Here is a 119112-nt window from a genome sequence, read left to right as displayed (position 1 = left end):
CTTAAAACAGTGCTTCAGATGCTTCTGAATATGGATTTCCTGCTACACATACAGAGGATATGTACATTTTTGCCCATAATAAAGCTAGCCACCCACATACCTTCCTCTCAAAAGAATTGATGTTGATTTGATCATCATAAACATAATTGGAGGGCTGCTTCCTGAAGGTCCAATTTGATCACCAATGAACTAACAGGACTCAGACCATTGGATGGAAGACAAAAAAAGAAGACAAACCTACCTGCAATATAGCATCAATTCTACTCTTGATAGGGAAGGACTTTCAGGGCTAAAAACCATCCCCAAAACAACAAGGGAAGAAGTAGCTGTGGCTATTGTGTACTTTGGGCTCTGTGGAGGGCGTTTCTTACATGTCCACCAGGTTCCCCTACAGAAAACTTGATAACTGTATCCTCCCTCACTAATATCAGACATATCTGGTGCCTATCCTCTACCCTACCCCACACCCTGCCCTCAAGGGAACCCAGTGTGAGGCTTGTCTGGAGATCATCAGGCACCTCTGTGGGGACGGGGACGGGCCAAGGCTGGAACAGGCCAGGCGGTTGGCCCATGGGTTGCGGCTGGGATCAGCAGGGCCTGTGGCTGGGCTGAGGCAGGCTTGTGGTAAGGCTAGAGATCAGTACCAGTATGGCGTCACTGGGGCAGGGACCAATGGCTCTTCCAGCAGGGCTCCAGCTGGAAAATGCCTGCAGGATCCCAGACAGAGCTCAGCCCTGAGCCCTGCCATGAAGCCTTCCTCACCCCAAATCAGCACACGACACCCAGCCTTTGGCCATGCTGTCCCACTGGACCCTTTAGCTGCCTCATTCTCTGAAATCCATCCCTGCCCCAGGGTCCGTGATGGTCCTGCCTCCAGCAATGCCTGCCAGCCCTGTGCCTTACCCCAAGCAGGGGTCCTGTGGTGTCATGCTCCTCTAGCCAGGCAGTTCTTGCAGAGAGCCCAGTTCAGCCCCACGAGCTGCTAGACCATGCCACCCTGTGCTCTGGGAAGCCGAAGCAGAGGGACAGTCACAGTTTCTTTCAGGTGTCCAGAGTTGTGAACTTAGGAGCCCTCCAGGCCCTTCCCAGATGATAAAACCCAGGCATCCTTGTCCCCTCCAGAGGGTCTCTCCCAGAGCTGGGGGGAGAACCCCAAACCTATAGGCAGAAGGAGGGTAAGCGGAGCCCCGACAGGTCTGTGGTGCAGAGGGATCCCTCCAGGGTGACAGATTGGTCATGACGGGCTATCACAGTCTGGGCCCTGGGCCCAGAAAAAAATCTAGGAGGTCTGCAGGGAGCAGTGCTGGCCTGGGAGAGGGACAGCACTAGGGCATCTTTGCTGTCACCCAGCCAGCAGAGCAGCCCGGACAGGGACTCCCTCTTGTGGCACTGACTGCTCGTGGCTGTCATCTCTGGCTTGCTTGCAAGGTGGCTTACAAAGTCACCAGCTCTGTCCTTGGCCTGGCCTCCTGCAGATGAGATGTGGTGGGCTGAGAGTGGAGGTGTGACAGGGGGACACCCAGCAGGGTGCATGGGTCCCAGTAGGGTGCTCCTGGGTGCCAAGCAGGTATGCGGCAGGCCCCAGGGACTGGGTAACCACCCTGCCTTCCCCTCTGCTCTGCCTTGGGCTGCTACAGCAAGCTCCTCCAGAGGAGGGAGCAGGACCTGCTGTCTGTCATATGTCATGAGCCTCTCCCCACCTTCCTGAGTCCGTCGTGCTTGCTTCCCCCCCACCATGTCCCTCTCCCCAGGTGCATGGACCCTATGCAAGCAAGCAACTCTGCCCTGGCACTGCAGCCTTGGCACTCTGCCCTCTGCAGTGCCAGCCAGCCCACAGCCCCCTACCCATGCGGCTCATGCCAGTCTGGCCTTATGCTGCAGCCTATTTCTCCCTCAAATACAATCTCACTCCCCTGTGTGACCCTTCGATCTTATGCTGCAACACCCTCCCATCTGCTGACCACCCAGAAGGATATTTTTAGCACACAAAATTGAACATAAGCAGTTTGCAGCTGCAAGCAGGGTGGAGTAGGCCTGGAGGAACATGGGATGCTGCATTTGGTCTGGTTTGATGAAGGTGTGTTCAGAAGTGGGGTTTCCAGCTCTGACCTCTGAGCAACTCCACATCTGGTCCAGCTGTTCCTGCTCCCACCCTCAGAGCCGTCTTCTGCACGTTCCACCCTGGTTCTCAGACAGGGAGCCTCGCTAAGCCCAGGAGGCAGGAACTGTGAGATTTGAAGCAATGTCTCAGAACAGACTAGCTCATTGTGACCTCTCCCTGCACAGCCTCGCAGTCCTGGACAGGACACGCTAGCTTGGCTCCTCCACCTGACAGCATGGCTGGGACAACAGCTTACGGTGCTGGCCAGGGTCTCCCCCCAGGAACACACTAGATGACAACAGCCTCTATCTTTGGATGAGGCTGCCCAGGCTCTTGGGATGAGCAGAACTGAGGCTCACAGATTCCCCCCCTGCCAAGGGCAAGATCTGCTCCAGACTCCTGCCCTAGAGGCTGCCCTTTCCATCCCCACATTTCATATCACAGCACCCTGTCTGCCTTCTGGCAGGGGTGGCATGTTGTGACTGCAGTCTCTCTCACTGCCTGAGTAGAGCAGTTCTCTATGTCCTAAGCAAATCCTTCACCATGCACCTTCACTGCACTGGTCTCTATATTATTTCCCCAAAAATGTTTCACCCAGCCCCACAGGCTGGCCCCAAACATCACAGCTCTCTTTCATAGGCGCTCACTGACAGCTGATGGAGTGCATGTGTTTGGTGGAGTCCTGAGTCTCTCCCTCCATACATGGGTCTTAAATAAAGGTCTTGGTATTTTGCCTTTTCTGTTCTCAGCTTCTACAGCTTCCAGAGGAAAGCAAGTCCTGAGAAACCGCCTATGCCACCCAGGGTAACTGGGAACAGAGAAGTGCCCAAAATATCCTGAGTCCGGAAGGAACCAGATTGAATAGGGAAGAAAAAGCCAAGCAGCTGTTTCCCCAGTGAACTGGAGCCAGTGGCCTGGAAAGGGAATGTGGCATAGCTAGTGGTGTAAAGCTGTTCCTCTGAGGGCTGCACAGCCCCATCATCTCTGTCTGGCACCACACTGATAATGCCTTGGAGGTGGTGGTCACTTCACATTGCCCCCAGTGGGACCCAGAGCTGGCAAAGCTTCTGCCTGACCCGTCCTGGGAAGGCTTTCAGTATCCTGGCCATGGAGTTGCCATCAGCAAAGTGCTGGGACTTATCAAAGCCAAGGTCTGGGTGGTAACACAGACATTAACCACCTTCACCTCCAGGAATGCTCCCAAGACTCCTGCTGCAGCCCACAGCCCCACAGGTCCTGCGCTTCGTCATATGGGATGGCATTTGAGGGCATGAGGGCAGGCAGCAGCTGCCTGGTTTGCAAGATTGTTTGGCGGGGGACAGCCAGGACTTGCTTCCTACACCAAAGGCCAAAGGCACTGCTTGCAGGGATTTCCCATGGGGGACTGGTCCTCTGCTTACCCCCTTTCCTCAATGTATGGCCCTGCAGAACATGCTGGGAGCACACTGGTTTCCCCCAACCTTCAGGATGTTTGAGGCCTTGGCGTAGGTTTGCTTGGTGCAACCTTAGTCCCCGCAAAGGCTGAGCAGGTGGAGGAAAAGGAGAGAGGAGGACACCATGTCCTGGGTAAGACAATGTGAGTGGTGAGGATGGCATGGTGCCCAGAGCACAGGGAGCAGCTGGCCTTTGTTGTATAAATACATGCATAAAATCATTTCCATTTCCAGCCCAGATTCAAGCCAAGGGGAAGATCCTGAGCAGATCTAGGGCAGGGCCATGGCTGACCTGGGGGCAAAGGAAAAGTCCCATCTCATGTGACAGCTCCCACGGGGGATCTGTCCCCTCCGGTCCCATTCCCACTCTGCCAGCAGAAATCCCGCAGAGCCCAGGGCCTGCTTTGTCTGCCATGAGACAAGCAGGCTGGAGAGACAGGTTACCAGGTGGGAGGTGGTGGGGAGAGAGGGTGGATGCTGCTTTGCCCCGGATCATGGGGGAAAGTTAAGTCTCCACCTGGGATGGGAGGAGGATGTCAGGGCTTCCCCGGGGAGCTTGGTGAGATGGTGCCTGTGCTGGCTTTTCTTCATGAGAACCCAGGCTACAGGGTATCCACATGGATGTTCCTGAATGTCCCATAAACAAGGACTCCAGATGTGTCATGGTGTGGCTTGCATCTCAGGCGCTGGACTGGTGGTGACACACTTGGCTCACCCACAGACTGCAGCATCGGGTCTCTTCCTGACTCCAGCTACCCCAGGAGACCAGTTTGTCCAGAGCTGGCACAATCCAGACACCGCAGAACGAGGGCTCAGCAGGGTGGGGTGGCCAGCCACCGGTGACACAGGCAGACAGAAACTAGGCCACAGCAATCACAGTCATTAATATGTTACAGTGGCATATACAGGTGCTGTCTGAGAACAGGGCTCCAGTGCTCAGGGTGCTGCACAAGCCCAGCAAGACCTAGACTCTGCTTCATTCAGCTCAGCTCCATGTTTTGCTGGGGCCTGCAGAGACCCCAGTTTTAGGCGGCACTGCCTCCAGTTGCTCTGGTTGCTGCCGGCCTGGCATCCTTGACCTCGCATGTACCCCACTAACACGGCTGAAGTGGAGCCACTTTCCCTCCTGATTTTTCACCCATTGCGGGGTAGAAGGCTGCTGCATGTGGACAGCCCTTTTCCCTTGCCCTGTTGTGTTGTAGAGGTGGCCCCAGCAACACACCTCTTTTCCTTTCCCTCACACCATGTCTCTTCATGGCAGACCCTGGCACACCTTGCCAGGTCTGTGCTGGACCCATCCATGTACTCAAGGGTGTGGGAAGGTTTTTCAGCTCAGGACCCCTGAAGTGTGCTGATTCACCTCCTCAGAGTTCGCCGTGCCTTGTCTCATGGGAGAGGGCAGGAGATGAGAAATGCTGCCAGCACTGCACATAGAGCTCACTAAACCTGATGAGATTTTCAGCAGCCAAGAGAAGCAATAAAGAGCTGTGACTGAATTGGTTGCAAGCAGTGGCACAACAGTGACTTCCATGCTGAATGCAATGCAGCCGCCTTCCCTCCTGGCGCTGGGCTGTGCTCCAGCCTGTGCTGCCCCAGCCTGCTCTGCTTGGCCAGGGGTCTGGACAGGTCATGGGGAATAGGGAAGGGGGTGGGAAGTGCCCCCAGTCACAGGGTCTTCCTGGTGCAGAGCTGATGCTCTGCTTTCTGGCCCCTCCAACACCCCATGAAGGTGGACAGAGCACCTTGCTGCCCACTTGGCCCTGGCTCTGGCAACCTACAGGAGAAAGGCTCCCGTGACCACACAAATCTCAGCACCCTCACCCTGCTCCTCTGCACCCCAGCATGCAGCTAGGGGAAAGCTGAATGGGAAGGCAGTGGTCGCCCAAGGCCAAGCACGTGGCTGAACTCTCCTCTCTCCCCTGAAGTGGCGGTGTCCCTGCTTCCTATTGGGACTTATCCTGGCCCGTGACTTTCCCCAAAACGAGCCCTGTCCTACGTGGCACAGTCCGAAACTATGCCAGAGAGTATGCTGGTAACTAAATGGTGTAGCTGATTATAGGACCATGCTCAGGCCTGTGCCTGTTCAGGTGAGTTACTCAGAGAGGTGTAGCCTGAGTGACTGCTGGCTTGATGGTGGAGGAGCCTCTTGCAGCACCTACCTCTTGCTCAGGCACCTGGGAGAATAAGCAGGGCTGCATGGACTCTAGTTGGGGCAAGATAGCAGAAGGGGCTGGGAGCATCTCTCTCATCAATGTAGCTGTGGCCAGGGTGGGATGTACCCTTCCTGACCAGTCTTTGTTCAGAGCCCGCAGGCAAACAGTTTCCCAGCCTGATGCATTGCTTTCTTCCAGGAGGGTGTCCTTTTCTCTGATCTAGGATGGGTAAGGAAGACAGATCAAGGCTGAGGATGTTGGGTGTGTTAACGCAGGGTCTCTGGGGTGGGCTATGCATGCTGGTTTGTTACTGTAGGGTCCCTGGCAGTCACTGTGCTGAGCTATGCACACTCTCACTGGCCTTTCCCTGTACATCACTGTGCGGCTTTTGAGTTCCTCCCCGAAGGAATGGCAAGCCATGCAGATCAAAGGACAGTGACAAACCACAGGTGAAGGCTGTTCCTCAACACCATTGGCCAAGCCCTGCTGAGCACACCAGGCCTTGCTGTCTGCCTTGCTCTCCTGCAGCTGGCCGTGTGTGGGTCACAGGACTGCTCCCCAGCTCACCAAAGCTGCCCTGTGCTGGCCTCTGATGTGGTCCTGTTCTGCCCACCACTGCAGCCAGACCAGCTTCTTGCCGTCTCTGATCCTGGCTTATGTCTGGCAGAACCACAAGCAATTCAGGGATGCTGCACTGTGGCTGGGGAGTGTTACTAATAGCCTGGCAAGGGGAAGGGAATGGAGCAAGACTGGCACAGCCTCCCAGGATGAGTGTGTAGCTGCTGAGAGCCTGACTGCCCAGGTCCAGGTCAGGAGGGCAAGGAGCAGCTCTGCTACCAGCTGGGCAGCCTTGGAGGAGGATGGGAGCATGGCACATACTGAAAGATAAGCAAGACAAGCTGGATGAAGACCAGGGTGGGAGATGCTGGAGACTACAACATTAAAGATTTCCCCTATTTGGTTGGCACAAGGCACGAGGCCTGGGCATCTGGTGACCAGTGAAGCTCTCTGCAGTGCTGGTTCACTGCAAGGATTTAGACGCGCTCACATGGCTGCGTGCCGTGTCACCATGGGTTGCAGATGGTGCAGGCATGGCCAGGGCTTCCTATCCCTCTTTTTTCAGTGTTTTTTCAATATTTTCAGTGTTTTCAGAAGCACATCCCCCAGGGCTCCCAGCAGGCACCTGCTAAGCTGGGCTCAAGCATTGGCTGCTCATTTCTCAGCAGTCTCATCGTGCTTCCTGGCAGAGGTACTGGGGCATGTCTGGGGACAGGCAAAGCAGGGAGCTGAAAACACTTACCACCTGCGAGACATGGGGGTAGGATGCAGATGTTGCCTCTGCAGATGTCAGTGTGCTGGCACCCAAGTGTGAGAAGCATCAACGGATGATAATAGGAGTCAGTGAGCAAACGCTGCCATGCCTGATACTGGGCTGACTTTGCTCATAGAAAATTAGTGACAAAACAAATCTTTGCAGCCCTCCCACTGCAGATGGTCCCCCATTGGCCTTGCAGCTGGAGTGCTAGGAAGGGAATAGAGAGGCAGCAACGTGCCTGCACAGCAGGGACTGTACCAACCCCTGCTCGCAGCTGGATATGGGCTGCGCAGCTTGCAGTCATGGCACGAGGTGCAGAGCGTGCACCTCCCTGCCTTTGCTGAAGTAGGCAGCACAGGGCCTGCTGGGAAATGTAGTCCCGCTGCATCACCTGTACTGCATGCCGTTGGGCATAACCAGGCTGCACCTGAACCACTGAGGCTGGGACCTTCTTTCACGTACTCTGGGCTCCTTGCACTGTCCAAGCCTTCTAATAGGTTGCAACGGACCCTACTGTGTCCTCCTCTCCCATTTCCCACCCAGCCCTTCCTGGCGATATGGGACAAGAGAGGGAGATGTTTGTCTGTCCTTCTCATAAGCAGGGGGCTGGAGAACATGCAGGACAGGGGCAGGTCCTGAGACCTTCTGGGTGGAGTCCTCTCCTCTGACAACCTCATCTCTTTTCCCACATTGACACACACACACAATTGCACCAGCCATGTGCACCTTTTTTTTGTGTGTTTGCTGAGGAGGAGCCTCATGTACAGCTGGGCTCCTTGCACATGAATGCAGAGGAGGGGACTGTTCCAGATCTTGGTCCTGGGCACTGAGCAGGGCAAGCCTTTGGCTCAGGATGGGTTGTCACTGGTCCATCCCCAAGGACCCAGTGCAGCAGGTGCTGGTGTGAAGTAGAGATGGGTGTGCAGTGAGCACCAGGCTTTCCGCATGGAAACCCCCCCGCACCCCTTGGTGCCCTGCATGCAGCCTTACCACACCGCAGCAATGGAGTGCCCTGCTCCCGACAAGACACCCACAGCCCCTGTGTCTCTCCGAGCACTGATCTCCCTGGGCTGTTTAAAGGCTCTTGCCCCTGCTGCCTCACAACAGCCTCGCAGCTGGGTGGTGTGCCAGCCCCACCATGCATGCAGAAGGGAGGTGTTGTTTGTTAAGCACTGAGCCTTCTCCTCGTGAGGGGGGGATGGTGCGAAGCCCAGATGGAGAAGGGCAAAGAGGACACAGTCCCCCTCCACTTCCCCTGCAGGGGCACAGTCAGGGAGACCTGCTTCCTCCTTTCCCTCTCCAGGGCTTGAGGAGCTCAGTTCATGGTTTGCTGCAGGCTCAGCCTTGCTTTGCACCCAGCTGCTAAGACCGTACCTGCCTGCATCATGGGAGGGCTTTGTGGCAGTGGGGACCTTTGGCCATGTCTCAGCTCAACACTGCTGTGTCAGGCAGGAACAGAATAACACAGGGGCAGAAATAGCACAGTAGAGTTACTGGTGCTGATGCAGGAAGGGACTGTAAATCCTGCAGCAGCAATTTCCACAGTCGGGGTTGTCTCCAGGGCTTTAATTTATCCTTTACAGCTTAATTGGATGTAAACCCAGTCACTTGTAAGCAGCAGGAGCCCTAAACAGACAGTGCCTGTGAGCTCTTCTCTGCAAGATGCCTCTGCAAGAGGAGTCTGTATCCCTGCTGAGCTGCCTTGTCTCTTGCAGGGCCACTGCTCACATGCAATCGAGGGAATGGGAGAAGGTGCATGCAAAGGCCATGGTGCCAAGCATCCTAGGGCAGCGTTGTCCTGCCTGGGCAGACGGGTAGAAGTGCTTATCCCTGGACTGTGGCAATGCTTGCTTGCATCCTTGCCCCTGTGTTGTCTTGGCCCCAACTAAGCTGGTTTTGCTCCTCTGTGCTGCTCCTTATGCCACAAAGGAGCTGAAGGTCACCAGGCTCTGGGTGCAGCAGGATGCTCAGGCCTCTCGAGTAGCAGGGCTGAGCCAGGGCAGGAAGGGAAGGATATGGCTGCCTTCGGAGCAGATGCAGCTGGATCTTGTGCTGGAAGGGCAGAGCTTGCAGCCCAGCATACTTCCCCTATCTCCTCACGCAAAGACTGGTCTCTTTTCTCCATGCCCTTCCTGTGTAGCCATGGCACAAGACCTGTAAAGCTGCTCCTGTCATTCTGCAGGGCTGTTGTCAGCAGGACCAGAGTGTGAAGCACAGGAAGCACAGGAACATGGCTTGTTGCACAGCCTGCTTAGGCAGCAGCAGCCTCCCCCACTCCCCTGGCACATGCCATCAATCACCCTTGCAGGTGGAGGCACCAGGCTGGAGCTGTCGGAGGAAAGGGATGGTGCAGACCCTGCGAGACAGGGGCTGGCAGAGCTCTGCCCCAGCTCCATCTCCCCACACCCAGGAAACTTGCCCTGCACAGACACACTCCCTTCTACAGACCTGGAATAAGGGCAACACCATGCATTCCTGGAGGGGCAGATGGCAGCTTTCAGTTCTCCTGCTCTAACGTGCAAGGTCATACTCCTCTCCTGGGGTGAGGAGAGGCCAGGGCTCCTAGCTCCTGGTTCCTGGTGCCTATGCTGTGTTTTGTGGTACCTGGGAGCTGAGCTCTGGCCAAAAATGCCATGCTAACAAACACTCCATGTGGCAGAGAGGCATTGCCGCCTCCACTGGGCAGGATTAATCCTCACCCCCTGCAGTTACCCTGCTGGAGCTTGGAGCAAGGCCCCTGATCTGTGGTCACCTGGGGACATGGCTATGGGGCTGCCTGCAAATGCTTGGAGGCTGCAGGCCAGCCCAGAAAGCAGCTAGAGCTAGGCAGGGCGTGGGGAGACAGCTGTGCTGTGCTCAGGGAAACAGCTGGAGCAAAACAGCTGTGGGGAGCTGTGGCAGGGCAGCACATGAGGGTTGCTGCAGTGCTTGGGAAGGCAGCTGGGGCAGGGCTGTACCAGCACAGGCAGGTAGACGCCAAGGAGAGCAGCAGAGCAATGTGTGGGACAGAGCAAGGTCAGATCCAGCTGCAGGGAGTCCCTGGGCAGGAAGGGCAGGACAGATCAGCTGGGAGCAGGGAAAAGGCCTGGGGTAAGAACAAGAAGCAGAAGGAAACCAGGGAGATGTGAGAGAGCGGAGGAAAGGAAGAAATGAGAAGCGAAAGAAGCATTGGACAAGATAGACCCCACTGTGTGTTCATATACCCTGAGGCTCCCTCAGCACCAGCTGCAATTTCCCTGCTCCTGTCTCCTTTCAGCGTTGCCTGTCTCCCATCTAGGACTCAAGCCTGGTGCCCACTGGATCTGAACTGCCCAAAAGAGCCACCTGTCCCCTGGATGCCAAATGTCCTGCAGCGGAGGAGACGCGGGGAGGCCAGAGTAGTTGACGGATGGGTACAAGCAGAGCTGTGAAGTGAACAGCTGGGTTGTGGGGAACATGCCATCACCAAAAGGCTGCCCTTCCCTTCTCCCCCGGGTACCTGCTGGTGAGGGCGGGCTGGGGTAAGGGAGGGGAGACCCTTCAGGGGCACCATCCACGCAGAGGTGGGTGTATGGGGAGAAACTCCCGCATACACAGGTCGGTCCTGGCGATGAGCGCGCGGGCATACCAGCGCCTGTATCAACAGGGCCCACCCGGGCCGGGGCCCTGTGACAGAGCGCCGTGCTCACGGGCTCCATCCAGGCGGGTGCGTGGGGAGATCAGGGCCCGCGGCCCCTTCGGCCAGGACGTGGCTGGCGCACGGGGAGGCGACCGCTGCGCACCCACGAGCCCTACCCGGGCCGGGGCCGGTGCATGCGGGGGCGGGACCCCCACGGCCCGCCGGGGCGGGGGGCTCCGCGGTGCCGGCGGTCCCCGGCGGGGCGGCGCGGTGCGGGAGGGGGGGCGCGGTGCGGGCGGCGGCGGCGGCGGTGCCCAAGGAGTTAAGGGCTGTCCCCGCCCCGGCTCCGCCCCGCCGGTGCCTGCGCTCGGGGCGGCGGAGGCGCAGCGCCGGGCCGCGGCGGGGGTCGGGGCGCCGCCGCCGCCCGGGCATGAGCGCCGTGCGCCCCGCCGCGCCGCCGCCGCCGCCGCGCCGTCGCTAGCCGCGCCGGGCCGGGCCGGGCCGAACCGAGCCGAACCGGGGCGGCTGCGCCCGCGCCCGCGCCCGCGCCCGTGCCCGCGCCGCGGGGGCTGCCCGGGCCGCGCCGCGCGGCGGGGCGATGTGAATGGCGCTGGGGGTGCTCGGCGCGGCCGACATGGAGTGGGAGAAGCTGGCGCGGCGGCCCGGGCTGGCGCTGCGCGGGGAGCGCGCCGAGGAGGGCGAGGGGGAGGCGGCGGGGCCCTGGCCGGGCTGCGGGCGGCTGCGGCCCTCCTCGTACCGGGCGCTGCGCAGCGCCGTCTCCACCCTGGCGCGCATCGACGACTTCTACTGCGAGAAGATCGGGGCCGGCTTCTTCTCCGAGGTGTTCAAGGTGCGCGCGGAGGGCGCGGGGGTCTCCTGCCTGCCCCGGGGCCTCCTGCCGCCCTGCCCCTCTCTGGGCCCTGGGTGGCCGGTGTTGGGGTGGTGACCCGCTCGCGGGACCGGGCAGCGGCAGGGTGGCTGCCCCGCCGCCGAGGGGTGAGGGTTTGGGCAGCCCTGGGGGAACGGGGGCCCCTCGTGAGCCCCCTCCTCCCCGCCTCATCCATGGCAAGGCCTTGGTGGGACCCAAAAGGCGGGTCTGTCCCCCGTGCCGCTGGCCGCCCTTGGGTGGGAGGGGAGCTCTGCTAGGTGGGGAGGCAACCCACACCACCTCTTTACTGACGGGTGGGGGGCTGAGCTCCTGCGCGTCGGGGCGCGGTGGTGCCCGGACAGGGGTCCAGGGCTGAAGCTGCTCGGCAGGAACTTAGGGGCTGGGGACCGGGTCGCTCTGGGATGCTGGGGAGCTCCGTCCCTGCCGATGTTGTTGTTCCTCCATCCCTCCGTGCAGGGGGAGGGGAGCACAAGGTCTGTTTACAGCCGGGGAAGGCAGCGCGCTGGGAAGCCGGGGTCGCAGTGGGGCTGCCTGGGGGGCCAGGGCATCCGGGGGGCAGCAGGCAGGCTTGGCCAGGGGACCCCTGTCTAGAGCCTGTAGCCTGGGTCCTGCTAGGCCCGGCGCAGGGCTGGGCTGTGCCTGTGGTAAGAGATGCAGGCAGTGTTTGCTGCGAGTCCAAGGTGATTTCCAGTGTTGCTAGTCCTGGGGCTGGGCCTGCTCCAGCCTGTGCTGAGCAGAGGTGAGCGGGGCGCCCCGCTGGAGCCGGCTGAAGGTGACCGGGCCTGGGAGAGCAGTTTGATGCTGTAGTGCAGCGCAGGAGCTGGCCTCTGGCGGGCTGCCCGCAGTCTGCCCCCCCCGGCTGTGGCCCTAGAGCCGCCTTTGTCCCCTGCAGGAGCTCTCTGTGGCTCGGGGGGGGGGGGGGTGCGAGCTGCCGGAGCAGGGACACTTGTGGCCTGCACCCAGATTTGGGGTGCATGGGTGCTGGCGTGGAGCTTAGGGTCCCCAGGGCGAGGCAATAGTGTTGCGGAGGTGCAGGGTGATGGTACCTTGCCAGCCCACGTGCTGCCGGTGGGGTGTGAGGGGAGCTGTGTGGCAGACGTGGGGCTGGGCTCTGCTCCGCTGCCACGGCTGCCTCTCCCTTTCAAAGAGGAGGTGTGTGCACATGTTGTTTTTGTCTGTAGAGTCGCTCAGGGTGCCACGAGCTTTCAGGCAAGTATTACCTCGAAGCCACGCTTCCTGTGGCTTCACCCCCCTCAAAGAGCATCTTTGGGCTGGACAGGGTTCCCCTGCGGCCTCTGAGATCCTGGCAGTGCCGTGCTGACCCCCTGAACAGGGCCAGGCTCCCAGATTGGCTCCCACGTGCAGTGTGCTGGCCGGATCGCTGTGCCCCGGCACGGCTGCTCCAGCAGGCTCGGCCCTGGGGTCACTTCCAGCATAGCCCAGGGAGCCGGGAAATCCCGAGACCCAGCTCCTTCCAGCCACAGGAGACCTGCGAGGGGCTGTGGCAAATGTGTGGAAGGGTCCAGGCTATGGCAGATGTGCAGAGGGGTCCCTTTTCCTTGTGATCCCTCCTGTTCCTTCAGCCTGTGGCCTTTCCATTGGCCGTGTTCCTGCTATTGATCTCTGGCTTGAAGCGTGTGGCTGGAGTGGCAGCATCTTGGAGCAGAGGGAAGCATTTAATAATGTCAGGCGTGGATATAGCTCTTTAATAATGGATGCTGCCATGTCTCTGCCAGGCCAGTTTCTCTTGGCCTCACTGTCTCTGCTTCTCCAGGTCCTACAGGAGCCCACAAAATGATCTTCCTCCCCCCAAATTGTTCTTATCCTTGCAGGGCCATATGTTCGTAGGATTTGGGGGAGCTGTGGAGGTTGGGGTGGGAGCTGGTTTGGGCAGCAGAAGCTGAAGCGCGTGTGCAGGGAAGGAGGCAGTGGCAGGAGGGGGCCAGATGGGGCTTCGTGCTCGTGCGGCGTGCAGTGAGTTGAGTCCAAGATCTCAGCAGGACTGTGAGGCAGGCCTGAGATCTGCACTGGGGTTTGGCTGTGTGACGCAGGCCCTGAGGAGGATAGGGGTTATAGCGAGGAAGGTACAGCCTTGCAGGGCAGGACAGGACCCCTTTGCCTCCCATCTCCCTTGCTTCTGTAGTGTTTTCCAGGGCTGTGGGTACTTGCAGCTCCCTCCTCCATGCGGCTGCTGGGTCCTGCTTCATTCCAGCCTTGCAGTACCCCCCCATCTCATGAAAAGCCTGGGCACCACACCAGTCCAGCCAAAAGGACCCGTTAGCTCACCGTGTCTGAGCCCTGGATACCCAAACTCACCCCTGCGTTGAGCCTTAGCTTGTTCCAGCTAAGTGCAGCTCCTGGGCTGTCCGGAGTGGACTGGAGCTGCCAGCGACGGAGGCTGCCCTCTTCCCAGGGGGCTGGTCCCTGACTAATGCCCTGCTCACCCAGAGCTGGGCCTGTTTCTCCCTGGAGCAGCCGGTTTCCCTTGCCTTTCTCTGCATCATTTCAGAGGTGCCAGGCCCGCCGGTTTTCTCGGGTACACGGACACTGCAGTGAGCCGCCTCTCTGTCTCTTTGATAGACTGAGCAGATTGAGCCTGGTGGGTTTCTGCCAGACATTTTCTCTATCCCTTAAACCACGGTGGCAGCTCTTTCCCAAATCCCTCTCCAACTTTTTTGTGTCCAATCTAAAGCAGGCACTAGGGCTACAAGTCCTATCCTGGCTTTGTTCTCCTGGGTCTGTATCCAGAGGTCTTCGCTCCATCCAGCGCTGTTTGCACCTTATGCCTCGGCGTCGCACAGCGGCACCCCCGTCCTCCAGAGCCGCGGCTTCCCAGGGCTCAGCCCTTTGGTGTGCTTAGCTGAGTAAGCGCCCCATATCCACCATGCCGTGGGGTGTTTGGCTGCAATTAAAGCCTTCCTGCACGGACAGACCTCGAGTGATCACTGCAGCCCTGCTGTCATCTGCCCTGTCTCTGTTCGCTTCTCCGCCAACCTTTGAGATTTCGTATTTACTCCCAAATTGCCAATGCAACTAATGACACAACTCCCTCGCTCTTATCTAGTGCCCTTCGTCGGTGGACCTTGCCTTGTTTTACGAAGGAGGGTGGAGTGGCATGACACAGACAGCACAGCTGGGGAAACCGAGGCAGGCAGGGAGGAAGTGAATTTGCCGCAGTCAGCCGGCCGCAGCAAAGCTGGGGGCAGCCCCAGCCTCCCTGTCGCCGATCGGGAGCCCTGAGCACTAGGAACCGCTTTGTGCTGACTAGCCCGGGCCTTGCACCCACTGGAAGTTTTCCCGGTCCGTCACGGGGCACTTAGCCCTCGCGGCGTGCGTGCTCCCTGTGCCGGCCTGTGCTAGCGCGGTCAGGGCTGGTGGCGCCCGGGCCGCCTGCGCGACGGCCGCGCTGCCCCGGCGCGTGGTCTCCCTGCGCTGCGGCTCCTGCGAGTGCCAGAGGTGAGAGCTGCTACGTCAAAACGTTCCTCGGGGTGGGCGTTCCGTGTCCTGCCCGGTTGCTAGCAGCCCTCATGCAGCACAGCCTTGGCTCCCGGCTCCTTTCGCTTCCTGAGAGGAAGTGTTTCTTGAACGACTCTGCCTTTTCTGCATCACAAGCAGGTTTTCCAGTCCCACCCAGTAAAAGACCTGTTGCGCTACTGGCCTCCCCCTGAACTCGGACCCAGACGTCCCTAGCAGCGGTGGGATTTGTGCCAGCGTTGTTAGCGCCCTTCCCAATGCCCTGCGCTCCGTAGCTTCCCACTGAGGTTGCTACCACGTCCTTCCCTCCTCGCTTTACGGGGCGGCTCGGGCTTCCCGGAGTGGCTCGGGCTTCCCGGGGCAAGGTGTGAAAGGTAGTGTTGAGGGGTGGCCCGTCTGCGGAGCAGCCTCTGGGCCGGGGCTCTGGGCGCAGGAGGGAACGGGCTGCCAGGACTCCCCGGAGCGGGACCTGGGTGCCGGCTGTGCCGCGGGGCCCCGGGAGGGAGGTGGGGGCTTCGCCCTGGGGAGCCCTGAGTCTAGACGGGCGCGCGGGCTGTGGGCAGGGACCGGCCGTCTGCTCGCGCTGATTAGCATGCTCTTTAAATAAGACTCTAATTTCCGCCGTTAAAAGAGCGCAGATCCCTTGTGCCCAGGCTGGGGCTGCAGCCAGCCCCGTCCCATCCCCCAGCTCGGCAGACGGGCGCCGCGCTGGCAACAGATGGGACGGGGAGCGCGGTACCCCGCGTCGTCGCGCCGAGGCACCCGGCGGAGGGGCGGCGTGGGGAGCGTCGCGGGGAGCGTCGCGGGGACGGGGAGAGGGCAGGAGGGGGCTTGGCCGGCCCTCGCGTGGGGGCAGGCGGCCGGCCCACCGCCCCAGCACGGCGCTGCCCGGCTGAGCTCAGCTCTGGGGAATGCGCTGGGATGCCTGGGCGCCACGCCAGAGCGTGGAGAGGCGAGGGGGGACGCGTATCGCCCGGGGGATCGCCGCTGCCTGCTCCCTGCCCCCGCTCGGGCTTGGCGGGGGGAGAAGGAAACCCCCTTAGGGCCGGCCTGGATGTAGGCTGGGGTCGGGCCCGCTCCCTGCTCTGCTGTGTCTCGGGACTGCCCCTGCTTCGGGAAGGGTGTCCAGGATGCGGGATGGGGCTAGTACCTGGCCACAGCTGTGTAAACAGAGGTCAGGCACTGTGCGAGTGGGGAGAGCGTAACCCCTTCCCTGCTGGCCTGGAGGGAGGCATCGGCACAGGTCGTGGGGAGTGCGGGATGCGGTCTTGCGTGCAAGCTTGGGATGCGGGGCACCCTAGGCAAGGCCTGGCCCCTTGGGTGCATGGGGCTGGGACTGTCCTGGGAGCCCCTGCAGCCTTCCCTGCTCCAGGCACCGTGCTGGAGCTGGGGCGCCTGGCTCGTCCTGGAGCCAGGTACCGGGCAGGACTGTGCCGGCCGGGGGGTACTCAGCTGCCCCGTGCACCTGCAGCGTGTCCAGAGCTGAGCCTGGCCAGGGCAGGGTGTCAGCCCGTCCCCCCGGCCGTGGGATCCTGTTGCGGCTGCTCTTGGAGGGATGTGGCAGCGGTTGGTGTGCGGTGCAAGGAGGGCTGGCGTCCGGCTTTGCTCGCGGGACCCCTTGCTGTCTCCCTCCAGCTCCCGGTGATGCTCTGGGGGGGCTCCACACATCCCCCTGGGTGTTAGGCTGGCGTTGCTGGGGGTCCCCCTGCAGAGGGGTGTGCTGGAGAGACCTGCAGCCCTGCTGCTGGAGAGGTGGGGTCCCTGGAAGAAATCCCGGGGGGCTTTCACCAGACGTCCCTTCCCCCCGGCAGCTCTCCCATGTCATTCTCTTCCTCCAGGATTAAAGGCATTAGTCGCTCTGCGGCTGCACTCGGCATCTGACCCAGCCGATTGCAATGGAAGGAGGCTTATTAGCAAGGAATTAGGCCACGGGCACAACCCGGACACGTGGGGCTGAGGCAGCATCCGCTGGGGGCTGCTCCCTGATGCAGGGACGCTGCTCCTGGCCCGGACACGGCCAGTCCCAGGGCGGGCTGCTGCTGCGTGCCAAGCGCAGTGCGCACCGGGAGGCATTCCCGTCGTGGGCGCGCGGCTCGCAGGCCCACGGCGCCGAGTCTGCCGCCGAGCCAGGCGCTGGCGCCTGGCAGCTCCCCATGCCAGCCAAACCGACCGATCCGGTCCTGCCAGCCCCGCTCGGCGTGGGAAGGCAGCGTTGCCGTCAGGAGAGCCGAGTCGGGAGCACTGGGCCTTGCCAGGCAGCAGCCGGCGCTGGGAGGTCGGCCAGGATGGGGGGCCCCGCTGGCTGGGCTGCGGGACCCTCGTGCTGCTGGTGGCTGCCCGTGGCCTGGGGGAACGGCAGCAGCTGGGCGCTCCCGGGCAGGTCCTGGCGGTCCGCGGGAAGCTGGAGCCCGGCGCAGCCTCTCCAGCTGCCCCTCTCCATCAGCTGGGCCCGGCGCCGTGCCCCATGCTTTGCCCAGCGCTCCGGCCAGGCAGGCCCCCTCCTTAAAGCACGCACAGCCCCTGGGACCGGCCCGGGAGCCTCGTGTTTGGGACGCTGCGTCCGGCAGCCCTGCGCGCCGCGTGGGCCGGAGGGAAAGCCGCCGCCACGGTGGGGACGGGGCGGCCGTCCGAGCTGGGCTGAGCCACGTTAATGCGAACGGCCTTGCTCGTGGGCGCAGCTGCCCGGGCTGCCCCTCGCCCTGCCTGTGTGCGCGGGGAGCCCCAGGGACACGGGGACGGCGGGAGCCGGCTGGCACGGAGCGGGCGGGTGCCCTGCCTGGGACCCTCCGTGCCACCCCAGCGTGCCCTCCGTCGTACCGGCCGATCTGCTCAGCCTCCGATACCGCGCCAGCGGGGGACAGAGGGCTGGCGACGTGGGGCAGGACGCCCTCGAAGCCACCCCCCTGAGCTCCCGACTGCTCTTTGGGGTGCTGCCGGATGGGGGCACCTGTCCTCCCCCTGCCCCACGCGTGGCGGGGGCACGCGGTGGCAGGCGTCGGTGGGAACCCGTCCCCGCCTGTCCCGGGTCCATCCTCATCTCTGCCCCTCCGCGTGGCCTCGAGGCAGGGGTCGTGGCAGGCCGGCCGGGGCTGGCCGGGGAGGTGATGCAGGTGTAACCTGAGTGCGGTGCCCGCGGGCAGGCGGCTGCTGAATTATTCAGGGCCTCGCAGCAGACTTGATGAGCCGGTGGTGGCAGGGCAGGGTCAGGCTGGGCTGTTGCCTCTTACGTTGACCCTGCCTGGGGCTGGTTGGCCTTGGTGCACCAGGACATGGTGAGGGATCTTTATAAAGGCCTAATTTTCCCTTTGGTTGGGGGGGGGCTGCTGTCCATCCCCCAGGTTTTGGGTGCTACATGGGTCCCCATCTCAGCTCGTGCCCCAGGGCAAATGTTCCCAAGCCAATGCCTGCCTGGGCCACCGAGGACCCGCAGCAACAATCTCCTGCCCCATGTGATGGGGACGGGGGTAGGGGGCAAGCCCGTCCCATCCTGGGCACGCTTGTCGCTGCCATGCCCCCTCTCTGCAGTGCGCACGTGGGGAGCTCCTGCCCCCACCAGCCAGCACGCAGCCCCTTCGGAGTGGCCTGCGGCAATCCCGTGCTGAGCTGAGGACAGGAGAGGGGCGCCGGGAGCCCAGTCCTGAAAACAGACCCACTTGGGGCTAGCCCTGCTGGCCGTGGGGTCTCAGCCGCGGTGGGGGGGGGAAGAAAGGGGTCAGGGGCTCTGCTCCCCGACCCTGCCTCCAGCTGGCCGCTCAGACCCGGGGCCTCTAGCCAGCCCCCCGAGTTTTGTCCGGGCAGGCGATCCCTGGGGTAGGGGTATGTGGGGCGGGCCAGGGGCTGGCACCGGCACAGCGGCTTCAAACAGCATCGACTAAAAAGGACAAGAGCAGGGAGCTGACGGCAGTGCCGAGGAATGCCTGCGTCTCCGTGTGTGGCTCGGTTTGTGCTGGGGAGCCACTGCCACCGGCCAGGGTGCTCCCCCACCGGCAGCTGCTCCAAGGGGGCTCCCATCCCTCCCCGAGCGCCCGCTCCGGATGAGACCCCCAGTGCCCGCTCAGCCCCCCAGCGCGGTGCCGGGGATCGTGTCCCTTGCTCCGTGTGCGCCGGGGGCTCCGGGAGGACGGGGCGGGTGTCCGTGCTTGGCCACGTTCCCAGCTGCTGTTCCTGGCGGGGAGCCAGCCCCCCAGCTCACATGACAGCCTCCGGCTGGGGCAAGCTAAATATACAGCCTTGCCCAAGCGCTGTGCCCCATGGGGCTGGGGCTGGGGCTGGGGTTGCGTGCTGGGGTGACATCGGCCATCGCCGGGGCCCATTCGGGCCCAACGTGCCCCCTCCACCCTCATCCTCGTGCTGGCAGGGTCCGGCTGGGCTCATGGTGCTGGCCCAGGAAAGCCAGCTGGTTCTCCCCTCCCCAGTGCAGCCCGATCCTGCACTCAGCCTGTCCTCGCAGTGGGGTTGGCGTCATGGCTTGCAGGAGCTGCCGTTGCCTCTCCAGCAGTGCTGGGTGGTGTAGCCTAGTGGGGACAAGCCAGGTGGCCCTGGGAGGGTGGTGTTGTGCGTTATCATCACTGGGGTCTTTGGGGGTGCTGCTATGTTTTGAGATGCCCCCGTTCCTGGGAGGTCCCACACTCTGGGCAAGCGAAGTGCTGGGCTCCAGCCCCCACAGCTAGAGATGGGTCTGGGGCCTTCAGGGTGGGCACTAGGTGTCCATGCCCCAGCCATGGGGTTGGCAGAGGGGTGGCATGCGGGGGCTCTGGAGGTCCACGGGGCTCAGCTTCCCCCTCCGCCTGCCTCCCAGGTGCGGCACCGCCAGTCAGGGCAGATCATGGTGCTGAAGATGAACAAGCTGACAAGCAACCGGGGCAACATGCTGCGAGAGGTGCAGCTAATGAACCGTCTCTCGCACCCCAACATCCTCAGGTAGGACCTCTTCTCAGGCTCCCGTCATCCATGCCCCCGAGGCCTTGCTGCTGCCCCTTTTCTGGGGCATGGTCTGGCCAGCGCGTGGGCACAGGATGCCCCTTTCCTGAGATGTGTCCTCAGCTCTTGTCTAGAGGAGTCAGAGCGGCCACTGGGGCTGGGCTGTCCCATGGGGATGGTCGCTGCAGTGCCCACCCTCAGGACCCTCTCTCTCTCCCAGGTTCATGGGGGTCTGTGTGCACCAGGGACAGCTGCACGCGCTGACAGAGGTGAGAGGAGGACAACAGCTGTGAGTCTGGGGCTTTCCCGCCGGCAGGGCCAGGCTGGCCTGGGAAGGGGCTGGGAATCGCTGTGGGGGCGTTTTCTTCCCCTGTGGCACATGTGCAGGGCAGGGTCTGCTGGGGGGCTGTGCCGTGGGTAGTCACAGGATGCTGTGTGCAGGGGGAGGAAGGCAGGTGATGAGAGATGTGGGGATCCAGCTTTATTGGGGGGGGGATGCAGCAGCGTGACGGCCTGGCTCTTCTCATCAGTACATCAATGGTGGGAACCTGGAGCAGCTGCTGGACAGCCCCGTGCCCCTTTCCTGGTCCATGCGTGTCAAGCTGGCCCTCGACATTGCCCGTGGCCTGCGCTACCTGCACTCCAAGGGCATCTTCCACCGCGACCTCACCTCCAAGGTACGGAGCATCCCGCCGCCCTCATTTTCCAGCTCCTGTCTTGACGCTCACCTGCCTGGGCACGGCCAGCCTGCAGGAGCCCTGCCCCAGGTGGATGCCCACGCGCCGGGGAGCAAGGGGCTGCGCTGTGCTGCCTGCGAGCGCTGCCCAGGCCATCGCAGCTGGCCGCCCTCCCGGAGGAAACGATGCGGTCCTGGGGCACTGGGCAGCAGTGTCCAGTGAGGCGGGGGTGGCCGTGGGGCAGCCGTGGGACAGTGTGACGGGCCTCCTCCTCTGCCCCCAGAACTGCCTGGTGCGCTGCGAGGCTAACGGCTACACGGCCGTGGTGGGCGACTTTGGCTTGGCGGAGAAGATTCCCACCTACAGGTGCGTGGGGAGCGTCCTCCTGTCCCGTCTCTGTCCTCAGAGCAGGGGGCCTCCAGCCAGCTTGGAGCGGGAGTGGGGGCACCCAGGAGAGGGATGGATGTTTGGGATCCAGCTAGAAAGGGAGGGATGGGGGGAGGTGTGGATCATCCCTGGTGGCAGGGACACGCAAGGTGGATGGACATGTTTGGGGGCTAGCTAGGAGGGGAAGGAGAGGGAGTGGCGTGGGTGGTCCCAGTGGGTTCATGGGGTGGATGGGGGTGCATGGAGGAGAAGGGTTGGCCCAGGAAGGGAGAGGGAGATGGGGATTTGGGCTGTCCCAGATGGAGGGTGGGACATGGGACCAGGGCAAGGGGCTGTGGGTGGCCCATAACATCACTGCTGTGTCCCACAGCGAGGGCAGTGAGAAGGAGCCGCTGGCCGTCGTGGGCTCTCCATACTGGATGGCGCCCGAGGTGCTGCGAGGGGAGATCTACAATGAGAAGGTGATGCCCTGAGGCTGCCACGCATGGTGCTTTTTCCAGGCTTGTGCCATGGCAGGCGATTTGCTGGGCAAGTTCCTGGTAGACCTGGGGGTGCCCATGGGCTGGGACGGCTGGAGATGAGAAGGGACATGAGAGGCACAGAGGGAATTGGGCTCTCTGCAGCCCACAGCTCAGGGGTGCCGGATAACAGGGACTGCCCGTGCTGATCCCTGGGGTGGAGGGGAGCTGTGGGTTCAGCAGGAGGGTGGCCACATCCTCTCAGGGCTGCAAGACCTGCCCTGTGACTCTCTGCTCTCTGCAGGCTGATGTGTTCGCTTACGGCATCATCCTGTGCGAGACCATCGCTCGCGTCCCCGCTGACCCCGACTACTTGCCCCGCACTGAGGTGACTCCCTGGGATGGGGCGGGAGGGCAGCGCGCGGCGGTGCTGGGGCTGGTTCGCTGAACAAGGGGGACCAGCAACCTGTGCTGAGCAGAGGCCCATTGCCCTGCATCTCAGGGTGAGGGTGCCATGTCCATGATGTCTCCTAGCAGAAGGTGCTGCTGCCTGGGGAGAGAAGCTGTCTGCTAATAGCCTGCAGTACGTGCACTCAGAGCCCAAAGTTGTCTGAGGTGGGCTAGGGGGATACTTGCGTTCAGGCAGAGAGCAGGAGGGATCTGTGTCCTGGCATCCTCCCACCTGGGGTGACCCCAGGCGCCCCTCTTGCCCTGGGGTGCTGGGACCTCGTGGCAGGGTGCTGCTGGGTCCCTGCTGCCCTTGGTGGCACGCAGTCCATGCAGTGTGGGGTGGGCCAGGCTGTGCTGGGTCCCCCAGGGCACTGCAGTGCCCCCGTTGGACCCAGCCTCACGATTCCTCATTTCCCCGGCACAGGACTTCGGCTTGGACGTCACCACTTTCCGCAACATGGTGGGAATCGACTGCCCGGCGGCCTTCCTCCAGCTTGCTTTCCACTGCTGCAGTGTGAGCGTCTGCCGCAGGCCAGCCCGGGGCCGCGCGAGGCTGGCGGGGGAAGCTCCCCGCTCCCGGTGTGGGATCCCTGCTGCCCCTTTCCCACTGCTGGCACCCCGGGCAGCCTGGCGCCCTGCACCCTGCCTGGGATGTGCCGATGGGCAGCGCTGCCAGTGCCGTGCCGGGGCTGCAGAGAGAGGCCGGGAGCTGCCTTTGCTGAGCGCAGCCAGCCTTGCGCGTCCCCTGGGGCGGAGGGGTGTGGGGAGATGATGGGGAGCTGAGGGGGGCACTCAGGGACCTGACCTGGGACCCGTCCTGCCCGCAGATGGAGCCGACATCCCGGCCCTCGTTCCTGGAGATCACACAGTGCCTGGAGGGCATCCTGCAGCACCAGCTGGGGGCCGAGGGCGCTGGGGCCACCCTCTTCGTCGGCGGGGAGAGCTTGCCCGCTCCGGGGACGGCGGCCGTGCTGAACGGTACGTGGGTGCCCCTGCCCCGGCGCATGGCCCTGGCTATGGGAGCTCTGCGGGATGCCCCAGGGAGAGGCCGTGGATGGGTGCAAAGAGCAGGGACTGTCACCTCCTCCCCTTGGCATCCGAGCTGGCTGGCAGTGCCACGGGGAAGGAGACGAGGGTTGTGCAGGATGGACCCCTATTTCTCACCCCGCTGAGGCACAAATGGGGAGAGCCCAGGCCACGGGGGCTGGTGGAGAAGGGTGTTGCTGCCCAGGAGCAAGGTGGCTGTGCAGGGTGGGTGCACCCCTAGCTCATAGGGTGCCCCAAATCCCGGCCATGTACCGGGAGCTGCTAGCGAGGAGCCAACCCCGCTGAAGCCCCGGGGCATCGGTGACCCGCTGCTGTGCCTCTGCCCAGGGGTAGCCGGGAGGGCGTCAGGCCGCGCCGAGCAGTCGCCCCTGCGCGAGCTGGGGACGCAGCACCTGCAGCCGGACCAGCGCCTGTCCCGCAGCCAGTCCGACATGTTCCCCCCCAAATCGCCCGCCCTGCTGCGGCTGCCCGAGCCCTACGGCGGGGCCAGGACCAAGGAGACGCCGCCGCGCGTCAACCCCTTCTCCCAGCGCGAGGACCTGAAGGGCGGGAAGATCAAGCTCTTCGACACGCCGAGCAAGTCCGTCATCTCGCTCACCTTCGACCTGCCGCCCCCCGCCTCGCTGCAGCTCAGCACCCCCGTGACGCCCGAGCCCGCCGTGGAGGTGCAGTGTGACTTCTCGGCCCCCGCCGCGGCCCCGCGCAAGTGCCACTCGCTGCCCGCCTCCCCGGAGCTGCCGCGCCGCGGCGGCTTGGCGCTGGGCATGGGGCCCCCGCGCGCCGCCCCCGCCGCCGAGCCGCGGCCTCGCAGCCCCTTCCCAGCGCCGGCCCGGGGCGGGGGGCCGGAGGCGGTGGGGCGAGCCTCCCCGCCGGGCCCTGCCGCGGAGGAGCAGATGGACTGCGGCCCCGACAGCCCCGAGCCCCCTCCGCTGCCCAACGGCAACTTCATCAGCACGGCGGCCTCGGGCGCCCGGCCCTGGCCGCCGGAGCCGCGGCCCCCCAACGGCCTCCTCTTCAACAACAACCACGTGGTGGTGAGCAAGCCGCTCGCCTGGGGCGCCGGGCTGGAGCGCGGCTTCTCCGAGCTCAGCATCCCCTGCGCAGCGGCCCTGGAGCGGACGGAGCGCGCGGCCATGCTGCCCGGGCACAGCCCCGGCGCCGTGCTGGAGCAGGACGAGGTGCTGGCCTGCCCCGGCTGCTGCCTGGGGCCCTTCAGCTTCAGCTTCGCCTCCGTCTGCCACCGGCCCGCCCCCAGCCCGCCGCGCTACCAGAACCTCAACTGCGAGGCCAAGAGCCTCCTCTACCACCAGAAACCCCAGGCGCCGGCCCTGGCGGAGCCCAGCCTCAAGCTGCCGGAAGCACAATCCTAGTGCTGGGGACACGCGGGGGCCGGGGATGCATCCGGGCGCCCCTCGGACCCCCCCTCGACCTCGGCGTGGGGCCGGTCCGGGAGCCCTGGGGGTCCTCGCGGTCCGTCGTGGCTCGCTCGCCCAGACCCCGGCTGCTGCTGGCGGCCGTGACACCCGGGTGCTGCCGCTGCCCCGGCGGGTGCCGCGATGGTGATGCCGCCAGGCACCGCTGAGGAGCTCGAGCTTGCGGCCCGGTGGGGTTCGTCCTTAGGGGCGTGCGGGGAGCCGCTGGGGGGGCAGAAGGCTCCCCCCTGCCCTGCCTGTGCCCGGCCCCGGGGGTCCCCGCTGGGGGTCCCGGGGCTGCACCGGGGCATTGCTGGGCTGAAGTGCAATAACACCGCCGTTTCGGGCACGCGCCAGCGCCGCCCCGGGCGGCAGGGCTGGTCCCCCGCAGCGCCACTGTCCCCGCTCAAGCCCCGGATGCGGGAGCCCCATCCCCAAGGGCTCGCCCCTCCGCGGGCTCCTGCAGAGGGATGTGCAGTGACCCCGCTCCATCGTGGCGCCTCCGGCACTGCTCCCCCCGGAGCGCCGGGAGGCCCCACGGCCTCGCGGGTCTGCGCGCCCGGCTGGGGGGCTGAGCAGGGCCGGGCTGGGGCTGGGGGGCAGAGCGGTCGGTGTGTGTATGTGTGTGTGTTGGGGGGCCCCGGTCGGGCTGGGGGGCGTCCCCGCTGCCGCTCCACAAGCGTGGAGAGCGTGCCTGCTCTCGGATACGGGGGGAGGCATCGAGGCGTGCGGTGGGGCACGGGAGAGGGGTGGTGCCCGTCGGGGCAGTGCATGGGGAGGATTTCCAGGGCTGGGGCTTCTCGGCGCCCACCGTCGGGTCAGTGGGCTGGGCGCTGAGCCGGGGCGGCGGCAGGGAGGCCAAGGTGCCGTCCTGCCCCGACACCGTGCCTGGGAGGGGACACCGCCGTGCTCCCGTATCACCCCTGAGCTGGGGCACCCCCAGGGCCGGCCAGCGCCTCCCGGGCAGCCGTGGAGCAGCCCGGGCGAGAAGGAGCCCGTCTGCGGCACAGCCAAGCCGCCCAGCCCCTAGCAAGGGTGGGAGCCAGCTTTCCTCCCTCCCACACAATGCACTGGTGAATGCAAAACTCTTGTGTTTTTTATTATTATTATTATTATTATTAATAATAATTGCTAGTAATATATACCCAGCTTATTTAAAGTGTTCAATAAAACTGAATGTCCTAGCGCCTTGGGCTGCTGCTTGTCTCTCAGATGCACTTTGAGCGGGGAAGGAAGCCCAGCCCCAGAGGTTGGCATTGGCTTGCCCGTGCTTTCTGGGGCTGCATCTGGACCTCTTGATCCAGCTGTGTCCCTCAGGGACCACCACTCAGACCGGGCTCAGCCCCAGGTTTTAGGTGCCCCCAGAGCGGCTGTCTTGATTGAAACCATTTCAGTGAAATTCCTGTTTATTATTTAGGATTGTTGTATTCATGCCCTTGAGTTCTTGTTCTTGGTGGCACACAAAAGAGCAAACCAAATAGAAGCTATGTCTCTTTATTGCTACCGAGTTCAGCCAGCAGACAAGACAGAGGAATGACATGTGTCACCTCCGAAAAGCCAGCTTTTAACACCCTTTTGCTCTTCAAGCAAACTAATTTACATACTAATTGATCAACTATATATGGTACACACAACCCCATAATAAGCTGAGAGCGTCTTCGCCCGGTTGAACATGACTTCCTTTGCGCTCGCCTTGCTGCCACGTTACATCACAGTGCTATCTTGCTTTATTTTAACATGTGCACGTGTGCCGCAACTATTTAAAGGCCTGATGACTTGTGTCACAAAGCATCCATCCGCTGCAAGTGCTGGAGTTGCTTTTGCTTTGAAACACGTTGTCACAAAATATAATCCTAAAATCAGCGCTCTACTCCCTAATCAGCAAGAAAACCCAACCCACAAGTGCAGGAGATGACCCGTTCAGACCCAGGTTCCCTCCTTGGCCTCTGAGGTAGAGCTAAGGTATTTTTTTCAGTGCGTTGCCTGAAAGCAGAGGCCGAGCTGCTCCTGAGCTGGGTCCAGTGGGCCCTGGGCAGCCCTGCAGGGCTGCGAGGGGCTGGTGGGGGTGGCAAGCCTAAAAGTCCGTGCCATGGGGAGGAGATCGCCGGCAAGCCAGGCCAGGGCAGGCTGTGGGGCTGCGCCATCCCCTGCTCCTGCTTCCCTGCCTCGGCACCGCAGCTCGTGCCCGTAGCGGAGCCCACTGGGCTGTTGCCTCGTGCAGCTGCTCTCCGCACTCCCAGCGCTGAGCGTCAGACTCCTGGGCTTGCTCCTCTGCAGCCAGGCCCATGTTCCCCATCTCGCTCCAGCAGCACTGCAATGCTTCAGGGCAAAGCGTCTTGCAGCCCGGGCAGGGCTGGGTGCACCAGCTGTTGCGCTGGAAAAGGCCATGGGAAGCCCCAGGGAAGGTGATGAGACCCTCTGTCCTCCCGCTCCTTTCCCTCTGCACTGCACCCCCCGTGCAGGTGTGGGGCTGGGCTGCAGAGCCCTCGCTGCTCCGGTGAACCGCGTCGGCCGGCAGGGGGAATGGTGACTTCCCCCTGCAAATCAGCACCCCTGCGGGCTTGGGATGAGTGGGTGCAGGGCGTGGAGGGGCATCCGAGAGAGGCTTGTGGGGGTGACGCTGCCAGCATTGGCAGGCAGTGCCGGCTGCATGGCTTCGGCAGCAGGAGACTCCCAAGCCCAGTCTGCAGGCTGGAGCCGTGCATGTGGGACAGGCACCAGAGCTGGCCCCCAGGCTGGCTGTCAGAGGGCTGTGGCAGGGAGCAACGGGGCGACCTCCCAGCCCCTGTCCCACTCTGGTGCTCCTGATCAGAAGCACAAGCAGGGCCAGCAGGGAGGGACCCAGGTGTCCGGGCAGCCCCTGTGGTCTGCAAAGCGGGGGGGCTGCTCGTGCTGGCAAGGCCAGGCTGGATGGGGCAGGCTCCGGTGGTGCGTCCCGGGCGGCATGCAGGGGTGCAGCGGTGCTGAAGCGGAGCAGGCGCTTGGCGCGGGTGCTGCAAGGGAAGGCGGAGGGTGATGAGAGCCCTGGTGCCTTGCTGCCCCAGCACCCAGCTCCCACAGCGGTGCAGGAACGCCTCCTGGGGAAGGCAGCATGCACAGGGGTTTCCCCTGTCTTGCCCCTTTCCTGCCCACAGCTGGGTGTCCCTAGAGTCTCCCTGTCCCCAGCTCCCGCAAGGCAGGGACTCCCAGCGCGGCGAAGGGCTAGAGCAGGCTTTGCCCAGCCCTGGGGATGTGCCTGCATCCTTCTGCCCTTCCTGCCCGCTCCTTGGACCAGCCCAGCCTGGCTCAGCTCCCCGCTTCCCCCCCCGCGCACCCCCTGGGCCCAGCACGCCCTGCTTCCCCTGGGCTGCCCGCAGCCGGCAGAGCCAGGCACAGGTGAGGACTCACATACTGCAGCAGTGGCGGGGCCGGTGGCTGGCCTCACAGGAAAGGGATGCTCGGACCTGCCGCCTTCTCGCAGATCCAGAGGTGCAGGTCGTCTGAACTGGTGCACTGGATGGGTTTGACGCTCCCATGGCTTATTATCGCGCAGGACCCGTTAGGCTTCCACTGCCAGGGCCTGGCGAGGAGACGGCGCGTCGGGGAGATGCTGCAGCCCGTCCCACCAGGCCCTGCTGAGCGCTGCAGGCGGCCGAGACCGACGGCGAGTTCGCCCTTGCACGCTTGCTCAGGGAGGTTTTCAGTGATGCAGCCAAAGCGGGGGATCCCCCAGCCCCCCTTCACTAACTTCACAGGCCGAAACTTCAGCCAGTGCCTCCCTGCCCTTCCTTGGGGCGCCAGGCTCAGAAATCCCTCTGCCGCGAGGTCTGCATTGCTTGTGGCTCCCCACTGCGATTTCAGCTGCCCGCTCTTGTGGCTGGGGAACATTTTGGCTCTGGAGCGCCCGGGCAGGGGGGACCCCAGTCATCCTCGGGGAGCCTTGGACCACCAGAGACGCTGCCTTGCCCGGCGGGTGCTGCGGCGCTGCCCTGCTCAGCACCACGCCGGCGCTGCTGGAGGCACGGCAGGGGCCAGGCACCCAGCACCCGGCGAGACAGACCTGTTCCTCCCCGCTGCCTTCAGACACCGCAAGAGGAAGCGGTGGCGAGAAGGGGAGGTCGCGCACGTGGCGGGGAGGAGCCCGGGCCCCTCTGCGGGCGGGAAGGCATGATTTCCCCTTGAGGAGGAGGCGTGGGAGATAAATGTGGTACTTGAACGCTTTGTCTAGACGCCAAATAAAACCTGTGGTTTCTTTCGTCCCCTGTCCCTGGCTCCTGCTCGCGCAGGCCCTGCACGTGCCCTCCGAGGCTTTGCACGGCCTCTGAGCTCCTCAGCGTGTGGCTGCTCCCGCCTCCCCTCAGTCCCACCTTGTTTTATGCCCTAGCAGTGTGCCAGGGGCAGGGACTGGGTATTGGTGGGATTTTAAATCCCCTTAAAGCCTTGCTGGAAGAGAGGGGCTTTCTGGCAGGGAGTGTTACCCTGTCTGCTCCTCCCCAGCAAGGGGATGCACAGAAATCGGCCTCCGGGTACCTCTCATAAAGCGAGCCATCGACCCAGAACCAGGCGTCCATCTCACCCTCCTCGTCCGGATCCCCTTCCTCCAGCCACCCGTACTCGTACCAGGGGAAGCTGCTCTTGTACAGCCCAATCCAGTACGGAGTGTCCGAGTTCTTCAGGAAGTTCTAGGGAAGGAAAAAGGGGCCTTACGTGGCCTTCCCCAGCCCCAAGCAGCTCCCTCACCCCCCAACACCGTGGAAGGACAAGTCTCCAGAGGCCGCAGGGGCACATGTGTGCCTGGCCCCGAGCAGAGGGATCGCGTGCCCAGTCTGAGGAGGAGTGCAGTGAATCCCTGCAGCAGGCATTTCTCCCATGCCAGTGGCCAGCCCGGAGGAGAAAAGCGCATGCGACTCACCCAGCCACGCTGCCGGCTGCTAGCACAGACCTGCCTCCCCGGCTAAGGGGTCTCCTGAGGGGTGCAGTCTCCCCACGCAGCCCTCCAGGGCCAGGGCTCCTTGTGGCAGGACATTTGAGCAGCCCAGGTGCCCTGCTCCAGCCCGTGCATCGCCAGAGACGGGTGGGCAGAGCCCATCTTCCCTGCATCCAGCGCCGGTCATGCGCTGCCACTCTGCACTCCAGGGATCAACCCTGCACCCTCTGATCCCACTGCAGGACTCGTCCCCCAGGCATGGTGTTGAAGTGCCTGGGTGCCCCAGGGCACAACGCCTCCAGCCCCTTCCCTCGGCTCCCTGCGCACAGTACCGGCACGGTCCAACGAGTCCAAGATTTGGTGATCAGGAGCTGAGACATTTTCTTATCGCACTCTGCTTTGCTGTCCTCCCAGGTCTTCTTCTCCGCCGACATGAAGAGGCACTTGCCCCTGTACATCACCCAGCCTGAGGGGCAGCAATCTGGGGGCACGGGCACTGCTCAGGGGCGCTCCCAGCCTTGCCTGGGAACATCCCCCGGCTTTTCCCCAGCAGACATTACAGGCTCAGCAGCTTCTGCCTCTGGTCCAGGCATAGTATAACTCTTGGGCCACCCCATCCCCACCATGTGCCGAAGCCAGTGCCCCTGGCTCAGTGCTGCCCTGCCAAGGGCTGCCTGTCCCCTGTGGCACCCCATCCCTGCTCCACCATGGCCTTACCAATATTTGAGCAAGAGCGCAGGCTGGTCACAGTGCTCTCGCTGGCATTGAGCCTCCCCTGCACGTCTTGCAATTCCTTCTCCATCTTTCCCAGGGCCCCCATGACTCTCTCCAACTCAGCGTCCAGGCTCCCCACCTCCAGCCTGCTGCTGTTGCCCTCCAGCCACGCGCGCTGCAGCTCTGCTCTGGCCTGCTCCAGCTCCAGCTGCATCTGCTCCAGGCTCTGCTCCTGCACGCTCACCTGCTGCGAGAGGCGGCCGCGCTCGGCCGCATGTGCGCGGGAGGCGTCCTGCAGCCTGCGGGTGACCTGCCAGTCTGGGGACAGGTGGGGGAGCTGCGGGACAGGGCCGGGACGTCTGGGCAGGGGACGCCGGCACTGCCCCGCGTGGGGCGCAGCGTGGGCATGGCCGAGCTGGGCACGGCAGGACTGAGTCAGGCAGGACAAGGCAAAGATGTGCCCATGGAGGGTGGGAAGGACGGGGAAGACAAAGCAGGGAAGAGTCCAGTCAGAGGGTGGGCAGGGAAAGCAGGACAAGACGGGATGGAGCAGGAAAAGATAGGTGAGGGTAGGGCAGGGGCAGGGAGGACGCAGCAGTGCAAGGCCAGGCAAGGTGGGGATCTGGAAAGGCGAGGCTTGAAAACAGACAAGGCAGAGCAAGGCAAGACTGGGTTTGGCATGGGAGGGAAGGGAATGAGCAAAAAGGAAGAAGGTGGGGAAGATGTGCAACGGGAGGCAAGGGAGGTAGGCTGGCTTGGGAAAGACTGGGCACTGGCGCTAACCCTGAGCAGCACGAATGGGAGACTGCCCCAGCTATTCACCCGTGGGACCCAGCCCCTGTAAAGCTCCCTCCCTCTTCCCACACTGCCCGGCCGCCCCACATCACCAGGCAGTGCCCAGAGCAGCCCCTACTCACAGCAACCTCCCAGGGCGATGGCGACGGCCAGCAGCAGCAGGCAGGCTGCCAGCAGCCCCACGGGGATGGACCGCAGTCGGCGCCAGGGCCCTGCAAGACACAACCAGCCGCCACCATCACCTGCTACCGCCTCCACTGTCCCCACAGAGAGCCATGAGCCTGGAAACCCCATGCAGCTGCCAGCTCTCCTGCCCCAGGGCCGGTGCAGGCAGCAAGGCAGCAGAGTGGCAGGGTGAAGGCACACATGGAAGGTGTGGGCACTTCCTCTCTTCAAGGATAGGAGCAAGAGCTCCCTGATACGCCCTCGTATGCCTGAGCCTCTCCGGGGTCCAGGTGGGCACTCACCTGGGCTGGGCTGGGGCCCCTGCCCGTCCTGCCCCACGGGTGCCTGCCCCAGCTGCACGTTCTCGTAGGGGCTCTCCGCCTCGTCCTCGCAGAGGGCTGTTGGAGGAAGGCAGGGGAGAGCGGGTGAGTCTGCAAGGCCCGGGCCTGGGGCGGGAAGCACTGGGGCTCCTGCTGGCTCTCACCTGCCTCCAGCACCTGGCAGGGCGTGCTGCGTCCCACGGGCACCTTGGCAAACCTCAGGTCAGCATAAACCACGCTCTGGGCCATGTGGACAGGAGCTGGCTGTGGCCTGGGCCCTGCTGGCTCCAACCCTGCTTTGTTGGGTCTTGCTCCCCCGCAGTCACACCGTCTCTCTGGGGTGTAAAGGAGAAGTGAGGCTGGTTTCTGCAGAAGCAGAAGTTTGCTCAGAGCTGCACCAGATGGGACCAGTGAGGCACAGCCATGGTTACCAGCACCCTCCCATTGGTCCCAGCACCACCAGTTCGTCCCCTCCCACAGCCCTGACAAGTGGTCATGGTCCCCTGGCCCCACAGCAGCCCGGAGTCAGGGGGTTGGGCTGAGCCCTGGGCAGAGCTGCAGGGCCCAATGGGGCAAGGACGAACCCAAATTCCTCGGTCATGGGAGAAAGGGGTAGAGCAGGACCAACTGCAATGCAGGAGCATGTTGCTCTGGGGCTGTACAGATCAAGAACTGGAGAACTCCAAGAATGTAGCTTTCCCATCACTCCCCCTCCCCACCCTGGGCCTTGCTCCATATTTTCCTCATATCTAATGAGAATGTTACATGTTCCAAATCCTGCCACTGCCTCTTGACCTGTCCCTGTCCTAGAAGACCCCATCTCTGGTGTTTCTGCAAACCCCCATCAGGCAGCTGCCAAGAGCAATAAAAGATCCCCTTTGTCTTCCCTTCCCCAGGCTGCACAGCCCCACTGTTCTCAGTCTCTCCTCATCCACCCCGACCTCCAGCCCTTTGGCATCTCATTTAGCTAAGCTTGATGTAGGCACTTTCTGGGACAGGACAGATGTGCAAGGATGTTGGTGGAGCAGGACCATAGTATTGTGAGGCTGCCCTCTAGCATCTCTGCAAGGTCAGTGCAAGTCTTTCATGGCTGGAGGAAGGAAAATATCATGGCCAGCTTCAAAGAGGGCAAGAAGAAGACCTGGAAACTTCAGGTTGAGCAGCTTCCACTCAGTCCCAGGAAGAAGATGGAGCACGTCCTCCTGGGTGCCTGGTCGAGGCACAGGGAGGACATGGTGGCAGTTGGGGAGAGCCAAGAGGGATTTACCAAGGGCAAGTGGTACCTGTCCAACCTGCCTGCCTGCCGCCATGGGAGGATTGGGTTGGGGACAAGGGGAGAGCCATGGGTGTCCTTTACTGTGATTGCTGCAAGGCTTTGGACATGGTCCCTGTAGTATCCTCACTGGCAGACTGGGGAGATTTGGCCAGGAGGAGGGGAGAACATGGTGGGTGGAAACATGGTAGGGCAGGAGGGCTGCATGGATTGTCATCAGTGGTACCCAGTCCATCTGGTGACCAGTCACTGGTGACATCCCTCTGGAGCTGACCCAGGGCCAGTACTCCTTAAAGCCTTCATTGGTGCCCTGGATGCAGGATGGGGAAGGTCCTCAGAAAGTTGATGGGTGACACCAAGTTGGGGGAGTGGTGGGTATGCTGGAGGGCAGGGCTGCCATTCAGTGGGACCTGGAGAAATGGGGTGACAGGAATCTGTTCAACCAAGGGAAAGGCTCAGTCCCACATCTGGGAATGGGATACCCCCTACACTAGGACAGACTGGGGCTGAGGGACAGGCAAGGAAGCAGCTGTATGGTTGGCAGGAACCTCTGGAGATCATCTGGTCCAACCCTCCTGCTCAAGCGGGGTCACCCAGAGCAAGTTGCCCAAGATTCTGTCCAAACAACTTTTGAATATCTCCAGGGGCGGAGACTCCACAATCTCTTTGGGCAACCTGTTCTAGTGTTCAACCACCCTCACAGTAAAGATGCTTTTTCTTATCTTCAAGTGGAATTTCCTGTATTTCAGTGTTCCCATGTTTTCCCACAATGGCAGTGCTCAAATCCTGGAGCAAGGCCCAGAGAGGGGGCCATCTCCATCCTTCATGTGCCCAGCCCCAGAACAACATGCTCTTGCATAGCAGTTGATCCTGCTCTACCCCTGACCAAGGGATTTGTGTTTGTCCTTGCCCCATTGGGCCCTGCAGCTCTGCCCAGGGCTCATCCCGATGCCCTGACCTCAGGCCACACCACTCCAACCCTGCCGTGGGCCAGGGGACCGTGACCACTTGTCAGGGCTGTGGGAGGGGACGAACTGGTGGTGCTGGGACCAATGGGAGGGTGCTGGTAACCATGGCTGTGCCTCACTGGTCCCATCTGGTGCAGCTCTGAGCAAACTTCTGCTTCTGCAGAAACCAGCCTCACTTCTCCTTTACAACCTGGAGAGACAGTGCGACCGAGGGCGAGCACGGAGCAGTGGGGACAGGCAGGGTGAGGGCCGGCAGGTCCAGAGCACAGCGAGCTGCATGGCCCAGAATGTGGTTTATGCTGACCTGAGGTTTGCCAAGGTGCCCGCGGGACGCAGCACGCCCTGCCAGACACTGGAGGCAGGTGAGATGCCCCGGGAGCCCCGGAGCTGCCCACCGCAGGGCCGGGCCCCACAGACTCACCCGCTCTCTCTGCCTGCCCACAGCCCTCTGCGAGGACGAGGCGGAGAGCCCCTACGAGAACGTGCAGCCGGGGCAGGCGCCCGCGGGGCAGGACGGGCAGGGGCCCGGGCCCCAGCCCAGCCCAGGTGAGTGCCCACCCGGAGCCCGGGGCACCCCAGGGAGACCCGGCGTGGGGCGAGGGGGTGACGGGTGCTCCTGCTCCCACCCCGCGAGGATGAAGGGCGGGAGGTCGGGGGGCTGGCGGTGGAGAGGGCCGTGGCAACTGTGCTCGGCCGCGGCAGCACGTGGAGCTGGGGCCCCACCACGCCGGCTCGTGCTTCTGGGCGCCGGCACGGTTGGGGCTGCAGCAGCGGAGCCAGCGGGACGGCAGGGCGCAGGCAGCATCCGCCGACACGTTGCGTTCGCGGATGGGAGCACTTCCCCACCGCGTCGGCAGATGCTTTTGGCCGCACATCGCTGCGAGCCAAGGCGCTGGGGCGCACACCCCCACCCGGTGCCCACGCGGGTCTCCACCGCGTCCCCACGGCTCCCCGACCGCTGCCGGCCCCAGCTCGGGCAGCAGGGCTGGGGGCTGCGCGGGGCTTCCCGGCGCGCGGCTCTCTGTGGGGACGCCGGAGGCGGCAGCGGGGCCCGCGGGGGCGGCTGATCCGCGGCCGGTCGTGTGTTGCAGGGCCCTGGCGCCGGCTGCGCTCCGTCCCCGTGCGGCTGCTGGCAGCCTGCCTGCTGCTGCTGGCCGTCGCCGTCGCCCTGGGGCTGTGCTGTGAGTAGGGGCTGCCCTGGGCGCCGCCGGGGCCGCGGGGCGGCTGGGCAGCGGGGGGCAGCGGGGGGCAGCGGGGGGCAGCGGGGCCCGGGGGCGGCGAGCGGCAGCAGGGAGGGAGAGGAGGGCCGGGAGCCGCGGAGGAAGCCGCGGGGCTGCGCCGTGCCCTGGGGCTGCCCGGGGCACGCACGCACGCACGCACGCTGCGGTGGCGGGCGGCTCGCGGCAGGGCCGGACTCCCCTTGCCGTGCCCACGCGGCGCCCCACGCGGGGCAGTGCCGGCGTCCCCTGCCCGGACGTCCCGGCCCCGTCCCACGGCTCCCCCGCCTGTCCCCAGACTGGCAGGTCGCCCGCAGGCTGCAGGAGGCCTCCCGCGCGCACGCGGCCGAGCGCGGCCGCCTCTCGCAGCAGGTGAGCGTGCGGGAGCAGAGCCTGGAGCAGGCGCGGCTGGAGCTGGAGCAGGCCACAGCGGAGCTGCAGCGCGCGTGGCTGGAGGGCAACAGCAGCCGGTGGGAGCTGGGGCGCCGCGACGCCGAGCTGGAGCGCGTCGCGGGGGCCCTGAGGTGGACGGAGAAGGAGCTGCAGGACGTGCAGGGGAGGCTCAAGGCCAGCGAGAGCACCGTGAGCAGCCTGCGCGCCTGCGTGAATACAGGTAGGGCAGTGGCGGGTGGGGACGGGGAGCGGCGCCTTTTGGGGAGACGCCGGGGGACGTTCCCGGGCCAGGCTGGGAGCACCCGGACATCCACAGCCGGGAGCGCCCCTGAGCCTTGCCCGTGCCCCCAGATTGCTGCCCCTCAGGCTGGGTGCTGTACAAGGGCAAGTGCCTCTTCATCTCGGCGGAGAAGAAGACCTGGTGGGACAGCAAAAGAGACTGTGAAAGTAAAACCTCTCTGCTCCTGGTGCAAGGCCGCTGGGAGTCGTGGACAGTGCCGGTACGGAGGGAGGGTGGCTGTGGCCGCCCCGGTGGGTGGTGGCGAATGCCGGGGCTGCGCAGAGCCCTGGGGGGGGGCGAGAGGCAGCGGCAGGCGCAGGGCAGAGCCCTCAGCAGCTTCTCTCCCTGCAGAATTTTGTGGCAGCACCGGATGCCCAGTACTGGGTCGGTGTGAAAATTTATCAACGTTACAAGAAGCAATTAGTGTGGCTGGACAACATATACTTTGACATGTAAGTGTAGCAGTCCCGGCTACCAGAGCCACGTCTAGTTCAGCAGACCCAGAGGGGTTGGTGGGAAGGTCCCTGTTGGGTCTCTAGTCCCTCCTCCCATTCATAACTGGACAAGGCAAACCTTGAAAAACTCCATGGCCAGAAGTGTCCCCATCAACCAGGGTCACCACTCCTGCCTCACGCTGGGATGCTCCCCGAGCTGTACTGGGGAAGGAGCACCCTTGAGTCTCCTTCCCCAAGGAAATGGCCACACTGGGGGAGGGCACAGCATCTGATGGGAGCAGAGGGCAGGCCTGAACTGGGAGGCATGGGAGCTGGGCACCTTGAGCCGGGTACCCCTGGGAGCAGTGAGCCACCCTAGCAGGGACTCAGGAGGAGCTGCAAGTGGGTCTGCCCCTCTGGACTGGCTCTCCACCACGAAGGGTTTAATGGCAGAGAGCAGTGCCTGTGGAAGGGGGGCAGCCAGGCACACTTGGCCCCTGGGCATCACAGTCCCAGCGCACAGCATGGTGCCCCTCATGCAGAGCACGGAGGGAGATGCCAGTGGCGGAGCAGGAGGAACATGGCTCTTCCTCAGGCTGGTCCCAGTGTCAGGCGCCCCGGCCTGCCCCAGCAGCACTGGGGCCTGTGGGAACAGGCAGCCACAGCAGGGATGCTGTCACTGCTCCTCTGAAATGTGCCCTCCCTTCTAGATATGAGAAACTGTCAGATTGCGGACTATCAAGTGCTGGGAGAATAGAGAGTTCAAAATGCTCGGAAAAACGCCTGTGGATCTGCGAGCAGGCCCCAGAGCTGAGCAGCGCATCTGACACCCTGTTTCCTCTCCTGGCCAAGGGGTGATTGCGACTCCCCTGCCCCATCATAGGACCTGGGGACAGGATCTTTGGCTGCACTGAGGAGACACCCTCACCTGTGCTGCAATGCAAGAATCCACGTTGCGCCTTGCCTCAAACATGTTGCAAAGCTCTGAGGAGACGGTTTGGGAAGGAGTCTGTGTTTTAAAGCAAGACTTTTGGAAAACAATTGGTATTTCCCTCTCTCACACTCATGCCTGCACTTATACCCCCTAACACCTGCCCTCCAGCGCCTGGACGCGTGTGCCTGTGTGCCCTGGCCAGCACGGCTCGCAGCACCCCGGGGGCAGGGAAGGCCAGTATCGAGCCCTGCTCACATCCGCTGCATTTGTCTGAGGCTGTTGACTGTGTGCTGGTTGTGATGTGCCTCTTGCACCTTTTCAGAGCTGTGGATGATGGTGCCATTTGTGTCCCCAACCTGTCCCCCTCTGGAAGTGCTCTGGACTGCCTGGGTGCCCCTCGCCTCCTGCGCTGGCTGTCGGCAGCTCCTGTCCTGCCCTTTCTCCTCCCACCATCACCTCCCCATGGCCCCAGCCTGTTCTTTGGTAAAGGCTGGGCGTTGCTCTCCCAGTCGGTGTGCCTGGAGAAGGTGCAGGTAGTGGTGCCATAAGCATGTGGCACTGCTTTTCCTTGTGCCATCTCCACCGCCCACTTCCCCACCTTGGGGAGTTTTGCCTGACACCCTTGGCTAAGCACCTCACAGCATTGCTGTCCCTGCTGTGGCCTGGGGACAGCCTGTGTCTGGGTGCATGGCCCAGCAGGGCTGATGTGACTGCAGGGCAGAGTCAGCGGGGCCCAGCCCTGGCCGTGGCCTGAAGGCAGCGCCCAATCCCGAGATGCAGACTGGAGCTACGCAGCAGCTGGAGAGGTGCCCGGGCCCTGGCCATGAGCACGGGGATGGAGCAGGGGGCTTCTGAGATGCGAGGATGGTGGTGCTGGGTTGGCTGTGTGTGCCCAGGGTCAGGGCGAATGGAAGCAGGGCTGGGGCAGAAGAAAGGGGGAACAGCAACCCTCTACTTCTCCTGGTCAGGTGGGGGATCGCTGGGGGCCCCCGAGAGCATGGGGCGAAAGGGAGGTGCAGTGGGAGCCCTGAAGCCATGGGGGAAGTGGGGATGCAGTGCAGAGCCCTGAGACCACAGAGGATAGGGAGGGCACAGTGCAGTGCCCTGAGACCATGGGGGGACATGGGGGTGCAGTGCTGAGCCCTGAGACCACAGGGGATAGGGGGGGGTGCAGTGCTGAGCCCTGAGACTATGGGGGGAAATGGGGGTGCAGTGCTGAGTCTTGAGACCGTGGGGGATATGGGGGTGCAGTGCTGAGCCCCGAGACCGCAGGGGATGGGGGGGTGCAGTGCCGAGCCCTGAGACTATGGGGGGAAATGGGGGTGCAGTGCTGAGTCTTGAGACCACAGGGGAAATGGGGTGCAGTGCAGTGCCCTGAGACCATGGGGGATATGGGGGTGCAGTGCTGAGCCCTGAGACCACAGGGGATAGGGGGGTGCAGTGCTGAGCCCTGAGACTATGGGGGGAAATGGGGGTGCAGTGCTGAGTCTTGAGACCACAGGGGAAATGGGGTGCAGTGCAGTGCCCTGAGACCATGGGGGATATGGGGGTGCAGTGCTGAGCCCCGAGACCGCAGGGGATGGGGGGGTGCAGTGCAGTGCCCTGAGACTATGGGGGGAAATGGGGGTGCAGTGCTGAGTCTTGAGACCATGGGGGAAATGGGGTGCAGTGCAGTGCCCTGAGACCATGGGGGAAGTTGGGGTGCAGTGGGAGCCCTGAGACCACGGGGGATACAGCGTGCAGTGCTGAGCCCTTAGACCACAGGGGGAAATGGGGGTGAATTTCAGAGCCCTGAGACCATGGGGGAAATGGGGTGCAGTGCAGAGCCCTGAGATCACAGGGGAAATGGGGGTGAATTTCAGAGCCCTGAAACCATAGGCAGAAGTGGTACGATGGGGAACCCTGACACCACGGGGGAATGACGGGGTAGACTGGGGAGCCCTGAGATGATGGGGGAAGATCCCTAAGACCAGGGTGGGACTGGGGAGCTCTGAGACCAAAACGGGGCAGATGAGGGAGCCCTGAGCCATGCCTGACCCTGGTGGTGTGGGAGAGTCCAGGGCCAGCCCTGATCCTCCCTGTTTCCCACAGTGTTTCCAGAAAAAGGCACTTTTCAGAGAAACTTTTTCAGTTTCTGGGAGAGGAGAGGCAGTGTGGAAGGACACTGGTGAGGCAGGGCCATGGCGTTGCAAGGCTGGGAGGTTGGAATAGATGACCTCCAGGGTCCCCCTCCAATCTCAGGTATCCTGTGAATCCATGACTTGCTCCTGCCTGTGCGAGTCTGCATTGCCTGGGGGAGCCGAGACTTTGTCTCTCCAGTGCCAGCGGAGGGGCTCAGTCCTGTGCCTGGTCCCACTGCCTGCACTCTGGCCAGCACAGCCTGTGATGCCACTGGTCATCATCACCGCAAGGATACATTGCTGGGTCCTATCCAGCCTCTTGTCCCCAGGTCCCCTAGGTCCTTTGTGGCACAGCTGCTTCCTTGCCCGTCCATCCTGGTGCAGGCGGTATCCCATTCCCAGCTGCAGGACTCAGCCTTTCCCTTGGTTGAACATCAGCAGGTTCCTGCCACCCCATTTCTCCAGGCCCCACTAAATGGCAGCCCTGCCCTCCAGCATACCCACCACTCCCCCAACTTGGTGTCACCCATCAACTTTCTGAGGGCCTTCCCCATCCTGCATCCAGGGCACCAATGAAGGCTCTAAGGAGTACTGGCCCTGGGGTTGACCCCAGAAGGCAGACACCAGTGACAAGATGCCACCAGTCACATGTCGCCAGTCAAGAACAGGGCTCAACCAAGGGACAGGCTGGGGCCATGGGGAGGTGATGGTGGGAGGAGAAAGGGCAGGACAGGAGCTGCCAACAGCCAGCGCAGGAGGCGAGGGGCACCCAGGCAGTCCAGAGCACTTCCAGAGGGGGACAGGTTGGGGACACAAATGGCACCATCATCCACAGCTCTGAAAAGGTGCAAGAGGCACATCACAACCAGCACACAGTCAACAGCCTCAGACAAATGCAGCGGATGCGAGCAGGGCTCGATACTGGCCTTCCCTGCCCCCGGGGTGCTGCGAGCCGTGCTGGCCAGGGCACACAGGCACACGCGTCCAGGCGCTGGAGGGCAGGTGTTAGGGGGTATAAGTGCAGGCATGAGTGTGAGAGAGGGAAATACCAATTGTTTTCCAAAAGTCTTGCTTTAAAACACAGACTCCTTCCCAAACCGTCTCCTCAGAGCTTTGCAACATGTTTGAGGCAAGGCGCAACGTGGATTCTTGCATTGCAGCACAGGTGAGGGTGTCTCCTCAGTGCAGCCAAAGATCCTGTCCCCAGGTCCTATGATGGGGCAGGGGAGTCGCAATCACCCCTTGGCCAGGAGAGGAAACAGGGTGTCAGATGCGCTGCTCAGCTCTGGGGCCTGCTCGCAGATCCACAGGCGTTTTTCCGAGCATAAGTAAGGCTTTATTTCCCCAGCATGTGCTTTTCCACAGCCAAACAAATAGTACGGCCTAGAACAGAAGGGGCATGTCAGAGGTGCAGGGACAGCACCCCGTGCTCCCACCCTGCTCCCAGCCCTGCTGTGCTGCCCATGCAGCTGAAGCCCAAGGGCACTGCAGAGCATTGCCAACGCCCAAGCATTGGCCCCATTGCCAGGAGCAGCGACTGGCACCTCTCCCTCACGGCCAAGGAAGGTAGAAGAGCTCTAGGGGAGGGCCAAGCAGCCAGGACTACTATGCTTACGTTTTAGGTGGCTTCTGGTCCACCCACACATATGGCTTTTTCCACTCGGGATATGTCGCGCCCACCCAGTACTGGGCATCCGGTGCTGCCACAAAATTCTGCAGGGAGAGAAGCTGCTGAGGGCTCTGCCCTGCGCCTGCCGCTGCCTCTCGCCCCCCCCAGGGCTCTGCGCAGCCCCGGCATTCGCCACCACCCACCGGGGCGGCCACAGCCACCCTCCCTCCGTACCGGCACTGTCCACGACTCCCAGCGGCCTTGCACCAGGAGCAGAGAGGTTTTACTTTCACAGTCTCTTTTGCTGTCCCACCAGGTCTTCTTCTCCGCCGAGATGAAGAGGCACTTGCCCTTGTACAGCACCCAGCCTGAGGGGCAGCAATCTGGGGGCACGGGCAAGGCTCAGGGGCGCTCCCGGCTGTGGATGTCCGGGTGCTCCCAGCCTGGCCCGGGAACGTCCCCCGGCGTCTCCCCAAAAGGCGCCGCTCCCCGTCCCCACCCGCCACTGCCCTACCTGTATTGACGCAGGCGCGCAGGCTGCTCACGGTGCTCTCGCTGGCCTTGAGCCTCCCCTGCACGTCCTGCAGCTCCTTCTCCGTCCACCTCAGGGTCCCCGCGACGCGCTCCAGCTCGGCGTCGCGGCGCCCCAGCTCCCACCGGCTGCTGTTGCCCTCCAGCCACGCGCGCTGCAGCTCCGCTGTGGCCTGCTCCAGCTCCAGCCGCGCCTGCTCCAGGCTCTGCTCCCGCACGCTCACCTGCTGCGAGAGGCGGCCGCGCTCGGCCGCGTGCGCGCGGGAGGCGTCCTGCAGCCTGCGGGCGACCTGCCAGTCTGGGGACAGGCGGGGGAGCCGTGGGACGGGGCCGGGACGTCCGGGCAGGGGACGCCGGCACTGCCCCGCGTGGGGCGCCGCGTGGGCACGGCAAGGGGAGTCCGGCCCTGCCGCGAGCCGCCCGCCACCGCAGCGTGCGTGCGTGCGTGCGTGCCCCGGGCAGCCCCAGGGCACGGCGCAGCCCCGCGGCTTCCTCCGCGGCTCCCGGCCCTCCTCTCCCTCCCTGCTGCCGCTCGCCGCCCCCGGGCCCCGCTGCCCCCCGCTGCGCCCCGCTGCCCCCCGCTGCCCAGCCGCCCCGCGGCCCCGGCGGCGCCCAGGGCAGCCCCTACTCACAGCACAGCCCCAGGGCGACGGCGACGGCCAGCAGCAGCAGGCAGGCTGCCAGCAGCCCCATGGGGACGGAGCGCAGCCGGCGCCAGGGCCCTGCAACACACGACCGGCCGCGGATCAGCCGCCCCCGCGGGCCCCGCTGCCGCCTCCAGCGTCCCCACAGAGAGCCGCGCGCCGGGAAGCCCCGCGCAGGCCCCAGCCCTGCTGCCCGAGCTGGGGCCGGCAGCGGTCGGGGAGCCGTGGGGACGCGGTGGAGACCCGCGTGGGCACCGGGTGGGGGTGTGCGCCCCAGCGCCTTGGCTCGCGGCGATGTGCGGCCAAAAGCATCTGCCGACGCGGTGGGGAAGTGCTCCCATCCGCGAACGCAACGTGTCGGCGGATGCTGCCTGCGCCCTGCCGTCCCGCTGGCTCCGCTGCTGCAGCCCCAACCGTGCCGGCGCCCAGAAGCACGAGCCGGCGTGGTGGGGCCCCAGCTCCACGTGCTGCCGCGGCCGAGCACAGTTGCCACGGCCCTCTCCACCGCCAGCCCCCCGACCTCCCGCCCTTCATCCTCGCGGGGTGGGAGCAGGAGCACCCGTCACCCCCCCTCGCCCCACGCCGGGTCTCCCTGGGGTGCCCCGGGCTCCGGGTGGGCACTCACCTGGGCTGGGCTGGGGCCCGGGCCCCTGCCCGTCCTGCCCCGCGGGCGCCTGCCCCGGCTGCACGTTCTCGTAGGGGCTCTCCGCCTCGTCCTCGCAGAGGGCTGTGGGCAGGCAGGGAGAGCGGGTGAGTCTGTGGGGCCCGGCCCTGGGGTGGGCAGCTCCGGGGCTCCCGGGGCATCTCACCTGCCTCCAGTGTCTGGCAGGGCGTGCTGCGTCCCGCGGGCACCTTGGCAAACCTCAGGTCAGCATAAACCACGCTCTGGGCCATGTGGACAGGAGCTGGCTGTGTCCTGAGCAGCTCCAGATCAGGGACTTTCTACTTCTCTGTTATGTTGAGATCCGGTAGCAGATTTGTGGCTGTGACAATTGGGGTGGAGCAACTTCTTGCTTTGTAGGAAAGCAGAAGTGCTCACGTTATCTGCAAAATATAGATTACTTTTGGGCAGCTGTTACTGTAGGGGGAGCTAACTGTTCTCCATCCTGGGCACCGTGCTCTGCTCCCTACAGGGTCCCAGCCCTACCATGAGGTGAAGAAGGATGGTCAGCTGCTCTCCCAGTCCATGAGGAGAGCCTGACCCCAGTGCTTATGGGCCACAGCGGATCCATGCTGTGCAGTGTCACAAGCCTGCAGGCAAGAGCAGGCCTCAGGGATAGCACAGGCCCCATCGCAGCGGAATGCATCGGTTGACAATCTCCTGGGGTATCTACAGCCCCATGCTGTAGTAATGGCAATAATGAACAAAATGGCACTGCAGAAACCCTCAACGCTGGTGGAACATTGTGACAATAGCGGTAAGAAGTGAGAAACAGGAAAACAGCAAGGAAACAATGAGACACGATCAAGTGAAAGACCCTTAGGCTGTGATTGGTTTAAGCTACTGTTACTGGGGAAGAACAGTGAGAAAACTACAGAAGATCAACACCAGCTTGTGCGAGCGTGGACCCTGCTCTGGGTCCTGACCACAGGACCACCACCAGATGCGAAGGGGACGTCTGCACCGTGATTTCTTTGTGAAAGACAGTGCATCAAGGATCAAATTTCCTAAGACAGCAACTTGGCTGCAAACCCAAAGTGCATGTAGTATAATATGTAGTATAGTATTTTGTGCCTGACTATAGAGAATTAGGCTGAGATTAACCTATGAGTGAGTAATAAATATGCATTGCTTGTGGTCGTGCTACACCTTGAGTCCGTGCTTTTTTATGGTCTCCCGTAAGTTAGTGACCGTTGGAAAGAATCCTTGGCCACAAGGCCACTGCGCAGCAGCTGTTCTTGGAGCAGGCAGAGCAGAGGGGTCTCTGGCTCATCACGGCTTGGGTGACACGAAGGGGACACCCACAAAGGGACCAAGAAGCAGGTTTGGTGAGAGGCAGTGCAGGAAAAGGGGAGTTGATCTATAGGACCAGAGGGGGCTGAGGAGAGGACGACCCGGCACCGTTCGCGGGAGCGTGCAGGAGCAGGAGTGCAAGGAGTAGGCGGCACGTGGGGTGGCTTTGCAGGAAAGGCAGCTGTCCCCAACTGGCCTGGGCCCTGCACCTTCCATCCACCCACCCTCCTGCCTGCTGCAGGCGTTGGACTTCCTCTGCTCTTCACCATCCCTGTCCTACCGCCCACCTGGGCAAGAGCCAGGCTGTGATCCACCGCATACGGCAGGAGGGGCACCAAGTGATGGCTGTGCAAGAGCTGCGTGCTGCTGGCATGACCCAGGTGGCCAGTATCAAACCAATGATAGCCCCCAGCACCAAGCAGGGCTTTTAGGCTCTCACACACCACCCAGCCTTGAAGTGAAGCGAGTGCATTCGCTGTGATCTCCACAGATTGCATGAGCACCAGGACACAAGCTGCTGCGCAGCCCAAACACTCTGCAGGGACCAGGGAGGTAAAGGACCTGCAGAGAGGCACCTCTCGGCTGCCTTCCCTGGAGGCGTATAGACCGCCGGCAGCGGGTGCCACAGCTCTGCGGTGATGGCGCTGCCTCCCCACCGGCGCCCTCCCTCAAAGACAGCTACAGCATCCGCATGTCAGAGTTTATTGACACAGTGCACAGATCTGGGCTACGAGGGAAGAAGAGCTCTGCATTAGGAGACTGCAATCTGGGATGCCAGCGCACGGGAGGACAGGTCAGGCAGGGTGCAACGGCAGCGACGGTGTCCCTGTGCTGCCAGGGTGGCCAGGCTGGAGGTCCCTGCAGGACCTGGGCCCGGGTTACCAGTGCCTCGCACAGGTGTAGGTGGTATTCCCCCAGAGGAAGGCGGGGGGTGCGGACTGGACCCACTGCAGGGTGGCAGCACTCTTCTCACAGATCCAGCTGTGGGCTTCCCTGCACAGGCCGCCAGACAGGCCTGAGCGAGACACCCTCCCGCAGGACAGGAAAGAGTTGGTGAAACGCTGGATTGGGAAGAGCCTGCATGGAGAGAGCGGGGTGCAATGGGATGGGCTGAGATGGGTTGGGGTGAGGTGGGATGGGGCAAGATGGGGTGGAGCAAGACAGGATGGGGTGAGATGGGATGGGGTGAGATGGGATGGGGAGAGACGGGATGGGGGCGAGACGGGATGGGGGTGGGACGGGTTTGGGTGAGATGGGTTTGGGCAAGAGGGGTTTGGGTGAGATGGGTTTGGGCAAGACAGGATGGGGCAAGACGGGATGGGGTCAAGAAGGGATGGGGCGAGATGGGTTGGGGACGAGAGGGGTGGGTGCGTGAGGGGATGTGGCAAGATGGGATGGGGCAGGCTGATCCAGCTCCTCCTCTGCCAAGGGACTGGAGACTGTGCAGAGATGCCACAGGGGCAAAGCTAACCCTCACCGTGGAGCAGTGCCCCTCTGCCATCGTTCCCTGATCAGGGTACCCATCCCAATCTCTTCCCACCCTGTCCTTCCCCATCCTGCACGCAGCACCCTGGGCCCCTCCTGACAGGGCTCAGCACCAGCTGCACCTAGGAGAGCCTGCAGGGCCCCATGCTGGAAACCTGCTCTTGGGGGATCCCCCAGCCTCTCATCCAGACCTCGCTTGTCCCCAAGGCATGAACGCTGGGGTCAGGCCTCTGCAATCTTCCCTCCCCTAAAATGCCCCAGTGCAGCCCTGGGAGGGGATAGGTGGCCAAGTCAAGGAGCATATCTCTGCCCGCCTGCACGCTCCCTGTCCCCCAGTCACCTCCCAGAGCCCAGGGATGGGATGGGACCCCCAGCAGCCCTGGCTGGGGGGCAAGCCGAAAGCCTCACCCCTTCAGTGCAGTGCCATCCAGCCACTTCCAGTCAGCCTGGGAGCTGTCGCGCTTCAGCCCCACATGGAACACATCCACGTTGGACATGCGTGCCAGGAACGCCTGGCGCATGAGGAGACGAGCGTGAGCTCCCTGAAGGGCCAACACACTGCTGCCAGCACGGGCACATGCACATCATGCCCAGACACTCCCACGGACAGACACGGCTACATACCCCCCACACCAGCAGGAGTTCACACAACTGCATGCATGCACATGTGAACAAATGCGTGTGCCCTCTTGGAGGGGCAGTCGTGCCGCACACGGGAACACGCAGCAGCCGGGCAGGAGGGCTGGAGCAGCATGGAGCTGGGCACAGCTCTCTCTCACGAGTGAGTGTGGTGGGGGGCAGGCTGCGGGGCAGAGCCTGCTGCCGTGGGGCTCATGTGTGCCAGGCCAGGAGAAACACAAGTCCGGCGCATTGGAGGGACACCCTGCCTGACTCTTCAGACACAGCCCCAGTTGCGTGATCAATAACAAGAGCTGAACAGTGTGGGCAGAGCATCTCCAGCTCTCCAGCTGAAGGCCTGGCTGTGCTCTTGGCACATGGGCCAGAGCAGTGGAGACTGGACACCATTGCTGAGGTAAAGCCAAGCCAAGGCATTGTTTGGCCCTTGCTGTTCTGCCTTCCCAAGAAGGTGAGGACAACTAGGTAGGGTGCACAATTTGGTAGAGGTGGTCATTGGCATGGCCTGATGCCCATGGGTGGGTTAGACAAGCCAGACTGGGTGTCAGCAGGGTGCACTCACCAGGGTGGCATTGGCTCGGATGGTGACCAGCTGTGCCTCTCTGGAGCAGCAGTCCTCTTTGCTCTGCTCCCAGGTCTTTTTGGCAGAAGAGAAGTAGTAGCACTGCCCTGCGTCCCAGAGCCAGCCGGCTGGGCAGAACTGGCATTGCCCTGCACACCAGAAAAGCAGCCTGCCCACAGCTCCAGGAGCAGCGGGGACAGGGGAGCTTCCAGGGGCTCCCACCAGCTCCCAGCCAGGGCTTGGTGCTACTGCAGCAGGGTGCAAGAGGGGCAGCCAGGGAGCCATGGCACCTGGTTGTACAACCAACCCAGCATGCTCCTGCAGCTGCCCCATGGAGCGGACCCCTACACTTGTGTCTTCCTCCTGTGGCCCAGCTCCTATATCCCGTCTCCAGCCCTGTGGGACTCTGGTGGGAGCCCTGAGGGAGGTGGGTTGGTTACATGAAGAGGCTGGCACAGGGGAGGTGGGTCAGGGAAAGGAGCTCCAGGTTCAGTGGAGCAATACAAGGATCCCCTACATTTGCAAAGTGCTGGGAATACAACCAGGATTTCAGCTTTACCGGAGGCCAATCTAAAGAGAGCATCTGATGCCGTCTGGCTCACAGACGCTCATAGCAGCAATAAGTCTGCAGCTTGCCCCGTGCTTGTGGCGTGTCGAGGCGAAGCTGAGCTGCCCTGGGGTTCTCTCTCCCAAACAGGTCCTGGCAATGCAGCACGTTCAGCAATGCTGCGGCAGCTCTCCAGGCCATGAGCCAGAGGCCAAGCAGCAAGGATGGAGGAAGACTGGGGTGGGGGCATGGTCTGGAGGGAGCTCTCCCTCCAGCAGGGAGTAGGGCCAGATCCTGCCCCTTGTAAGGGCTTGCCAGATCCTCTCCAAAGCTTGCCCAGAAACCCACCACGTTCTCCTACCTCGCAGAGTCTGTTGCCCATAGCTGAGGGTCTCCTCCGTGCTCCAGGGACCATGGGTGCAGCCTGCCAGTTGCCCTAAAACTACAGACCAAGAGCACAGGAGTGTCCCTGCCAGTCAGCCTGCAGGCCCAAGTCCTGGGCTTTTGCTCCCAGCAGCACCCAGTGCACACTCCCATGACCAGGAACCCCACAAGAGCCACGGCCAGCCTGCAGCTGAAGGCTTCCTGTGCTTTAAGCCAGTCAAGCCTGCTGATGCCCTTGTAGCTCTTGCTGTGCTTCTGAGCCCATCACATGACAGACTTTCGCGGAAAGTGCTTCTTTCTCTCAGTTTCAGTCTTGCTGTTCTCGGTCCTGTCTTCATCTCATTGCCAGGTGATGGAGCAGGATGCCCCAGGGCCCTTCCTGAGCCCACGCTTTCCTCCCTGCCTTTCACTCGTCCATGCTGCAGGCGCTCCAGACAGACAGGCCTGGGACCTGCTCCTCACCTCACCAATTTTGCTACTTGTCCCTGAGCCCAGAAGCATGCAACACCCTCAGCTCCAAACAGGAAGACCCAGCTCTGTACACAGCGCCCAGAGGGGCAGGTTCAGGCTCTGCTTGAGCATGGAGCAGGGTCGGGGCAGCTGCCCCCTCGGCAGCCCAGCAGCTCTGTCCCCATCTGGCACACGTACAGGATGGACTGCACTGTGCCGAGGCTGACCCCGAGCCCCCAGGCCTGGCTGCGGTGAGCCCTGGCACCACATGAGTGGCTGGAGTGGCACCGGCAGTGACTGGACGTAAGCAGGTACTCACGGTGGAAGCTCAAGCCAACGAGAACAATTTGTGCCAGCAGGAGCAGCAGGCAAAGGAGAGCCAGGCTGAGGGCTGCACAGCGCCAGGGCTGCTGCTTCATTCGCTGAGGAGCTGAGAAAAAGAGATAACCTGGGTCCTGAGGGCTCTGCGGGAGAGCAGCAAGGATCCCCCACGCCAGGAAAGGTCTGTGCACCCTGGGCAGGTCTCAGGAGGGCATCTGGGGAGCCTGTAGCTATGCAGACATTGATCTCCTCCAGACGATGTCCCCCAGGACAACTGCAGCACTGGTGTGGGCCGAAGGGAGAGCCCAGCTGCAGCACCCAAACTCTGCTAGAAGCTGTCCCTCTGCAGATGGCACTTGGCATGGGGGGAGCAGGAGTGCCTGTGCCACGCATCTGGTGGGCAGTGAGTGTCCCCTGCCCTTGAACCCCTCCTGCCTCTCACCCCCAGCGCAGGCAGTCTGCCAGGCGGCTGGAGAGGAGCTGTTTGGCAGAGGTGCAGAAGCAGATACCTGAAAAGAGTGAGTGGCGTGGGAGTACTGCTGGGGGAAAACAGCCCTGCAGAGAAGAGAGAGCTGCAGGAGGGCAAGGGGAAGTGGCGGGGAGAGATGCGGGTGCTAGGAGGGCGAGCAGGGCAGGGGGGCACCAGCATGCCATTACCTGGTGTGGGGGTGAAGTGCAGATCTGCGTAAGTGACGCTCTCTTCCATCTCTTGGTCTCTCGCTGTGTACTCCATCAGCGAAGCAGCAGCCCCCTCCTTTCAGCAGCTGGGTGTTACACGAAATGGAAAGTGTCACTTCCTGGCAGTATCCCCAGAGACGCTACCCAGGCCGCAGCCTGGGTGAGCCCCAGGCAAGGCCGGGACCCAGGAGTTCCCGGCACAAGGGAACCCAGCAGCCCCGCTCGCACAGCCCACACGACCCTGCCACTGCGGCAGGCTGGGTCTCGCGCAAGGTCCCATTACCAGCCCGTTCCCCAGGTTCACGGGGCGGCAAACAGCATGGCTCTGCTCCTCCCCTGCCCGGTTGCTGGCACATGGCAGGTCGGAGGCCGTGGGGTGCCGTGTCCTGGCTCTTCGCGTGCTCAGCAGATCTGTCTCGGGAACTGAGGGGGATCGGTCCTACATTGAGGAGCAGGGCATGGGGCCCTGTCCTCGTCCCCAGACTCTGCGTGCTCAGAAGCAGCAAGGCGGCAGCGCGGCGCTTGCTCAGACGTGGTTTCTGCTTCCTTTCTTGCATTGGGCTATAGCTGTGTGAGCCCTGGAAAGCCCGGGGCTGCCTGCTGCTTCCCTTCCCCAAAAGGTCCGCAGGCTGCTCTGCTCTCGCTCCCCCTGCACCCCGCTTGTGCCTGCAGGGGCTGGGGGGGCCGAGCCCCCAACCCCCCCCGGGGTGGGCTCTGCCCCGGGACTCCGCGCCGGAGCTGGCACCCCGGGGCCGAGGGGCGGGGAGGGGGCGCCCGCCGCCCCCGCGAGCCCGCAGCCCGCAGCCGGCCCGCGGCAGGGGGATGCCGCGCTCGGGACTACGTTTCCCAGCGGCTCCTCCCGGGGCTGCGGGTCGCACATGCTCGGTGCGGCGCCCGGCGCGGCGCGGCGCGGCGGGCTCCCGGGGCAGCTGCCGGCGCGGCTCCCGCTGCAGCTCGCGGTGCGGCGCCGCGGCTCCCGGGGCAGCTCCCCGAGCGGCTCCCGCGGCGGCTCGCGGCGGCTCGCGGCGCGGCGCGGCGGCTCCCGCGGCAGCTCCCGGTGCGCCCGCGGCAGCGGCTCCCGCTGCGGCTCCCGCTGCAGCTCCCGGTGCGCCCGCGGGAGCGCACGCCGCGGCCGCGGGGCTGCTCCCGGCCCGGCCCGGCCCGGCCCGGCCCTGCCTCGCCGCCAGCCCGGGGCCGAGCTGCCGCCGGCGGCCGCCCGCCCTCCCCCGCGCTCCCGCGCCCGCCGGGGCCCCGGCGCCCGCCGGCCCGCCGGCCCCATGCCCCGAGGGCGCGCCTGGACGCAGGCGGAGATCCGCTGCCTGCTGGCGCTGGTGGGGGGCTGCGGGCAGGTGGCCCTGCTCATGGCCTCCACGTCGCGGCCCAACGAGGCGCTGTGGCGGGACATCTCCCGGGGGCTGGCGGCGGCCGGCTACAGCCGCAGCGTGACCCAGTGCCGCTCCAAGTGGAAGGCGCTCAAGCAGGCCTTCTACTCGGAGCGGGAGACGCGCCGGCAGGCCGGCCGCCACTCGCCGCGCGTGCCCCCGCACTACCGCGCCATGAAGACCATCTGGAAGGCGGCCGGGCGGCCCGTTTTCGGCGAGAGGCGGCTGCCAGGTGGGTCGCGGCCCTCCCAAGGGGGCGGCGAGCCTTTGGGGGCAGGAGGGGAGCACGCGGCTGGGCCCGCAGGGTAGTGGGGCTGCTCGGCACGGGCTCTGCGCCCCCAGCCCTTGCCTTGCCGGTGTGCCGGGCTGGAGTAGCACTGCTCCTTGCTAGGAGCTTGCTCTGCACTCCACACTGCTGGCTCAGTGCCTGTTCCTCCTCCTTGCCTGATCCCTTTCTCTCTTCCTAGACCGGGTGAAGCTGCCTCCCAGGAAGCGTGGGCCACCCCTCGAGGACCACTCTCCATCCTCACCCGAGCTGCAAGGTACCCATGGGCTAGGGTGGCTGAAGTGGGGTCTGTCCTGGCTGCGCGGTGATGTTTACATCTCAGAGGGGCTGGGGAGAGTTTACGTGATTTTGGGGGCCTGGAGGGGAGGGTGTGGACAGCTATGCCCCTCCCTGGGATGTTCATTCTGTTTCCTCCTGTTGACCGCTGGCTTGCGGTGCCGCGCTGGGCAGCAACTGGTTGTGCTCCTTGGTTCATGCCTGGGACCAGTCCCTGTGGGGCTTTGTCTGGGGCAGTCTGGCTCTTGTTCCCCAGGGTGGCTGGGACCCCTCGTCTCTGCTACTGAAGGTCTTTTCTTCCCATGGCACCTCCCCTGCTGCTCCCTCTGCAGAGCACGTCACCTGCACAGACGCCCCGGGCATGCCGCCGTCCCCGCCGCTGCAGTGCGTGAAGGACGAGCCTGCGAGCCGTAAGTACTGGTCTGCCCTGCTGCGCTGGGCTGCATGGCCACAACTCCAGCCCAAGCCCGCTCCAGCATGATGGGAACGTGATGGGCTTAAGGAGTGAGGGGCCCTTCTCCCAGGAGGGACCAGCTACAGTATGGTCCCTAGGCAGGGATGCTCCTGGACACAGAATGGGGATGTTGGGACTTCTCCCTCCAGAGGCTTTGGCTCCAAACCAGCCCCAGGGAGTGAAGGGAGGGGAAGGGTGGGATGGGAAAGGAGGGGTCCACAGCTCTGACCCAGCCTTGGGCACAGGGAAAATTGCTGGCTGGTCAGGGGCAGGTGATGGGGCTCAAGGCCTCTAGGGGACAGTGGCCCTGATCCAGTCCAGGGGGCTCTTCTGGCTGTGCGGCAATGCAGGCATGTGACTCCTCTTCACTTTAGCAGGTCCTGGCTCCCTCCCCCTCCCCAGCAACACCATAAAACTTAGTTTGGAGAGGGTATGAGGGCCAGAGCCCAGAATGCATGTGCCCCAGAGCTCCCCTGCCCTGCAGCATACTCAGGCACAGATTCTGCACCTCCCTCACTGCCTGCACACCCAGACGAGTGCTTGGGAGGTTTGCCACCAAGGTGATCCAGGGTACATCCCTGGGTCTGATTTGTCTAGGCAGGTGAAGGAAGCGGATGCTGTTACCCCCAGCCTGCTCGCTAGCTGGCAAGGATTAGGCCTTCAGGGCAGAAACAGGTTAAACATCTCCCCTGCAAACATGAGCAAACAAGATCAGAAGGGTTATATCTCCGGTTGGTCCTGATCCCAGGGCACTGCACTGCAGGAGTCTTTGGGAAAGCCCTGGCTGCTTCATATCCCTCTGCCTCCCCCCTCTCTAATGCCAGGGGGTGAACCCCGGCGTCCTGGCCAGCTTCCGTACTGGATAATTACGTTCTGTCTCCATAAATTCCCCCTGCAGTTTCAAGTGGATGTGGGATTCTCCTTCACTCCTGTCCTAATCTGTTGTGTAGCGTTGCTGTGCGCTGCTAAACAGCTGCTGCCTTCCACCCCAGAGGTGGCTGCATTGCAGTGGTGGGTGAGTGACTCCTGCTTTTGTATCTAGCTTGTAAAACGCTTTGAGGGCCGGCAGGGCGCTGTGGAGCTGTGGCTAGGGCATGTCGGGCTGCGGGGCTGGCCGTGGCAGGCGAGGCAGACCCTGGGCTGGTTGGGTTGCCCCACAGGTCCCGTCAGACCGCGCATCTCTCCCCTCTGCTCTCTCCCAGCAGCTCGTCTGGACCACGTAGCTGGAGTGCCTCCTGCTCCCTCTCCTGTACCACGTAAGGCTTTTTTTGCCCTGCTTGGCCCAGTAACCTTGCTCAGCCGCGTGAGCAGAGGGCTGTGATGCCTGCGGTTCTGATACGGTTCTCGTTGCAGACGCTGGCCACCCGTTCCCTCCCCTTCCCCTCCTCGGTGAGTATCGCACCTGCACCGTGCTTGAGCGCCCTGGGCGGGAGATGGTCGTGCCCGCTCACGTGCTGCATCTGCTCTTGTTCCAGACTTTCACGCCGCCTTCCCACTCCTGAAGCAGGAAATTGCTGAACAAAAAGCTGGTAAGAGTCTGCAGTCTCTTCTCGTGCAGTGCAGCAGGCTCGGCTTGCAACTTGGGGGGGGATTCAAACAAGTGCTGCCTGCCCATAGGGATGCGGGCACGCACCTCCCGGAGGCAACGCTGGCATCAGGCGCTGCAGCAGGGAGGCCAGCCCGGGCACAGGGTGTGGGCAGCTCTGCGACCCTGGTGCTCTCTCCATGCCAAACTGTCTTGGCAGGTTCCCCTGGCGAAATGTCCCTGGTGATGGGAACGGGAAACCAAGCGCTGCCGGCGGCTACCAGAGACTCGGGCTCCCCTGGAAGGGCTGCTGCGAGCGAGCAGACAGCAGCAGGTGAAGAGGCGTCAGGCACAAGCCTGCAAGGTGCGTCCTCACCCCCCCCATCCCGGCAGTGTGCGGGGCAAAGCCTGGCGCTGCACCGCCTCGGAGGCCTGCTCAGGGCTCGCTCCCGCTGACCCCGCGCCCCGTCTCGCTGCAGGCGCCAGCGTCGCGGGCTTGCTCCAGAGCGTGCAGCAGCTCCTGGTGCAGATCCTGCAGACGTCACAGCAGCAGCAGGTGCTGCTGGAGAGCCTGGCCAGCGACACCGTCTCCCACCTCCACGTCATCTCCGACAACCTGGTGCAGGTGGGCGAGACGCTGCACGAACTGCTGCTCCAGGCGCACGCCCGCGCCGGCACCCTCCCCAGCCCGCTCGACCGCTACATCAGCCGCGCGCCCCTTTTCGAGGGCGGCCCCCAGCCCCCGCTGCTCCCCGGGGTGCCCTGCTCCCCTGGCGCTCCCCCTGCATCCCCCTGCCTCAAAGGGGAGCCTCTGGGGTCCCCCGCCACCAGCTTCACCCCCCCGTGAGCGCTGCTGTCCCCTGGGTGCCCGCGGGACTGCCCACATCCCCAGGGGGGCCCTATGCAGTCGCTGCACCGATCTTTATAGCAAAGACCCTGGATATTTTGGGCATTTATAAAAGAGACAGATTTTAATAAAATTAAAAATAGCTTTTGTAACAGCAGCAACGCTCACACAACTCTTCCCCCCTCCCAGGGGGACATTCCCCTTCTCGCTTTTGAGATGAGCAGAAGGGGAACTCGGCTATTTACAGCCTCAGAGAAACTCCCAGGCTGCAAACCGCAGGACAGATGTGCCTCCTCTGACCTTGCTCGCGCTCACCCGCCGCCTTCCAGCTCGGCCGGGGGCCGGCAGGGCTCCCTGCGTCGAGGATGGGCCATGCGGCTGTTGTGGCACGTGGAGAGGCGGCGGCGGGCAGGCACGGGGCCATGCGTCACCCAAGGGAGGGGAAGGCGCTGGCAAGGAGTGGAGACCTTGGGCCACCCTGGCCTCCGTGGGTCCCCGTGGGGCTGGGCAGTCTGGGGAGGACTGAGGACCCTGCCCTGGAGAGGCGCCAGCCCCCTTGGGGAGGGTGACGCTCTGTGCTGTCCACGCGGCGCTTAGCCCTGCAGCGTCCTTGGCCAGACCTGCAGCCCTCTGGGGCTGTGGGAGTCCTGGGCAGACGGGGACAGACCCACAACAGGGCCCATCTGGGGTCTGCCCCCTTTCTGCCCTGTGCAAGGCCTGAGCCCATGCCCTGCTCGCGCTGCTGGCTGGAGCACCAAGCCACATCCCGCGCTCCAGCCACTTGCCCCGATCAAGCCGGGGAAGGCAAGGGACTGTCTGGGGAAGACTGGGTGCGTGGAAGCCCTTAAGGGACTGGTGGGGCGCTGCACCCATCTTGGCAGGGATGGGCTGGCCAGGGTGCACGCTGTGCCCCAGCAGGGCGGGTGATGCTGCACGTGTGCCCTGCAAGGCACCGTGGCTGTTGAGGTCATGTGCGCTGTGGTCGCACGTGGCCCCTGGGTCCAGCGGGACCCATGGCTGGCCCCTGGGTGGTGCACCCAACAGTGGTCCTCCGCATGGCACCGTCATGGCTGGACTCGGGCGCCGGCAGGTCACTTCCACCGGGTGACCTCAAGGCTGTCGCGGCAGGCGCTGCGGGCCTCCAACATGCTCCTCCGCGCCGCCTCCTGCTCCCGCGGGCTCAGGTGGTGGATCACCATCAGGTACCGGTAGTTGCAGACGCGCCACCGCACGTTGTGCTTGGCAAAGCGGGCGCTGGCTTTCGCCCGGACCCCCGCCTCCTCCGCCAAGATGCCCACGTAGGCGTCTTCCACGGGGATGGGGCGGACGCGCTGCGCCGCCTCCAGGATCTTCTCAGCCGCATCCAGGGAGAGGACGTAGCCGATGCCGCTGGCGTAGGGTGGGTACTCGTCCGGGCGGTAGTCCTGCCGCGACACGTACCACTTGCTGGAGGGCTCGCGGATGACCTGCCGCTTCTCCCGGGAGAACAGGGAGCCCACGTAGAGGCCTGTCCTCACCGTGTTGAGCTCAGCCAGGAAGGTGGGGAGGCGATCCGTGTTCACGAAGCAGTCATCATCTGTCTTGAGGATGTAGTAGGGCTGGCACTGCTCGGACGCCCACTTCAAACCATGCATGACCTTCAGGGTGAGGTTGCGGTACGTGTCCTTGTAGTTCCCCACCAGGATGTCCCCAAACTCCTGCCGTTCCCTCTGCATGCGCTGGGCCACCTCCGCGTTGGCCGCCTGCCCCACCAGGAACACCGTCTGCCACTGGTTGGCGGGCCGTCCCTCCTGGGCGGCCCAGGTCCTCCTGATGACGTGCCGGGCCTCCACGTTGCCCGGCGCGGATGTCACCAGAATGAGCAGCACTTGCCCCCGGGCGCAGCGCGGGCCGGCGCGGGGCCCCGCGAACAGCGAGGCGAAGTCGACCCCCTGCACAGCTCCGAGACGGGGCCGCGCCGGGAGCCGCCCCCGCGGTGCCAGGCGGAAGCGTCCGGCCACCGGCCACTTCTTCTGCACGTCCCCGGCGAGGAGCAGCAGGCACCAGAGGAGGAGCGAGAGGAGGAGGCTGGCGCAGAGCAGCCTCTTCCAGCACCACGAGTGCATCCGGGCCATGGAGGGAGGCCAAGGGCATGGTCAGCCGGGCCAGGGGCGAGGGAAGGGGCCGCACGCGCCTGCCGCGTCCCAGCTCACCGGCACCGCGGCCGGCGAGCTATCGCGGCGACGCTGGAGCCCGGCTGCCCCGCCGCGCAGGGCTGGCTGCTCGCGGGGCGGCAGGTCCTGGCGCGCCGGGGCGCCCCGTGGCGCCGGGGCTGGGAAAGCCCGTTGCCTCGCGCGGCGCCGTCTCTCCTTCCGCGCCAGCTGCGCTCCCTGAGACGGAGAGAAGGGCCGGCCGCCAGAGCGGAGGCACGCGGCCCCGTGACGCAGTCAGGCAGGGAAGCGGGGCGCGCAAGCCCCGGCCCCCCGAGCCCACAAGCGCTCTGTGCTCCCGCAGGAGCCGGGCAAATCCCGGCGGGGGAAACCAAGGCACAGAGCGGGGCCTGTGCTCCCACGGCGGCAGACAAACCCTCCTCTGTGCTTCCCCCGGCAGCGCTTAGGAAGCGGCTGGCTGCCGGCCAAGGGCTCTGGCCTTGAGCCTCGGCGCCCGGGGGCCCGCTGTGTGCAAAGAGCGCCGGCTTCACCCACCCTCGCGCGGTGACGGTGCAGGGTGGGCAAAGGCCAGGGGAGGGAGGAAGGTGGGATCCCGCCGCAAACAGCCCCGAGCCGTAAGCTGGGGGAGGCCGCAGCGCTGCGAGCTGCCCTATTGCACCGCCGTGCTCCCCGCTCTGCCACGATGCCCACGGCAGGGGGGCCGCGAGCCGGGGGGGTGCCCAGCGCTCACGCTGCGCCTGGCAGCAGGGTGCTGAGCCTTCGTTTCTGCTGGCGGAGGGGCCCCGGGTGGCTCCAGGCAGTCGCTGGGGTCTGCCGGGCACCCACCTCTGCTGCGAGGGCCCTGGCAGCGCTGCCTTGTGTTGGAAGAGGTCCGCGGCGCCGAGCTGGCCCCAGGCGGCTGGAGAGGCAGCCGCAAGGCTGCAGCCTCGCTCCCCCAGCCCCGGGGCACCAAGGCACCCAGACCGCTGGGTGCGGAGGACCCTGGGCTCTGGCAGGCTCAGGGGGGCACTGGGGCAGCTGGGCAGGCTCTTCCCCTGCATGGAGAGGGGGCAGTTCCCCAGCAGGAGGAGGCTCATCGGCCCCCGTCCTGGGGCAGCATATCTCCAGCAGGGACCCTGCAGGGTCCCAGAAGGTCCTGCCCAGGGCACACACTGAGGACCAGTGCCAGCACCCCGCGGGTAGCAGCAGCACCACAACTGCCCCAGTGGCTCCAGGACTGCTCAGCGCAGCCCCAGGGCAGCACACACCAGCGGGCCAGACCAGTCCATATACCCCATGCAAGGGGCATAAGCCAGCAGGACTGCACTGGGGCTGTGCCTCTGGGGTCTGCCCCCTCACTTGGGCACAGGGAGGGGGGTACGGGGGTGGTTGGAGGGAGGGGGAAGCAGAGGGAAGGGAATGAGAGGGGGTGCAATGCCGAGCGTGCAAGGAGCAGAGGGGCACGGCTGGCGTGGGCAGAGGGAAGGGGCAGTGAGGGGAAGGGGAGAGCAGTGGGAGCCGGGTGCAAGGGGCAGAGGCAGTGAGGAGGAGCATGGGGAGGGGGTGCCATGGAGGGAGGGACAGCAGGGGGCTGGGTGCAGTGCGGAGGGGTGTGAGGGTGTTGGTTACAGTGCAGAGGGGTGAGGGGGGGTTAGGCAGTGGGGGCTGCATGCAAAGGAGCCGACAGTGGAGGTGAGCAGTGCGGGGGGGTGCAATGGGGGTCAAGTGCAGTGGGAGGGTGCACTGGGTTTGGGGTGCGGTAGGAGGCCGGATGCAGAGGAGGGTGCAGAGGGGAGCAGGGTGCAGTAGGGAAGCCGTCGGGGGGGGGGGTGCAGCATGGGGGCAGTGGCGGGGGCAGCGTGCAGTACCGGGGTGCAGCAGCGAGCGCATTGGAGCGCAGAGGGGCGCAGCGGGGAGGTGCAGCGAGGGGCAGCAGTAGGGAGTGCGCTGGAACGCAGCGGGGGAGCAGTGGGGGCGGCACTGGGGCTGCAGCGGGGTGCACCGGCGTTGCAGACAGGGGTGCAGTGGGGCTGCAGTGGGGGCTGGAGATCGGAGGTGCAGTGCGGTGCCGGGGTGGCTTTGGGCGTGCGGGGAGACAGCAGGGTGCAGCCCTGTCCCTGCCTGGGCCGGGCCGGAGTGACAGCTCGGCAGCCAATAGGAGGGGCGAGGGGGAGGGGCGATGAGGAGGCGGGGCCATAGTGAGGCCCACCCCATGAGAGGGGGCGTGGCTGAGGGGCGCTCTCACCCAATCGGAGGGGGCGAGGCTGAGGCAGCGCAGTGCAACCAATCAGACAGCGGGGCGGTGGGAGGGCAGGGGGCTCCCGGTGACGTCAGGGGAGGGGGATTCCCCGGAGAGGGGAGGGGCCCGGAGCCCCCCAGCGCGGGGGGGGGGGGGCGGTACCAGGCACCAGGCACCGGGCAGAGCTGCCCGGCCCTGCAGCCCCCGGGCCGTGGGGGGACAGGGCCCCCTCCCCCACTGCTGCTCTGCCCCCCTCCCCCCCCCAGCATGGGTGGCCTCCCCCTTAGTGCAAGGGCTGCCCCCTCCCCAGCGCAGGGGCTGAGCCTGCCCCCCAGCAGTGGGGGTTGCCCCCCAGTGTAGGGGGTGGGCTCCTTGCTAGGGGCTGTACCTCCCCCCAGGCACCCACACACTGCACCCCGTGCCGTGTTCCCTTCCCGTACCCCCAAGCGCACAGCACACAACACAGCCTGGGGGGTGCCTATGTGTGCCCCCCCCGTCCCCCGGCTTGTGCGCAAAGGGGCAGCGGGTGCAGGACTGGGCTCCTGCCCCTGTCTCTCTGCTGCTCCTGCGTGCACCTGCATGCACGCGCCCTGCGAGCATCCCACCCACGGGGGAGTCTCAGCTCACAGCCTGCAGGAGCAGCCTGCAAGGGGAACCAGGGCCTGCAGCGAGGCGTAACTGCGGAGGAGCGCTGCTCGGGGAGGACTCGAGATAGCCGTAGGATTGTGTGTTCCTGGGGGTGTCAGACTGAAACAATCCCCGTGCCTGGCAAGGTCCCTCAGGCTCCAGCAACCAGCAATTAGCCTAGGCTGTAGGCTGGCATTAGCCGTCAGGAGAGCAATGGACTAGCCTGGAGGGAAGCCAGACTCATTTTAGGGCACAACAAGGCCTTCTCCAGGCTGGAAATGGAGGCAAAAGCACCAGCAAATCTCAGCAGGATTTCAATGCTGCCGTCTAGTGGTTTAGAGATCGCTCCTGCTCCACGGCCAGACGCTGAAGATGATGTACAGCTCTTTTCCCTTGCTTCTGGGCAATAACATGCAATAAGGGAGCCAAGGCATGGCAAGTGCCCTCCCCATGGCCTTCCTGCACCGAAACAGCCGTACAACCCCCCGTGAGGCCGGAGCAGTCCCCTGGGGGGCAGGATGCCTCGGAGAGGATTTCTCCCCAGCTCTATCCTGCTGTGAAACAGGTCAAATCTGTACCACTTTCCAGTCCTCTCCTTCCTGCACAGCCTGTCCCAGCCCAGGGTCGGGGTGAAACCCTAGGTTTAGTGGCAAGAGAAGCTGAAATAATAAAATGTCTTTACCTGCTAGTGTAGCGAGCAGGAACCCTTCTTGCTCTGCACCCTGCCTCCAGCGGTTGCAGGCGCGCCGTGCCCTGGAGACGGTGCCGGGTGCCTGCAGGAGCCTGGTCCCAGCCCCAGAAAGAAGCAGCGCCGGTGGCGCGACCCAGCCGACAGCCCGGAGAGACGCTTCGGGCTGTGTGCTTCGGCTGCTTGCTTCTGCCGCTCGGTCCTGCAGCTTCCCCACCGCACCAGCAGTTCCTCTTTCCCTTCCTGCCTCAAAGGGTGCCCTACGTCCCCGCGCAGGCAGATGAGGTGCACGCGTACCCCTGGCCGTAGCTCAGCCCTGGCGGTACAGGTGAGCGAACCCTCGTGCACGACCTGGCATTGCTTCGCCACCCTGCACCCCCCCCCCCCCCCCCGGCACCGGCAGCGCGTGGCCCCCAGCAAGGCGGCTGTGCTGGCCCCAGGCCTCCCCTGTGGACGTGACTGCGCACCCCGACTCACGGCCGTGCCGCAGCTCCGGATCTCCAGGGGATCTCCCTGTCCGGAGTGTAGCTCCTTCCCAAGGCTGTGGAGGCGGCCGGCCACCCCCTGCCTAACCCCGCAGCGAGGTCAGGCTCTTTTGGACTTGTGGACTGTGCCCAGACATCGCGGCAGCGTGTGCAGGCTGTGGCCACCCCCTCCTTCACCTCGGACTAACTCTTTGCTAAAGCAGGCGCTGGAGCGAGCCCTGCGGAGCCCCATCCAAGGCATTACGCAGGGAAAAGCCTCAGGAAGGCTATGTTGAAAGCTCTGGGTGCTGCTGTTCGAAGCAGTTCCTGGTCAGCTTTCAAGTGTCACAAAATCCTTCTAAATGACTTTGAATGCACAAGGAGCAATTTAGCATGGAGTTTCCGGCTAGCTGGGAACACAGCGTGACTCTTGCCAGTGCCTCCTGCATGGACACCCCCGCTCCTGTCACGCTTCTCCCAGTGCTAGTATTCGATATTTGCACCATGGTGTTTTCTCCCAGACCTTTATAAGCACGTGTCCCTCTGATCTTCTGTCAGAAGTGGTTTTGCAGAGTTTCTTAACTCTTTGTAGCTGGGCTAGACAGCAAAGCTGTGCCGAGCCCCAGGCCAGAAGGGAGTATTTGGCTTAGTGTTAGTGCACTGAATGTCTCATGCTGCAAAACAGCACCCAGCAGTGCCGCGTCCAACCATCCAGGTTGGACTAAGCCACAGGATGGCGTATACAGAAATATAACTCTAATAAAAAAGGTGAGCAGTGTGGGAGAGGGTATCTCGGTACAAGGAGAGGAAGTTGCTTTGAATTGTATCAAGAAGTTTATTCTGACGTCAAAAAAAACCACCTAATTCACTTTTTTAATCAAACAGCTCCTCCCTTTGAAGTAGGTCCTCTTTGTGCTGTGGCTGACAGGGGCTCATAGGAGACTCTGCAGAGACGCAGACCTTCCCCTTGACAATCAGTAATTTTTCTCATGCAATTGGTCTCAACAGTCCAGATCACAGCAGACAGGATGAGACAAGGAGAAAAAATTCAGGGATGGATTTTATCAGGGCCACAGAGCAGGCATGGCAAAGACCAGGCAGAGCAAAGAGATGCGAGATAGCAGGGATCCACAGTCAGAGGGACCAGAGGGCCATGGCATGGCTCAAGAGATTTGCAAGCTCGGTTCATCTTGAATGACTTTTCTTCTAAAAGAGAAGCCTTACTTGCAGCTGGAAACCACTTTATCTCAGAGGGGAGGAAACAGCTGCAGATCAGTCTGTCTGTGTCTCGTGCACAGCCACGAGCTCCGGGGCTGATCTCTGCAACTGGCATTTCCCCGGGCGCTGAGAGATGCCCCCAGGCTGCCGCTGGCTCCTTGGCACAAACCCAGCCTGTTCTCTGGGCCTCTCGCTTCGAGCTGCCCGGGTCTGGCGGAGGTCGCACGCAGGTCCAGCCTCCGGCTCGCCAAAATCCTCCCCAGAGCGGCGTCTCCTCGTGCAGGCAGCGCACGGCAGAGAGCTGCAGGGCTCTCCTGAGAGGCAGCGCTCAGCACAGAGCAACCGAGCTGCCTTCGAACCCACGGGGCCCGGGATATGGTCCGGGGGAGTTTTTTGAAACAAGCCCTGTGCTTGGGCACACCAGGGATTTTCTGATTGAGTTTCATTTGAACGCAGGGCACAGGCCACCTCTCAGCGTCCGGAGTCTCTCCGTGCGCCTGCGCTCAGTCACCTCACCAGCCTGGGGCTTTGCATGTGGCCTTGCAGGTCTGGGATGGAGATGCCCAAAATGCCCCGGGGCTTTTCCTTTCCTGCCTTCGGGAAAACAGCACGGTTTGGACCCAGCAGGGCTTGCTGAGGCAACCACCACCGGCTTGCAGGCTCTGCTGCCTTCCTCGCTAGCGCTGCTGGGGAGCCATGGGGAGCTGGACGCTGCGCAGCGGCCAAGGGAGCGCACGGTGCGCTCCGGCTTTGGGAGCAGCCCAGGCACGTGCTCCTGGGGGTCCCTCGAGAGGAGCTGGGCGTGCTCCAGCCCTCCTGGATACGGAGGAAGCCTCCAGCTTGGATTATTCATCTTTCCCAGAGGAGACAGCTTCATTAGTTAATTAGTACAACTGTTCTCCTGGGCTTGTCTGGGATTTGCCTCTGTGCTGGCAGGAGTTTTTGCTGACTCCAGGCGGGCCCTGGAGCAAAGCTCCAGGAGAGGACCTGGCTCTGGTTATAGTTTTTTGTGCCCAGGACGCAGCTGTCTCCCTGCCTGCGCTCAGGAGCAGCCACTGCACCTTTCCCCAGCACGGGTGATAGCACAGCCCCTTTTCTGGCAGAGCCCAGGTCTCATCATACCCTTTCAGCAGGCAATATTGCTGCACCCACGTCTCCTAAGGCCTTTCCTGCCATTGCAGCTGTGCTTATTATGTAACAGCAGTGATTTGCAGCAATCAGCCAAGATGCTGCTTGCTGCAAATTTGGGACGATGGAACAGCTTTCCAGATCTGGCCGGTGTATGGTCCAGTACGTTTCTGCTTAATCGGAAATCTCTAGATTGCAATTGCTTGGAGTCAATGTGATTTTAGCCAAAATGGTCTTCCTAGAAATCTAGAGTCCTGGTTTTGAGCGCTTGGAGGTGGTGAAGTGTCTTTATATCAAGTATGAATAAACTGCAATATTCCCTTTGGTGTAGGCACCACTTACATTCAAAAAGAAAGATTCAATGTGATTTCTTTAATACAGCTTCCACTGAGAGCAGTGTTCATACATAACATATTGCTTAGCACTTGGTTTTCTCAAGGGAAATTTTAGTGGTGATATTTGAGTGGGGAAATGTTTTTTATGAGAAAACTTTAATCTGCAATCCATAAAGGGAACAGTGGCTTTGCATCCCATGGAAAATGTTCTCAGCCTCCACTAACATGGTTTTATCTTCCTCTGCAGGCTTGCTTCTTAAGATAAATTTATCCAGGATCGCATTTTGTGTAACAGTTTGATTTTTGTTGGTGTGAGGTTGATTTCTCATGAGGGTAACTGCCTTAATTTCCTACCACTTGACAACGACCGCAGCTGCACTTTGTGCTTGTAGACTTTGTTCTCGCAATCACAACCTGCATGAGCTCCTCTCCCGGCTCTCCAGCAGGGAAGTGCTGAGGCTGCTCCTTAGCCCCGGCGTCCCCCTCGGTCTACATACAGGCCCTGGCCATCCTGACTGTCACCACACCATCCCTCCCCTTCCCTGCAATCTGGGGTGTCCCTGGAGCCCCCCAACCCCATCGGGGTGCAACCCTCAGCGTCCTGCTGGGTGAAATCTGGCCTCTTCTGGGCTGGCTTTGCTGCCCGGGGAGCAGCCGAGCTGTCACGGGAGCCCTCCTCGGTGAGCCATGGCGGGTTATCTTCACCGCCCGTGATGTCCTTCCCCCTCCGGTCACCCATGGGCCCCACCAGAGCGTTTTTGCTTCAGCTATGTTTGCAAGCTGGCTTCTCTGCAATTTTATGCTGTTGCCACGACCTTCCTCAAAGTCTTTTTTGGTTTGTTTTGCTCTGGTTTCACGTGTAGCTTGCTGGAGTTCATCCTCTTTCCCATCTTCTTCATTTTGACGCAGCATCCCCTCCTTGAGGAATGCCCTTTCCCGTCTAATCGCCTGCTCTACTCTGCTCTTTGGCCATGCTGGCTGGGTGCTGACCGTGGAAATCTTGTTAAAGGATGCGTTCATTTACTGGAAGTCTCCAGCATGCTGTTCTGAGCAATTCTCATGCTGTCTGCAAGCAGTCTGCCCTCCTGGCTAGTCTATTAATTTCTTTTAGCAAGCTCCCTGATTTTTATGCAGTTCCCTTGATGAAGCTAAGCACAACTCAAGTGGCTTTTCCGTTCGACAGAGCAGCTCTTCAACAACCCTCGTCCAAATTGCTGGGGATGAAGTCTTGAGTTCTGCCCCCACTGTGGGCTCCCCAACCAGCCGCTCCAATAAATGCAGTTACCAAAAGCTAAAAATCACAGTGTACCTGAGTGGCATTTGCCCAGTCTGCCAGGGGACAGTGAGACTCCCCCACTGCTGTAGCTTCCCTCCACCCAGCCGCTCTGGTCCCCCCAGCAGGCGATCATGGCAGCTGCTGTTAGTCGCCTGGGCCATGACATAGCCCCCCTGCTCCTGTTTCAGGGCCGGGGGCTGCCTTTGCAGTGCTCTGGTCCCTGTGGACATGGATGATCTGGATAACCCATCCTGCTCAGCTCTGTCCCAGTTGCACCACAAAGGGACCCATGGCGTGGTGCTGCCTGGAGTGCAGGAACCAGGAGAGACACCCCATGGTGGCAGCAATGCTGGAACGCGTGCTGAGGCTGGGCTTGCTGCATCTTTAGCTGTCCCCCACCTCCGTGCCTGGAGCTGCCTGGCTCTTGGCAAGGTCCTGTTTGCCCTGGCTCTGTCCTCACTCCAGGGAGAACATCGAGTGCTTGAGGGGCACAGCTGTACCCTCACGTGCTGCCCCCTCATATCATGCCTGTGCCACATCTCCCCTGCACCCACCGACTGCTTCTGCACCACCTTGCCTGCCCAGCTACACTCCGGTCTGCTTCTGCACTCGATTTTCTGCCTTTTCCATTCCCATGCCCAGCCCCCAGCTCACCTCCTCATTCCCCAGCCAAGCCCCCATGCCAGCGTGCCCTTGCCCAGCAACCTGCACACCGGGGCTGAAGCTTTGAGGTGTCCCTGAAACAGGACATGGGCTGGGGATGGCAGTGGGAGGGTGAGACGCAGGACTAGGTAATGGGAGAGAAGGAGGGGTGAGAAAGCAGGGTCTGGATGGGTTGCACTGGGGGAAACTGGGACCCTCTGCAAGCTCAGAGCTGCTCCCCCAGGGCTGGTGACAGCGGGGTCACTGTCTGCGTGGCTGAGGGATGGCCAGGGGCAGAGCAGGGCAGGCAGCTCCCAGGCCTGCGGTCTGCGCAGCGGTGCCAAACGTGGGTGATGGATGGGTCTGAGCAGGCAGGGAGGTCAAGGCTTGCTACTGTGATGAGAAAATCATCGAGTGGCTGCAGGGTGCGCTGGGCAAATTGTGAAAGAAGAGAGCAGCTGGGACATTCTCCGAGCCTTTTATCATCCTCCGAGTGGGCCGGTGACAGCCATGCCTGGCCGGGGAGCAAGCTCCAGCTGCTCACCAGCACTTAGGTTGACTAGATGGCCCGAGGCAGTGGAAAGACCTGGACTTGCTGGGATCCCAGCACCAGAACGAGTAGTAGGAGATGTGAGGACCTCCTGGGCCACAGTGGGGTCTCTGCTGCCCCATGCTCCTTGCCAGAGGGGTCTGTGAGGAACTGGAAAGCAAACACTGAGGCAGGGGCAGAGCGGGGTGGCACATCCCACCTACAGGCCTGCCCCTGCACCCATGCAGAGGTAACCGTGCTCCTTGGGGTCCCACCAGTGCAGTGCCCAGGCAGGGACAACCAGCCCCCAGGCAACCAAGTTGCTGGCAGCAATGGCCCTGCTGTTACCAACGTCTCACAGCCCTCCGGTTTAGCAAGAGGCACCCGGAGGGACCAAAACGCTGTCACCCAAGGCTGTCCGGCTGCCAGGAGAGAGGCGGCAGCTCTGGAGAATGCCACATACCCCAGGTATGCCCTGCAAGAGGAGGATTCTCACAGGTCCTGATGTCTTCCTGCTCCTTCCACAAGGCCTGAAGCACTTCTGTGTGCCAGGGATGTCTCAGCAGGGTCCTTTTCAGGTGCTGCACAAGTCCTGGGTACCCCAGGGCAGGGACACCTCTTGCTGCTTCCAACCCTGTGCAGGACTGCCTTGCACTCTAGGATGCCTCAGAAAATCTGATTTGGGGATCAGCACCCAGCAGGACCTGGGAACAGGGCTCTTCTGCTCCCCACAGTGACACCGAGCCCTCTCTTGCCCTGTAGCTCCATCACTGCTTCCTACTAGCTTAGATGTCAGCTGGGACCTCTTGCCAGCCTCTGCCAGCTGCTGTCCCCATGGGCACGCGTGGGCAGGGCGAGGAGGAGGGACGGGTCCTGCCTCTGTGCACACAGCCTGCTGCAGGGCTCAACAATTCAGGCCGGGTACATCAAAGTTGCATGGTTGCCGTCTGCAATGACAGACTGCGTCAGTCCCACTGTCTGGCGATCCTGGCCTGGCAGACAGGGACAGGCAGTGGTGGCAGAGCCCAGAGGAGGCCCTGAAGGGAGGGCAGGCTGGGGACAGTCGGCTGGAGCATCCCTGCAGCGGAGCAGGTGGTTTGGGGGCAGGGCAGCGAGGACGAGAAGAGGTTTTTGGGGGGAGCCTAGACCCTGCCTCAGGACACCCGTTTTGAGGGAGAGCTGCCCTGGGTGGTGCCTCCATGCCCTGCTCTTGCCTCCTAGGTGCTGGGCTCCCCTTGCAGGCAGATGCTGAAGTCCTTCCCAGCAGGATCTCTTCCCACCTGCCTGCAGTCCCTGGTCCCTACGGGGCTCGGACCCTCCATCCTTCGCCAGTGCAGGAAGAGGCAAAGCTCCTCAACGGTGAACTTCAGGGACAGGCTGTTTGGGGAACGGGTTGCCATGGGGATGTCAGATGTACCTGGTTGTTATAGAGACACCGTTGCCATGGTTACGAGGTTGCTATGCCTGGGAGAGGCAGGGATGGAGTATCCAGAAGGCTGTTTGCCGTGGTGGGGGCGGGGGATAGGAGTCACGGGGACCCAACTGGCTGAGAGCCCAGCCTTCGCTCAGAGTCACCTGGGAGAGCACCCTCGCAGACCTGAGATGTGGTGGCGGGACCGGAGACCTGGGGAGACGTGCTGGTGAGGCTCACGCATCCTTCTGGGACAGATGAGCCATTGCTCCTGGGGGGAGCCACAGAGGAGGGCTACAGACTGACCCGAGGAGGGCAACGGGGCCCTGGGGCACGTTCCCACCAGGGCTTGATGGGAGACACAGAGCCACCTACCCTGGGCTGGGCCACCTGTGGGAGAGAGTGCTCTGGGCTCCTACCTTCACCCTCAGGGCATGCACTGAATATGGTGATGTGCCTGATGTCAGGGGCCACACTGCAAGGCCGGCTTGGGCACATCCTGCTCTTAAAACCCTGCAAAGCACCTCTCCACAGGGTTGCTGCCTGCAAGATGTCTCTGGTCCTGCAAGGATGTGTTTGTGCCCCACAGGGCTAGCAGGGAAGCAGGGAGGGGTGATTCCTGGCTCCCAGCGGCACAGCGCTGTGCTGCCCAGGGAAGGAGACATGCCGCTGTGAGGGGGACCAGGGTCCCTGGCTGGGCTCGTGCAGAGTGCTTGGATCTTCCCCATGCTCCCTGGCCGAACTCCCTTCCTCGGAGCCCGCTCAGCCGCTAAGCCTGTCCTTGAGATGAAAAATGGAATTGCAGGTTTAATTAAAATGAGAGCAAGAGCCGAGCTGCCTCAGCAACGGCTGAGAGAAGCCGAAGCCAAGCAAGGCCTGTGCATGGCTCCTTAAGGCTTCACCGGGCTCTTCCACCAGAGCACAGCTCCCCAGTGGGGTGGCTGGTGCAGGGCAGCCCACGGGTACATCCTGCGTGGCGCCTGGCAGCCCTGGGAGAGCTGACCCTGCTGCCGTGCAGGGTGCTCTGCTCCCTACGGCTCTGTGCCAGGCCCCAGAAGCTGTCCTGATCCCCAGACCAGGCAGCATGTATGCTGCCCCTATCTGTGCCCAAACCGCTCTGTTTCAGCTCCCAAGAGCAGCCCAGTGCTGGGCGCTTGCAGCATGTTAGGACCTCAGGAGGTGCTGTGTGCTCCCAGCAGAGCATCCTCTTGCCTGGTACTTCACATGATCATGAGATAACTCATGGACATCATGTGCCAGATTGGCTGCCAGGACCTCTCCAGGCTGCTGGGACAGCAGCAGGGCACGCTTGTGCCACCCCACGCCTGCTGTGGGGCAGGCCTCGGGCTTCGCAGCTGGCTGCAATGGGAACATGCTACCACAGCCACACTTCTTGCCTGGTGCTCTCCAGGATCTGTTATTGCAGGGTCTGCACTAACATGCCAGCCAAGGTTTTGTGCTTCACAGCCTCAGTGGTGGGCTGCGGGGGCAGGGGAAGGGGTAAGGATGCTGTGTGGAGCACTGACCGCACCACAAAAACAGGGTGCTTGGGTGCGGGACCACACACTGGGCTGGTGAGTCGCGCGGGGGCGGCCAGGCCCTGTGCTCGGAGTGCACCGCGCTTGAGCGTGTTGTTCACGTAGAGGCTGTTTTGAAAGCTGAGCTCCTCATCCTCTGGGGGCTGCTACTGCCAAGGAGATGCAATTGGACTTGGTGAAGTGAGCAACGTTTTTAATTAAAAATTAATCCTTAATCGGTGGCCTGGATGGACCAGACACGGCATTTTGCATGGCAGAGGAAGGGCTGGAGGGTGATCTCACTGTGAGGGGGAGGCACGGGGGAGGCGGTGGGTGCAGACACTCTGTCTGGCCTTGAGCTCCCTGGGCGCAGTGACAAGGGGCAAGAACAGACCCTGCCACTGTCCTGGCCATGCAGAGCTGCCCAGCATGACTCCGTGTTGGGGCTCATTCCCCACAGCCATTTCACACTTGGCAGCTGCTGCTTTGAACCAGCGCTCCCCCAGCTGCAGGGCTTTGCCATGCCGGGGAGCCTGGGCCCGGTCTGCTCAAGCTATGCATGGGGACGCCTGGAGCAAGGCTCGAGCCTGCCATAGCTGCTGTGGGCACAGAGCTCTGGGCTCCCAAACCCTGGGCACAGGCTGAAGGGCAGGATCGCGGCTGGTGGCCGCAGGGAAGGGACGCAGGCAGCCCCTGGCAAGCCTGGGGGTGGGCGATACAAGCCAGACCCCTGTCATCAGAGAGCCGGGCAGAGGACGAGGCACAGCAGGGACCCAGGGCAGGAGGCACCAGTCTGAGGCAGATGCTTGTGGGAGGCTGCAGTCCTCACCAGGTCAGCCCTCCTGCTGCTCCGGCCGTTCCCATACTCGCTGTCCCCACCGCCGCCTGCCCCCCGGTTCCCTGAGCCAGCTCCACTCTGGCCAGCTGGGGCCCAGCTCCCAAGCAGCAGGTTTAATTAGATTGCAATCCTATTACAGAGCTGCCTGCCCGCCTGCGGTTGCTAATCCTGTTAGGCATCCAGTAAATCTCCTTGCGTTGGGCTCTCTCCCTGGGGGTACGGGGAGGGGGGCAGCTGGCGGACGGCTCTGCTGAGTCAGGAGGTGAGCGTTGGGGTGCAGAGCCTTGCCAGGGGTGGGCAGGAGCTGGACTGACCCCAGAAAGTCCCTGTGGGGTTGGGAAGAGCCCAGGGGTTCATGGTGATCCAAGAGGGGACCAGGCGGGTGGGGGAAGTCTGTGTGTGTGTGTGTGTGTGTGTGTGTGTGTGTGTGTGTGTGCTGGGGCCCTTCCCAGCTGGGGCGTGGGGTAAACCTGCCCTCTGCAGCGCGTGGTCCCTCATGGGCTGGTCCCCAGGGTGCTGGGCCCTGCGGAGTAGGGGCTCTTTGGGCACATCTGTCTCTGCAGAGCTTTCTGCCTCCCCAGCCACACTGCCTCGCCTCGAGGACTGGCCCAATTCCTGCCGGGCAGGGCCTGTGTGCAAGCCATGCTGCAGCAGCACAAACAGGAGACCTGTGTTTGTGGTTCCTCAGCCCTGCTGGTGCTGGCCATGGCCCTGCACCAGGTGATATCCAGGGGCTCTGCGCAGGCTTCCAGTGCTCAGGCACATGAGGCCAGTGGTGCTAAGCAAGCAGAGGTGCAGAAGCAGGGTGGAGATGCCCCATCCCTGAGCCATGTGCAGAGCACAGGCATTTACCACTATGTCATGGTCTTCACCAGCTCTGGCCAGTGCTGTGTTCATGGGCCTGACCACGAGGGGGGCAAGGAGCAAGGACTGAGACAGGGTTGCCCCTAACTGACTGGGGTCCACCCGCATACCAAGGGGCTTGGTGAGCATGGGGAGGAGAGAGAGACAGTGAGCTAGGAGGTCAGAGCACCTGGTCACCCACCTCTCAACAGCCACCTTGCTCCGTGCCGAAGCCTCATCAGACCTGCACCAGGATTGGCCCCAGACCAGCAGAGCAGGAGCTCTTCCCCCCGGCCCTGCAGGATGCACACCCGGACCTGCAGAGCCTCCAGACCGCACAGATGAGCAGCAGCCAGCAGTACGGCCCACTGCCTCTCAAACAGGCTCCTTCAGCTCCAGGCTCCTGACCCTCACAAGGGGCGCTGTGCTGGGCAATGTGATGGTGCCTCCAGGACCGGCCTGCTGTCCTGGATCTGCCCTGGGGTGCTGAGCTTGGGGGCAGAGGGCTGGATGGTGGGGCTGGTGTGGTCAGAGGCAGCACCGTGTCCCTGGCCATGTCCCTGGCAGTCATTAAGGAGGTGTTCCAAGCACAGCCATGGCCAGAGGCACTGGAAAGCCCACTGATACGGCTGTGTGCACCCCAGGGTGCCAGTCCAGGGGGGCCCTTGGGTCTGGCAGGCAAGGATGGAAGGTGGGAGCCCTACCTGCCAGCCCGGAGATGCTGTTAGCACCACAGGGCCAAGTCGCATGGGCAACAGCCATGCCTTCTGCCTTCTGCTGGCTGGAGAGGCTGGGAGCTCTGCTGAGCCCCTGCACCCCGGCAAGGCGCTGAGCTAGAGCCAAACCCTGTGTCTGTTCTCCACCGCTGCAGGCAGCTCGGTGCCTTCCTGGCACAAGGCGGCTGTGGCATGGTTGTGCCGCATCCCTGGGCTGCGAGGGCCATCCCGTAGCAGCACGGAGGGATGATGCCCCAGTCTGGCCTGCGAACAACTCTCACTGGTCCAAGCCCCAGAGAGACACAGCCCAGAGAGCCCCAACCTGAGCCCTGGTGCCGAGGGACCAGAGTGGAGCCCGCAGCCCATGGATCACCTTCCTCTGTCCCTACCAGACCAGGTCCCCAATGCCCACAGGGCTCTGCCAGCCTCAGTGGCCTGGAGAAGACTTGAGCATGGCCAGGCGGGCACCCTGGCCAGCCCGGCCTGGGCTGCTCCGGCGGTCCCCAGCCCCAGCTCAGCCTCAAGCCCCCCAGGCTCGCACCAGACTGAGCCACAGCAACTCCCAGAAACAAGTTCAGCCAGGCTGTAATTGCAATAACATGGTGGCACTGGCGGCTCTGCGCCCACCCGGAGGGTCCTGGTGCTCCCAGGATGGGCACCGTGGCTGCGCCCGGCCGAGGTGCCAACAGCACTCATCCTGCCTGATATCAGGAGCACCGGGCAAAGCCCACGTGGGAAGAGAGCAGCTTCCTGGCCCCACAGGGCTGCTGTCTGTGGCTCTGACTGGAGGCGCCTGGCACTGCTCACCAGCCAGAGGAGTCCGGAGTGCCAGTGGCATCAGCTGGTGCAAATGCTGTTGATGGAGGCCACGGCAGGGTCAACCAAGCCCAGCTCCTCCTGTTCGTTGACGCAGAGCTGGTAGCCGCAGCCCTTGCGGCGGGGCAGCGGCCCCAGGCGCCCACTGGGCTTGGAGCGGGGTGGCAGCAGGAAGCCCACGCTGCCGGCGATGAGCAGGTGCCAGATGCTGTGGATGTAGAAGTAGTTCTCCTCCGTCTCCACGAAGGCGTAGAGCAGCACGGCAGCAGCGGCGATCAGCGCCCCGGGGCACAGGTAGAAAGCCCAGCGCTTCCAGGTCGGAGGGTAGCAGTGACGGCGCCGGATGGTGCGAGCCGTCTGCGGCGGGGGAGAGTGGGGCTGTGAGCGCCGGGGAGCAGGGCGCACTGGCATGGCCCCTCCGCGACTGTGCCGTGTCCCGTGGGGATGAGACGGGGAGGGTTGTTCGCCAGGGGAAGGATGAAGGCAGCCCGGGGCAGCGGAGGTGAGTGGGTGCAGGCGGAGCTGGCTGGCTGGGCAGCGATGGGGACACAGAGGAATGGGGCAGGGGGCAGCCTGGTCCCAAAAGGGCACCGGGCTCCTTACCCAGGCGATGGCCATGATCCCTAAGGCGAAGAGGCTGGGCCCGAGGAGGTTCCAGAGCCCATGGCGGTCCATCTGCAGAGCCATGGAGAGCAGCATGGCGCCCAGCAGGTACAGCACCTGCGGCAGCAGCAGGGCGCCCGTGAGGCTGGGCGCGCTGCCCGGCGCCAGGACCCCCCTCCCAGGCGCGCACGGCCGCCCTGCGCCCAGGTGGCCCACTCCCCACACTCGCCTGCTTGACCACAGGCTGGAGCCGGGCCATGGCAATGACGGTGACCCAGACGGACATGAGGGAGCCCAGGAAGTCGCAGAACTGCAGCACGTCGTACTCCATGATGCAGAAGACCACAATGCCCGGCTGGTCGCAGGCGTGGTAGAACTGAGTAGGGGGGAGAAGGGATGAGGGCTGCCCCGCATCACCCCAGCCCCTCACGTGTCCTGGGGCTGCCCCCACCCCACACTCACGGTAGAGAAGAACATAGTGAAGATGTACACAGCGGCTTCCAGGAGGTAGTGGCTGCGAACAGCGATGGCCACGGGAGGCACGAACATGACATTGCTGAGGCACAGCAGCAGCGTGGAGAGGAGCTGGAAGCCGTAGGAGAAGGCCTCAGCATTGTCTGTGCAACCCCAGCCATTCCAGCCTGCGGGCGGGGGAGAGCCACTGTCACCCTTGCAGCACCCCAGCAGAGCTCACAGGCATGGGGGAGGGAGCAGAGAAGCCCCTTTCCAGCACCCTGCAGAGGCCGTGTCTCACCTGGGCCAGCAGCAATAGCAAGGACAGGAGGGGAGCATACTGGGGATGGCGTCTGGGTGCAGGGGGCACTGTGGGCCCCCAGGCACCTCTCACCTGCTTTGCACTCGCAGGCAGCATACAGGTAATTGTTGGTGCGCAGCAGCTTGCACTGGCCGTAGATGCCGCAGTCGTTGATGCAGGGTGAGAGGTAGGCGCGCAGGTACACCTCAGCCGTCACGTTGGTGCAGGGCTCAAACCTGCCGCACAGGAGCATGGGGTCAGCGCTCAGCCCATCTGCACTTCGAGCGAAACAGCCTGCCCTGTGCGCTTCAAACCCTTAAATAGCTCCCACCTCCACCAAAGGCACCCGCAGCTCTGCTACAGTCGGTGCAGCACCCAGACTTTGCTGGCCAGGGGAGACACAGGGCTCAGTGAGCACAGAAATGAGCTGGTCTAGTGCTTGATAGGGCACCTCGGACCTGGTCCTCAAGGATCTTTGCAATGCAATTGTCTGTGCCAGGCTGGACAAGCAGATGGGAATGCAGCTGTGGTTAGACCCACTTTGCCTTTAGCGACACACTCAGCTGGCTCTGATTTTGTCTGGATTTTGCTGTGCAAACAATGCCCTGCAAAGCCTCTTTTTGACTGCATCAGGGAAGGACTGAGTGCAACTGGCAGCCTAAAGTGAACTAGAAACATAGCTGAAGAGGTGGAGTGTGCACACCACCCCCGCCACCACTCACCTCCCACGCACACAGCTCCATGCATGCACCCCCGCCGCCCCCCTACACACACACCCAGCACATGTGCAGCCTCCAGCGAGCAGGAACACAGGCATGCACATGTCTGGGCAGCCCACACCTAGCACTGTCTGTATGCACACATGAACACAAACATGTACGTAGCGTTGTCTGCACACATACACACAGCGCCATCTGCATGTGTCTGTTGTTCATGTATGTGCTCACACAGCCAAATTTGCACACACATGCATGAAGGACACATGCAGCCCCATCTGTGTGCACATATTCAAACATGCAAAAAGAACCATCTACATGCATGACCCAAACACACACACAGCCCTGTATGCATGCGTGCACCTGAACACGCACACTGCACCATCTGCATGGTGCACAGCCTCACATGGACACTCGCATGCACAGACACATGCATGCAAGAGCCTCTCTCCTCCCCAGGGCTCTCAGCCAGACACACAGGCCAGGAACAGAGCTGCAGAGACTGGACCAGTCCCTGGAGTTGCTGAGCAGAGCAGGGGCACAGCAGCCTGGCCAGGGCTCCCCCTTGTCCCCCCAGACATGCAGCCAGGCCCTGTCCTTGCAGTGACAGCCCAGTCCCCCCCCCCCCCCCCGGCGTGGGGATGGGTACGGATGGGTACAGATGGGCACTGCCGCAGAGACGGGCAGGCACCAACAGATGCACAGTGCTCGCATACTGACAGGCGCTTCCTAGCAGAGAGACACAGGCTTCAGCCGCGGGGCCCCACAGATGGTCAGGCAGGCGCTAGCTAGAGCTGTACATGCCCACGCAGACACTCACACGCAGACACACAGCCCACAAAGCCATGTGCATGGTGACGCACAGTCGCAGAGCCATGCAGGGGCCAGGCGCACACAGGCTGGCAGCACACACAGACACGCCATGGTGGGGACAAGCCCTCTGGGCAAGAAGGCCCGGGGCACCCGGGGACTCTTACCCATGCTCCGTGGCACAGAGTGAGCGCAGACTCAGGTACCAGCTGCCCGTCTGGGGGTAGGGGATCCGCAGGCGGCTGAGGCTGGCTGTGGCGTTGACGGAGAGCAGGAACCCTGCCAGGGACTCTGCAGCCAAGGAAAGGTCTGGGTGAGCAGGGCAGGGGCAGCCCCGTCCCCTTGGTAGAGCTGTGCCGAGGCAGGGTGCCCTGTGCCAGGGTGCTATGTGGCTCTGCGGTGTCCCTGGCTCTGGGGCCAGATGCCCCAGCAGTCTCTGCCTCCTCTCACCTGCTGCGCCCAGAGGCCAGGTGTCTCTCACCAAACGCATGGGGGTGTGAACCCCACGAGCCTGCAGCAGCACCAGCCCCACGCACATAGGGCAGGACAGGCAGGCGCCACGCTGCCCACCCTACCTGTCGCGCAGGTGACCGATGTGTTGTCACCAGATGTCAGCGGGACCTCGTGGTTGAGACACCCAAACACTGTCACGTTCTCACCGCACAGGGAGCTCTGAAGGCAGAGGAAAAAACAGTCCTAAACTAGTGCTGGGGATGCCCCCTGCTCAGACAGTGCCTGGCTCACATCACATCACCTAGCAACACCCCAAACCACTGCCTGTCACCCAAAAAAACCCACCCCAAATGCAGCCCATTTTCCTGCTCTTGGAGTATCCCAGCCCCCACATCCATCACCCAAGAGCACCCCAAATCTTGTCCCCTGTCCTGCCCCACCAGTACCTCAGCCCCCATCCCATCACCCAAGAGCACCCCAAGTACAGTCCACCGCCCTGTCAGAGCCCCAGCAAGCCCCCATCTCCCATCCCGTCCCCCCCAGACTGCCCTGCCTGCCTGGCCCCATCTCGGGTGCAGCGTGGCTGCCTCACCACATTGAGCCGCAGCTCCAGGTTGAGCACCCCACCACTGTCCAGCACCGGTAGGAGGTTGATGACGAAGACAGCGGGGCGGTCGGGTGGCACTGACACGTTGGGCCCGAAGAAGATGTAGAAGTGGACGGAGAAGGTGTCCAGCTCATTGCGCAGTGTGGGGCGGACTGGCCAGCACCGTTCGCCGGCAGGCGACGCAATGGGGATGGTACTCGGGTGCTTCGTGCTGTTGGGGTCCATGGGTGGAGGGCTGTCCTCCAGTGCCAAGCCGCCCGCGGAGCCGAAGGAGTGGGGCATGTTCATGGATGCACTGGGGGGCAGGAAGGGCGGCCGGACCAGGCTGGGTCTGGAGCAGTCTGGGGGGCAGAACCATCACGCTGGGCACTGCACAGCCCCTCCAGCCCCCTGCACCCTCCACCGCCTCCCTCTTCCCTTAGCTCCTGCCTCCTCTCCCGACCCCCTGCTTGCCTACATGTATCCCAGCACCAACACCTCTCTGCACCTCCTAGTGTCCCCATCCCTGCAGAACGGGGATGAACCCTGTGTTCAGCTGGGGCCAGATCCTGCTGGCATCCCTTGCATCCCCACCAGTCTCCCAAACAGGGTTAAGATTGTGCCCCCCTCCCACCTCACCCTGCACTCCCTTACCTGTGAGCTGCACGGTGACCTGGAAGGAGATGGTGCCTGGCACCCCAGGGTGCTTCTCCACCAGCACATAGTACCAGTGCTGCCAGAAGGGCAGGTCCAGCGCCAGCTGGCACGGTGTATGCTCCCGGCAGTCCAGCGCTGTGGAGTTGTGCAGTGGGGGGGCCTTGGCCCGCACACGCAGCCAGAGCGGGCAGCCCTCCACCCCGCGGCACCGCAGCACCTCCACCAGCACGCGTGATGTGTAGCTGGGCACGAACACCCTGTGGGACGGCGGTGTCAGGCCCTACCCCTCGGTGTGGACCACCAGGGCTGGGGTCGCAAGCCTTGGCAGAGGGGGATCCATAGGGATAGGGCATCCTAAGCTCACCTGCTGATGGGCTGCACACACAACTCCCTCCCCACCTTGGGGACCCCTCCCAAGGCTGCCCCCTCTTCAGGAGACCTTCTTGCACTCACTTGTAGAGGCAGGAGCGGTTGTGGGGGGCCATGCTCTGCTCGGTGACGTACCCGGGGTACAGCACGGCAATGTTCACCAGGCGTTGTACGATGAGCTGCGGCTGGAAGAGATACTGGCACTCCTCGTAGAGCCCCTGCACCAGCAGGGCAGTCAGCATGGGGCAGGTGGGGGCCCGGCTGCACAGACCCACAAGCTCCCAGCTGCTGACCCCACACTGCAGCAAGAAGGTGGGGTGCAGTGCATCCTGGTCCCCTCCCTTTGGAGACACCCAGGACCCCCACGGGGGAGGTGATAGTCGTCCCGCCCCCCCATATGGCCCCACTTGGGGCACCTGCCCCACCTGCCCCTGGGTGCCACTAGCCTAGAAAGACAGCCTGACACAAGCAGAGTCCCATGGCAAGCCCCCACTCCCACCCCACGTTCCCCCTCAGCCCTTCACCTTGACAGAGATCTTGCCCTCATCTTTGGGCAGATGGGCAGCCAAGAACCAGTCCCCAGGCAGCGGGCTGGTGACATTGAACACCCCTGTCGTCCGGTTTGGCAAGGTCCAGGTGAGTGTCAGTGCGAAGGAGCCAGGGACAGCCGTGTCCCTGGGGAAGTGCGTGTGCAGTGGGTTAATGACAGAGGGGGCCCCTGAGCGGAAATACCTATGGGAGAGACAGCAGTTAGCAGGGCCCAGACTGGGCACTGTGGTGGGGGCAGCCTGCCTTACACGTGTGGGTCTGTCATCCAAGCAATTAGCATGCTATTAGCAAATTCAGAGACATCATGGCAAAGCCTTCTGTAAGCTGGGAACTTGCTGGAGACTGTAAGCTTACTTAGATGTATGTTCAAGTAAAAGTGCTCATGCATGAGATGCGCAGAAGAGTGGAGTCTGCAGTGGTCCTGGAAAGATGAACTAGGAGGAGCGTGCATGTATGTGTGAGTGTGCATGTTTGAATGTGTGTATGTACATATGTGCATACCTGCATGTGTGTGCGTGTATGTGCACACAGGTGTATGTACATGCATGTGTGTGTGCACGCTTATGCATTTGTGTGTATGCATATGTATGCCTGTATGAGTGTGCACGTACATGCATGAAGGCTCCTCTGTACTTGTGTGTGCATGCAGCTAAATGTGGGCATGTGTGACGATTCATGTGCAAACAAGAAGCAGAGAGGCTCCAGGGCAAGTCTGGGCAGGGGGCAGGCAGGGGCAGGCAGGGAACAGGCAAAGAACAGACAGAGGAAGGCTGCTTACTCACACGGTGATGCTGCGGTCTGGGCATTGGTCCCCGAAGGTGCCACCCTGCTCCTTGAAGGTGATGAGGTTCCAGACAGCAATGACTGTGTCCTCAGGGATGTGGAAGTGGAAGAGCTCGATGCTGGCAAAGGAGCGGAAGGGGCTGAGCTTGCGTGGTGTGCGGGTGAAGTAGTCGGTCACGAAGAGCCCATCTGCAGAGGAAACCCAGGGGGCTCTCAGAAGGGGTGGGTGTGGCACCCCTCCCAGACCTGGTCCAGCCCCATCAGGCTCTGAACATGCCCCAAATTCTGCGGCCTGGAGGCAGGAGAGACTAGGGCTGTGCCAGTTCAGTGTGTCCCCAGGGCTGATGTCAGCTGTGCCCAGCTGCGCCTCCCAGCTCTGGCACAGTTTGCATCATGCCTGGTTCAGTGTGGCCTCAAGCCCAGTGCATGGAGCTGAACTGGGCAGTTGTCCTCAGGAGCTCTAGGGAGCCCTAGGCCCTGACTGCACTGGACTCTGCTTAGGCACATCCTACCTCTCTTTCACCTCATTGTTCTCCCCAGTGAGGACCTGTTCCCTACCCTTTACTTGCGATAAAGGGCAATTCCTAATGGCTCCATCTCTGCTCCATCAGGTCAGCTCCCACTGGCTGTGGGACACACAGATCTCCCCTTCCCTGCCTGCTGAGGGGTCTCAGCACAGAGCCCGCCATAAACTGCACACAGAGTCCCATCCTGCAGACAGAACAACAAGGAGAGAGCATGGCATTTCCTGCACAGCCCCACACCTCTCCCATGGTGTGCAGAGGAAGGATGGTGCACATATGTGTGCACATATGCACACGTGGGTGCTGTCTGCATGCATGGCAAAGTGGAGGTGTGTACACCCACATGCATGGGCATGCGTGGTTGTGCACAGCACTGTTGTGTGCAAGACACTTCCTGCAAGCCTACTGTACTCACTGGTGCCACATCTCCCTGCCCTACCGTCCGACAGCTTTGGGATTCCTAGGAGCCCCAGCACCAGAGGGGCAGCCACTTCCTTGGCAGGTGGAGACAAAGGAGCTCTGATCTCCAGGCAGAAGCTGTAAGTTTACCCTGCCATTGTACATGCACACAGTGCCAACTTGGGGAGACCCATGCATTCTCCAGAGATGCACTGAGAAAGAGATGTATCTCCCACAGCCTGCTGGCAAAGGGGATGCCAGCAGAGGTGGGCTGGGAGCAGGGATGTGCCCAGGAGGACTCTTCTGGTGGGGAGTGGTATAGCTGAAAAAGGGGGTGCTTTGCACAGTGTGTGCCTGGCTGGGAGTATGTGCATGTGCTTGTATGCACGTGTGTTTGTGCTGTGTGAGTGCAGCCCCAGCCGGCTGTACCCTGACATACATCTGCTCCCTTGCCTGAAACAAAGGCAGCTTCCCCTCCCCTTCGCTGCCAGACAACACAAGCCGGGTATGAAATACCAGTCTCAGTGCAAGGAGTACCTAATCCCAATTTCTCTCCACCATGTCCTCGGGTACTCCATAGCTCTCCTCCCCGGGGACCAGGACTCCCCTGCCAGGTGGGGACCATGACCTGGCAGAGGACCCCATTGAGAAGGTGTTGTTAGACCGGCCTCCAGGAGGTGGCACAGGGGGAACACTCAGAGCTTCCCGGTCCCAGCACGGTTCCCCGTTCCCACTCGCCCCAAGCGGGGCGGGGGGAAAAGTGTGCAGGGACAGGGGCAGGCTGGAGCTCTGCGGACAGAGAAGAAGCGAGGGACCTGGAGGACGGAGCGGGATTTCCTATCCGTGGAGCGGGGGGAAGAGGAAAGCAAGCGCCCCTCTGCCCCGGGCCCTGGGAGCGCAGCCCCGGGCCGGGGCCGGCTGGGCGCCGGCGGTCAGCACCGCGGACAGCTCCGGCGGGCGCCGCCAGCACCGCGGACAGCTCCGGCGGGCGCCGCCAGCACCGCGGACAGCTCTCTCGGCCCGCGGGGGCCGCCCCCCGGCCCGGCCCCGCTCCCCGCCCCACGGCCCCCCGCGGCAGAGCCCCCCGCGACTGCCCGCGGCAGCCCCCTGCGCACCCCGCGCCCTCCACCTGCACAGCCCGTCCCTGGGCCCCGTAACCAACCCAGCTCCCGCGCCCCAAGGCACGCTCATCGCCTCACGTAGTCCCGCCGCCGTGCCCCCCGCACATTAGTCCCTCCCCGCTGCCTCGCTGCACGCACATCCCCCTCACTGCACACTCTCTATCCCCAGTGCCCCACTGCATGGACGCGGCCATCTCGCCTGGGGTCCCACTGCACCAGCATCCTCCCCAGGGAGCCACTGCACATGCACCTTTCCCCCACGGGTGTCCCACTGCATGTGCACCCCCTGGCACACGCACCTCTGTGCCCCACTGCACACTTATCTCCGTGACCCACTGCATGGGCACCCCATGCCCCACGGCACACACATCCCTGCGTCCCACTGCACACGCACCCTACACCCACTGCACTTATATCTCCATGCCCCATTGCACAAACACCCCATGCACCATTGCATGCACCTCTCCGTGTCCTATTGCACTCACAACCCGCACCCCACTGTATGAGCATGCCACATCCCACAGCACTTGCACCTCTGTGCCCCACTGAATGCATACCCCAAACCCCACTGCACACACACCCCTAACCTCATTGCACTCTCTCACCATGCCCCACCGCATGTTCATCCTGCCTCCCACAGCACGCAAACACTGTGCCCCACCGCGTGTCCATTCACATCCATCCCATGCCCCATTGCATGTGTATGTTATACCCATTGCATGCACATCCCCATGCCCCACTGTACAGGCACCCTGTGCCCCATTGCACACACGCCAAGTCCCACAGTATGCACCATTGCACACATACATCATGCCCCATTGCATGAACACCTCACGCCCTGTGTCCCACTGCATGTGTACCTCATAGCCATTGCACGCGCACGCCTGTGCCCCATTGCATGCATATATCCCTGTGCCCCACTGCTAATGTACATCATACCCGCTGCATGCACACCCCGTGCCCCATTGCACGTGTGCCTCATACCCTTTGCATACGCACCTCGTGCCCCATTGCACGTGTGCCTCATACCCCTTGCACTCGCGCCCCGTGCCCCATCGCACGTGTGCCTCATACCCCTTGCACTCGCGCCCCGTGCCCCACTGCCCGCGCACCCCGGGCACTCACCGGCGGGCGGCGCGAGGTGGAGGAGCGGCAGGAGGAGCAGGGGGAGGCGGAGGAGGGGGGCGAGCGGCCGCCGCTGCCCGCCGCCCCCGCCGCCCCGCCGGCCCATGCCGCCGCGCCGGGTGCCGTGGGGCGCGCGCCGCCAGCCGCCCCGCCGCGCACCGGCGCCCATGACGTCACCCGCCCCGCCCCCGCCCCCGCCCCCGCGCGCCCATTGGCCCCGGCGCGCGTCACTCGCCGCCGCCGGCAGCGCCCCCGCCTGCCCCGGCGCGCGCCTCCCCCGGGGCCCGGGCGCGGAGGGAGAGGGGCCGCGCACGGGGGCACGCGGGCTGGGTGCGGGGGGACAAGGGCTGGGGGCAGGGGGATGTGGGGCTCAGGTACAAGGGAACACAGGAGGTGAGATGTGGGGGACATGGGCTTGGGGGGCTGGGGGACATGGGGCTTGGTGCAAGGAGCTGTGGGGCTGGGATACAGGGGGACGTTGGAATGGGGTGCAGGGTCCATGGGTGCCGGGATGCAAGGGGACACAGGACTGGGAGGCACTGGGACGTGGGGGAAGTGGCAGGGGGGATATGGGAGCTAGAGTGTAGGGGGCAAACAGGAGTCGGGCTGCAGGGGATATGGAGCTACTGTGCAGGAGAGACATGGCTCTTGCTATGCAGAGGGGACAGGAGACGAGCATATGGGGCCCGGGATGCAGAGAGAACAGGGGAGAGGATGGGGAGTTGGGGCGGAGACATGGAAGGGCTATAGGAAGGGGTGCCAAGGGGAGAGGGCATAAATGAACTGTGCTATAGGGGCTGTGGAGCAGCGAGGAGGGCTGCGTATGAGGGCTGGTTAAGGGGATTAGGGAAGGTGAGTTCAGTTCGAGACAAGCTCCCTGGCACGTTTTGCCTGTGTTGCACCTGTCCAACAGTGTCTGAGTGCTACAGGCCAGTAGGTCCAGACACCAGGCTGTCCAATGATGCTGGCAGGGGACAGGGCCAGCCATGGTACTGGGCACAGCCTTACTCTTTGCTCAGCGCCATCCCTTCAGCAGGCTGAAAACTGGAGTGGGACTTGCCCGGGTGGCAGAAAGCCCTCAGGATTGGGCAGAAAGGTTGAGCTGGGGAGAGCTGTAGGTTGGAGGGCAGTAAGGGGTTGGGGTCTCTCAGCAGCGCTGTGGGCCCTGTTGGTGCAGGTAAGGCATCCTGGCCTTGGGGCATATTCCCCCCAGCAGCCCACGCTCCAGCCACCCTTGTCCCTTGTTTCTTGCAGGCAGAGCACCCTGTGCCCTGCACATTGAGCTCTCTGGGAGAGAGGAGTCTGCGTATAGTGTGCATGGATGAGGACAGCCCAACTGGAAGTGAGCTCATCATATTTCCCCAAACTGCCCTGACATCATTGTCCTCCTTGGCCACGGCTGATGCACACAGGGGTGACTTGTGGGCATGGTCCTGTGGGAGTACTGGGGCTGGGGATGAGCTCAGCCCCAACTGCAGCACAGATTGCTGTCTGGGGCCCTCCAAGCACTGCAGTGCTCAGAGCCAGGCCCTGCACTGCAGACCAGACTGTGGCCTCGTCCAGGACAGCCCTGCTGAGACCATGGCTTTGGAAGCAGAGACATACTGGGGGAGGGCTCTGCCCTCCCGGCACCATCCAGCCCTGCTCCTGCCTTGTGCTCTCGGGCATGGAGTACCCCAAGCAGCTTCCTCGGGTCCCAGTGCCCCCATGTACTTTTCTCTGCTGGCTCTGCTGCAAGGAGGAACATCTGCCCTGGTGGTCTGGGTCTGTCTCTGCCAACCTGCGTCTCTCCAGAGGGCACTACATCCCCTCGGATGGCTGGAATCCAAAGTCTAGACTCCCCAACCAGGCTGCTAAGTTGCATTTGAGAGAGGTTATCTTTGGCAGAGGGCAAGTCAGGCACCCAGGGTGCAGGGACAGCACCCCCCAAGACAGCAAGTCCCTGAACTTGTTCAGAGTGTGGCCACATTTGCCCTGTCCCACATTTGCCCAGAGCTCGTGCTGCTGCCCCCAAGGCAAAGACTATTCAGAGTTGAATCAGCCTCTCCAGGACAAAAATATCACTTGAATAACTGATTTCACCTCAAGCCAGCACCTCACCAACAACACATTAGTGAAGAGTCAGGAGGTGGCAGAGGCCAGGCCAGGCCGAGAGGTGTCACAGCACAGATGTTTGGGCTGTCTGTGCCTGCTCCCTGAGCCATCTCCTAGCTGCCTCCTCTCAAATGTAAACCCTGCTGAAGCCCCTGGAGAGCTGCTCTGAGACCAGCGTGGCTGCAGGCAGCTTCTGCACAGAGCCTGGCTCTGAGGCAGGGATCTCCGCCTTGTGCAGGGACTGCAGTGAGGCCCACGGTCCGTCCAGGAGCAAAGTGGTCCGTGTCTCCTTTAGAAGAGGACAGGAGAGCCTGTCTAGGGCACAGATGGGCAGATGCTCTGATCCTCTGCAAGATACTCCCCAAAGGAGCTAGTCCTGGCTCCAGGACATACAAGAGCTCTGGGGGACAAAGATCTGTCCCCTGTGAGAGGCATCTGTCAGCTCTGGGAACTCAGGCAGGATGGCTGGATCAAGGGGGCCCTCAAGGTTAGCCTGCTTTGGCATATGGGGAAGAAGAGGGATAGGATGCTACAGGAGGCACGGCCCACATGCCAAGCAGGCACGGGGTCACACATGGAAGGCAGGGCACAGATGATCTGAGGACACCGGGCATCTTTGGACCTCAAGGGTCTCTTTCACAGATGGCAAGATCTCAAGCCAGGAGAGATCCATCAGTGGGAACAGCCTTGTACACAGCAGTGGTCAGGGCTTTCTGGCAAACTCAAGCCCAGAGGCTGCCAGGAGCCCAGGAGTTGCAAAAACTGGCTGGAGATGCAGGGCTGAGGGAGGACCTGCTGGCCTACCAGCGACAGCTAGCGCAGCCCCAGCCTGCCCTTGCAGAGGGCTGTCCAAGCCCTCTGTCTTCATGAACAGACAGAAACAAAGTGCATGGGAAAGTGTCATGTTCCTTTGGCTCCTGGTTCCTCATTTCCATGGAGAGGCAGCCCAGATCACATCAGCCATCTCACTGCCCAACGAGGCTGTGGGATCTGCCCTTAGTCCCTGGTTGGGATGCATGAGTCAGGAGTAATTTCTATAGGGATGTCCCCCAGCACCGGTGTCCTTGAGCCATGCAGGGGATGTAGCCAGGAGGATAGGGGACACACCAGTCCCCAAGCCAGCAGGCAGGGCCGGGTGCTGGGGTCCCAGCCTGGTGAGGGACTCCCAGGCCTCATGGACCTGCCTGGGGCTGAGCTCTGCCAAATGCCCTGTGCCCCCTGTCCTGGGGGAGAGAAGGGACATGTGGCAGGAGCAGGGCCAGAGCGGGAAGCAGGAGCAGCAGGAGCAGCAGGAGGATGGGGCAGCGAGCAGGGAAGGGTCACCCCACAGCATTCTGGGCAGGTCGGTGTGGACCATGGCCATACTCATGGGAGCCAGAGAAAGGGATCCTGCAGGGTCTGCAGGTCTTGTCCCAGGCCCCTGCTGTGGCCCCAAGCCCCCCTGCATGCCCCTGCTCAGCCCCACAGCTCCATGCTCTGCTGTCCCTAGACCCTGCTAGCCTGCAACGTGGCTGGGCACCCCAGGACGCGAGCACCCGCGTTGCCCCAGCCCACTGCTCCCACCCCAGCCCAGGGGAGCTGGGCCAGCGCCATGCCCAGGGCTCCCTGCCCTCGGCTGGGGAGGGCACCCAGGAGTCCGGCTCCTGCCCCTTGCTGGCTCTAACCACTGAGCAGTGGTGCCTCTCCTGGTTGTGCCTCCCCCTGCTCCCCAGCCCCACAAAACCACCCCCACCTCCCTGACCCCCTCCTCCTTCTGGCTGTCAGGATCCCCCCAGGGCTGGCCCATGTCTCCCCACTACTGGGAGCTTCCACATCCTCCAGTCCTTCAGGAGCTGCTCCCTAGCCCCCTGCCACCCAGCTACTGGGAGCCGCCCCGCAGCCCCCAGGCACCCTCCTTCCATCCCGGCACAGTGGGGCCCTGTGTCACAAGTCACCACGGCCACCACGGTTCCCTGGCAACCCCGAGCATCCGGGCTGGGGCGGCTCTGGCTGTGCAGCACCGGGCCAGGTCAGCTATGGAGGCTGAGGCACCCCAGGCAGAGGCCCCCGCCGAGGGGTCCCTGGCCCCAGCCGCCGAGGCCCAGGCAGGGCCCCCCCGGCCAGTTGGGCCCCCCAGCCAGCCAGCCCGGGCAGCATCTCCTGCAGCGGTCGAGGGCGCCCAGGGAGGGCCCCACTGGGAGGGCAAGGATCTGTGGGGCATGTACCCCCCTCTGGCTGTCCTGGAGGGCGAGGAGGTGGGAGCGAGCTCCCAACAGTGGCAGGCGAAGCCCAGGAAGCCCAGGGGTCAGAAGAAGAAGGCGGCTGCCAAGACAGGGGTGGCAGGTACGTGGCTCAGCCCCCAGGCACCCCAGGCCAGCTCTGGGGTGGTCTGGAGATGAAGTGCCGCTTAGGGCAGCGGGATCCCGTGGTGGGAGGGTGGCAGCGCGGTAGCCCGGAGCCCCTCTCCCCTTCCTGCTGCTTGGGCAGAGCTCCCCCATCCCAGCCCATCTCTCCCCACGGCCACAGGTCTGCCAGGTGGAAACGGGGGCCCAGCGCTGTGGGAGGGCACGAGCCCGCTGCTCTCCCAGGGCTGACCCTCAGGAGCCATCCCAGGCTGTGCCGAAGACGCGGTGGCCCCACACGTCCCTGCCTGCTCTCTCCTCGGCAGATGGCACGATACAGGCTGCGGTCCCAGCCGAAAAGGCCGAGCTCGTGTCGGTGGCCAAGGCCATGCACCGCGACCAATTTGGCAAGCACGTCGAGGAGCTCTTCCACCTGGAGAAGGAGGCGGCCCTCAAGGCCCTGCGGACAGGCAAGCCAGCGGGGGGCATGGGGAAGGCGCCGCATGCACCACATGCTGTGGGACGGCCGGGCTGCCCCACAGGCGGGCACCTCTCTCCTGTCCGCGGGGCAGCGCGGGCACGCAGCCCAGCGCGGGGGGCGTGGGGTGCCCGCAGGGAGAGCCGCCGGGGGCTCAGCCGCCCCTTGGCCCGCAGGCCTGTACGTGGGCTGGCGCTGCCCCGAGTACCTGTGGGACTGCTTCCGCGTGGGCGACCACTCCAAGTGCTTCTGCGGGCACCTGCTGAACGAGCACCAGGCCTACAAAGGTGTGTGCGGACGCTGCCGAGGTGGGGGCACCCTGGCACCCCTCTCGCCATGAGCCCCCCAGGCTCCTTTCCCAGCTCGCTGGACCCCTCCACCCCTGCAAGGCAGAGGGCAGGGGGCAGCGAGGGGCCAGGGCTGACAGGCATGCGCTGTGCCGCAGGGACGCAGGGAGCGGTGCCCTGCGCCGTGGAGCGCTGCGAGTGCCAGAGCTTCACTTTCGTCCCCTCGCGGCCCGAGGACGTGGGCGAGTTCCGGCTGCGGCGGCGGGTCCCCCTGGGCCACTTTGCCTGGTGCCGCTGCAAGCACAGCCACGAGAAGCACGCGCCCAGCGCCGGGCGCCCCTGCCGCATCGCAGGTGAGGCTGCGGCACCCGCTCGTGCACGCGTGCGTGTGTGCGTGTGCATGCGAAGCTGCATCTCTGGGACGCGTGCGCAGGCGTGGCTGCGTGCGTGAAGGGCGGCCGTGCCTCTCTCGGGGAAGTAGGTGCACACCTGCCCCTGTTTCACGCGCCCCCCGGGGAGGTCTCGCTGCAGCGGGGCTGCCAGCTGAGTCCCCAGGTGCCTGCACCACTCGCGATGCTGCATGTGCCCCGGGGGCCGTGTGCGTGCATGTGGACGAGTGGGTGCCCCCCAGGTGCATCCACCAGGCTGTGCCAGGCACCACGGACACGGTCCCTGGGGGTCAGGCTGGCGTGGGGGGCTGGATCCAGAGGGGCAGCCTCCCGCTGGAGATGCCCACATCCCCCTCCGTCCCCTCCCCAGGCTGCTTCTGCAAGAGCTTCGAGTCCACCTTCTCGTGCGCGGCGTGCGACCGGCGCTGGGAGGAGCACCAGACTTTCTTCGAGACCACGGAGGCGCGGAAGTGGGGCGGCCTGCCCTACGGTACGCAGGGAGCAGGAGGAGGAGGAGGAGGAGGAGGAGGAGGAGGAGGAGGAGGAGCAGGGCTGCAGCCCCCCCCCCGTGCCATGCCCCTGGCTCCGCACCCTGCCTCCCACACTGCCTCTCACCTCCCGCAGGAGAAAAATACCTGGTGTTTGCGGAGATACCCGAGATGAGGAATGCCGTGCTGACGGGGAAGCCCAGCGACAACTCGGCATACCAGGCCCTGCTGGCAGAGCTGCCCAGCCCGTCCGGCTCACGCGCGCCGCCTCTGCCCCCCGCAGAGCCCCAGAGCCCATCCGAGTAGGCGCCTGGAGGCTCGAAGCCCTGCAACGCCCGGCTGCCACCAATAAAAGGATGCTGCAATGAACGTGGGATGTGGCAGCGGGATGGCGGGGGGGGACAAGGCTGCTGGGACCAGTCCCAACGCCGGGGTGCATACTGGTGTGTGGGCCTCCCCCCAGCCACTGGGAAAAGCAGGGGAAGGGACTGGTGGGTCCCTGGCGGTGGGGACCCGCAGGTGGGGTGGGACGGGGTGGGCGGGCGATGGCGCAGGGCGCGCTGCCTTGTGCCCCCGCCTGCTCCGCAGCCCTGCTCCGTGCCCGCCGCAGGCAGGACCCCGGGGCGCCTGGCACTGCATGGGGATGCTGAGTCCAGCTCAGCACACGCAACTTCTTTCACCCTGGGCCCGGAGTGGGTCCTCCTCCTGGATCCTGGGCCCTCCTGCCTGGATCCCGGCTGGCCGTGGGCCCTGCAGTGGGTCCTCTCCCCCTGTGCCGGGGGGACAGACGCCGTCGGGGCTGGCAGCGGGGCCGGGACATGTCGAGGGCGTATCAGGAGCAGCTCCCGATCCGGCCGGGTCCCTGCAGCTCCTGACCTGGCCGGGTCCCAGCGCCGCAGATCTCCCCGGCCCCAGGTCCTGCAGCGCCCCCCGCTCCCAGGCCCAGTCCCACTCCTGCTCCCAGTCCTGCAGCTCCCCCCGCTCCCGGTCCCGCTCCCCGCTCCCCGCCCTCCAGCTCCCCCGCTCTCGCTCCCGGTCCCGCTCCCTGCAGCTCCCCCTGCTACCGCTCCCGCTCCCAGTCCCGGTCTCGCTCCCGCTCCCAGCCCTGCAGCTCCCCCCGCTCCCGGTCCCGCTCCCAGCCCTGCAGCTCCCCCTCTCCTGCTCCCGTTCCTGGTTCTGCTCCCGCTCCCAGCCCTGCAGCTCCCCCCGCTCCCGGTTCCGGTCCCTGCAGCTCCCCCGCTCTCGCTCCCGGTCCCGCTCCCTGCAGCTCCCCCCGCTACCGCTCCCGGTCCCACTCCCTCTCCCAGCCCTGCAGCTCCCCCTGTTCCCGGTTCTGGTCCCGCTCCCGGTCCCTGCAGCTCCCCGGCTCCCGGTCCCGGTCCCAGCCCTGCAGCTCCCCCCGCTACCGCTCCCGTTCCCGCTCCTGCTCCCGTTCCCGCAGCTCCCCGCGGTCCCTCCGGGGGCCGCGCACCCCCCCCCCGCCGGCCGCCAGGGGGCAGCAGCGCTCCGCGGCCGCGCTCCCGGCGGCGCCGTTCTGGCCGGGCCCGCCCCGCCCCGCCCCGCCTCGCCCCGCCCCTCCTCGCCCCGCCCCGCCCCGGCCGCTGATTGGCGCACGGCTCCGGCCCTAGAGCGGCGGCAGTTCCGGCCGGCGCGCGCGGCCGCCTGGGCAGCGCCTCGGCCCGGCCCGGCCCCGCCCCGCCCCCTGCCTCCTCCCGGGGCCCCCGGCCCGCTCCGCTCCGCTCTCTCCTGTTCCTGCGCCCCCGGCCGGGCCGAGCCCGCGGCGCGCGTTATGGCGTTCCCGGCCGCCCTCTTCCCCTCGTACTTCGGTGCCGGCCCGCCCGGGGAGGCGGGGGGCGTCGCTCCGGCGGCCGGCTGGGGCGAGTACGGGCAGGTGCTGGGCGCCCGCCCCGGCCCGCGCGTGGTGAGGCTGCGGGCAGAGCCCTGCGCGCCCGCCCGCCCGCGGTGGGGCAGCTGGGGGCTCGGGGCTGGCGGCCCGCGCGAGGGAGGGGAGCTGTGCTGCGGCCTCCCCCGCCCGCCTTCCCGGCCCCGCGCCGCTCCGCAGCCCGAATCCGGGAGGGAGCGGGACGGGCAGGGCCTGGCGCGGGAGGGCGCGGGAGGGGGCGGCGCGGGGGGCGGCGCGGGGCTGAGCGGGGAGGTGGCGCGGGCTTCGTGGGCCGCTCTCACCTTGTGCCTCCCTCCAGGCCGAGACGACGTTCGTGCCCCGCTGCGGCAGGACGGGCGAGAGCTGGGAGCCTGCCGACGTCGCTGCTGTGCCCTTCCTGCGTCCCAACGCGAGTGAGGGCCCTGCGGGGCGGGCGGGAAGGAAGGGGCGCGCTCCCTGGGGCGAAGGGGCACCCTGTTCCGCCTTTGGACCCTCACCCTGAGCTGCTCCGAGGTTTGGGTTTCCAGGCTGTCTGTCCTCATCAGTTCTCATGCGCTGGCGCTGTTAGTTTTAGCAGCTCTCCCTTCTCCCTGCCGTTTGCCCCGATGGTGCTTGCTGGGGGTGGGTGAACTGTTCCCCAGTGGTGCTGTCCCCTCTCCCTGCTCCTTGCACCCATGCAGCCTCCTGGAGAGTAAGGCTTGCTGCCACGGTACCAGTCGGGTCCTGCCCTTTTCCTGCAGGTTGCTGGGTCCCCTCGCTCGTGCCTCAGGACATCCTTTACCGCGGGGTCCTTCACAGGAAGCTCCGGTCAGGCAAGTCTGGAGCTGCCCTCGACTTCACCAAGCAGGTGAGGCCTTGGACACTGTGTCTTGTTGAAGACCTGCCTGTTCTGGCACCCCAGGTTGCTCTGGAGTTGTGGGGTTACACGGTCCCTGCACTTCTTGTTACAGCGTTTCTCCCACTGTCAGAGCTGCAGGGCAGCGTTGCTGCCCTGGGGCTGGGGGATGTGCCTGAGCACGGGCAGGGGAGCCTGGTCTCCCTGCAGTGCCCTGATCTCACCCCAGCACATCCTCACCCTCGCTCTGTCCTTCCTGCACAGCTGGGCCACTTCTTTGTGGATCACCCAGAAGATGCATTTGGCTCCTTGGGGCAACTGCTGCACAAGAACTTCTACCTGGGCAACGCCAAGCTGAGGGTCAGTGTCTTTCTGGGGGTGACAGTGCCGCCCCCCTTACAGCTGCCAGCCCCAACCTCTGCCCCATCTGCTCCCCACAGAGACAGGCCCGAGACACCACCATCCGGATGACATCCCTGGTTGAGGAAATCAACCGGCTGGAGGCCAGGCAGTAAGTGTCCCCTGTCCCCTGCCCTGGGGAGGACTGGGGAGCTCCTGTTCTCCACCCCAGCTTCCCCTGTCCCATACTCCCTGCCCACAGCTGGTGCTCATGAACTGCCTGGTTCTCCCTGCCTGATGCTGGCTGTCTCCACAGTGGCTGCCCCCAGCAGCACTTCACCTCCCGCGTCCGCTGGTTTTCCCACCTGTGCCGCGACTGGCTGTTTGAGGTGCCGCTGGACCTGCTGGCGGACTGCGTGCATGACGAACTGGTGCTGCAGTGGGCCAGCCTGCTCTTTGACGACAGCTCCACAGGGGGGGCCCTGGCCTGGCTGCCCCCCGAAGACGCAGGCGCACACACAGGCTGTCTGGTGTACCCCGGAGGGCAGGCTATGAACCAGCTCTGTATCCTTCCCCCGAGGGTGCTGGGGAGTGTCCCCACGGTGGTTTTGTGTCGCACTGCCCTTAGCTGGCACCCCAGATTTCCAGGACGTGGTGGTGGGTGAGGTGCCCCGCACCCGGGGCTCCCCAGCGCAGTTTGAGCTCAACGGACGCATCCGGCAGGTGGCTGCCGCCCAGCTGGACGGGGAAGGTGAGCATGGTCCTGGGATCAGTCCCCCAGCCTTGGCAGCGCGTGGGGCACCCTGCGCCCAGCCTTGGGCCGGGGAGGGAGCGAGGAGCTCCCACTGGACACAGGGCTGTTCCCTGGGGCTGCTCTCTAACATGCTCTCTCCTGTCCTGCATCAGGTTTTGTCGGTGTCCGCTCGGACTATCACTGCGGTGTTTGGAAGGTGCCGGGCAGGACGGGCGCTGCCCCTACCCCACTGCAGGTCATCCGCACCAACGTGCCTGCCTCCTGCCTCACCGTCAGGTAGGCGCCGGGGAAGCGGTGCGCAGCGGATGGGCTCTGCACCTGCCTCTGCATCCCTCCTCCCTGGGGCCGGGTGCTCCTGCCCCCGCGGTGAAGCCGTGCCCCTCTCTCGCAGCCCTCATCTCCCCGGGGAGCTGGCCGTCTGCACCCAGAGCGGAGCCGTCTACCTCTGGAGCGTCGAGACGGGGTGAGGCCGGGCACGTGGGCTGGAGGGGGCCAGCGCAGACCGCTGGGTCTCGGGTGGGCTGGAGGTGATGGGACCCTACAGAGAGGGACAGCTCTGGCCCCCTGCACCGTGCTTGCCCCAGACCCAGCGGTGACAGCGGTGCCTTCTCCCCCTAGGCTACAGCAGCTCCGCCAGGACCCCCAGACCATGTTTTTCCGGGACCATTCGCCCTGGCGCTGGAGCGAGTTCACTGCCCACCCACGGGTGCTGAGCTGCGCTGACCGCACCGGCCTGCAGTGCCTGGACGCACGGGTGAGCCTGGGAGGGAGCAGGCAGTGGGTGCGGGGCTGCCTTGGGGCCAGCCCGCCTGGGCAGGCAGGCGGGTGGCAGGAGAGGGCCTCCCACCCCTGGGTGCTCACAGCATCCTGCTCTGCTCTTCCAGGCACCTGGGAGATGCCACTTGGATTTCTTCAAGGTGGGTGAGGAAGCCGGGTGCCAGCAGGGAGAGCGCGTGGTGCTGCCCATGTACCTGGGCAGGGCTCACCCCTCCCAGCACCTTGTTGCCACCCAGGTGAGTCCCAGGACATGGAGGGTGGCAGCTCAGGGGGGAACCCCCAGCACGGCCCTGGCTCCCAGGCCACCTCCCGCAGCACCTGGGCATTAGGGAGACCAGCGTGTGGTGAGCCCTGAAGGTGATGGGGGACCCTGGCTGCTCTGGGGCTGAGGGCTGCCGGGGGGGGATGTTGCTGTGAGCCCTGCTGAGCTGTGCCCTGTCCCAGTTCGCAGTGTACGTGATGGACGAGCGCTTGCCGCTGGTGCCCGTGCTGAAGTGGGCGCATATGATGAAGGACCCCCCGCTGTTTGCCCACGTGGTGCCGGGGGGGCCCGGCAGGAGCCATAAGGTGCTGCTTGGCGCGTCCCGCACCCAGGAGCTGTTGCTGCTGCAATACACAGGTGAGAGATGGGGCTGCGAGCGGTTCGGCGGTGCCGTGTGCTACGGCGTCGGGGCAGGGTCTCCTCTGGGTGCCAGGCCTGGCAGAAAGCGGGGCGCCCGCCTCCTATGCTGATCGGCACCTGGGCTGGCTGCCGTGCGGGGACCAGGGCTCACTGAGCAATGTCATCACCTCCTTCCGCAGGGGGCAGCGAGTCGGCCTGCCAGCTTGCCGGGCCTCCGCAGAAGCTGCACAGCATCTCCGGCTGCCTGCAGCACCTGCCCGCGCAGCTCCCACACCGGCACTGGCTGCTGCAGCAGCGCCTCGGCGCCCCAGCTGCCGGTGGGTGTCCCGCGAGTCGGGGGCGTGCGGGTCCTGGGGGCAGGACGCGGTGCCAAGGCTGCCTTCCCTCGTGTCTGCTGGGCAGGCGATGCCTGGGCAGACGCAGGGGTGGTGGGGAGGGTACAGCCCTTGCAGGGCTCTGGCGTGGGGCTGGAAAAGGCAAAAGCGAAATCCTGAGCACCAGGGCAGGCTGGGGCTGGTCAGAAGCTAACTGCCCGGGAGCAAGGCCAGCCGGCCGGGGAGGCGGAGAGCAGTGGGGCTGGGCAGCCTGGCGAAGGGACAGCGAAGGGGTCTCCTTGTTGTCGGCAGTGGCCTGATGGGGCTGGCGCCTCTCCAGCCCCAGGCCCTTCTTGGAGAAGGCCAAAGATGGGACGAGAGGCAGCGGCACAAGTGGCACGCAGGGAAATTTCCATTAAATAGTAGGAAACATATTTCCCGTGAGGGTGGTCAAACTCTGGAGCAGGGCCCAAAGCGGGAACCTCCAACCATGGAGACCTTCAGCCCTCGACAGGGCCAGGGCCTGAGCAACCTGCTGGAGCTTGGCCCTGCTCTGGGGCTTGGAGCAAGCTGCCATTCTCCCTTCCTGCCTCCGTCCCTCAGTGTCTGGTGGCCATCCCCTGTCTGTCGCTACAGGGCTGGCAGCGGTGCCGCATGCACGAGGGCAGCGGGAGTCCCTGCTGGTTTTCCAGCTCTCTGAGGCTGGGGATGTCTTCTACCAAACCCTGACACACGAGGCAGCACAGCCTAGGGCTCCCGATGGGGAGGACAAAGATGAGGCAGCCTCCAGCGCTTCCCCCATGCTGGAAGCTCCGTTCGGGAGCACTCCTGGGTCTCCACCTGGCTCTGGTGGCGAGGAGGAGGAGGAGGAGATCTTCTACTTGTCCAACCTGGAGGTGATTGTCAACGAGGAGGAAGAGGAGGAGGAAGAGGGCACGCCAGCAGCTTCAGAAGAAACCCAGCACCCGGAGGAGCCCTGTGCCAGCCCCCATCCCTTGCCGGCTGTGCCCAGCCCCGCTGCTGCCGTGCGGTACCGCCGCTGGCTGAAGGCGCTTTTCAGGGACTGGCAGGAGCTGCCCCGGCACACGGGGGTCCGGGGGCCCCCCACCATCAGCCAGAAGCGCCTCTTCACCAGGAAGGACCTGGGGCCGCCGGCCGGGACCAGCGACCTGCACGTGCGGGCGCGCCAGCAGCTGCGCCGTGCCATGCGGGAGCAGGGCCGCATCCGGCGCTGGGACCTGGGGCCCGACCCCCAGCCCCTGCCCCAGCCCGTGGAGCCGGCGGCGTGGCCCGACGCCCTGAGCGCCCGGCTGACAGCGGCCTGGGCCGGGGACTTGAGCCACTGGTGGGAAGAGCGGCTGGGCCTGAACATGGCGCAGAGGCAGCGGGCGCTGCGGGAGCGCCGGCGGCGGCAGAAGCGTGCACGGGGGCACCGCAGCCTCTCGGCCAGCTTCACCTCCTCCGTCACCTACCAGTCGGAGCTGTCGGAGCTCAGCGACGGGGCGCCCGCCGCGGCCCCGGCCCCCCCGCTGTCCCCCGGGCACCCCGAGGCGCTGCCCCAGGTCTTCACGGAGGCCTGGGGGGGCTCCCTGGCAGGGGGCAGTGCCCCGGGTGGCAGCACCCCGCGCCGCCCGCCCCCCTCGCCGCCCCCCGCCGAGCCTCTTCTCTCCTCCCAGACGCTGCGCTCCCGGGGCATCCCCAAGGAGCGGCGCAAGATGCTGCGGGACTACCTGGCCGTGTGCACGGAGGGTCCCCCCGAGCCGCTGCCGGAGCCCCCCGGCAGCCAGCCCCCCAGCCAGGGGGGGCAGCTCTGCATCCCCTCCTCGCAGAGCCAGCTCTCGGGCTCGCAGCCCCGCCGCAAGCGCCCCCGCATGGGCTTCTGAGCCCCCCCCCCCCCCAATAAAGTGGTCGTGGGGCAGCATTCCCGTGTGGTGTCCTTGGGAGGGGCCGCGTGGGGTGGGAGTGCTGGGCGCCACCTCGGTGCTGGGACCCCAGTGGGAGCCCCCTCTTCCGCTGGGGGAGGCTGCCCCCCTGCCCCCCCCCCCCGCAGCTCCTGCGAGGCGTCCCGGCGTCACGCGTGGGGGTGGGGGGGGCGGAGCGCGGGCCCTTTAAGGCGCCGGAGTCAGGCCTGAGAGTGGCAGCTGCGGGAGCCAATGGGGGCGGCGGGGCGGGGCTGGCGCGCGCGGGCCGCGGCGATGGCGGCGATGGCGCGGGGCCTGGCGCGCGCGGGGCCGCTTCGCGCGTGGGGGGCGCGCGCGGGGCAGGTAGGCGCACGCGGGGGGGGCGGGGACGCGGGGTCGACGGCGCGCGCCGGTCACGCGCGGTGCCTGCGTGGGCACTGCCGGGGGGCGCGGGGGGCCTCGCCGCCCCCGTGGTCGCGGGACGCGGGGGCCCGTGGGGCCGCGACCCGCGTGCGTGGGGGTCGCAGGCTGGCGCACGCGCCTGCACGCCCTGACGTGCGTGGGTGCGCGCCCCGGGCCCTGGGCGCGCGCGGTCGCGTGCACCGCGTCCGCTCAGGCCTGCAGGTTGCCTGTGCTGACCCGCGGGGCCCTGTGCCCACGCAGCCCCCACGCAGCGCGCACGTGAGCACCCTTGTACACACACCCCCTGCACCTTCCCCACGCACTGGCACCTGCACAGCCCTGCCGCCCGCGGGCCAGGCCTCGACCTGCCCGCAGCTCCCTGCAAGTTCTCACGGGCCTCTCCCTGCAGCCCCTTGCATGCATCCCGCTGCGAGCCCTCATGTGCATCCCCTGCAACCCCTTGCATGCCTCCCTCTGCAAGCCCTCATGTGCATCCCCTGCAACCCCTTGCATGCATCCCGCTGCAAGCCCTCATGTGCATCCCCTGCAACCCTTTGCGTGCATCCCGCTGCAAGCCCTCATGTGCACCCCCTGCAACCCCTTGCATGCCTCCCTCTGCAAGCCCTCATGTGCATCCCCTGCAACCCCTTGCATGCATCCCGCTGCGAGCCCTCATGTGCATCCCCTGCAACCCCTTGCATGCGTCCCACTGCGAGCCCTCATGTGCACCCCCTGCAACCCCTTGCATGCATCCCGCTGCAAGCCCTCATGTGCATCCCCTGCAACCCCTTGCATGCGTCCCACTGCAAGCCCTCATGTGCACCCCCTGCAACCCCTTGCATGCATCCCGCTGCAAGCCCTCATGTGCATCCCCTGCAACCCCTTGCATGCATCCCGCTGCGAGCCCTCATGTGCATCCCCTGCAACCCCTTGCATGCCTCCCTCTGCAAGCCCTCATGTGCATCCCCTGCAACCCCTTGCATGCGTCCCACTGCGAGCCCTCATGTGCACCCCCTGCAACCCCTTGCATGCATCCCGCTGCGAGCCCTCATGTGCATCCCCTGCAACCCCTTGCATGCGTCCCACTGCAAGCCCTCATGTGCACCCCCTGCAACCCCTTGCATGCATCCCGCTGCAAGCCCTCATGTGCATCCCCTGCAACCCCTTGCATGCATCCCGCTGCGAGCCCTCATGTGCATCCCCTGCAACCCCTTGCATGCCTCCCTCTGCAAGCCCTCATGTGCATCCCCTGCAACCCCTTGCATGCATCCCGCTGCAAGCCCTCATGTGCATCCCCTGCAACCCTTTGCGTGCATCCCGCTGCAAGCCCTCATGTGCACCCCCTGCAACCCCTTGCATGCCTCCCTCTGCAAGCCCTCATGTGCATCCCCTGCAACCCCTTGCATGCATCCCGCTGCAAGCCCTCATGTGCATCCCCTGCAACCCCTTGCATGCGTCCCACTGCGAGCCCTCATGTGCATCCCCTGCAACCCCTTGCATGCATCCCACTGCAAGCCCTCATGTGCATCCCTTGCAACCCCTTGTGTGCATCCCGCTGCAAGCCCTCATGTGCATCCCCTGCAACCCCTTGTGTGCATCCCGCTGCAAGCCCTCATGTGCACCCCCCTGCAGCTCCTTGCGTGCATCCCCCCGCCAGTCCTTGCGGGCATGCCCAGGGCCCTGGGCCATGGGGTTCCTGAGCCCGGCCCTGACCCCTTTCGGGCTGCTGCAAGGCCTCCCTGTGCCCCTGTGCCCTAGAGGTGGTTCGCGGCGCCCGGCGGGCAGGACGGGGAGGTGGGCAAGGCCCAGCGGGCAGCGGCGGCGGGCGAGGAGCGGGGCCAGCAGCCCACCATCTTCAGCAAGATCATCGCCCGCAGCGTGCCCGCCACCATCCTCTACGAGGATGAGAAGGTAACGGGGGGCGGCGGGGCGCGCGGCTGCCCCCTCGGCCGGGGCTGCGCCCGTGGGCGCCCGGCTCACCCCGCTCTCTCGGGCAGTGCCTGGCCTTCCGGGATGTGGCCCCGCAGGCGCCCGTCCACTTCCTGGTGATCCCCAAGCGGCCCATTCCCCGCATCAGCCGCGTGGGCCCCCAGGACGCCGAGGTGAGCGCGGCGCCTGCCTGGACGCCGGGGTCCGTGCGCGGGTGGCGGCGGCGGGGGGGGCGATGGCGGGTGCCGGCGCTGACCCTCTCGCTCCCGCGCTCCCAGCTCCTGGGGCACCTGCTGGTGGTGGCCAGCCGCACGGCGCAGGCGGAGGGACTGGCCGACGGCTACCGAGTGGGTGAGTGGGTGCCCGGGCCGCCCCGTGGCAGCGTGTCCCCCGTGTCCCCCCCCCGCCCCTGGGGGCAGGAGCCTCCGCGGGGCCCTAACCCACCCTCCTCCTTTCTCTCGGCAGTCATCAACGACGGGAAGCACGGCGCCCAGTCCGTCTACCACCTGCACCTCCACGTGCTGGGCGGGCGGCAGCTGGCCTGGCCGCCGGGCTGAGCGGCACCACCGGCACCGGCACCGGCCCCAATAAAGCGCAACCGGCCGCCCTGCCTCCCCGGTGCCTGCGTCCCGGGGCGGGGGGCGCGGGGATGCACGAGGGGGCCCCGGGAGTGCGGCACGGCACGCCGGCAGGGTGCCCGGGGCGCCTTGGGCTCCTCTCGTCCCGTGTCGTGGGAGCTGGATGCGTGTCCCCGGGCCGGGCACCCACAGGCGGGGGGCCACAGATGGGGGCCCCGGGGCCGCGATGGGGAGGCAGCGCCGTCTGCGAGGGCGGCCGGCGCCCGCATAAATGGCTCGGCCCTGGCAGCCGCGGCCGCGGAGCCGGGCAGCGCGGGTAGCGGGCAGGGGCCTGGTGGGGGGGAGGGCCCCGAAGCGGGGAGGGGGCCGTGCCGCGGAGACCCCCCTGCTGCGGGGTGCCGCGGGGCCGGCGCTCCCACGGCTTCTCCCCCGCTGGGCGCGCGGGAGCCGGCACGGCCACCTCGAGCGCACCCCACGATGTGCTGGGGCCCGGGGCCCCGGCGGCGGGCGAGGGGCAGGGGGCACCTCCGGGCAGCGCCGGGGCCAGGGCCGTGGCCGGGGCCGGCTCATCCCCGAACGGCCCCCCAGAGGGGGCAGGCAGGAGGCGGGGGGCCGGTGGGGAGCGGGGCCGGGGGGCACTGCAGCGATGGCGTGGGGCAGGGCTGCAAGCGGGGGGCCGCGCAGGGATGTGGGGCACGGCCGGTTGGGGCCGGCGAGGATGCGGGGTGCACGCAGGGCTCGGCACGCAGCCCCTGCGCCGGGGGGGTGCTGAGCCCGGGGGCGCGGGGGGTGCGTGCGTCCCGCCGACCCCGCCGCTGCCGCCCGCAGGGGGCTGGCGCGGGGCCCTGGCACCAACCGCCGGCCTGTCCACGACCGGCCCCGCTCGCGGCGGCCCAGCTGCTGCAGGAGGCGGCGCGGCGCTTCGGGGCCCGCCCGGCGCTCTGTTGCAAGCGGGGGGCCGCCTGGGAGCCCCTCGCCTACCGGGGCTGCGGCGTTTCCCCGGCGTGGCGATCCTGGGCTTCAGCAGCCCCGAGCGGTTCGTTGCCGACGTCGGGGCCATCCTGGCTGGGTAAGGTTCGCCCGGGGCGGCGCGGCGCCAGGTGGGTTTTGGCCCCGTGGGCTGCAGGCAGCGGTGGCAGCCCTTGGGGACGGGGTGCCCGTCACGCCGCCCCTGCGCGCAGAGGCTTCTCCGTGGGCGTCTACAACACCAATTCCCCTGCCGCCACATCGCCACCGACTGCCGGGCCAGCGTGGTGGTGGTGGAGGACCACGCACAGCTCTGCAGGATCCTGCAGGGGATGGGCGCACCGTCGCCTCCCGCCTGCCTCCCCACGACCCCTCTCGGGGGGACCAGGCCGGGGGGACCGTGCCCGGCTGAGCCCCTCCGGCCTCGCCGTAGGTCTGGGAGCAGCTGCCTGAGCTCAAGGCCGTCGTGCAGTAGCGGGAGCCGGTGCAAGCGAAGCTGCCCAACGTGTACTCGGTGAGCACCCTGGGGGCTGCGCCCACGCTGCATGGGCTGCGCCTGGGTGCTGCTGTCACCCCACGGGGCTGGCCCACTCCTGCCCCTCACCCTGTCGCCTTCCCGCAGTGGGAGCAGTTCATGGAGCTGGGCCAGGCGGTGCCGGACACAGAGCTGGACGTCATCATCTGCTCGCTGTGAGCCAACCAGTGCTGCACCCTCATCTACATCTTGGGCACCACGGGTGCCTCCAAAGGGGTCATGCTGAGCCCCGACAACGTGAGCATCCCGGCCCTGGAGGCCTCTGGGGCACCCCAGCTGGGGGGCTTCTGGGCTGGTAGGAGCATGGGGGCTGCTCCGCCAGGGTCCAGCCTGATGCTTGTGCCCACCACAGCCCACCTGGCCCATGAAGACGCTGGTGGAGGTGCTGGGGCTGCAGGAGGGCGAGGTGATCCTCAGCTACCTGCCCCTGAGCCACGTCGTTGCCCAATTCATGGGCATCTGGATGCCCATGTGTTTTGGGGGCACTGTGTACTTTACCCAGTCTGATTCTCTCAAAGTGATCTCAAAGACAGGGAGTCCTGCAGGCTGTGGGGCTGCTGTGGGCAACTGGGGGGGTTTTGCCTGTTTCTTCATGCTCTGCATCATGGCAGAGCTCCCTGGGCACTACCCTGAAGGAGGTGTGTCCCACCATCATCCTGAGTGTCTCCCGCATCTGGGAGAAGATGCAGGAGAAGCTGGAAGACACCTTCAAGAGTGCATCACTGCCCAAGAGGCTGCTGTTGAGCTGGGCCAGGGGCGTGGGGCTGCAGGCTGGCGCTGGGCACCTGCGTGGGTGGGCATGGGGCAGCACCCATGGGGAGGGTGGGCTCAGAGCAGCACTTGTGAGGATGGTGGGCAGAGGGCAGCACCCATGGGCAGGGTGGGCATGGGATAGCACCCATGGGCAGGGTGTGTGGGGGGGCAGCCCCAGTGGAGAAGGTGGGCTCAGAGCAGCACCCATGGGCAGGATATGCATGGGGCAGCATTCGTGGGCAGGGCGGGCATAGGGCAGCACCCATGGGGGGGGTGGGCAGGAGGCAGCCCCAGTGGAGCGGGTGGGCTCAGGGCAGCACCTATAGGCTGGGTGGGCATGGAGCTGCACCCATGGGAAGGATAGGCTCAGAGCAGCACCCATGAGGAGGGTGGGCTCGAGGCAGCACCCAAGGGCAGGGTGGGCATGGGGCCATGCGCAAGGGCAATGCTGGGCACAGGACTCTGCGCAGGGTGCAGGGGAACAGCAGTGCCCACAGGCAGGTTGCTGCGAGCACAGGGCTGTGGGTCTGGGGGCAGAGCCCACGCAAGCCCCCAGCACCACCACCACATGCACGGCTGGTGCAGGGCCCAGCACCCATGGACCCTGCAAGCCTGACACAGGCCATCCCCGCAGCGAGGGCTCGGCGCCCTGGGGTTTCCGGCTGCCCGACTCACTGGTGCTGCAGGGGCTGCAGCAGGAGCTGGGGGCTGGATCGGTGCAGGTACCGGCTGGCGGGTGCTGCGCCCATGGCCCGCAAGACCCTCAACTTCTTCCTGAGCCTGGGCTTGCCCCTGTACGAGATGTATGGGCTGAGTGAGAGCAGCAGGCCCCACACCTACGCCACCGCCCAGGCCTACCTGCTGCTCAGGTGAGCAGGGTGGCTGGAGCACAGGGGGCCGGGTGCTCCCCTCCAGCCCCCTGACACCCCGGTCTGGGTTCCCCAGCTGCGGGAAGGAGATGAAGGGTTGCCAGAGCCACGTCGACCAGCAGGACACCTCAGGCACTGGGGAACTGTGCATCTGGGGACGGCACGTGTTCATGGGCTACCTGAACCTCCCAGAGCAGATGCAGGAAGCCCTGGATGACGAGGGCTGGCTGCACACCGGCGACCTGTGCTGCATTGACCAGGAGGGCTTCATCTTCATCACTGGACGCAAAAAAGGCACTGCCCGCCGGGGAGGCTGGGGGGGCTGCACAGGGCTGCGGGGGGATAACCCAGGATGGGGCAAGGTGGAAACCTGGAGATGGGGGACCTGGGAGAGGAAAAGCCCTGGGGGAGGTAGATAGCAGAGGATGGACAGGCATCCTAGGAGAGGGGGATCAGCTGCAGCCGCCCCGAGGAAACCTCCCGTGCTGTCACGTGTTTGCAGAGCTGCTGATCGCCTCCGGGGGTGACAACGTGCCCCCCGTGCCCATCGAGGAGGTGCTGAAGGCTGCGCTGCCCCTCATGCAGAACGCCATGCTGGTGGGTGACCGGCGCAAGTTCCTCTCCGCGCTGCTCACGCTGAAGGTGGGGGCGCCCCCTCCTCGCTGTGCCCATCACCCGTGCGCCGGGGCTGCCAACCAGCCCGGGCTCTGCCGCCCTCCTCTCTCCCGGCAGTGCGCTGTGGACCCTGCGACGGGGGCGCCGCTGGACGAGCTGAGCCCCGCGGCGGTGCAGCTCTGCCGGCAGCTGGGCAGCCAGGCACGGCGGGTGTCGGAGGTGCTGAGCGCCCGCGACCCAGCCGTGTACGACGCCATCCAGCGCGGCGTGGACCAGGTGAACCGCGCCGCCACCTCCAACGCCCAGCGCGTGCAGAAGTGGCTGCTGCCGCCCCGGGACCTCTCCTTCGCTGGTGGGGAGCTGGGTAACGCTGGGGCATGGGGCCTCGGGGAGGGCCGTGGCGGCGGGGTTGCAGGGGGAGATGCGGCTCCCAGGGTCTGGGCGTCTCCCGCCTAGTCCTGAGGGACAGAGACAAGCCCCAGCCCATTCCCGGTGGCTCCTTGGTGGCTTCCTCACCTGGAGGGGACCTCGTGACAGCAAAGTCCCTGGGGTGGGATGAGGTGGCGCTGGAGGAGCCCGGCCGTGCCCAGGAAGCCCCCATGAGACCCCGGCCCTGCCAGCCTGACCCCCCTCCGCCTTCCCCCGGCAGGTCCCACCTTGAAGCTGATGTGCCCCGCGGTGCTCAAGATGTACCACGACGAGATAGAGCAGCTCTACTGCACCTAGGGGCTGCCTGCCGCTGCCCTGCCCGGGGCTGCCCCCCACCGCGCTGTCCCTGTCCCCCGGCTGCCCCCTCCCGCTGCCCCCTGTGTCCCCTCGGCCCCAGGGCTGTGGCCATCGCTCTGCCCATGGCCTGGGCTGGCCCCGCTCCCCCCAGCTCGCCACCTGCGTGGAGGCGAGGGGCTGCTGGGAGGGGGCAGCTCGCCAAGCGAGGGGCAGTGAGCCCGCCGCGGCTGCAGCCCGGGGACGGGTCCCCAGCACCCCTCGGTGCTCCCCGTCCTGGCTCCGGGAGCGCCCCCAGATGCCGCCATGACCGGCGGCGGGGACGGGAGTCTCGGAGGCTGAGCACGGGTGTGATTGCACGGCATGGCGAGGGCGCTCCCTCCCTCTGGGAACCGCAGCGGCACCCTTCTCTGCCTTGCACAAGGGAGCAATAAGAGCACTCATTGCGCATGTACCCTTCCCCATCCGAGGGAGACATCGCTGGGCCTTTTCCAGCTGTTTTATAGCTGCTAGCTAATGGCACTGCTGGGACGGGCTCTGCTGTGGGGCTGCTGCCCCCCACCCCTGCACATAGACGTGTACCGCTGCGCACGCACACCAGACCGCCTGTGCATGCACCACCGTGCAAAACACACACACATCCGTCAACATATGCATGCACCGACATCACACGTATACGCATGCACACGCTGAATGCAAAAGCACCCACATGCACACGCAGGCACGTACCCACCCGCCCGCCCCCCAGCACACCCCCCTCCCCCCCCCGCGGATACCCACGCGCCGGTGCTCACACGCATGCATACATCGGTGTGCAAACACCCCCAAGTGCAAAAACACAGGCAGGCCTGCTCAGGCCGCTGGTGCGCCCGCCTGCCCGCCCGCCTGTGCGCTCCCTGCCCCGCGCCTCCCGCTCCGGCTGTTTGCTTGGCCGCGAGCTCGGGGCCGGGGCTATATTTAGCAGCGGGGCCGGGGCTGGCGCTGCGCGCAGCCCACCTGGCACCGCCGCCGCGGCCGCTCGGGAGAGGGTGGTGCCGCCGAGGCCGCCTGGGCCCCGGCCAGCCGCGCAGGGGACCGCAGCCTGGCGCGCATAAAGTCCGGTTTGTTCAGCCTCGGCACGCGGCTCGGCCCGCCGGCACGTGGGGCCGCTGCCGGGCTGCCCCGAGCGGCCGGCCGGAGCGGGGTCCCCGGCGAGGGGCCCCTGGCAGGCCCGGCACTCGCGCCGCCCGCCCTCCGGGCCCCTCCACCGAGGGGCTAAGAATAGCCCCGGGCTGGCGGCGCGATGTGCGTGCCACCGCGTCAGCGTGCTCAGCGCCCGCGCAGCCCCGGGGGGGGGGGGGGGCTCCTGCCCCGCCAGCCCCTCTCCACCAAGGCTTTGCCGAGCCCCCTCCTCCTTGCGGGGGCCCCACGGCACCATGCCCCCCCCCCCCACCTTGGCCCCAAAAGGTGGCGGCTCGGCAGGATGTGGGGGCCAATTTCGGGGCTTGCTGTCCTCGGGGCTGGCCAGGCTGGGTGGGGAAACGGCTCCTTTCCCCAGCAAAAGCGGGTGCAAAGGCTGATCGAGCTGATGCCCAGCGTGCTGCAGCCCGGTCCCCGCAGCTCCTGGTGCTTGCTGCCTGCGGACCGGCTTCAGCGTCCCCGAGAGACCTGCAGGCACCATGTGCTGGGGCCGCCCTGTCCTCCCCCACCTTTTTTTTTGCATGGGGAATTTGTTTGGGTGCAAACTGACTTTCAAAACACCAGTTGGACATCATTGCTCCTTCCCTCCTCCGGTGACGGGAACATGCTGGCTGGGCTGCTAGTGCTCAGAGGGCACGAGCATCACCATGAACCCGCCTGGGCTCGCACCCCCTTCGGCATGCTGCAGTGGCATCCTTGCCTCTCCCCTCACCCCGGGAGAGGGGCTGGGGGGGGGGGGTGTCCGAGGCCACGGTGGCCCATGCTGGCTCTTGGTGCATCCAGTGAAATGCCCCTTAGCAGCTCCTGGGTTCAGTTTTGCATTTAAATCCTTTCTCCCAGCTGGTCTGGTCTCATAACAAATTGATGTTTGTGAGATGGGCTCTTTTAAATGTATATATATAATAATTATAATTGGATTACACACCACATCCACACTGTGCCCCTATCTCTGTAATTACTGGCTTGGACTGCAGTCACGAAGGGCCGGTGCTGGGAACCGCTCTTGCCTTAGCTCGAGCTGGAGCTGGGTTTGGGGCTGCTCTTGGACATGGGCCAGCCCAGCGCTGCCTGTGTGGGAGCAACAAGCGTTGTGCTTGGAGATCCTGAGGATGGGGTGGAAATACCAAGGATGGGGTGCAGAGCCCAAGGATGGGGTGGAGAGCCTGAGGATGGGATGGCGATCCCAAGGCTGGGGTGGAGATCCCAAGAACAGGGTGCAGATCCTGAGGATGAGGCGGAGCTCCTGAGGACGGGGTGAAGATCCCAAGGATGGGGTGGAGCTCCTGAGGATGGGGTGGAAATCTTGAGGATGGGGTGCAGATCCCAAAGACATGCAGGTGTCTCCAGGAGATGGTGGGACGGAGCAGCACCGCGCACAGGAGAAAGGTGGCAGCGGACAGGTGGCTACGCAAATGGCCGAGGAGCCACGAGCATTTTTCGGCGAAGGTTCGGGAGGACCCAGGGCCTGGCGCAAGGCTGCCAGCGCAACGGGGCTGCAGGAGGGGCCCAGCACGTGGGAGCTGCAACAGCCTCTCCGGGCAGCAGCTCACCAGTGCATCGTCTCCCAGGCTCAGCAAGGGCTACGGCAGGAGAGGAGCAGCGCGTGCCGCTCACAAGACAGCTCTCAACGGAGAAAGCAATCGCAGCCATGCCAAAAAAGGGCCTGCGTTGTGCAAACACCGCTATGTTTCTGAGTGGTGTTTGCTGCTCCGGAGCGGGGAGGTCAGAAACACAACGCTCGCTCGTGCCCCTGGCCGCGCCAGAGGCGCAAAGCCGGAGCTCTGCGCTTGGACCACGGCGCAGCATTTCCCTCCGCGGACTCCAGCGGGGATTTGGGACCGTGTGGTGCCACCTGAGAGCTCGGGGCCATGCTGGGAGCGCTTCCCGCCGGCTCGGCCGGCCCTCAGCCCAGCGCCGGGCCCTGCAGGCGGTGAACGCTGGCGTGTGAGGCTGGGCCACGAACGTTTCCAATTGCCTCTCGTCCTTGGCCGTGTTGATTTTGTCAGTCCCCAAACGACCTGCCTCCGCGGGCAGCCCCGGTGCGGCGCTCCCGGCCCCGCTGGGTGCAGCGGCCGGGCCGGGGCCGTGGGGCCGGGAGGCCACGGGGCTGGCAGGGGAGCAGGGCTCGGCGCGTGGGGGGCGGAGGGTTGTTTTCGTTCCTTAGCCAAGGACTATCACAAATGACGCAAGTTCCCAAAAGAGCCAGGAAGGGGGAGCGGAGGGGGATGTGTCAGCTGGCGCGAGGCGCCCGTACGTATGCGCTCCAGCAGCTCCAGCGGGAGCCGGGGCTGCCGCCCCACAGCCGTCCCGCGGGGGTGCCGACCCCCGGGTGCCGCCCCACGGCCGTCCCGCTGGGGTGCCGACCGGGGGGTGAGCTGGGGCCACCTCGTCCCTGCGGTGCCCAGGGTGCCCCCCGCTCCCCGGGGGTCCGGGCACCGGGGGCACCTCTGGGGCCGGCGCTGGGCGAGGGGGCGAGCGCAGCGCCGGTCGGACGGACCCGGGGGGGCACCGGGGCCCTCGCGGCACCCACCGCCCCGGCACGGCCGCAGCGGAGCCGGGGGCCGCCGGCAGCCCCAGGGCTCGTTTCCTCCTCTTTCCCAGCAGCTGCTCGGCAGATGGGCTCGGAGGAGACGCGTCCGCCCGGCGCCCGCGGGCCGGGAGTAGCCGTCCCCGCCGGGGGCTCGCGGCAGGCAGGCCGGAGGGGCCGGGCCGAGCCGCAGCCAGGACAAACAGAGGCCCCAGCGCCACGCGCACGGCCGCCCCGCCGGCGCGCTGCAGGGCGCTGCAAAAACAGCGCGAGGCGGCCACGCCGCCGGCCCCGCGGCCCGCCGCCCTCTCTCAAAGGGCCCTTCTTCTCCCTGGCAGCCTGGGGCCGGCGACGGCGGGCGGGCGCGGAGGCCGCCCCGCGCTGAGCCCAGCCGCGCGGCGAGTGGCCGGGCAGCACGCTCGGCACAGTGACCCGGCAGGGCCTCGGGCGCCCGGCGGCACGGCGGGGCCGCAGCTGAAGGCGCTGCTTGTTGTTATAAATATCCCCCGCGGCCCCGCTGGCCCTGCGGGCGCTGGCAGGGCCCCAGGGCTCCTCCCCGGCCCCGGCCCCGGCCCCAGCCCCGTGGCCGTCAGCTCCCAAGGCCCGGGCCCGGGGCCAGGCCCTGCTTCCCGCGGCTGGCGTGGGGTGAGCGGCAGGGGTGCGCGGACACCCCGGGCGCTGGGAACAGCTGGGCCCCCCCATGGCCCACGGCCCTGGCCCCTGGCCCCGCCCCTGTGTACCATTCCTGCCCCTGGCCCCGCCCCTTTGCCCCTGCTGCCCTGGCCCCGCCCCTGTGTACCTTCCTGCCCCAGCCCCGCCCCTTTGCCCCAGTCTGCCCCGCCCCTTGGTTCTGGCCCCGCCCCTACCCCCGCTGCCTGCTGTGGCAGCCTAAGCAGGTAGGGACAGGGCGGACCCCGTCCCCTCCCGCCGCGAGGCTCTCTGCCAATGGGAGGAGCTGCCGCGGTCGGCCCCGCCAATGAGCTTGGGGAGTTGGGGGGGCGGGTCCCGGGCAGAGAGTGTTTACCGTCTCCATGGAGACAGAACCGCGGTGGGGGGGGGGTTCTCCTCTCCTGCGCGGGAGCAGGAGGGAGCAGGAGCGGGAGCAGCGGGGCCCCGCCATGGAGCCGGGAGTGCGGCAGGGGCCCGAGACCCCCCGAGGGTGGGGGAGGGCCGGGGGTGTTTGGGGTGCAGGGCCTGGGGGGGGCACTTGGGGGGCAGGGCCCAGGGAGGCTTTAAGGGATGCAGGGCCTTGGGGGAAATGTGGGAGCTGGGGCTCCAGGGGGGAATTTGGGGGGCAGGGCCTGGGGGCACATTTTGGGGGCAGGCAGGGCCATTGGCACTGGGGAGATGGGGTGCTGGGGGGGGAACTGGGGGTGCAGGGCCTGGGGGTGCATTGGGGGGACAGAGCCCAGGGGTCATTAGAGGATGGGGGAGTCAGAGGGGGCCGGGCGGACATTACCTGGGGCGGGCTGTTGGGAGGGTTGTGCCTGGGGGCACCTTGGGGGGCAGAGCCCGGCACGGGGAGGGGTCCGGGTTTGGGGGAGGTTGGGGAGGGGATGGCGGAGGGGAAGGTCCTTCCGGAGCGGAGGCCTAGGAACATGCCACCCCAAAAGGTGAAGGAGTCATCCCCTGTCCCCCACTCCAGAGGGGGACCCCGGCAGGGCCGGGGGGGACCGAGGCGGGAGCACGGCAGCGCAGGGCTGGCACTGCAGGGGACCTGGCTCACGCTGGGCTGGCGCGAGCCTGGGGCGCGATGGGCGAGCGTGGCTGAAGGCCGTGCCCCAGCGCCTCGCCTCGGTGACCGCGTCCTGTCCCCACGCGCAGGGCGGCTCTGACAGGCTGCATGCCTCCCCCGCACCCTGGGGAGAGGCCGCCGCGCACGGCCAGCGTCCCCCGCAGAGGGCCTGCGCCCCAGGTAGCCGAAGAGAAGCTGCTGTGCAACGGGGAGATGCTTGCAGCCACGGCCGAGACACCCGGTGAGGCCCTGCCGGCTCCGACTGACGGATCCGGAGTGGTGCCACCCGAGGAGGTCGGGAAGGAGCCCCTTGGGCTCGAGCTGCCGCCAGCAGGGCCCTGCATCAGAGAGCTGCCCCCGAGCCTGGGGCAGACGCTGCCCGTCCCCGTGCGGACCCCCGCCGAGCAGCCGAGCCAGCCTGCACCCCGGGGAAGCTGCTTGATCCGCAACTGGCAGGAGGAGGTAATTCCCGGCCGCTGGCTTGGAGGCGCTATGCGGAGTAATGAGAAACGTTCCTCCAGAACAGCTCTGGAAGCCTGCCACGTTCCTGCCCCCTTGCCGCGAAGCCCCTGCTCCTGGGTTAGATGAAACGCTGTGGTCTGCACGCTTCCCCAGGTCAGCCTTGCTTGCCACGGACTCCCTGCCTTTCTGGAGCAGGGTGGACCCTCTCCGCCCTCTGTCAGTCTGTGCTGGGGCCTGTCTGTCCGTAGCCACCCCCAGTCCTGCAGTGGGGTGCCCTGGACTCCCGTCCTGCTAGTGGAGGGCTGCCGTCGTGTCTTGCGCTTTCGCTCGTGCTCACAGGCTGCGGATGGGGCAAGGGAAGGCCCTGGGAACGCGCTGTTGCGAGCACCCTTGGTTTTAGCCTACACCAGGGCACAGCCTGTCAGCACCCCCGGATGAGCCCGCTCTCTTTAAATAGCTGTCCTTGACCAAGCCCGAGCTCCCGGGATGACCTTGAGATCTGCGGGATGGAAAGGGGATGAAATTCAATAGTGCAAAATGCACCGGCATGCACTTAGGGACCAATAGCAAGAATTTCTGCTGTAACCTGGGAGCTCGTTGTTTCGGAAGAGAGAGTTGGGTGTTGCAGTCGATCAGGGAGTAGCGACAAGCTGACAAAACAGGATGCCACAGTGACAGCAGGGACTGAGGCGATGCAAGGAAGTGTCAGGCCAGGCATTTTCCAGCAGAGCTAGGAAAGTATTTGTGCCATGGACAGGGCCCTAGTGAGGGTGACAGAGCACTGGAACAGGTTGTGGAGTCTCCTTCTCTGGAGATATTCAAAACCTTCCTGGACACGATCCTGTGCAATGTGCTCTAGGTGACCCTTGCTTGAGCAGGGGGTTTGGACTTAGATGATCTCCAGAGGTCCCTTCCAACCTCCGCCATTCTGTGATTCTGTGAGGGTGTTGCTGAAAAAGCAAGTGCAGCTCGGTAGCCCCTGGTGAGGCAAGCAGGGCCGAGGGGGGCAACGAAGGCAGAGAGGCGGATCCCTCGTCCCTTTGCCGAGCCCCACTGCTGCGTCCAAATGCACCGGGGAGCTCAGAGGGCTGTGCAAACCAGAGGACACTGCTGGATCAAGAGCAGGTGGGCCAAAAGTGGTCATCTAGGACAAAATTAGGCTAATAGAGTTGGCAGAGCTCTCTAAATAACATCTTTGTCCTTGGCCCAGGCTGGAGCAGCTCTGCCCAGCTGTTCTTGATGCATTTAGCCTGCATGGAAAGTGGCGGGGCAGAGGGTGCAGCCCTCCCCAGGTAACCTTCCTGCTGAGCCCTCGTGCTTCAAGTCTTTCCTGTGAAATGTTCCCTGACATCTGACCTGCTTCTCCCTCAGCACAGGCTGAACCCATGGCTTCTTGTCCTGGCTGTGCAGATGGGAGATGTCTTTATTCCCTTCTCTGTTTTACACGCAAAGACCCTTCCCACATCTAACCTCACTCTACTTTGAACCCTAACCTCTTCAGGCTTTCCCAGGGGTTGCGTTATTCATGTTTTTGCACTCTGCACGCTTCCCCTTTGGCCAGTGTCTCTCTTAAAGTGCTGTGGCCAGATGTGGGCACAGAATCACAGCTGAGATATGTCCTCAGGACTGCGCCACGTGTCCTGCTGTGACAGCCCTGCTCTGACGCTTTCTAGCTTCAATCTTATCTCTGGGCCTTTTCCTGCAGAGCCGAAAAAGCTGACTCTTCTCACTCCTAGATTTCTGCAGCTGTAAATGCAGCAAGTTTTCCACCAAGAAAGCAGTGATGGTCGGTAGTGGGGACAGGGTCCCCCTGTATAGAGGCTAGTTCCCCATACACTCAGTGTCTGCCCAGGGTAAGTGTCCCAGGTTACGAAGAGTGCCTTGTCCTTCAGAATATTTACCCAATGTGTCAACAGCTGGCGTCCTTACAAGTCTCCTCGCCAGCTCTTCTCCAACTGCTCACTGTGTCCTCGCTGCCGATCAGCGTCTGCTTTACAAAGACCGTGGCTGCCTCAGGCCCAGGTCTCCCCTAACCTGGCCTCTTTCTGATGGAGCTGGTGCCAGAGCAGAGCTGGAGGAGCTCTGATTTGGTCTGAAGTGTCTGAGCGTGTGAGAGCCCAGTGCATGCACAGCACCCAAAAGCCCTGGGGGTCCTGCCAGGGGAGAGCCCATGTGGGGGGCATTGCCGGGCCACTCCGTGTGCGGTGTCGAGTGAAGCTGCGTGTCTGATACGTGCTGGGCTGGCGGCACGAGTGTGGGCTGCTGGTCAAAGCGTGTGCAGAGGGATGAGCATTTCCTGGGGGAGCTGGGCTCCCTCTGCGACCGTTTGCACAGGGAGTTGGACGCATCCCAGGGCAGCCCCCCCAAAGGCCGTGGGTGCGTTGTGTTTTGTGCTCTGGCAGCCCGACGGTGGCAATGACCACGCGGTGACTCCCCATGACAGGGCAATGGGGATGCCCTCTTGCTGTGCCAGCCACCCTGGCAGAGGCAGGTCGGGCAGGGGTTTGCTGCCAAGCTGTGTTGAGGCTCAGAGAGGCTGCTGGTTTGCTTTAATGCCGTAACAGTGCTTGCCCAGCTGTAAGGCCAGCCGGGACGGCTGTGCAGGGCTGCTTTCCAGGTGGGCTGGGCACATTTTACCTCCTTCAGCTTTTCCTGGTGGGGTTCTGGGTAGCTGTACAAGGATGTCTGACCCTCGGCAGGCAGGGAGAGGCTCAGCCCTACCCAGACTGTAGGTTTCTAGCTTTCCTGGTGAGCCGAGCTTATGGGAAGGACCCTCTCCCTTTTGCAGAACATGTCTCAGCATCTGGGGCTGCTCCTCAGCAAGGTGCTCTGGGACACCTTGTTTTAGGGACTTGCTCATCATACTGGGCAGGGGTGTGTGTGTGAAGGCTTTGGCACTATGCTAGACCCAGCCGGATGGTGCATCCTGAAGCCAGGGTCCTGGGGGAGACTCAGAGGCCCAAAACTGAGGGTACTGTCACCATGGCATGGTGGTGCATGGCATGGGCATGACCTTGTGCTGTGGTAGTTGTGCGGATGGGCACTGTTTGGGGGAAACATGGGGTTGGCATGGCCTTGGCTATGTGGTGGTGCCCACAGCACATGGGTCATCATGTTTGAGACATGGGGCAACTCAGCAGGAGGGGAGCATTGCCTGGGGGGACCTGGGCCCACCTCCTGCCTCTGCTCAGAGCCACATGGGACCATCAAAAGCTTAAAAACCTGGAGCAGGCACGGAGCAAAGGCTGCGATCGCCTCCTGCTCACAGCCCGTGTGGTCTGTTCCCAGAGAGCCACGAATGACCTGGACCACGTGCCGAGGCCGGAGCTGGGCAGCGAGGGGTTCTTCTACCGGCACGGCCACCGCGGGCTGCTCACCCACCAGCTCCTCTCCCAGCTTGCTGACAGCACCACCATGAAGGACGCCTACCGCCAGCCCTGGAGGACTGCGCTCCCGGCACGAGGTGAAGCAGAGCCCCGCTGCGGCACGGCTCCCCATGGGGGCAGTGAGCGTGGCGGGAGGGCCTTGGCTGCCCTGGGGCTGACGGTGCCCACTTCCCCCGCAGGGCAGCGGGAAGCCGTGCTGGAGTTCATGCTGTACCAGAAATACAGGCAAGTCTGCGCTCCCTTGGGCCACCCACCCTCGGGCCCCGCTGTCGCCGCTTGCTGGGCTCCAACTGCGGGTGGGAGGCAGGTCCCCAGGTGCAGCCGCCCAGCTCGGTGGTCCTGGAGGGACCCTGGCAGCCAGGACCTGGCTCAGCAGAGCTGTGCTCTGCGCCTGGGGTATTTCCTGCTGCTTTCCATCCCTGCGAGGGCATGAGCCGGTCAGCTGGGCCTGGGCAGACCAGCGCCTCCTCCCAGGCCAGCTGATCTGGGGGAGCACAGCTGGGGTGAGGAAGCAAAGGGACGAAGAGGATCTGGCACTCACTCGTGAGGCGGCAGGAGGTGAGGAAGGGCTGGGGATGCTCTGGCATCAGCTTTTCCTGAGCGTGAGGTGGTCCCCTGTTCCCAGAGGCTTTTAATTCACCCAGACTGCGCCAGCCAGCCCCCCTCTTCTGCTAGCCGGCCACTGTGGGCCTCAGGCCTGGAGCAATGCCCTGGAGGGGGGGCTCTGTATGTCCGAGGGCACCGGAGCTGAGTGGTGCCAGGGGTCCCATCCAGCTTGTGCCTCCAACCACCCCAGAGCTCTCCCTGCAGGAAAGAGATGCTGGAGGAGATCTGCCCGCCACCTGGTCCCATGGAGTCGGTCTCCACCACGCACCGGGACTACTGTGCAGAGGGCTTCCAGCCCGCACCGCTGCCCACCACCCAGGTATGGCTCGCCCCGAGTGGGGGCACCCTCCCAGCTCATGGCAGCCCCCAGGCCACCCATAGCTCATGATGGCTGTCCCATCCAGCACTGGGAACAGCTGGGGGACTCTGGGAGCCCCCAAGCCTCCTGGGTCCCCTCAGAGCATGTAGTGGCACCTGGGTGCCCTTCTCCTTGGTCACGGGTACTGTACCTCTTCCACCCACAGCCCCACGACTGCTACACGGAGCAGCCCCACAGCTACTGGCTGGAGCAAGCCCACAGCGTGCCCGTAAGCACCCCGCCGCCCTGCCCTGCCCTGCGCCCTCTGCGCTGGCTCCGCACTGCTCATGGGGACCCTGTCCAATTCCTCCCCCTCCAGGGTGTCACCAGCATCCGCACCACGGACACTCCCTTTCGGAGGAACGCGGCCTTCTCCACCCCCATCACGGAGTACCTGGGCCAGCCCATGACCTGACGCCCGCGAGAGCTGCCCCAGCCTCTAGCCTGGCCGAGCAATAAAGAGCAGCAGGTAGCGGCTGTCCTTGCACCGCCGGAAGACGAGGGCCTGACTCTGTCCCAGGCGTTCCTGCGCGTACCTGCCACCCCAGGCACCTTTCTCAGAGCAGCCCAGGTGCTGGCATAGGGGCACCCCACATCCAGAGCACCTCGTTTCCCATAGCTTCCCAGGGGGCCAGGCAGCCGCGGCCAGGCAGGCAGCACGGGCCAGCCTGCCCCCCTGGCGTGGGGCACCCTCCAACCCCTTGGTGAGTCACTGCCAGGAGCACAGCCCCACTGCGGACCCCGTCAGCCCAGCGCAAGCCCGGCGTCCCCCGTGGCAGGGCCCCAGCGCTCCCTTGTCTGCGCGGGACAAGGGCGCTCGCTGACGGGAGGACGAGTCCTGGCGCGGCCCTGTCCCCTGGGACGTGTCCTCTCCCGGTGCCCAGGGGACGTGTGGCCCCCGGGCGTAGCTCCGGCCCCGGGCCGTGCCCGGCTGCCGCTCTCCGGGCACAGGTGGGTTCCAGTAAGCGGCTGCCGCGCAGCCAGAGCATGAGCTCACAGGAACGCACTGCAGCCCTCGGGCCAAAGCAAACCCCGCGGCGGCGAGGCCTTCCCGGAACTGCCCTGAACCCTCTCCAGCAGACGCAGCGCGGCAGCCTCCCTGCCGCGGCTCGGGAAAGCCGGCACGGGGCGGCTCGCTGCACGCGCCCAGCGCCAGCCCCCGGGGGCCAGACCCCAGCCCTGCCGGGGAGGCTCCGGGAGCAGCTCTGGCCAGGGTCCCCGAACAGCCTGGGTGCAGCCGTCCCCAGCCTCGGCTCAGCTCGTGGTCGGGTCACCCCAAACCCATCCCGTTTTGCAGTTAGGGGGTCGCAGCTTGAGGGTCGGAGTAAAGCACAAGGCGGAGGCAGAGGGGTTTGGGGAAATCTGTATTTCAACAAAATAGTTTGCACTATCTGACTGCTATATTTACACCTGGTGGGAGGGGGTATTTACACGACCCGGTGGGGCTATATACAGGGGAGCGGGAGGAAGGTGAGAGGGGCAGGGGATGCGGGGAGCAGCAGCGGCACTGAACGTAGTCGGCTGTGCTCCGGCTGAGGGGCCAGTCCTGGCAGGAGCCCCCGTCTTTCCCCCCCGGGGAGGGGTGACGCGGTCTGCCAGGGCCGGAGTACTAAAAAGAGAAGGCAAAATGCCCTGTGGGGCAGCCAGGCCCCAGGGAGCGGGCTCAGAGCCAGCTGAGCCGTGGGGGAGCGGACGCAAGGGGTTCAGGACCCGAGAGGGCTGGGGGATGGGGGCCGGGATGGGGGCCGGATCCTCCCCACCCGGGGGGAGGTGGGCTTTGCTGGTGCCTGTGGGTGGGGGGCAGGCAGCGCCGTCACTGCGGGGCCCCGCGTGCCCGAGCCCCGCTCCAGGAGGCCGAAGCCGGGAGCTGCAGGGGCCGGGGTGGACCCAGGCCGTGGCACAGCCCAGGGGCGAGCGGGGCCAGGCGGCGCCGGGAAGCGTGGCCGGAGACAGAGCGCGGCGTCCCAGTGTGGCGCGGGGCTCCGCAGCGGTGGCGCGGCTGGGCTCAGATGACTTGGGGGTCTTTCCTCTCGCCCAGCAGCCAGTACGTCCGCATTTTCCCCTTGCCCTGGGGGCAGAGGGGAGCGTTCAGCGCCGTGCCTGCGACAGCACCAGAGCCAGACCCTCCCGAGCCCATGGCTTGGCGGCGGTGTGGACCTCGTCCAACCCTTGCCCAGGTGGGCTGGTGCCACCGCTGCCCTCTCGGGTGTGACCCTGCGCACTGGGATCTGCCGAGGGGCGCGGGGACTCCCAGTACCATACCACACCACCCAGTCCATGGCACCTGGCTGGGGTCCTCCACTGGGCCCCCTGCCCACCACCTCGTCCTGGCCTCACCTTCATCTCCACATCCCCGCGCAGCTCCAGCTCGAAGCAGCCAAACTCATCCAGGACTTCTTTGGTGGTGGACGAGACATGGATCTTCAGGGCTGGGGCACACAGAGGGAAAAGAGATGTTGCTGGGGTTTGGGACTGGGGTGCGACCCACAGCTCCGAACCCCGGAGAAGCTGGCAGCCTGCAGCTGGCCCTGGCCTGGGGACTCACCTTGGCCATTGGACTCCATGCGGGAGGCTGTGTTCACCGTGTCTCCAAACAGGCAGTACCGGGGCATCTTCAGACCGACGACGCCAGCACAGACAGGGCCTGCGGGCACAGAAACATGAGCTGCTGCAGGATGGGAGAGCATCTCCCGGCTGCGGTCCCAGCTGAGTGCCTCTCCAGGGATGCCCGAGCGTGGCACTTAGGTCAGCCGGGGGGTGACAGCAGCCCTCGCACCCCTGTGCCCTCCAGCATCTCAGCTTGGGGCCCAGCAGGGCTCACTGCTGTGCACTGGCTCACGCGCCGGGCTCACCGGTGTGGATGCCGATACGCAGGCGGAGCTGGTCATTGGGCCGGTGCCGGATCTTGAAGGTTTTGACGGCCTCGAGCAGGGCCAGGGCCATGCGGACGATCTCGTGGGCGTGCAGCTTCCCGTTGCGCACCGGCAGCCCCGACACCACCATGTAGGCGTCCCCGATGGTCTCCACCTGCAGCAGTGGGGTCAGGGGGAGCAGCGTGCCCCACACCACCCCGGCAGCACCCACCTTGTTGGGATCCCCCGTCCCCTGCCCAGGGCACCCTTTCCATGCCCCCCCGACCCAGCGCCTCGCTGTGGGGGGCTGCGCGCGCTCGCGTCCCCCACCTTGTACACGTCGAAGTTGTCAATGATGGCATCGAAGCAGGTGTAGAGATCGTTCAGCAGCGTCACCACCTGGAAGGAGCACGGGTGAGTGCAGGGCTGCGAGTGGGCACGTCCCTCCGAGCTGCCCACGGCATGGGCACGAGCACGGGGCTGCCAAGGCAGGCCGAGCTCTCCTGCCGGCTGCGGGCAGGGGCAGCGGCTCTTGCCGCCCCGCGGGGCCCTGCTCCCACCTGCATGGGGGTGCTCTCAGCCGAGAGGGCGGTGAAGCCCACAATGTCGCTGAAGTAGATGGTGACGCTGTCGAAAGCCTCGGCCCGCACCGTCTCCCCGCGCTTCAGCTGCTCCGCCACGGAGCTGGGGAGGGAAGGGGGGACGGTGGGCGCCACGGGCCAGCGCTGCCCCTGCAGAGCTCTGGGCTTGGCGTGACCGCAGGGAGGATCACATGCTCCCTCCCCGAAGCCTGGCACCCCGGTCCTCCCTGCCCTCTCCACCCCTTTCCCCGGCACAGGCCTGCAGGGCAGGCTGGGGACCCTGCGCTTGCCCGGCGGCGGGTGCAGGCTGGCACCCGTCCCCGGGGCGCCGTGCGCTCCCGTCTCGCCCGTCCTCACTGGGGCAGGATCTGATAGAGCAGGTTCTCCGCCTTGCGCTTCTCCTCCAGGTAGGCCTGTGTCCGCTCCTCCACCAGCTTCTCCAGGTTGTTGGCGTACTGCTCCATGCGCGACAGCAGGTTGTCCAGGATGCTGGTGCTGCCCTCCCTGCAGGGACACCGGTGCTGGGAAGCGGGGGGGCCGCGACGCACCCTCCCTCCCAACGGGGTGAGGTGCCCCCCAACAGCCCCCCAGGGTGGCTGTCCTCCGAGGGCCACCGGGCCCTGCTGTCGGCAGGGTTAGGGCTGCTCCCGGCCCCTCCAGCACCCGCGGCCGCCCCCCTCCCCGCCGGCACCCACTTGTTGAATCTGCGGATGAAGATCTTGATCTGGCCGAAGTCGGGGCGCTCGGCCGGCTCCTGCGCCCAGCAGCGCTCCATGAGCACCGCCAGCTCCTCGCTGTGCACCCCGATGTCGATGGAGGGGCGGAAGTACGGCTTCTGGCTGTTTCGCACCTTCTGCACGATCTCTGCCGGGGCGGGGGGACGCGGCGTCAGGGCGCCAGCCCGCCGGGGGCACCAGGCGAGCACGGGGCCGCCCCATCCCCGTCCTTCTCCGCGCCTCCCCCCTCACCTTTGGGGCTCAGGTCCATGCCCTCGACATAGAAGGGGCCGTTGCGCAGGGCGATCTCCTGCACGATGATGCCGAAGCTGTACACGTCGGCCTTCTGCATGCCCTGGGGGGGCAGCTGGCCTTTCTGCAGCAGCTCTGGCGCCGTCCACAGCTTCTCTGGCAGGACACGGCCATGGGGCGGTAAGGCAGGGCCACCCCGTCCCACCTCCGCGGGGACCAAGCCGGGGCCACCCAGGCACCCGTCCCCAGGCAGCCGGGCACCGCACTCACTGGCGTAGAGGGCGTGCGTGTCCTCGCTGTCGCAGGACGAGCGGAAGCTGGCCAGCCCGTAGTCGGTGATCTTCAGCACGAAGCGGCTGTCCACCACGCAGTTGGATGACTTGAGGCTGCCGTGGTGCCCGATGATGCTGTTGTGCAGGAAGGCCATTCCCTATGGCGGACAGACAGACGGACACTGCAAAGCTGGCACCCCCGAGCGGAGCCTGGGTACACCCCAGCACCCCGTCCCACAGCCCAGCACCCTCGTTTGGGTACCTTGACGATGTCATTGATGAGCGAGTAGCGAAACATCCAGTCCAGGTTGATGCTCTCGTTCTCCAGGACGTCCTGGGGGGAGCACGTTGGACGTGAGCAGGGCCTTGCCGAGCGCTGCTGGACGGCAGCACCGAGCACCCGGCCTCGCAGGGAGCTGAGCCGCGTGGCTCGCCTGGGGCGGCTCGGTGGCACTGACCCCGTCCCGTCCATGGGCCTCTGCCCCGCTGGCAGCCCCATTCGCACGGCTGCTCCCCTGACGGCAAGTCTCGCGGGGCTTGGACAGCCACCGGGTGTTTATAGCCCTGTCCTCAGTGCAACCAGGCCACCAGCCGTCAGGGCACAGCGTTGAGAAACCCCCCGGGCTCCCATGGACGCGGGGTGCAGCCGGGCTGGGCGCCCCCCCCCGGCCCCTCTCACCACCCCCCTACCTGCAGGCTGCCCCGCGGGCAGTACTCGGTCACGATGCAGATGTTGGGGGGGTCGATGCACGCCCCGATGAACCGCGTCAGGTGGTTGAACTGGATGTCCCGCATCTAGAGCCAGAAACAGAGCTGAGACCATGCCAAGATCAGGTGGGGCACATTGCTGCTCAGACCCCAGCACCCACAGATCAGCCCGGCCCCATGTCCCCAAGCCCCCCTGCCGGCAGGACCAGCCCCTGTGCCCCCAAGCAGGGTCCCCCACCACGGCCCGGACCCCACACCTACGTGCTTCAGCTCGAAGAGCACCTGCCGCGTCAGCTCGATGCGCTTCTTATTGACGTGTTTGATGGCCACCACGTTGCCCTGAGGTGGAAGGGGCGAAGGAGAGGTCAGTGCGGCGTGGGGAGGGAGAGGGGTGCCCGGCGGCGCGGCGGGGGGATGGCTGGGCATGGATAATTCTGTAACGGGGGCCGTGGGGGAGGTGGCACGTGGCGGGAAGCGAGGTGCCAGCACGCAGCCAAGGGGGACGCTGGAGCGCACGGGGACGCCGCATGGCCAGGGAGGTTCAGGGCTCGGCACGCGGCGACGCGGGCGCTCTTGCTGCCAGACGGACTGACCTTGAAATGGCCGGTGTTGGCGAAGATCTGGAACTTGCCGTGGGTGGTCATCAGGGAGCCGTAGCTGGAGCCGCGCTGGGAGGGAAGGAGAGGGTTAGGGAGGGGGGCTCCGGGGCAGGGACATCCCGGCGGCAGTGGGGTGCGCAGGGGATGCTGCAGAGCGGGCTCTGCAGGGCAAGGTCTGTGGGGCTGTACGCTCTACAGGGAGGGCAAAGTCTACAGGAGGAGGTGTGACGCTCTGCCAGGGATGCGGCTCTACAGGGGCCGTGTAGGGGCAGGACGAGGCGCGGTGCTCCGTGGGTCGCTGCTCTCACCAGGGACAGCGTGAGCCGGCTGCCCGCTCTCTTGTGGTACCGCTCGGCGCTGCCGAAGTGCAGCTCGTCCCAGCGGATCCGCCACAGCATACTGGCCAGCTCCTTCTCCAGCATCAGCTTCCTGGGGAGCACGGCGGGGTCAGGCACCCGTGGCCCTGCCCGGGGACACCCAGCGGCGCAGGACAGGTCCCCCAGCCTGCCCCCCACCGAGTCGAGGGGCGCCTGGGTCCAAGGCAGAGGCTCCCTGGTCCCCGACTGACCTGAAGATGAGGAAGCTGGAGATGCCGAACATGACGAAGGTGAGGCCGGCGCCCAAAGCCACGATGGCCAGCATGGAGAGGGGGGCTGCAGGGAGCAGGGTGTGTTAGCGCAGCCCAGCTTCCCCACCCCGCAGAGCCCCCAGCCCCTGCAGTGGGCACCAGGCAGGCCAGCACCCATGGGAAACCATCCCAAGAGCCTGGGACAGCTCAGCTGGTGGGATCCCATGCACCCACTGGGGAAGGGTACTGGGGACCGAGGGATGTGGGGAAGCCGTGGAGCCGGTGCTTGGGGGCCAGCTGCCCCAGTACACCCACTTTTATCGCAGGAGGGGTCATCCACGTCGAAGACGCAGGGTGGGTTGTCCAGGGGGGGTGCCCCCTTCACCCAGCGGATGGGCCGGCCCAGCCAGTGGATCTGCTTCTCCGCACCCGAGTAGTGTCCCACCACCTACGGGGAGAGAGAGCTGAGCCTGTGGATCCCACCAGCCCCGGGGCTCTCCAAACCACCCACAGTGCTCTGAGCATCCCTTCCCCAGCCCCAGCTGTGGGCACGCTCCCCGCTGCCCCGGCTCCGCAGGGCCAGCGCCAGCCCCCACCTCGTACTGCCCGCTCTCGGGATCGCTCATGGCCCACAGGTTGAAGTCCGTGTCCCGGTCGTTGTTGCTGTCCATGCTCACCAGCCCCGTCACTCCTGCAGGAGAAGTGAGACCCAGGTGGGACAGGAACCACGTCCAGCTCACACCACGGGTGCCAGCACCACTGCGTCCTGGCCGGGCCACCAGCCTCGGCTCCCACCCCAGCCCTGCTGTTACCTTGGAACTTGCGGTCCCGCATCTTCTGGATGATGCGGGTGACGTTTTTCTTGGAGCCGCCCTCCCGCAGCGTCTCGTTCAGCACGATGGCGTACAGCAGCACCCCATCGTAGAAACAGCCCGCCACCAGGTTCATCTGTCGGGGAGAGATGTCAGCACCCCCAGCCCGCCGGGGCCATGCACACACCCACAGCACCAAAACCCCATGCACCAGGGCCATGCACGCCGCCTCCAGAGATGGCACCTCTGGCATTGCACGTGGCCATGTCCCACTGTCCGCACGCTGGTGACATGCCGCAGCCCCGCTCGGACCGGTCCCCACAGCCCCGAGCCCAGGGGGCCCGGCACACAGACCTGCGGGGCCCCACTTACCAGGGAG

At 64.8% G+C, this 119112-nt stretch overlaps 13 protein-coding genes across 19 annotated transcripts in view; 7 read left to right on the top strand and 6 right to left on the bottom strand.

Moving 5' to 3' along the window:
* The first annotated feature begins 11188 nt into the window (after nucleotides 1-11188).
* On the top strand, nucleotides 11189-25499 carry TESK1 (testis associated actin remodelling kinase 1). Its single transcript, XM_067315460.1, has 10 exons — nucleotides 11189-11450; nucleotides 19762-19883; nucleotides 20104-20152; nucleotides 20414-20560; nucleotides 20844-20926; nucleotides 21318-21408; nucleotides 21710-21793; nucleotides 22280-22369; nucleotides 22683-22833; nucleotides 23230-25499. The coding sequence occupies exons 1-10, from the start codon at nucleotides 11205-11207 to the stop codon at nucleotides 24270-24272; spliced, it is 2106 nt and encodes a 701-aa protein (XP_067171561.1). The 5' UTR covers nucleotides 11189-11204; the 3' UTR covers nucleotides 24273-25499.
* Nucleotides 25500-27734: 2235 nt separating this feature from the next.
* On the bottom strand, nucleotides 27735-31463 carry CD72 (CD72 molecule). The gene is made up of 7 exons (XM_067316106.1): nucleotides 31379-31463; nucleotides 31197-31292; nucleotides 30852-30941; nucleotides 29938-30252; nucleotides 29553-29701; nucleotides 28824-28975; nucleotides 27735-27873 (listed from the first exon to the last, which is right to left on the bottom strand). Exons 1-7 carry the CDS (start codon nucleotides 31461-31463, stop codon nucleotides 27735-27737), a joined length of 1026 nt encoding a protein of 341 aa, XP_067172207.1.
* A 2269-nt stretch (nucleotides 31464-33732) lies between these two features.
* On the top strand, nucleotides 33733-37261 carry LOC136995433 (B-cell differentiation antigen CD72-like). Its single transcript, XM_067316452.1, has 7 exons — nucleotides 33733-33817; nucleotides 33900-34001; nucleotides 34547-34636; nucleotides 34971-35285; nucleotides 35417-35565; nucleotides 35697-35797; nucleotides 37036-37261. Exons 1-7 carry the CDS (start codon nucleotides 33733-33735, stop codon nucleotides 37259-37261), a joined length of 1068 nt encoding a protein of 355 aa, XP_067172553.1.
* A 2681-nt stretch (nucleotides 37262-39942) lies between these two features.
* LOC136995432 (B-cell differentiation antigen CD72-like) lies at nucleotides 39943-42511 on the bottom strand. The gene is made up of 7 exons (XM_067316451.1): nucleotides 42427-42511; nucleotides 42243-42344; nucleotides 41606-41695; nucleotides 40957-41271; nucleotides 40677-40825; nucleotides 40449-40546; nucleotides 39943-40216 (listed from the first exon to the last, which is right to left on the bottom strand). The coding sequence occupies exons 1-7, from the start codon at nucleotides 42509-42511 to the stop codon at nucleotides 40069-40071; spliced, it is 987 nt and encodes a 328-aa protein (XP_067172552.1). The 3' UTR covers nucleotides 39943-40068.
* Nucleotides 42512-44259: 1748 nt separating this feature from the next.
* Nucleotides 44260-49425, bottom strand: LOC106493369 (killer cell lectin-like receptor subfamily G member 1). Of its 5 annotated transcripts, none has more exons than XM_067315590.1 (7): nucleotides 48918-49425; nucleotides 48614-48720; nucleotides 47955-48065; nucleotides 47163-47243; nucleotides 46255-46502; nucleotides 45465-45598; nucleotides 44260-44648 (listed from the first exon to the last, which is right to left on the bottom strand). In XM_067315590.1, the coding sequence occupies exons 2-7, from the start codon at nucleotides 48687-48689 to the stop codon at nucleotides 44450-44452; spliced, it is 849 nt and encodes a 282-aa protein (XP_067171691.1). In that variant the 5' UTR covers nucleotides 48690-48720; nucleotides 48918-49425; the 3' UTR covers nucleotides 44260-44449. The 5 variants fall into 5 exon arrangements, with proteins under 5 accessions (XP_067171691.1, XP_013808861.2, XP_067171692.1 ...); XM_013953407.2 differs by having other exon boundaries at nucleotides 45465-45568; XM_067315591.1 differs by having other exon boundaries at nucleotides 46255-46403; nucleotides 48918-49424.
* A 462-nt stretch (nucleotides 49426-49887) lies between these two features.
* On the top strand, nucleotides 49888-54889 carry LOC106493287 (uncharacterized). Its single transcript, XM_067316450.1, has 7 exons — nucleotides 49888-50248; nucleotides 50484-50558; nucleotides 50911-50988; nucleotides 52235-52333; nucleotides 52451-52561; nucleotides 52778-52921; nucleotides 53037-54889. The coding sequence occupies exons 1-7, from the start codon at nucleotides 49912-49914 to the stop codon at nucleotides 53402-53404; spliced, it is 1212 nt and encodes a 403-aa protein (XP_067172551.1). The 5' UTR covers nucleotides 49888-49911; the 3' UTR covers nucleotides 53405-54889.
* LOC106493297 (beta-1,3-galactosyltransferase 5-like) lies at nucleotides 54496-55509 on the bottom strand. The gene has a single exon (XM_067316449.1). The coding sequence runs from the start codon at nucleotides 55507-55509 to the stop codon at nucleotides 54496-54498; it is 1014 nt and encodes a 337-aa protein (XP_067172550.1).
* A 15189-nt stretch (nucleotides 55510-70698) lies between these two features.
* TMEM8B (transmembrane protein 8B) lies at nucleotides 70699-75958 on the bottom strand. Its single transcript, XM_067315617.1, has 10 exons — nucleotides 75853-75958; nucleotides 75397-75656; nucleotides 74749-75104; nucleotides 74279-74375; nucleotides 73871-73994; nucleotides 72271-72413; nucleotides 71886-72064; nucleotides 71653-71799; nucleotides 71424-71540; nucleotides 70699-71177 (listed from the first exon to the last, which is right to left on the bottom strand). Exons 1-10 carry the CDS (start codon nucleotides 75882-75884, stop codon nucleotides 70842-70844), a joined length of 1791 nt encoding a protein of 596 aa, XP_067171718.1. The 5' UTR covers nucleotides 75885-75958; the 3' UTR covers nucleotides 70699-70841.
* A 12094-nt stretch (nucleotides 75959-88052) lies between these two features.
* On the top strand, nucleotides 88053-93734 carry TAF1C (TATA-box binding protein associated factor, RNA polymerase I subunit C). 3 transcript variants are annotated; one of them, XM_067316218.1, is made up of 14 exons: nucleotides 88053-88207; nucleotides 88528-88621; nucleotides 88949-89020; nucleotides 89308-89403; nucleotides 89484-89554; nucleotides 89699-89946; nucleotides 90023-90133; nucleotides 90289-90412; nucleotides 90528-90599; nucleotides 90755-90890; nucleotides 91021-91149; nucleotides 91358-91532; nucleotides 91715-91852; nucleotides 92486-93734. In XM_067316218.1, exons 1-14 carry the CDS (start codon nucleotides 88116-88118, stop codon nucleotides 93730-93732), a joined length of 2805 nt encoding a protein of 934 aa, XP_067172319.1. In that variant the 5' UTR covers nucleotides 88053-88115; the 3' UTR covers nucleotides 93733-93734. The 3 variants fall into 3 exon arrangements, with proteins under 3 accessions (XP_067172319.1, XP_067172318.1, XP_067172317.1); XM_067316217.1 differs by having other exon boundaries at nucleotides 88053-88217; nucleotides 88949-89055; XM_067316216.1 differs by having other exon boundaries at nucleotides 88053-88247; nucleotides 88949-89055.
* A 300-nt stretch (nucleotides 93735-94034) lies between these two features.
* HINT2 (histidine triad nucleotide binding protein 2) lies at nucleotides 94035-96684 on the top strand. The gene is made up of 5 exons (XM_067315675.1): nucleotides 94035-94113; nucleotides 95911-96063; nucleotides 96150-96254; nucleotides 96360-96432; nucleotides 96547-96684. Exons 1-5 carry the CDS (start codon nucleotides 94045-94047, stop codon nucleotides 96636-96638), a joined length of 492 nt encoding a protein of 163 aa, XP_067171776.1. The 5' UTR covers nucleotides 94035-94044; the 3' UTR covers nucleotides 96639-96684.
* A 1840-nt stretch (nucleotides 96685-98524) lies between these two features.
* On the top strand, nucleotides 98525-101123 carry LOC106493327 (long-chain-fatty-acid--CoA ligase ACSBG2-like). The gene is given in 8 exon segments (XM_067316448.1): nucleotides 98525-98677; nucleotides 98772-98949; nucleotides 99355-99617; nucleotides 99619-99782; nucleotides 99859-100076; nucleotides 100285-100424; nucleotides 100515-100761; nucleotides 101047-101123. Coding segments are annotated over 8 exon segments (1440 nt in total).
* A 4798-nt stretch (nucleotides 101124-105921) lies between these two features.
* On the top strand, nucleotides 105922-111896 carry SPAG8 (sperm associated antigen 8). Its single transcript, XM_067316190.1, has 7 exons — nucleotides 105922-105985; nucleotides 106651-107023; nucleotides 110312-110486; nucleotides 110589-110634; nucleotides 111220-111334; nucleotides 111540-111602; nucleotides 111693-111896. The coding sequence occupies exons 1-7, from the start codon at nucleotides 105945-105947 to the stop codon at nucleotides 111786-111788; spliced, it is 909 nt and encodes a 302-aa protein (XP_067172291.1). The 5' UTR covers nucleotides 105922-105944; the 3' UTR covers nucleotides 111789-111896.
* Nucleotides 111897-112721: 825 nt separating this feature from the next.
* NPR2 (natriuretic peptide receptor 2) overlaps nucleotides 112722-119112 on the bottom strand; it is a 13922-nt gene continuing 7531 nt past the window's right edge. Inside the window, exons 3-22 of the mRNA XM_067315962.1 lie at nucleotides 119106-119112; nucleotides 118734-118869; nucleotides 118518-118612; nucleotides 118237-118369; nucleotides 117922-118006; nucleotides 117662-117782; nucleotides 117348-117422; nucleotides 117016-117093; nucleotides 116737-116841; nucleotides 116309-116380; nucleotides 116045-116204; nucleotides 115775-115930; nucleotides 115502-115670; nucleotides 115164-115310; nucleotides 114786-114909; nucleotides 114556-114624; nucleotides 114226-114400; nucleotides 113919-114017; nucleotides 113711-113802; nucleotides 112722-113441 (exon numbers count right to left, since the gene is read on the bottom strand). The exon at nucleotides 119106-119112 is cut by the window's right edge and continues 107 nt beyond it. Coding sequence (XP_067172063.1) covers nucleotides 113379-113441; nucleotides 113711-113802; nucleotides 113919-114017; nucleotides 114226-114400; nucleotides 114556-114624; nucleotides 114786-114909; nucleotides 115164-115310; nucleotides 115502-115670; nucleotides 115775-115930; nucleotides 116045-116204; nucleotides 116309-116380; nucleotides 116737-116841; nucleotides 117016-117093; nucleotides 117348-117422; nucleotides 117662-117782; nucleotides 117922-118006; nucleotides 118237-118369; nucleotides 118518-118612; nucleotides 118734-118869; nucleotides 119106-119112 — 2161 coding nt within the window. The 3' untranslated portion in view covers nucleotides 112722-113378. The remainder of the gene's footprint in view (nucleotides 113442-113710; nucleotides 113803-113918; nucleotides 114018-114225; nucleotides 114401-114555; nucleotides 114625-114785; nucleotides 114910-115163; nucleotides 115311-115501; nucleotides 115671-115774; nucleotides 115931-116044; nucleotides 116205-116308; nucleotides 116381-116736; nucleotides 116842-117015; nucleotides 117094-117347; nucleotides 117423-117661; nucleotides 117783-117921; nucleotides 118007-118236; nucleotides 118370-118517; nucleotides 118613-118733; nucleotides 118870-119105) is intronic.

Source organism: Apteryx mantelli, chromosome Z (genome assembly GCF_036417845.1).
Source record: "Apteryx mantelli isolate bAptMan1 chromosome Z, bAptMan1.hap1, whole genome shotgun sequence".
Taxonomy (NCBI): domain Eukaryota; kingdom Metazoa; phylum Chordata; class Aves; order Apterygiformes; family Apterygidae; genus Apteryx; species Apteryx mantelli.
This window is presented reverse-complemented; position numbering and strand designations above follow the sequence as displayed.

Excerpts from the sequence above, each read along its gene's own strand:
- TESK1 (XM_067315460.1), top strand. The coding sequence starts at position 11,205 with ATGGCGCTGGGGGTGCTCGGCGCGGCCGACATGGAGTGGGAGAAGCTG. Across the intron at positions 20,561-20,843 it reads ACCGCGACCTCACCTCCAAG|AACTGCCTGGTGCGCTGCGA; the intron begins GTACGGAGCATC and ends CTCTGCCCCCAG. Across the intron at positions 22,834-23,229 it reads GACGGCGGCCGTGCTGAACG|GGGTAGCCGGGAGGGCGTCA; the intron begins GTACGTGGGTGC and ends GCCTCTGCCCAG.
- CD72 (XM_067316106.1), bottom strand. The coding sequence starts at position 31,463 with ATGGCCCAGAGCGTGGTTTATGCTGACCTGAGGTTTGCCAAGGTGCCC. Across the intron at positions 31,293-31,378 it reads CTGCCAGGTGCTGGAGGCAG|CCCTCTGCGAGGACGAGGCG; the intron begins GTGAGAGCCAGC and ends TTCCTCCAACAG. Across the intron at positions 29,702-29,937 it reads GCGCTCTTGCTCAAATATTG|ATTGCTGCCCCTCAGGCTGG; the intron begins GTAAGGCCATGG and ends CCGTGCCCCCAG.
- LOC136995433 (XM_067316452.1), top strand. The coding sequence starts at position 33,733 with ATGGCCCAGAATGTGGTTTATGCTGACCTGAGGTTTGCCAAGGTGCCC. Across the intron at positions 33,818-33,899 it reads CTGCCAGACACTGGAGGCAG|CCCTCTGCGAGGACGAGGCG; the intron begins GTGAGATGCCCC and ends GCCTGCCCACAG. Across the intron at positions 34,002-34,546 it reads CGGGCCCCAGCCCAGCCCAG|GGCCCTGGCGCCGGCTGCGC; the intron begins GTGAGTGCCCAC and ends CGTGTGTTGCAG.
- LOC136995432 (XM_067316451.1), bottom strand. The coding sequence starts at position 42,511 with ATGGCCCAGAGCGTGGTTTATGCTGACCTGAGGTTTGCCAAGGTGCCC. Across the intron at positions 41,696-42,242 it reads CGGGCCCCAGCCCAGCCCAG|GGCCCTGGCGCCGGCTGCGC; the intron begins GTGAGTGCCCAC and ends CGTGTGTTGCAG. Across the intron at positions 40,547-40,676 it reads GGGAGTCGTGGACAGTGCCG|AATTTTGTGGCAGCACCGGA; the intron begins GTACGGAGGGAG and ends CTCTCCCTGCAG.
- LOC106493369 (XM_067315590.1), bottom strand. The coding sequence starts at position 48,689 with ATGGAGTACACAGCGAGAGACCAAGAGATGGAAGAGAGCGTCACTTAC. Across the intron at positions 48,066-48,613 it reads GCACTTCACCCCCACACCAG|CTCCTCAGCGAATGAAGCAG; the intron begins GTAATGGCATGC and ends TCTTTTTCTCAG. Across the intron at positions 44,649-45,464 it reads GATGGCACTGCACTGAAGGG|GCTCTTCCCAATCCAGCGTT; the intron begins GTGAGGCTTTCG and ends CTCTCCATGCAG.
- LOC106493287 (XM_067316450.1), top strand. The coding sequence starts at position 49,912 with ATGCCCCGAGGGCGCGCCTGGACGCAGGCGGAGATCCGCTGCCTGCTG. Across the intron at positions 50,559-50,910 it reads ATCCTCACCCGAGCTGCAAG|AGCACGTCACCTGCACAGAC; the intron begins GTACCCATGGGC and ends CTCCCTCTGCAG. Across the intron at positions 52,334-52,450 it reads CCCAGTAACCTTGCTCAGCC|CGCCCTGGGCGGGAGATGGT; the intron begins GCGTGAGCAGAG and ends ACCGTGCTTGAG.
- LOC106493297 (XM_067316449.1), bottom strand. The coding sequence starts at position 55,509 with ATGCACTCGTGGTGCTGGAAGAGGCTGCTCTGCGCCAGCCTCCTCCTC.
- TMEM8B (XM_067315617.1), bottom strand. The coding sequence starts at position 75,884 with ATGGCCCCCCACAACCGCTCCTGCCTCTACAA. Across the intron at positions 75,657-75,852 it reads AACCGCTCCTGCCTCTACAA|GGTGTTCGTGCCCAGCTACA; the intron begins GTGAGTGCAAGA and ends GCCGTCCCACAG. Across the intron at positions 72,414-73,870 it reads CTCTGTGCCACGGAGCATGG|GTTTGAGCCCTGCACCAACG; the intron begins GTAAGAGTCCCC and ends CCTGTGCGGCAG.
- TAF1C (XM_067316216.1), top strand. The coding sequence starts at position 88,116 with ATGGCGTTCCCGGCCGCCCTCTTCCCCTCGTACTTCGGTGCCGGCCCG. Across the intron at positions 88,248-88,527 it reads CCCGCCCCGGCCCGCGCGTG|GCCGAGACGACGTTCGTGCC; the intron begins GTGAGGCTGCGG and ends GCCTCCCTCCAG. Across the intron at positions 91,150-91,357 it reads AGCACCTTGTTGCCACCCAG|TTCGCAGTGTACGTGATGGA; the intron begins GTGAGTCCCAGG and ends GCCCTGTCCCAG.
- HINT2 (XM_067315675.1), top strand. The coding sequence starts at position 94,045 with ATGGCGGCGATGGCGCGGGGCCTGGCGCGCGCGGGGCCGCTTCGCGCG. Across the intron at positions 96,064-96,149 it reads TCCTCTACGAGGATGAGAAG|TGCCTGGCCTTCCGGGATGT; the intron begins GTAACGGGGGGC and ends TCTCTCGGGCAG. Across the intron at positions 96,433-96,546 it reads GGCCGACGGCTACCGAGTGG|TCATCAACGACGGGAAGCAC; the intron begins GTGAGTGGGTGC and ends TTCTCTCGGCAG.
- SPAG8 (XM_067316190.1), top strand. The coding sequence starts at position 105,945 with ATGGAGCCGGGAGTGCGGCAGGGGCCCGAGACCCCCCGAGG. Across the intron at positions 107,024-110,311 it reads TCCGCAACTGGCAGGAGGAG|AGAGCCACGAATGACCTGGA; the intron begins GTAATTCCCGGC and ends GTCTGTTCCCAG. Across the intron at positions 111,335-111,539 it reads CACCGCTGCCCACCACCCAG|CCCCACGACTGCTACACGGA; the intron begins GTATGGCTCGCC and ends TTCCACCCACAG.